The sequence below is a fragment of the Cryptomeria japonica genome, chromosome 1 (genome assembly GCF_030272615.1).
Source record: "Cryptomeria japonica chromosome 1, Sugi_1.0, whole genome shotgun sequence".
NCBI classification, from domain to species: Eukaryota; Viridiplantae; Streptophyta; class Pinopsida; order Cupressales; family Cupressaceae; genus Cryptomeria; species Cryptomeria japonica.
The window spans coordinates 522,708,006-522,852,184 of record NC_081405.1 but is presented as its reverse complement, the minus strand read 5'-3'; the positions used below and the strand labels follow the sequence as shown (position 1 = coordinate 522,852,184).

The following is a 144,179-nucleotide window of genomic DNA, read 5'->3' as shown; positions in this document are numbered from 1 at the left end:
TATGATGAAACAAATGTGGTTGTGAAACTATTTGATGTATTTTCTTCTCCTGCAATTGGTTCTATTACATTACCTATTGAGGTCCATAACAAATCCCTTGATGTGGACTTTGCTATTATTCCATCATCCGAACAATTTCGTGTGAAGCTAGGCTATCCTTGGCTATCTTCCATGAAAGCTATTGCTTCTCCTATTCACAAGTGTTTGAAATTTTCCCATAATGGTGAAGTTGTTACTATCAATCATAGTCTCTTTAAACCAGCTGAAAGAACTCCTAGCGTTCCTATTGATGACTTTTGGCCTAAACAATTCCAATCTCTTCCTCCACGAAGTGATCATCTTTTCAAATCTTATCAAAAGTGGAAAAAAGATATGATCTTATCTCTAAGTGAACCTAGAACACCCAAACTTGATATTCCTATCGTTCTTGAGAAGGAAGTTCTTCCTTTGAAAGATAAATCTAATGTCTTTCCTCAAGAAGATTCCCAACCCATTCCTATGAATGTGACTATGCCTATATCTAATAAACTTCCTAAAAGTAGACCTATACCTCCTCGTCATGATGGACTTGGTCTCCTTCCTAAACCAAATATTCCTCCCTTATATGGAGCAGTTCCTCCTCCTTCCTCTTATGGAGAGAAGAGACCTTCCTCTTCTCCTATTATTCAACCTAAGAGACCACAACCTAAACACCCAAGTGATAAGGATGAGAACATTCCTCCTCCTCAATCTTCGTAACTTCCTACTAAGACTAGACGAAATCGTTCTGCACGTGAACGCCGACGAAAGCGTCGTCTTAGAGCTTAGGCAGCTGCTTCTCAAACTTTGCAATCCCCAAAAACACCTTCAGCCAGTATTATTCCATTTTCTCCTCAGCCGACGATTGAGCCGAAATCTCCTAAACATAAGGTGCATGATGGTCTTGATCCGGTGCGAGTTAAAGATCCTATTTTTATAAATCTTGATGATGACATAGATGAAAATTTTATTCATGATGAAAATGTTACTCCTGTTCATTCTGATAGTGAATATGAATATGTTGATGTTAATAACCATCTATCTAACGAATTTTCTAAAGCACTTATCCTAGCTCCTAGACAAGAACACCGTGGCTTCGGGTATGAACATAGCCCTTGTTTGGATCTTGTGATAACTCCATTTGTTGTGTTGGATGTTCCTCCTCTAGCGTGTTTCCTACCTTCCCGAAATATTGATCAGCAAGATCGGGGGGTAGATGACGTGCTAGACTAGTTCATTAGCATAGAAGACTCTCTCCTCCTCTCTTTTGTTACTTCTTCTATGTGTTATTCTCATTCTTCTATTTGTTGTCCTTAGTGTTGGCTACTTGAGGACAATGCAAAGCATTGAGATCTCTTTTGGTCTCTCTCATGTTGACTCAAAAGACACATGTGTTCCCTTCTTCTAGGTGACCTTCCTTGATTGGGGAATGAAGAACAATTATGCATACATACATATGATATACATGAATTATCATACAGCATACTGACCCCAAGGAAAGCGAAGTCACCTTGTGCTTTGTGGTTGTGTCTATTATCCTTGGGCTTATCTCACACTTGGGGGCTAAATCCTTGCGATAACGTGCTCCTTTCTCATTTCTTATATGTATCACTACCTTAAAGCAATCACCCCCGGTGAGGCGTGTGCGATCGCTTTAACGTAGGGGGGCATACATCCCGTTCATATCTTTTCAAGATACTTGAAAATTTCTTGACAAATTTAGCTTTGCCTTGAAAATTTTTGATATCTTTCTTGCATGACTCATAGTGAGGGAACCTTACTACTGACAGTCATGGTTCTCCCTCGTGATCTTCCCTTTTACTTTGTCAATCGAAGTCGTAAGATCCTTAGTCCACTGGGGGCTTGGTGTATCTTGCCTCCTTGACGTGGTGAAAGTCTTTCAATGTTGATTCCTTGTACTTTACCGGAAGTATGAGCGTACGCTTATACTCCCGCTAAAGTGGGGGCTAAATGTAGCGTCCTAAAATTGCGACACTTGCAATTTCGACTGCATTTGGGTCTTCACGATGGCGATGCAACACGGAACCTGAATGGAGACCCCGAAACCTGCTTATGACATCGAAAACTGCATTTTTCAGCACCCTGGCCTGATCCTCCTTGCACCCTGCTGTCCCTGGAGGTGGGACCATGGCGCCCAACGCCCTGGTCCTTGGCCCTATTTTGGGCCCGGTATCTTTTGGGGCATCGGGTCTTTAAGTTTGCAAATTGGAAAATAATGTTTCCTAGTCGGCCTAAGGTCGGGAAAATCGGTCTTTCAACCCTAATTGACAAGTATATAAACTACATTTCCTCTCCCATTTTAAAAGATGGAAAAGGGGTGGAAACGATATTCAAACATTCAAGCATTCAAGCATTCAAGCATTTCTTCAAGCAATTGATCATTCTAAGTCTCCATTCAAGGCTAAGTGTTGCATTCAAGACAAGGATTCAACCATTGAAGAGGAGATCACATACTACATACATTACACCTTCGCATGTAAGAATACAAACATTCTTACAACAAGGTTGCAGGTACGCGGCTGTAATTGAAGATCTGGAATCCTTGTGCAGAGACGAACAGATCCCCCTTCGTTTCGCGGATTTTTCGGAGGACCGTGTGCACGCCGGGCGCCATCGTCCAGTCAACTTTCGCTCAAATTTGCAGAACAACACCGTCTCAACATTTTACTGCTAATTCCAGGTCCGCAGCTTCATCCCATATCCCTATCTCTGTTTATAAGCAAATCTTTCCTACTTTACATGCATTCCTAGTTCAATCTTTCTATCTACATTATTTACAAAAGAGGGTATCCTTGATGTCTTAACCCTTGAAACTCATTTAGAATCCAATCTTGCATTGCGTGGGATTGGATCTTGTGGGTTTCAACCCCTCTTTTGAATGTAAAGTCTCCCCTAAGTGAAAACCATCAACCCTAGTGACTCTCCCTTCTCTCTCCTTGGAGTTGGGGAGGGGAGAACGACAAGGGTTCGATTTTTTCGCTTTACATTGGGTCCGGGGCATATCAATTGGCTACTTCAAAAGGAGAACCGCTAGTGGATCCGATCAACAGCATGCACCTCAAACGATTTTATACATAAGTTACATAGAGCATCAGACTCCCATACATAGCGGCAAAAATCAATCAAAAAAATTCAAATAAATGACCTGAAGAAAATACTAAACAACATCAAAATAGTAAAGCAAAATCATGCATCCAAACGGTGAACAAACACTCCGGTGGCACCTTGGGTAAGTACGATGGTGAAAACCCGGCAAACAGGCGCCATTCATAAAGGCTATGGCTCCATTGTCTTTCAAGACTTGTTGCGATCACATTCACTGCATTCACTCATCCATCCATCCCAAACCATGGCTCATTATTGATCTGCAATTAAGGATAGTACTTCACGCGCCTCGCATCTTGCTTTTTCATAGTCATGTCTAAAACCTGGGGGCAATGCCCTTAATCTAGTTGATGGAAGTGGATTCTACATTATCTTGTGATTCATTGGGGTTCTTCATTCAAAACTATCTCACAAAATCCAAAAACATTCAAAACAATCAAAAAATACCAAAAACATTCAAAATAACAAAATCCAAAAACATCAGAAAACACCAAAAATCGATCAAAAACATGGCAAACACATTGTACATACTCATCCAAGCAGATACCAAACAAACATTGACAAAAAACTCCAACGATGATCACTTCCCAAATCGACCAAACAAACAACATCAACACTCAAACTGTCTTCAACAAGGATGCATCCTTCCTTACCAAAACAAAGACAAGATGACATTTTCTTTGACAAGAAAATTATGTTTAAAGCTATCAAATACTTGGTTGATCTGTGGGTTATTTATTCATATCAGGTTCCTGCAGCATTGTTTGTGTATCTTCAGTGCATTATTCGATGAAGTTCTGGGGCATGTACTAATGGTGTCTACGTGGGAAGTTCACTAAGCTACATGATCATAGGAGAAATACAGTCATAGATCACTACGGCTTGCTGACTACAACGTATACCTCAACCATATGAGCATGAACCATTACCAAGGATCCATATTCTTTATTATTTATATATGTTGTTTACTTACGGGTACAATGCTCTTTCTTTGGTTCATCCTCCCTCATCCAAACTGGATAAAGGTTTTTATCTCTTATTACGATATGAACTTGTCTCAGGATATGATCGGCAAAAGATCAAGGAGGATGTTCCAAGTCATACATGAAAGGAGATGATCCTTGTCTGTTCCGCAAACAATACTCAGGTCAACTTGACCCATTATATCAAGTTGTTTGTATTAACTTGCTATATCAAAATTCATGTAAGGACTACTTAGGTCATCTTGAATCATTATGTCAAGTTGCTTGTATTTTCTTACAACATTTTAAAGCTCAATGATGAAAATAAAGCACTATGGATCGTCATTTCATCTCATCTGTTTATATGGCATTTCGTTGCATATTGCCCATCCATCTACTCATGAAGTTTGCACGTGCTTCTATGTGATAGTAGGTCTGATATATCGATTTATTAGGCCGATTGAAGGGTGTTTGAGAGTATTTGAATGCATGGATGAGTGATTGGGCATTGCCATGATGTGACAAGCATTGAGAAGGATGTGTGATGGTGTCACAGACCTGTTCCCGTGATTTAGTGACCTTTGGGGTAAAAAAGACACCTATATGTATGACTGTCCTATTAGGACTGTATGAGACGTTGAAATCCTCGGACTGAGTCCAGTCAAGTGTGAGTTGTTTTGTTATGTGTAAACCTTGAAATGACCTTGGAAGCACTCTGAATACAAGGTGTAAGGATCCCCAAGTCAGTGGTTGAGAGTGGAAACCATTTGTTTCTTTGTTTTGGCCTAGTTCTTCAAAGAATTGTCATTCCTAGTTTTAATAAAACATAAGGTGTGCACCCAAAGTGTTGGTGTGTTGTTGAAAGTCTACACATGGGAGTTGTTACATTCCTTAGGTCTATCCAATGTAATTGAAAGGATCAAGTACAATAATGTCCTAATGTCCTAAAGCGAGTTTCAAGACAAGAGTCTAGAGGGAAGCCCCAAGAGTCACACTCATGTTGTAGTTGAAGTAGCCCTTACAAATTGTTTTGATAGACCATCTTAGTCCTTCCTCTGGATCACTCCATCTCTCATTAATTCTTGAGAGCTCTGATATCAATTATTAAATTATAAACGTAGATTTAAAAAAAATGTTACACACAACAGTAAGCAATTAAAAATAGAACACGTTGGTGACACAAAATTACGTGATTCACCATTAAATAATACATCCATGAAAAAAAAAAGGCAAGTCTTTTTATTCATAACAACGATTTACAACAATTTTCATTATCTAATACAAATGACGATCCCCAATTCCCAATTCCAAATTCCAAATTCCCAATTTATATAAAATACATCAAAACATATAAATAGACAAATAAAAGTACACTAAAATCTAAATAGCCAAAGGTGGACTTTTTCACATGTTAATAGATCTAACACTAGGTATTACAGTAATATAATATATGAAAAGAGTCAGAGATAAAATAACCAGTGCTATTTATTTAATAGACAACAACAGGGTTGTTTTCCAATGAAATTGAAAACAAAAATGATCCCGTCACTTTGATTGCCAAAAAAAAAATCATCGAAAGCATCGCAAGTGAGTTATCTCGAGATTCTGCACAAATTGTGTTGTGATGTCACCCTTTCAAAGCAGAATTATTTTTTTAATTGAAACGAACCAAAACCAGTCTCCCTACAGCTGCTGCTTCAATCCATGCACGGTAAGCGAAAAGTCGATTTAATAAATATATCGAGGGTTTAGAGCTTCTAGATTCTTGAGGTTGAGACAAGATTTTTGCAGCCTTTTAAAGAAATTATTTGTTGCTAGCGAAAATTTGTTTTCAGGGTTAAATATTGTTCATAAACGTGGTTAACGCATCTTGACGTAACAAATCCAAACAATAAATAATCTTTGACAGCAAATAAGTTATGTATAAGCATACAAATTTTGAATTCGAACGTGTGTGTCCACATTTGATGCCGATTCGTTGAACGAAGCTATAAAGGTATTTATTTCCAGGGTTTGAACCCTAAGTCACAGGTTCGAATCTCGATATGGCTGAAGAATTTAGGGAAGAAAAAACCAAGGATTTGCCCTCAACACCTACTACTCCGCTGGATCGGCCTGTTAGAGAAAAGAAGCCTGTAAAAACCTTTGATCCTTCCATCATTAGGGATAGCCCCAGAGAATTCATCATTGAACAAGGCAAAGGCACACAGCTTAAGAACATTCCAAATGTGGCGTATAAACTATCCAAGCTCACAAGAGGTGATGAAATGCTGGAAATCATTCACAATCTTCTTTATGGAAGGCGTGGAAAGGCTTGTCATTTTAAGAGGGATGTTTTGCAGTTTTCAGGGTTTGTTTGGGGTGAAGAAGAGGAGAATAAACTCAAGGGAAAATTGAAATTGAAGGACAAGCTCCAGAAGATGAAGAAAGATGATTTGTGGAGTGTATGTGATTTAATGGATCTTGGTGTGCCTAAGTATGGTAAGAAGGAAGAGATGGTGTTTAATCTTGTTGAATTTTTCGAGGTTCCTGGGGAGATGGAGGAAGTGAAAGGGAAAAATGGCAAAATAAAAACTTGTAAGAGATGGAAGAAAAGTGATGGCAAGAATGAAGAGATTGAAGGGATTCAAAAAGGAGATGAAGATGAAGAAGATGATGAAGAAATTGAAATTCAGGATACTGAATCAAATTTGAATATGATCAAAGGGAGAAAGGTTGAGGCAAAAAGTTGTACTATGAGAAGAAAGAAAAATGAGTGTGAGGATGAAGAGAATAGAAGGATTCAAGAAGAAGAAGATGTTGATGAAATGGAAGTTGAAGAACAGAATGCAGAAGGGAAAAATGTTGAAGTGGAAACTCTTATTAAGAGAATCAATAAAAATGTTGGTTTTGATAAAAGAGACGATGAAGAAAAGGAAGGGAAGGAGGAGATTGTGAAAACAGGCAAAGAATCCAACCTCATGGATTCCTCTTGGTGTCCTCCAACAAAAGAAATTATTCAAAAGGTTAGGGATGATATTTTAGAAGAGGAAGAAGGAAATACTATGGATGAAAGAAATGAATCAAGCAAAACAAAATCAGAATCAGAATATCCTTCAAATCTTGAAATAAAATTATCCATTTGTAAGGTTCTTGAGAATACTAATTTTGAGAATGAAAAGCTTAGAGATGTTATGGTAGGAGTCTGCAAGCATTTTAATATGGAGCATAATAAAAGCAGGGAGAATTATTTAGGGTGTTTTCTTATAAATATATTGGAAAGGATTGTAGATAAACAAGAGGAGGAAGAGGGAAAGGAAGATGATGAAAATGATATAGTGGAAAGTGTTAAAAATTGTGAAGATGCTTGAGAAAATTGTAACAAAGAAGATGAACATGATAGTTAATCAAAAGGTTGCTAGATTTATGTAATGTTTATATAAGCATATTTTTTTTGAAATTGAACAAGGTAGATGGTCTTTCCATTTGATCACTTACTATTCATTTCATAGTTAAACATTGTTTAATTGTTGACTAGAAAATTTAATTAACATTTCAATTTATTTAAAAAAAATAAAAAATTATGATTGATTAGTGCTCTAGCATTATGTTGGGAAGAGTTTAAACTAATGCTATGTTTTTGTCTAACACTTTGTTGTTTACATGGAGGCATAAGTGTCCACATAAATAATGGGTTCATTGACCATAATACATTTGATTTTGTTTGTCATTTTAATAAAAGATGTTTTAAATAAAGGATAACTATTTATTGTTACATGCTAACAACTAGATTGTGTATCATTTTCTATTCATGACAAATCTTGTGTTTTAATGTTCATGATAAATTAATAAATCTATTTTTGAATAATTATAAATAATAGTAAATATTTCTAATAATCTTATATGTCATTATAATATTTGATGTTATAAATTGAATATACTCTTGTATCATGTATTGTAGATCGTCAATATGATGGTAGTCTCATGTAAAATGTGTATTCATTATTTTTTTATTTCTTATTTTTTGTAGGTAAATAAAATAGACACTACAATTAATTTAAGGGGTCTACTTTGACAAATGCAATATAGTACAATTAACCCTAAATCAATTAAGAGCTATTTGATAAAAAATATAAATGATGAATTGAAAAGGGCTAGAATTGCTTATCCTTTTCTCTATTTATCTAGATTGATGAGGAGGATTTTGCTATGCAGTACACTTGAAAATTGAAATTAGGATTTGAAATAGGATCTATAGCTCTTAGATTAATACTAGTAAAATAATAAAATAAAAACACATACACACTAAGTTGGGAAATGGATAAGACTATAAAATAGTGGGTGAGATGCACGTATATAAAGTAGTGTTGACCTATTTTAGCCATAGGACTAAATTAGTCTCATAGAGGTCTTTTAAAATGTTGATAGTTCATACATATTATGAATGCTAAATAGCATTCTGTCCAAGGTTCATGCTTACCAAAAGGGAGGGAAGCTATAAAGTTTTGAAAGAATCTAAGTTGTTCATCCACATGCAGGTTTAAGGTTTTGATTGAGTTTTAAGCTACTCTATAGGTGTCCCAAAGCATGAAGAAGTATACTAGGCGTAAACGTCCTTGCAAACCATGAGCATGAAATGGTATACAAGAAAGTAGCACATATAGACCATTTAAAGACCAAGTGTTGGACAACCTTTTGCATTTCTTATCCCAGATGTGTAAAATTGTTTAGAGAGAACTCACAAAAGAAATATATATATTTTATTTTGTAAAGCGATAGTCCAAGGTTATGACCAATGATTCTGTATTATTTGGGAATGGTGGCCTTCTTTATGCTACTTTGGTGTAGTTTTTTTAGTTCCATAGCTATCATGGGTTTTATTTATGTGCTATCTATTATGATGATAACTAGTGTAGCATCTTTTGTTCTTGGTGAGACATATGAAATATTGATTATGTCTAGTTTTGGAACACTAATGTCGTCGATGCATGGTAGCTTTTGGGTCATAGGGAATTTTATTTTAATTAGAGAATAAAAATAACCCATTGGAGTGTTTGAAGGTTTTGGGAACCTTGAACGAGGTTCTCGGTTCCCAAGGAACCTCTAACCTTTGGCAAGTTAAATATTTTTTAGTAGAAGAAATTTCAAATGACTTATAAAAAGAAGACATCATGACTTTTTGAGGTTTTGGGAACCTTAGGAACCTTCAACAAGGTTCCTATTCTCCAAGGAACCACTAAACTCTAATAGAAAGGAGAAATGTCAAAGGACCAATCAATAAGGGACATCTGATACAAAAGGAAATTGTAAAGGACCGATAGAGAGAAGAGAAGAGAAATAACCTTTCAGAGGTTTCGAGAACCTTAGGAAATTCCAATGATGTTCCTAGTGTTGAATACTATTTTTTAAAAAAAGAAAAAATATAATAAAAATGAAAAAATAATACTATATGTTTCCATAAGCATCAAGACTAATGGATATTTCGGCCAGTAAGCTGTGTCGAGCACTGCAGGAGAGGTTTCATCGAAAGAGCGTTTTCATCGACACAGGGCATATAAAGCGCTAAGCAAAGGTGTTTCGGCAAGAAGTTACCTTCGATGAACGCAAGAAACCACTCATCGATACCCCATGTTTCATTGAAAAGGCGAAAAGGCAAAAGGTGATTTCGAAGAAATGTCGTTACCGAGGAAACTCAAGAGACATTCATCGAAATGCAAGTTTCATCGATGAACGTGGCGTCGAACAAAAGAGAAGCTATTTCATCGAAAAAAAAAAAGGATATCGATGAAAAAGGAGATATCGATGAACACTCATAAGCCTTCATCGAAGAAAGAAACTCATCGAAAGTATGGCATCGATGAAACTCGCGAGCAACTTGTCGAAAAGGGAGACTATCGATGAAAAAGTAATTTCGATGAGTCTTGAAAGCGGCCTCTCGACATAAGTTTTTCACCGAAACAGTATTATCGAAGAAAATGAGCTTTCGATGGAAGATTCAAACACTCGGCCGAAGGCAAGGGTTTCATCGATAATTTGAAACGCGCGCACTTTGAGCGGACTGTACTTCCCGCGAAGTAATTAAAGGCCCAGTTGAAAAGTGTCACATCTGCAATTAAATTTAAAACACTTGAGTAGCCGTTACAGATGCAGAACATTAACTATACGCAAGTTGCCCATTCAATTACAGTTAAGCTGAGTGAATTTTCGTAAGAATCAGATCGATGCCAAGAGATTGAAAGCTGTGAAGAACTTGCAGAGATTTGCAAACGATAACCAGAAGAGTTGAGCATTTTACCAAGTAAGTATTGTCTCTCTTATTTGTTGTAACTATGGAACCTTCGTCTTCTTCTTCTAAAAAGAGTAGGAAAGGAAAAGAGTTAAACCCTGAAGAGAAGCCCAAGAGACAGAAGAAAGAAGGGAGAGCTTTGGCTCAGGACTTATTAGACCAGTGTCCATCGTCTAGTGTAAGGTCCAAAAAGATTAAAAGTGAAGAAGAAGGATTAGAGGACAAATTTGAAAATCTAGGAGACATCTGGACTGAGATACGAGGGCATGAGTTATTTTTGTTTGGTTACAAAAGAAGGGATGCACCCGAACCCATTAGTAATCTGTGGAAGAGGAACTTAGGCAAGTTAGCAGTTCCAAATGTATTTGTAGACGTAGAATTAATGAAAGCTCTGGTAAATTGCTACAACCCGAGAACTAAAACCATATGTGATTACAGAGGGAACACATTAGTAGTAATCAACAAGCAGACTATTGATATGGTCTTTGATCTAGACTGGGAAGTCGAGGAAAGCATTGATATGAAGAAACTCTCACAGGAATTCTTTAGTTTGGAAAATATCTACAGGACTTGGAGGCTACCTGTTCATAGGCCAAAAGTGGGTGGGTCATTTGTTCAGTTTGGCAAAAGTGACAAGGTGCCATTTGATGTCAACCACTTCCATCCATATTTCAAATATACATATTACACTGCAGCCCAAGTACTAGGCATAGAGGCTCATCCACTCATGGATGTTGGGATTATGGTTTTGTGTGCTGATATTCAATCAAAAGACCCTAGGTCATTTGATTTTGCTACTTATGTTGCGGATACCTTGAATCATGGGCTGGAAAAGATGAAAGGAGACCTTGTGAATGTTCACTTTTCATTATACTCCATGTTAATGCATATTCTTCTTTATTGTGGACAAGAAATTAACTTCTGGCCAGATGAGTTCAGCATCAGGTCTTATGATAAGAATGGTTTAAAGAAGCCGGTTCAGTTGTGGGTATCAGCATGGGACCAGAGGTTTATAAACAACCAATATTGGCATTTTCAAGAATACTTTGTGAAACCTCTCAGTGCAGCTTTTGGACAACGCAGGGATTATACTTTGTCCCCTGAAATTAAGAAGTTCCTCAGGCCAAAGGATTTCTCTCCAGAATCACAGATTGAACACAATTGGGGTGATTGGTATTGCCATGATAATCACACGGAGATAAGGGTATTTGGATATGAAGGGCAACCACACATGCTTCCAATTACGGTGCCAGACAGAGTGGCTAGCTTGGAGATTATAAGGCAATTGTCTATTGCCAGTGCTAAACATTTAACTGATTTTGGTAAACAATCTATTGTTCCAGGTCTATTAGTTTTCTCTGATTTCATTATCAAAAGTTCAAAGAGTTATCATTTATTACAGAATAAATTAAATTACTATGGCATGACTCTGGGTGAGCCTAGGGAGAATTTTGATCCCGAAGGATATATAAAAACTGCCAGAGCCTCACAGAAACTCAAAGCTGGGATACATATGGCCAAAATGCCAGATGACCTAATTAAGAACCTTGAGCGAGAGGAGGCCAAAGTTTTGAAAGGAAAGAGTGAATTAGTCTGGGAGGCCTACAAATGGAAAAGGGCAAGGGGAATGATAGACGGAGACCTAATTGGAAATATCCAAGATCCTCTGGAGGTAGCTAAAAGGCTACTTCAACATGAAGCTGAAATTATGCATAGAGTTCCTTCACAATTCCTTCGCTTCATTAATACTGAAAGAGACAGTCAGCCCCTAGCTCACATGTCACCAAAATCAACCGCCCGTAGTATCCCACCTGATTCTCCTCGAGAGGATTATCCTCCTGGTTTCGAAACAGAAATGAACATGGACACAGGAGAAATCAACATCAAAGATGTTGTTGACATAAGAATGACTGAGCATGAGGACTTCATTGCTGATGATGGATTCGCCTCCTCTAGGGAATTCCTCTCATTTCTATATCAATACAAAGGGGCTCATGTCAAACGAAGCATGGCTGGAAAACCAGAGGAAGAACAGATGAAGAGATTACAGGATGAAATTGATGTCCTCATGAAAGATATGACTCCTGAAAAAGGGAGGAAATTATTAAAAGAGGCCGGTGTGATCATCTTCTCTGGTTGGGATATCAACTCAGCACTCTTATTTGATGGTTTTTTGAAAAAGCAAGATTTGAATCAGCAGGTACTGCCCCAGGAGGTAGATAAACTGTTCCTAGGCTCTGGATATGATCCAGACAAAAAGGCTCTCCTACAGTGGGCACTATATCCAAAAGGGAAGAGGCCAATCATTGTGGATATAGAAGAAACCTTTGGGCACCTCATGGTTCATCAGGTTGGAAAGACCGATCCCAGGGTCACTGCGAAGCTCAACCTGGATGTTGCAAGATTAAACTTGGACCAGACAGAGTTTCTGGTCAGAGAAAACATTACATACAAGGGATTATATGAAAAATCCAAGGAGGAAAACCAGAAGCTGCAGGCAAAGGTATTGCAATTAGAAACGGGGACTCCTATCAGCGAATATACCTCATACCCTGCAGGACGCAGCTTGGATGACGTCTCTGATGCCCTGTACTAGAAATATCAGGCAGAGAAGGCCAATAAACGCGCAGACAATATCCAGCAAAAAATGGACAAACTGGTCAATGACATCATAGGACATCGGTTTAACACCATGCTCTTACAGGTTGAACCATATTGGATAGTTTACCATGGAACCATAAAAGCGCTAACAGAGCATGAGCGGTTAAGAGCACGATTGCAGGGGGTGCTAAGCAATAACGATTCCATGACGCCAGAAGAAAAGGCTGAGGGTAACGCGTATATGGATAATCATGTCAAACTCGAAGATATGCTGAGAAGAGATCTAAAAGAATTAGATGATGAAAGACCCGTTGGAATGCCTTCCGTCTACAAGGAAGGAGAAGTGATAACCTTGGAGGATTTGCGAAAGGAGCTTGTCAGCGTCAAGGATTGGGCCTTGTCAGAAATTGATCGGAGTAAGGATATGGCCCCCACCGTCAACCAGATGATATTCAAGTACCTGACGCTAGGGGATGAATTAAAAAGGCAAACGCCTCGAATCAGAACATTCAAAGACGATGATTACATTCATCATTTGGGACTTTTGAATCTCTTTTTGCTTAAGTTTAGAAACACTCGAGTTGACGACTAATATTTTGAAAAGTCGTGTCTCTTCATGAAAAGCTTGCGTCCTCATATATATATGAGAATGTTTTTTGTAATGTAGGAGAGACATTATTAGATAGGATTATGAGCAAAAGAACAACAGCCTGTAAGTCTTCGTGTACGAACTTCAATGGAATACAAATTTTGATCAATTGTTTCCCTGCATATGTGTTGTAGATTATTTCATTTTCTTTTGGCAATCGTCTGTGATATTATCTGATAAAGATAGGGTTATTCATATTTTTAAGATCAAATCTATGCTTTATGTTATAATGTTGTAACAAAGTTTTGCTTGCGGATTGTAATTGTTCCCTGCAAAGCTTAATTGACTGGTCCCTTAAGGGTAGGGTTAAATTCATTCAATCAGCACATAATATAAGCATTCATTTGGTTTTGAAAGAAATAGTAACTGACAGGTTCATAAGGGATGAGTTAAAAAACTGTCTCACAGATTCGCACTATAAGCCCTGAAGAAAATTGTAATGACTCTGTAACCCATGCAATAAAGAAGGCACTGGCCTAAATCTCAAGTCATACTCATCGTTTATTTTCACAATTAGTTATTTTGACAGCTACAGGAGTAATTAAGAAACACAAAACAAAATAACAATCTTGAACTCGTCTGCAATATCTCCATTCAAGGAATTCATGCCATTTCAAGATCAGGGGATATCAGAATAGGATAACATATCTGCTATAAAAAGCACTGTTTATTAGAGACATTCAGTGAATAGGTATACCCGCCTAGGTCCTGCAGAGCCTAAAGAGAGAGAGTTAGTAACTAATAGGTTCACTCTATAAGTTGGCCAAGTCAATTGGAGGGTTTAATCATAGGAGTTGGCATTGCCTTAGAACCCATCCAATCTGTTGATTTGAGACCCAACAGATTGGCGACTCTGCTGGGGAAATTGTAAGAACTCTGCTGTGGGAAAGAGCTCAGAAGAAATAAAAACAATTCATGTCCTCTAGACAAGAGGTGGCGACTCTGAAATAAGAATTTCAATGCACGGGACAAGATCGGTTGCGAAAGGACAATCTTTATCCCAATTAGATTTCCCTCAACGAAGGAACAAAAATAAAGAACCCATGAATGATTCCATGAGAGAAAGATACAACCAGTATAAACATGAAAGTAGCCAACACTCGCCCTCAAAGGAACAAGATAGAACAACAACTTCAAGCCCGATGAACGAAGATTTGGTTGCGGCATATAAAGCTCAAAAGGGGCGATGCCAAATTCCCCCTGGTTTTGAAAATCATGAAGCACAGTCCAGACAACGTACACCACCTCCATCAAGATCAGGTATGGCAGATCCTGCAGATAGATTTACAGATTTAACCAGACAAATGATGGAGGCAGCTGCTGAAATGAGAGATTCAGGAAGGACTCAGGAATGTTTGGAACTGTGTGCCAAGTTGGGCATAAATGTTGGTGAGGATGACTTTAATAAAGATGTAAACAACTACAAGAAAACATATGCTCAGGGAGTGGGTAGAACAAAGAGCAATGATTTCAAAGCTTATGAGAACCCTCTGTTTGGTAACAAAAGGGATGATCATGTGCAATCAAGTGCACCACCAATCCAGCAAAACTCACATACAGGCTTCATCCCTCACAATCAGTATCCTCCTCCTGGTCAATTTTATAACCAACATCCACCCCCTAATCAGTTTCAGTATCAACACCAGAATCAATACCCTCCTCCTTATCAAAACCAAATGCCCTTGTATGGTAATATGAACCAGAACTTTGTGAATCCTCATGGAGGGCATGGACTAATAAATATAGAACAAATGAGGCAGTTTGATTTTTCAGGAATGATGGTGTATCCATATCCCATCCCAAATGAGATCAGGACAGCAATACCAAAGTTCACAGGAAGTAATGCAGTTTCAGGTGAGGCTCATTGCAAAGCATTTGATGCAGTAATTGAGGATTTTGGTTTGCCATATGAGGATGTCAAGATCAGGTTGTTTATGCAGTCATTAATAGAGGATGCGAGAGACTGGTTTAGAACGTTGCCTGATGCGTCCATTAGAAATCTTGCAGAATTCAAAGAAATGTTCCTGGAACAATATGGAGACCATAATAGTCCTGAGTTTGCTTTACATGAAATCATCAGCATTAAGAAAGAGCAAAATGAATCAGTAATTGACTTTAACAAAAGATTCAATAGGGTTTTGAACAAAATCCCTAATAGGATGAAACCAGTACCTGAAGTGAGCATTCTGTACTATATCAATGCTTATGATAGCAAAACCAACTATGAGTTGAGAACCAGAAACCCGAGAGATCTCCGAGATGTTATGAAAGATGCCATTGTTATAGAGAACAATAGAAAGGCTGCTGGTAAGATTGGAAAAAGAGAGGATGCAAGATTGTACAATCCTAAAGCACCTAAGGCCAATAGGGATGAAGATAAGCTTGACAAAGTTTTAAATGCCCTGAAAGATCTATCTGTAAGAGTGAACAAAACAGAGAAACAGCAATACTACCGTCCTGAGAGACCTAGACTACATGACATGCCTTATAACACTACATGGAAGGATGGAAAACCGGTAGAAAGGAACCACAAAGACAATCAACAAATACCAGATCCTTTAAAAAGAGCAGTAAATTACACTCAAGACGATGACATGTGGTGCTATGCTTGCAATATGCCACACGCTTCCTCTTTGTGTGCAGTAGCAAAAGGGTTGCAAGAGGAGGAGGATGGCTATGAAGATCATGTGGATGATTCAACTATTAATATGATGTCATTTAGTCAGGAAGGAAGGTCGGACTCTATAAATATTGATCAGTGCTCTGTTTTACCTGTGACCACCAGCAAAAATGAAAGTGTCAAACTCAGAGTCCCTACTGAAGAAGAGAAAAGAAAAATTACAGCTTATGCTGTTGCACAAGCAAAAAGGACTTATGACTTAAGAAACAGGATGGTGAATCCAGAACAAGGTAAACCTGCTGGTCTTTTCATGAAAGAAAACAATGAAGCACTTAAGCGAATGAATAAGGCAACTAAGACTAAGCAAGATGATAATCAGGGTCCTGATGTTCAAAAGAAAGAAACGGTAAAAACTCTTTCATCACAGCAATCTACCTCGTTTGATATCTCAGCTGCACTAACACAATTAAAAGTTTCTGTCCCATTAATGGAAATCATGAGGTTTCCTGAATATAGGGAAAAAACTTTGGAAATGATTTCAGGTGTCCAAGAAGGGAAGGTTAATGAACAGAAACGAGAAGTCCCAACAGGTGGCAGTAATGAACAAATGGCTCCAGTTATATACTTAGGGTCCACTATAACTAAAAATCCAACACAAGTAGACCCATTTTACCTCACTTTGGTGATAAACAACAGAAGGGTAAAAAATTGTATGATTGATTCAGGAGCAGCCATAAACGTCATGCCTGTTGGGGTGATGAAAGAATTAGGATTGGAAGTTGATACTACCTTTGGGAAATGCTATGCCATGGACAATAGATCAGTCCCAGTGGTTGGTATCATGAAGAATGTAGAGTTCAGATTAGCAGCCTGTCCAGAAGCATCATATAAAACAGATATCACGGTGGTAGATGTTCCACCAAACTATGGAATGTTGTTGTCTAGACAATGGTCGAATATGATTGGTGGATATGTGCAGCTGGATTTGTCTTATGCTACAATTCCAATAAATGGACAGGAAATAAAAATTGACAGGGAGCCTCGGTCCACATATATCATAGAAGACATGGAAGGAACAGTGAACCAAGTATGTTTTTTACAAACTGATATGGACAACTTCCAGGTACAGTTGACAAAACCTAAATTTAAAAAGTGGATCCCCATTGAGTCATGTCTAACTGAAAATGATGGTCAAATATGGAAGATGTTCTTTGATGGGTCTTGTAGTAAAGAAGGGAGTGGGGCTGGAATCCTTTTTATTTCACCTACAGGAGAAACTTACAAGTATTCTTTCAAGTTGTTATTTGAATGTACAAACAACATTGCTGAATATGAAGCCCTACTCACTGGTCTTAACATAGCAGTCAAACATGGAATCAAGTTGATAAGTGTCTTTGGAGATTCAGAACTAATAGTCTCACAAGTAAAGGAGAGATATGCCTCGAAGCATTTAAGACTGAAACAATACAGAAATGCTGTATGGGATACCATGGAGCTTTTTGATGCTTTTCAGATAACCTGGATAGATAGATCAAAGAACATCATGGCAGATTTTCTAGCAAATATTGCACTAAAAGGTAATGATATAACGCTAACTGGGATATCTGAAGTGGAGATGAAAGTGAGACCATCTGTTCCTGACAACTTGTATAATTGGCAAGTGTTTCAAGATGATGCAGATCTGTTGAACTTCTTGCAGTGTGCTGATCATTATCAGGCTCAAGCTATAAATTTTAATGACTTTGTGGAACAAACTGAAGGTAAGGAGACCTTATTTGGACATGAAATTATACAACTGAAGTCAAATAAATTACCAAGAGGCCTGGTAGCATTAGAGAGAACTTTTAATGCTCAAGATGTAATTGAAACCAAAGGGTCAGCTGTTAAAGAAAGTGATGTTGAACAAATCAATCTAGGAAATGAAGAAGCCCCCAAGAATGTTTTTATTGGAAAAAAATTGACTCCTACTATGAGGCAACAACTGATAATCTTGTTAAAAAGATATAAACATGTGTTTGCATGGTCTTATGAGGATCTCAAAGCTTACAGGGAAGATCTCTTTCAACATGAGATACCACTTAAGCCAGAAGCTAAGCCATTTAGGCAAAAACAGAGACCAATTAATCCTACATTGCTACCAAAAATGAGAGAAGAAATTATAAAGATGAAAGATGCAGGAATAATAGAACCATGCAGATATTCCACTTGGGTTTCTAACTTGGTACCAGTCAGGAAGAAAAATGGGGATATTAGATTATGTGTAGATTTTAGGAATTTAAACATATCGTCTTTAAAGGATAACTATCCATTGCCAAACATGGATAATATGCTGCAGAAGGTAACAGGGTGTGAGTTGCTGTCCATGATGGATGGATTTTCGGGTTACAATCAGGTGAAAGTTAGAGAAACTGAAAAATATAAAACAGCCTTCACAACTCCATGGGGCACTTATGTCTATGCACGAATGCCATTTGGATTGACCAATGCTGGAGCTACTTTTCAAAGGGCAATGGATGTGGCTTTTTCAGAATTGATTGACATAATCATGGTAGTATACCAAGATGATCTGACTGCGTACTCAAAGAAAGCTGATGATCACTGTGAACACCTTGAGAAGATATTTAAAAGAGCCTTAGAATATGGAATTTCCTTGAATCCCAAGAAATGTCACTTTGGTGTTGAAGAGGGAAAACTACTTGGACACATAGTATCCAAGGAGGGGGTGAGAATTGACCCTGAAAGGGTAGCAGCTATTAATGAGGTTCCCATCCCCCGAACTATCAAAGCCATCCAGTCATTTTTGGGACAAATTAATTTTGTGAGAAGGTTCATTTTGAATTTCGCAGACATAGTGAAACCTATAGTAAGGATGTTGAAGAAAGAGGCAAAAATTGACTGGACTGAAGATGCAATTGATTCCTTTGTGGCTATTAAAAGAGCAATTTCTGAGGCACCAGTACTAATTTCCCCAGATTTTGGCAAACCATTTATGATATTTTCATTTGCCTCTTGTCATACTATAGCAGCAGTGTTGTTACAGAAAAATTCAGAGGGATATGAGCAGCCCATTGCATACTTTAGCAAGTCTTTAAGCCCTTCAGAAGTAAAATATGAGATAAATGAAAAACAGGCCTATGCTCTGGTCAAAGCAGTAAAACAATTCAGGCCATACCTAGTAGGGGCCGAAGTTATTGCTTATGTTCCCAATGCAGCAGTAAAAGATATCTTCAGACAAACTGAGGTCACGGGCAAAAGATGCAAATGGATCAATCAGATACAAGAATTTAACATTGAGCTTAAGATTTCACAGGTTATCAAAGGACAAGGACTGGCCAAACTCATGACAGGAACTGAAATTGAAGAGTCTGATGTGAATCAGGTTGGATGGGAAGAAGCTAATTTCAGTATTGAGAAAACATCATGGTACACTGATATCATGTATTACCTTAAGCACTTAAAGTGTCCAGATGCTATGACCGATAGTCAGAAGAGAGCTTTGAAGTTAAAATCAGCAAGGTATGTGATTATAAATGGGGACTTATACTGGAAAAATAGAGATGGGATATTGTTATTGTGTCTGGACAATTACCAGGCAGACAAGGTTCTTCATGAAATGCATGATGGGGTTTGTGGTGGCCATTTCTCAGCTAAGACTACAGCACATAAAATATTGAGAGCCGGATATTATTGGCCATGTGTCTTCAATGATTCCTATAAATATGTCAGAAAATGCGAAGCTTGTCAAAAGTTCTCAAGCAAAACAAAGTATCAAGGATCACTCCCGTTGAGACCAATGGTAACTGAGGAACCATTCCAACAGTGGGGAATTGACTTTATAGGGGAAATATCAGAAAAATCCAGTGGAGGACACAGATGGATATTGGTTGCTACAGATTATTTTACCAAATGGGTGGAGGCAATACCTACCAAACAGGCCACTAGCAAGGTGGTGATAAAATTCTTAATGGAGAACATTATTACTAGGTTTGGTGTTCCTGCAAGAATCATCTCAGATAATGGCATGTCTTTTAGATCAGAGGAATTCAACAATTTCTGTGATGAATATGGCATTAAGATATCACATTCTTCTCCTTATCACCCCCAGGGGAATGGGCAAGCTGAATCAAGCAACAAGAACATCCTGAAGATCATTAAAAAGATGCTGGGGCAGAACAAAAAGGCATGGGACTCAAAGTTGAATCTTGCATTATGGGCAGACAGGATAACTGTGAAAAGATCCACAGGAAAATCCCCGTTTGAATTGGTTTATGGCAAAAGGGCCAGACTACCTTTGGATAATCTTCTACCTGTACATAGATTTATGATTCAAGAGGAAATAGATGTTGAAGATCCATCACAAGAAAGAATAATGCAACTAGTAGAACTTGATGAAGTCAGGGCAGAAGCTCAAAGGCAAAATATCAGGATTCAAAATCAAATGAAGAGGTTGTATGACAAGAGGACATCTCACAGGAAATTTTGTGTAGGAGACTGGGTTTTAATGTGGAGTGCCAGGAGTCAAGACAAAGGCAAGCATGGTAAATTTGAAGCCTTATGGATCGGCCCATATGTGATCATAGACAAAGGGGGGGAGGATTCTTATTTGCTCCAAAACGCGACAGGGGAGGTCCAAGAATTGCCAGTACATGGGCAGTTCTTAAAGAACTTCTTCTCCTAAAGCACTCTGCATCACCTGTACAGTAGGGTAGGATCCGTTTCCATTGTAAATACCATTATATCTGCGAAACCAGAGATTCTGGATTCTTGAAGGCATAGTTCAGAATGCCTTCATCCTCAGTCAGAACCGCTGTTGAATACTATTTTTTAAAAAAAGAAAAAATATAATAAAAATGAAAAAATAATACTATATGTTTCCATAAGCATCAAGACTAATGGATATTTCGGCCAGTAAGCTGTGTCGAGCACTGCAGGAGAGGTTTCATCGAAAGAGCATTTTCATCGACACAGGGCATATAAAGCGCTAAGCAAAGGTGTTTCGGCAAGAAGTTACCTTCGATGAACGCAAGAAACCGCTCATCGATACCCCATGTTTCATCGAAAAGGCGAAAAGGCAAAAGGTGATTTCGAAGAAATGTCGTTACCGAGGAAACTCAAGAGACATTCATCGAAATGCAAGTTTCATCGATGAACGTGGCGTCGAACAAAAGAGAAGCTGTTTCATCGAAAAAAAAAAAGGATATCGATGAAAAAGGAGATATCGATGAACACTCATAAGCCTTCATCGAAGAAAGAAACTCATCGAAAGTATGGCATCGATGAAACTCGCGAGCAACTTGTCGAAAAGGGAGACTATCGATGAAAAAGTAATTTTGATGAGTCTTGAAAGCGGCCTCTCGACATAAGTTTTTCACCGAAACAGTATTATCGAAGAAAATGAGCTTTCGATGGAAGATTCAAACACTCGGCCGAAGGCAAGGGTTTCATCGATAATTTGAAACGCGCGCACTTTGAGCGGACTGTACTTCCCGCGAAGGAATTAAAGGCCCAGTTGAAAAGTGTCACATCTGCAATTAAATTTAAAACACTTGAGTAGCCGTTACAGATGCAGAACATTAACTATACGCAAGTTGCCCATTCAATTACAGTTAAGCTGAGTGAATTTTCGTAAGAATCAGATCGATGCCAAGAGATTGAAAGCTGTGAAGAACTTGCAGAGATTTGCAAACGATAACCAGAAGAGTTGAGCATTTTACCAAGTAAGTATTGTCTCTCTTATTTGCTGTAACTATGGAACCTTCGTCTTCTTCTTCTAAAAAGAGTAGGAAAGGAAAAGAGTTAAACCCTGAAGAGAAGCCCAAGAGACAGAAGAAAGAAGGGAGAGCTTTGGCTCAGGACTTATTAGACCAGTGTCCATCGTCTAGTGTAAGGTCCAAAAAGATTAAAAGTGAAGAAGAAGGATTAGAGGACAAATTTGAAAATCTAGGAGACATCTGGACTGAGATACGAGGGCATGAGTTATTTTTGTTTGGTTACAAAAGAAGGGATGCACCCGAACCCATTAGTAATCTGTGGAAGAGGAACTTAGGCAAGTTAGCAGTTCCAAATGTATTTGTAGACGTAGAATTAATGAAAGCTCTGGTAAATTGCTACAACCCGAGAACTAAAACCATATGTGATTACAGAGGGAACACATTAGTAGTAATCAACAAGCAGACTATTGATATGGTCTTTGATCTAGACTGGGAAGTCGAGGAAAGCATTGATATGAAGAAACTCTCACAGGAATTCTTTAGTTTGGAAAATATCTACAGGACTTGGAGGCTACCTGTTCATAGGCCAAAAGTGGGTGGGTCATTTGTTCAGTTTGGCAAAAGTGACAAGGTGCCATTTGATGTCAACCACTTCCATCCATATTTCAAATATACATATTACACTGCAGCCCAAGTACTAGGCATAGAGGCTCATCCACTCATGGATGTTGGGATTATGGTTTTGTGTGCTGATATTCAATCAAAAGACCCTAGGTCATTTGATTTTGCTACTTATGTTGCGGATACCTTGGATCATGGGCTGGAAAAGATGAAAGGAGACCTTGTGAATGTTCACTTTTCATTATACTCCATGTTAATGCATATTCTTCTTTATTGTGGACAAGAAATTAACTTCTGGCCAGATGAGTTCAGCATCAGGTCTTATGATAAGAATGGTTTAAAGAAGCCGGTTCAGTTGTGGGTATCAGCATGGGACCAGAGGTTTATAAACAACCAATATTGGCATTTTCAAGAATACTTTGTGAAACCTCTCAGTGCAGCTTTTGGACAACGCAGGGATTATACTTTGTCCCCTGAAATTAAGAAGTTCCTCAGGCCAAAGGATTTCTCTCCAGAATCACAGATTGAACACAATTGGGGTGATTGGTATTGCCATGATAATCACACGGAGATAAGGGTATTTGGATATGAAGGGAAACCACACATGCTTCCAATTACGGTGCCAGACAGAGTGGCTAGCTTGGAGATTATAAGGCAATTGTCTATTGCCAGTGCTAAACATTTAACTGATTTTGGTAAACAATCTATTGTTCCAGGTCTATTAGTTTTCTCTGATTTCATTATCAAAAGTTCAAAGAGTTATCATTTATTACAGAATAAATTAAATTACTATGGCATGACTCTGGGTGAGCCTAGGGAGAATTTTGATCCCGAAGGATATATAAAAACTGCCAGAGCCTCACAGAAACTCAAAGCTGGGATACATATGGCCAAAATGCCAGATGACCTAATTAAGAACCTTGAGCGAGAGGAGGCCAAAGTTTTGAAAGGAAAGAGTGAATTAGTCTGGGAGGCCTACAAATGGAAAAGGGCAAGGGGAATGATAGACGGAGACCTAATTGGAAATATCCAAGATCCTCTGGAGGTAGCTAAAAGGCTACTTCAACATGAAGCTGAAATTATGCATAGAGTTCCTTCACAATTCCTTCGCTTCATTAATACTGAAAGAGACAGTCAGCCCCTAGCTCACATGTCACCAAAATCAACCGCCAGTAGTATCCCACCTGATTCTCCTCGAGAGGATTATCCTCCTGGTTTCGAAACAGAAATGAACATGGACACAGGAGAAATCAACATCAAAGATGTTGTTGACATAAGAATGACTGAGCATGAGGACTTCATTGCTGATGATGGATTCGCCTCCTCTAGGGAATTCCTCTCATTTCTATATCAATACAAAGGGGCTCATGTCAAACGAAGCATGGCTGGAAAACCAGAGGAAGAACAGATGAAGAGATTACAGGATGAAATTGATGTCCTCATGAAAGATATGACTCCTGAAAAAGGGAGGAAATTATTAAAAGAGGCCGGTGTGATCATCTTCTCTGGTTGGGATATCAACTCAGCACTCTTATTTGATGGTTTTTTGAAAAAGCAAGATTTGAATCAGCAGGTACTGCCCCAGGAGGTAGATAAACTGTTCCTAGGCTCTGGATATGATCCAGACAAAAAGGCTCTCCTACAGTGGGCACTATATCCAAAAGGGAAGAGGCCAATCATTGTGGATATAGAAGAAACCTTTGGGCACCTCATGGTTCATCAGGTTGGAAAGACCGATCCCAGGGTCACTGCGAAGCTCAACCTGGATGTTGCAAGATTAAACTTGGACCAGACAGAGTTTCTGGTCAGAGAAAACATTACATACAAGGGATTATATGAAAAATCCAAGGAGGAAAACCAGAAGCTGCAGGCAAAGGTATTGCAATTAGAAACGGGGACTCCTATCAGCGAATATACCTCATACCCTGCAGGACGCAGCTTGGATGACGTCTCTGATGCCCTGTACTAGAAATATCAGGCAGAGAAGGCCAATAAACGCGCAGACAATATCCAGCAAAAAATGGACAAACTGGTCAATGACATCATAGGACATCGGTTTAACACCATGCTCTTACAGGTTGAACCATATTGGATAGTTTACCATGGAACCATAAAAGCGCTAACAGAGCATGAGCGGTTAAGAGCACGATTGCAGGGGGTGCTAAGCAATAACGATTCCATGACGCCAGAAGAAAAGGCTGAGGGTAACGCGTATATGGATAATCATGTCAAACTCGAAGATATGCTGAGAAGAGATCTAAAAGAATTAGATGATGAAAGACCCGTTGGAATGCCTTCCGTCTACAAGGAAGGAGAAGTGATAACCTTGGAGGATTTGCGAAAGGAGCTTGTCAGCGTCAAGGATTGGGCCTTGTTAGAAATTGATCGGAGTAAGGATATGGCCCCCACCGTCAACCAGATGATATTCAAGTACCTGACGCTAGGGGATGAATTAAAAAGGCAAACGCCTCGAATCAGAACATTCAAAGACGATGATTACATTCATCATTTGGGACTTTTGAATCTCTTTTTGCTTAAGTTTAGAAACACTCGAGTTGACGACTAATATTTTGAAAAGTCGTGTCTCTTCATGAAAAGCTTGCGTCCTCATATATATATGAGAATGTTTTTTGTAATGTAGGAGAGACATTATTAGATAGGATTATGAGCAAAAGAACAACAGCCTGTAAGTCTTCGTGTACGAACTTCAATGGAATACAAATTTTGATCAATTGTTTCCCTGCATATGTGTTGTAGATTATTTCATTTTCTTTTGGCAATCGTCTGTGATATTATCTGATAAAGATAGGGTTATTCATATTCTTAAGATCAAATCTATGCTTTATGTTATAATGTTGTAACAAAGTTTTGCTTGCGGATTGTAATTGTTCCCTGCAAAGCTTAATTGACTGGTCCCTTAAGGGTAGGGTTAAATTCATTCAATCAGCACATAATATAAGCATTCATTTGGTTTTGAAAGAAATAGTAACTGACAGGTTCATAAGGGATGAGTTAAAAAACTGTCTCACAGATTCGCACTATAAGCCCTGAAGAAAATTGTAATGACTCTGTAACCCATGCAATAAAGAAGGCACTGGCCTAAATCTCAAGTCATACTCATCGTTTATTTTCACAATTAGTTATTTTGACAGCTACAGGAGTAATTAAGAAACACAAAAAAAAATAACAATCTTGAACTCGTCTGCAATATCTCCATTCAAGGAATTCATGCCATTTCAAGATCAGGGGATATCAGAATAGGATAACATATCTGCTATAAAAAGCACTGTTTATTAGAGACATTCAGTGAATAGGTATACCCGCCTAGGTCCTGCAGAGCCTAAAGAGAGAGAGTTAGTAACTAATAGGTTCACTCTATAAGTTGGCCAAGTCAATTGGAGGGTTTAATCATAGGAGTTGGCATTGCCTTAGAACCCATCCAATCTGTTGATTTGAGACCCAACACCTAGTTCCTAAGGAACCCTCGACATTTGACAAATTTAAGAGAAGAACAAATAAAGACAAAGGATCGACAAAGAAAAGAAAGAACTCAATTGGAGAGAAGAATTTGACAAGGGGAGATAAAATTGAAGCAATGGTGCAAGAGGAAAGAAGAAAGACATTGGAGTGTTTGAAACCTTCAATGAGATCAATGGTTTCCAAGGAGTCCCCAATCTACAACAATTTTAAAACAATAAACTGACTATAAGATGAAGAAAACATTTTGTTGTCTTGTAACATGCCGACTACAAAGCGGAGGAATTTTGGATTTGTCAATTTTGTAATTCATGAGAAAGCTTATGCATATATTGAAGTTTTAAACAACACAACAATTATTAAAGGGGAGACAAAGTTGAAGGTCACAATTAGACTTGCATGTACTTCTAAAGAGTCAAGTAGTGAAAGGGGGAATGTGTCAAAGATTTCGTATTAGCCACATTGGCATTTACATTCAAACTAAACCAAGTATGTTTTGTCTTAAAGAGCCTATGACAGATAGGCATAGATCTCCACATATGTTTGTTGTTGAAGGTTTTTGTAGCGTGAGTATGTGTTTGTCCTTGTTTGAAGGGCCTTCCACATATTATTTTAGTTGCTCTACACAAAGAAATAAAATCTATGGGTTCCAAATATCATCAAAATTCCATAAAATCCCTATTAAACCCTCTACATGAGTCGCCTTTTTTGTGCCTTGTCCTTGGAAATCCATGATACAGTAAAATAATTTAAAGACAATTTTAGTGAAAGGAAATACATGATGTTATGACTTGTAGAGGAAGAAAAGTCAACCACACCAATAAGTGGATAACAACCTCTCGGGGACTCATTAGTCTACCTCTACACTCAAAATGAGTACAAAGCCTAAGACTGTCAAGTACCCCATATATAACACTAAAAACATCACAAAGATCTTTTGACAACTTCTAATAGCTCTTTGTCCATGAATGCAAGTGCAGGTTGTAGAGACATTGCAACACATTGTCTTCTTGTACGGGTAGAGTGCAGAGTTTATACAGAAAATACAGAGAGACAAATATGTGCCCTAGATAGGTTTTTAAATAAACAAATGAACAACAGAAAGTAAAAATTACTATAATACATATTGAATAATAGAAGGAAAGGAAAGGAAAGAAAGATCTTACAATTGATCCACAATTGAAGCCTCAGTAATAAGTTCTTCGTCCATGAAACTTGCACACAAGCAAGAGAGGAAAAATGTTGGGGTTGTGTTTAGAGGTCAGCCACAATTAGACCCTCATTTTGGACGTGTTTCCACCTCCTGGAACAACCTCCTCCCCTTCCACACACAAATCCAAGAGCTCGCAAAGTGAAGAAGATAAAGCACAAGATCCTTCTCAAGACGTGAAAATGGTGAGAGTCCCAAGCATGAACATCACAATGTGTGTGAGAGAGAGCCAAGAATGCTATAAATTGACAAGAGAAAGCTACCAAGAGTACCTAGAGTCCATCCAAATAGTCTAGAGAGCCAAAATGAAGCAGCAAAGGAAAGATATGCATGCTAGGATTGAAACTGATGTTGGTGGTTGCTGAGAGGGGCGTTACGAATTTTGCCAATTGCAGGTCTGATGCTCAAACAACCAACTGTGGACTGCAGATTCATAGGATGATAGTGCAATGCATGGACGTCTACTTGACATGCTAGTGTCCACGAGTCATACAATCCACAAAGTCAAAAAAATACCAAAGCCAAAGCCAAAGTTGACAAGGCAAGCTAAGCGAACAAAAGGCAAAGAGATAAAGGAGTTCTCCATTTAGCATAAAGTGAAGGCGCTTATGTAGCATGAAATCGCATGGATTGCAATTTATGGTACTACATTTTGCCCCCACTTTAGCAAGCATATTATTACCACAAGATGCGAGATAAAGTAGAGAGATTTTACCGAGATATGAAGGGGAAGCAAAATCCTCTAACCATACAAAGTTGCCCCCAGGGAAGAGGCCTGAACCTTTGTAAGATGTTGCTAAGTTGTTTCATCAAAAACATGTTAGCTATAGACAAACATGCTAGATGAAAAAGCAAAAATTAAAATAAAATTATATGATCAAACACTAAGATAACAAGATCGTGATTGCTGAGATAAAAATATTTCGTCAATATGGGTAGCAAGTTGTGTTATGCTAGATAGCCATACGATAGGGCAACTATAGATAGATAGTGTTTTGGCCCCCACAAAGGTGATAATAATAAAGATAAAGTGTATTGGCTTCCACAAAGGCAACAAATAAAAAGAGGCTAAGTGGATTGACCCCCATAAAGGCAACCGATAAAAAGGATCATTAGATAACTATACTAAGATAATCATGATGCAAATGAAATGTAGAGATGCAGAAATATGAAAGCCCCCCTTAGAATGGTATGTGCGGGACACATGTCATTCTAAGGAGAAGAGATGTTGTGTCACATCAACATAACGAGTTGTTTTCATGGAATGTCATCTTCGATGGATGAAATAGAATACCCACGACATAAACAAAAACACAAAGGCACAGGAAGATTCGTTGATTCGATGCCAGAACCCATAGCAGTGAGATGAGGCAATGTATATAGCTGCATATGCGTATTTCATCATGGTCTCGAACTTTACATATCATATGAAGACAAAGATAAAAGATAATTGAGTCAACGTGGAAGAGAGCCTAAATGTTCCTAACACATTGCATCGTCCCTGATATCGAAAATCAAGATACAACAAATAGAAGAAGGGCGATTAACAAATAGAAGAAGGGAACGATAGATAATTCCCTATTTTCGAGCACCAATGGAGCAACTCGGATCCTCGAGGAGAGCACAAACACGTCAAGACAATCCACCTCCCATTTTGAAGCACCAACAGTGTAAGTTGGGTCCTTTGAGAGGGAACATAGAAAAAAAAGCAAGCACGAGGGAACACCGATAGGCACACCCTAATCTAAAAGATAAGGAGTTTACTGTCCTAGTATTCACCCATCATCATGTCATCATCCTCCCAATCTTGATCATCTAAGGAGGGAGGACGAGCCCGAAGAGGGACGACCACGAGAGAAACACTAGGCACATCACTAACAACAAGAGCTAGGGATGATGTAACTTCCACATTCTTTTCCAAAAGCTCCTGAGAGGCAAGGGTCAACAAACATGTGAAGATTGTAGACAACATCGAGATATCTTCTAAGGAGTCAAACAAATTCCCATCAGTAGAAGGGGCAAGTGACTTAGCTCGAGGCGGCAAAACGAGAATCACACCACCAATCTCTGGAAGAGGGGTAGAGACAAATTCCAGAGAATGGTGGAACCTTCTCAACAAAACAAACATAAGCAGATAAAGAAACAAACACTAAAACAGGGAAATAAACAAAAAGTGAAGGTGCCAGAGCTAATTTCCACGACGAAACTTAGGCACAGGGCCCTGCTTAAATTTTTGCTTAGGTTTCTATGGAGGTGGAGGAAGTCGGTCAACTGTAGAGGGCTCGAGTACCCTAGGAAAACTCTTATGCAGAGGCGGTTGTGAAGTAGGCAAAGTAGACAAAGATGCACTAGACGGAACTTGTCTATGCAACATGTCAACAAGCTGGGAAAATGGAGGAATATCAAGCAATGACGTGATGATGGGAGGTTCCAAGGAGGGAGCAACAAAAACCTGTACCCTTTTGGGGCGAGGCTCATCGGCAGTCCCCAAAGCAAGTGGCAACAACACAGAAGATAAAGCAAGAGCAGGGGTAGTAGGAGAAATAGGATTAAGCATGAAAACAACATGAGAAGACACCAATGATTCACTCGCAACCTTCAAAGTGACCTCGTACTCTTAGGCCAGGTCCCACCGATGACGCTTACGCTCATGTTGGTTTCAGCATAGATGGAGTCCATGAATAAAAGTCTGAGAAGGCTCAGAAGTATCGTGCTCCATGGGAGAGGCCTCCTGAGCCATAACTCATGAAGGAGAAGGCCCAATCGATGAAACAAGAGGTGTAGTTAAAATGAGTCCCACAGACACAGTCATGGGCGCCTTTCCTCATTTTTCTCTAGGAGTAATCAAAGGAATAGGAGGTGCCCTCGGGGGCTATGATGTAGGAGCCAAGGGTGACAAGTGAGCTTGAAGTGAATGCCTACCCTTACCATATCGAGCAGGACAAGGGATATTTGCAAGGATCTGAGGCACGAAGGGAGGACGGGTTGTGAGTCATGATAGCGTAACTGTATTTCCCTTATTTGTACTAGGTGCAGATGTAGGAACACAAGACATCACCAGAGGCTATGTGGTTCTACGCGGATGAGGAGGTCTACCCTAAAGAATAGATCTATCCTTATCCCTGAATGAAGGAGTAGAAGATACAATCATTGTAGAATATGAGCAAACATGGAAGGAAGGGTGAAAACCAATCCAGGAGGAGGTAGAGAAACCGTAGTGTGAGTTGATGCAGAGGCCAACTCCCCCATCTTATATTTATAATAAGATTAATATAATAGATCTCCACAGGGATAGGCCCAATCAAGGCAAGCCAAAAGTGATCCAATGAAAATCCCCCATGGGCAATCAACAATTGAAATCCACTATCTTGGATAGTGTGCATTATGGTGATTATCCAAAGGATACCTAGCTTAACCTGGAACAAGTTTGATTCAGGGATAACAACAAAAGTAGTTGGCATCGCCTTGGGTCCCATAGGGACCATCAAAGTGTTGTTACCCAGAGGAGGAACATAAATCCCAACATATGACTGAACAAAGGCATGACACTCGTCATACCTTTCCCTACACAAATCATTGATAAATAGCCTCATCTATATTGACATCGACTTGACATGCAGGATCAACCATCACACTTATAATAGTATGATTGTTTATCTTAGTCGGGATGTATAACAAGGCAGGATAACCATTGTAAGGAACATCTAGAGGTGTGAAAGATATGTCAATGTTTTTCATCCTCTGGTTGGGGTGTGAGATCAGAGTGATAGTGACCATGTTGATAAATGTGCTACCACTTGACTCAGGGTCTAATGATGTAGAGATAAAATTTGATGAGTAATAATAGTTAAAGAAAGTACTAAATTGTTTTCAACTCACTATGCAAATGCAATACAAGAATTCACGTCAGGTTCACCAAAATGTGGAGGGGGAAAAGTGAACCACACCGACAAGCAGATAACAACCTCTCGGGGACTCACTAGTCTATCTCTCCACTCAAGATGAGTACAAAGCCTAAGACTGTTAAGTACCCCATAGATGACATTGAATGCATCATAGAGATCTTCTGATGACTTCTAATATCTCTTTGTCCATAGACATACATGCGGGTCGTAGATGACAGCATGACACACCGGCGTCTTGTATGAACAAAGCTCAGAGTTCACATAGAAAATACAAAGCGACAGATATGTGCCCCAGATAGGTTTTAAACTAAACAAATGAATAATAGAAAGTAAAAAGGACTATAAAGATTGAATAATAGAAGGAAAGGAAAGGAAAAAAAAGATCTCACAACCAGTCCACAATTGAAGCCTCCAACAATAAGTTCTTTGCCCACAAACCTGCACACAAGCAAGAGAGGAAAAACGTTGGGGCTATGTTTAGAGGTCTATTATAGTCAAACCCCATTTTAGTGTTTCCACCTCTACGCACATCCATATAGATTGATTGATAAACTAATAATGAAATAGAAAGTAAAATATGATACAAATGTGCTAATGGAGATAACAAAGAAGAGGAAAGAAGAAGTCCCCTTACACACCCAAAGCCAAGAGCTCACCAAGTGAAAAAGATGAAGCATGAGGTCCTCCTCAAGATGTGAAAATGGTGAGAGTCCCAAGCATGAACTTCACAATGTGTGTGTGTGTGTGAGAGAGCCAAGAATGTTGGAAATCAATAGAGAAAGTGAGCAAGAGTGCCTAGTGTCCATCCAAAGAGTCTAGAGAGCCAAAATGAAGCACGAGAGGGAAGATATTCATGTTGGGGGTTAAACCTATGTCGGTGGTCACTGAGAGGGGCATATTGAACTTTTCCATTCACAATCATAATGTTCAAACAACCACTTGCGGACTACAGATTCACAAGACAATAGTGCAACACACAAATGTCTCCTCGGCATGCTAGAGTCCACAAGTCAAACAGTCCACAAATTTTGGATAAGACCAAAGCCAAAGTTGACAAACAAGCCAAGCAGAAAAAGAGATAAAGAGATAAAGGAGTTCTCCAATCAGCATAAAGCGAAAGCACTTATGTAGCATGAAATTGCATTGGGTGCAATTTACTACACTACATCACTATTATTTCCATTTTATTAGGATTGTTGTACCACTATGAAGTTCCCAAATGAAAACGGAAATTGATTTGCATGGATTTTTTTAAAAGCTTACCTATGTTGAAAAATTGGAAGAAGCTTGAGAGAGTAGTTACAACTACGAAGTCTCTTGCATTAATAAAACATTAAAGTCAGTAGTATTGATCTTTGAAATGGAGACATCAAGAGAAAACAACAGTTAATGCCAAATTTTGTAGCTCAATTAAAGGGAAATGGGAGTGATGGAAATTTCAAAGAGGAATAAAGAAGAGGAGATTGTTATGGGGGAGATATTGTGAAAGAGAGTTGGGAAAAGGAGCAAAGATAGAGCCAAGTTAAAGATTTTTGGGGATTGTAGTATTGTTAATAATAGAAAACTATTAACCTTAAATTCCTTTATGATGCTTATTTAGCATGATGCATTTTGTGAGAAAATGGAGTTTGCAATTGTCTTGAAATAAAATTATTAAGGTTCTTTGTTACTCTGCATGTTCGCTTGAATATGGAAGGTTTTCTTAGAAGGTTGTGGGATATCTATTAAAATATATCATTCTTCCACTTGTGCAGTTGTTTTATCAATAGAATTGCTAAGATAATTTTGTTATCTGTAAAAGGCTCTTATTGGGTCTAATTAAACTCACTTTGTTTGGAATTTAGCAATGCTTTGCAAATTTTAGGGTATCGATGAAGGATTATTTTTTAAAAGGTTTACTCTATCATTTTTTACCATTGGGCCAGAGGATTATCAATGATAGTCTTTGTTATCTATTAGCTATTATTGCAAGAGATTATAAATGTTCTCTCTATTAATGTCAACCTTTAGGATAGAGGTGTAAAAGGGCATATGAATATTCTATTGGCCTTATAAATAAGTGTAGGTGTTTGTAAATATTAGCCTCTCAGGGCTAAGATTTTTAAAAGGTTTAAAATTATGTAATTTACCTTATAAACTTGAGTTGTAATTTTTTTGGTCTCGACCTAAGGGATATGATTTCAAAGAAGTTTTAATTTCCTAAGAGTTGAAATAGGGTAAATATGGTTATAATCCTAGCCATTTGATATTGCTCTTATGTGTTTTTAATTAAGCTTTGTATGTATGTTATCAACGGTATTGATTTATGTTGACTATGCATGAACCTTAAAAAAAGTTTTACCCTATTGATATTATTAGTACATGTTGTTTGTGTAAAATCTTGTATGGATTTTCTCTATCATCATGAATAATTATGTACTATTAGACTTCAAAAAACTAGAATTTGTTGCGAGTATACAAACCATGTTTTATTTAATAGACATGGAAATTATTCATTTCATTAAGGTAATCATTTAATGTGCCTTATCTTCAACAAAGATGGAACTATGAACAAAGTCATGGTTTAGACCTAAGTTATCTATAAAAGAAGAATAGTCATAAATTAGGCATTTTCATTGGCATAATAAACATAAGTATAAATGTGCAAAAATAGGCATAAATAAAGCATTCTCATTGGCATAATAAACTTAAGTATAAATTTGCAAAAAGCATAAGCTTATATTATGACGTTATTGATTGACTGGCATGATATTCATATGAATGTTATTTTTGATTAAAATAAGCAGCAAAACAACAGTGTTGGCCCTATATACAAACAATTTGTAGGCAGCAAAAAAGAAAGGCATCAAAACAAGGGTGCTAACCCTTAACAAACTCAGGTTGGACATGCCTTTAACAACAAGTCATAAGACCATTGTTAGAGGCCTTTCGAACCAGTAATAGCCCAAAAGGACATGACTCAAGAGGGGAGAAACACCCAAAACCTGAATATTGTTAAGTAGATTGTATAGATATTAATTTAATAGTATTTTATATCTATAGAAGAAGAATAGTCGTAAATTAGGCATTCCCATTGACATGATAAACTTATGTATAAATGTGCAAAAAGCATAAGATTATGTTAGCTTTATTGATCGAATAGCATGATATTCATATGAATATCAATAAGTAGACTGCATAGATATTAATTTAACGGTTATATTGAATGACTTTTACAATAAATTGGTAGGTACATGTGTGTGTATTATGACTTTATTGATCAACTAGCATGATATTCATATGAATATTGTTAAGTAGATTACATATAGATTAATCTAACAATTTTATTAAATGATTGTTACAACAAATTGATAGGTACATATGTATGTGTGTGTGTGTGTGTTATGACTTTATTGATCGAATGACATGATATTCATATGAATATTGTTAAGTAGATTAATTGTTACAACAAATTGATAGGTACATGTGTGTGTATTATGACTTTATTGATTGACTGTCATGATGTTCATATGAATATTGTTAAGTAGATTGCAATGTTATTAATTTAACAATTTTATTGAATGGTAGTTACAACGAATTGATAGGTACATGAGTATGTGTGTATTATGACTTTATTGATCAACTGGCATGATATTCATATGACTATTGTTAAGGAATTTGCATATAGTTAATTTAATAGTTTTATTGAATGATTGTAACAACAAATTGATAGGTTATGTTAAGATTAAGGTGTTTCAACCCTAAAGTCCTAACATGTTGAATTATTTAATTAATTGTTGCATTTTTTTTTTCTATATTCTAAGTTTCTAGCTTCTTAATGCCATGTCATCTTTGTGGGGCCTCTTGGTGAGGTGGCATCCTACATGGAAAGTAAGTGTATGACATGGATATCTATTTTCTAGGAAGTTGACACCCACTTTGAAGAGTCAAGTTTGGAAATTGCAATTTAAGAAAGAATTACGCATAAATGAAGTTTTTATTTCATGTTGAGTTCTACATGGAATGTGGGCACCTTTGGAGGTGTAGTTCTTTATTGGCAGGTGCAATTTATTGTGCAAGTTTGGTAATAATTGATAATTGCATATTTTTGCATGAGCTATCAATTGTAAAGTTACCTTTCGCATGTGTGATGTATGTGTCATCTTCATTCTTAGGTGTGGGCTTTGAAAACTTGACATTTAATGCATTTTGTGCTTTATAAATACAAGCATTTGCTAGAGGAGTTGAGCATAGGAGAGTTGTTCATTTTATAGGGGTTATGTTGTTGGGTTTCATCCAAAGAAGAGCAAAATGTAAATCTCCATTTAAAGGCTTAGAGCCTGAAAAATGTATTGTAACTTGTTGAATTATACATTGGCTCAATGTTTTGGAGTGCGAGGCATTTTACCCAAAAGGGTTTTCCCCACGTATATTTGTATTCTCTTATGTCTCATTCTTGTTTCATGATTTTAAAGTATTGAATCTATGTCGTAATGATGCTGAAATTTTCTTAGATCTATTGTAGTTGTGCTTGTATCAACATGTTGCAATTTGTTTTAAAAAGCCACCGGAAACCGTAGGTGCATACTAATCTCAAGGTTTTTTCTGGGATGTTCTCATTTCCCTTCAGGGACGTGTGTTTGTGTATATGACTTTATTGATCGACCGATATGATATTCATATGAATATCATTAAGTAGATTACATAGATATTAATTTAACAGTTTTATTAAATGGTTGTTATAACAAATTGATAAGTACGTATGTGTGTGTATTATGACTTTATTGATCAATTGGCATTATATTCATATGAATTTTGTTAAGTAGATTGCATAGATATAAATTTAACAATTTTATTGAATAATTGTTACAACAAATTGATAGGTACATGTGTGTGTATTATGAATTTATTGATCAATTTGTATGATATTTATATGAATATCGTTAAGTGCATTGCATAGATATTGATTTAGCTACTTTATTGAATGATTGTTACAACAAATTGATAGGTACATGGTTGTGAGCATGTGTGTTTGTTTTCAATGACAACACAAGCCTATATCTTTGTAAACCTTTGTACATGTGTGTAATTGTACAAGTAGACATGGTTGTATATGAGGAGTCTATATTTGAGGATAATATGTATTTTGAAGATCAATAGTATTTTTTCTTTTTTATAATGAAAAGAGAAGGTATAATTTTTATATTAAATCCAATTGACCATGATTTATAACGGTTGAATGTGAAATTGAGTTGATAATAATCAAGTAGAGAAAGAGTGTGAACATACAACTTGCATACTCTTAACTAAACATGTTTATTTTTACTGATAAATATTTGATCAAAGTAATATAAAATCATTGTTTGCATTATCGATTCAAATGTCTATTGCTACAAATTAATCGGATATGTCAAACTTAAGAGTATTTAGAGTTGTATAATAGATTTTGTATTTAGTGTACAATAGTAGCTCTAAATGACATGACAACCTTGAAGTTTCTCATGATCTAGTATCTTCATGAAAGATAAAACCACTTTTGATTATAAAGTGTGTGAGAGACTCTCACTCTATGGTTGAAAGAAAAGCACTCAAGTGATACTTTCCCTCTTGCAATTAAAATTTCAAATAGTTGGTTATTACAAACATTATTGTTTAAAATGTATTCTATTTCACATCTATACTTGACATTTGTAAAATGTTATTTAGAAATTTTATATTCAATTGATATAATGAAAATTTGTTGTATGTTATGTTTATAAATTGAATCTTTAAACAAAACTTGTTTGATGTAATTTTCCTTTATAAATAAATGTGTTTCTAATGAAAAAAAATGAAAATATATATTCATTTATACATGTTTGAAATTCAAAAACTAAATAATATCTATTATAAAAAATATAACTGTTTTTTCAGTTAATAAACTATAAGATGAGGCCATGGAAAATGCAAAATTTCACCTAACGTGATATTTTAAAGGTTCACTTCGCCATATTTTCCTAGTTTTATAATATTATTGCCACCTCTAGGTGAAACATCTAATTGGTTTCACCACTTAAAATGGCAGTCAAACGACCACACGGAGAGTAAGGAATAATTTTGTGCATCATATAAACAAGAATGGTTTCTCTTTTAAAAAGTGTGTATTATTCTATTGCAAACTTCAAAAACAGAAGATAAACAAATGGACAAGCCTCCAAATCAGGAATCATTATTAGGGAAAAATGTAAAGAAAATAAGGTTGCTTCCCTAGAAAATATTATATTTGTATATATGATGTAAATAAATCTTGCATGTACTTGTGGACGTCTGTTCCATATAGACTATCTCGTGGACCTTAAAATTGTCTGTCTTCTCTTCTTGATAGTTTTTGGGTTATTATAATCGTACGAACTAATCCGTAAGCATGTTAACCAGAGGGAACAGATATAACTTGTCAAAACAATCATCCCCATTCGAATCTACTGCTGTGGCATGAAGCTAGTGGGAAGAGCTGTGACAGATTGCAATAATTTTTTCTTTCCAGGTCTGCCCCTGTGGCTTCGTTACAGCCATTCCATGGCCTCATTGCCAGGTTTGCATCTTAAAATAACCAAAGTAATTTTTTTTCTTTATTGAACACTGAAAATTTTTGTCATCAAAGATGTTTGGATGTCCTGGATGGATCAAATTTCTCAGCAACGTTACGCTTTTTTGAATGGCATCCTGGGGTCGTTTCCAAAAATTTCTTGCAGACTGGGGTTAGCCAGGTACATTTCCCTACCGACCCGAAATTTTCGTAATGACCAAATGGATGGAAACAGAGGTTCCAAAGTAAGGGACATGTCCCCTTGTAACACAGGATTTTTGTCTCTTAAAAGTCTAAAAATTCAAAACGACTTCTTGAAAAACCAGGGAAATGGCAATGCTAATATGAATGAGACCGTGCATCTTTCTTGAAAATATCCTAGAAAGGAGATGACGTCAACTGGACTAAAGAAACTGTTAAATTTTAGATTGTATATTAACCAATAGAGTTCCTTAATCATCCTTTCATATTATTTCAACATTCGGAATTGAACTTTCTGCGGAAGTTGAAAGAAATGGGGGTAAATTGAAATGAACATAACAAAATCATACGGGAAACTGAAAACATCTTCTGATCGACCATTGAGATATAAAAGAAGAATATGAAGAGAAATATATTTGCATCAACCTTCACATAAAGCATATCTCAGTTCAAATGCTCGTCCACCAATGGTCACCGCATTTATTGAAGAACCATTCAAAGACAACGCTAAACTTTTATTTATATGTTGGGCATAAGAACTGTGGTGGTGCTCGTTCGATTCTGCTGATTAAGAATTTTACAACTAAATATGAATTCAAGAAGCAACTGCTTCAAAAACTTATAAGAATAAATCCGGTCCTAATTCCCACTATGCATGTGGAAAATATAAAGACTGAATTAAAGATACTGCAGGGTGATTAAAAATTCATTTGTAAGCCAAGCTTCCATATCTCATTGTGATCTTACATTTTCTAGAATGCATTGATTTGTTTAAATGAATTCGTTTTATATTTTCAATACTGAAAAAGAGAATGGAAGGATTGGCTGTCTGATTTTCATTCTGTGAAGCAAGGTTTTTAGAGTAATTCACAACTAAATATTAAGCTTTTCTCGTAACTATGTTTATCTATCTGATAGCATGAGGACTCATTCTCAAAACAGGCATCACACTTCCTCCTAGAACCCATGTGTAGAACACATCTCACATATTTTTTAATAGAGTATAACAACACTTGGGGCATAAAAAATTGGCCATAGCTATAAGAACCAAGCTTTTTCTCATTACTGGCTTATAAAAACCTAGTCCATCATACATAACTCATACGCATGCTCAGTAAACTCCTGGAAGAACTCTGTAAGGAACTTGTTTGCAGTACATATCCCAATATTTCCCATACCTGAAAAAACAATCAATTTTAATCAAACCAATACATAAACTTACCTCTTAATTTAAATTTAAGCCTGCAGAAAGGTTTAAGACCATGCAAGAGTGACTTAAAACATTTTTGTTTTGGTGCTTACTTTGCCCGGCATCTTTGGTCATCTCTTTGGGCTCGATCAAATAGAAGGATGGTTAAGAAGATAACATAGAAGTAGGGAAGAAACTGCAAAAACAGGACATTTGTTTCAGGTAAGGAGAATAAACTTGTTAATTTCAATAAGACGAAGTCCCACATTTTTAGGTCGGCTCGAAAACAAAATTTAAGCTAATTGTTTCCTGCTAAAACAATGAAGAGCGCAGCAAATATTGCTCGTACATTATTAAAGAGTCCCGGCAATGTCCAGAAAAATGCTGCTAGGATTTCTGGCACATAATGAAAATGCCGTGAGATACCCCACCTACAAATTTCCAAGAGAATTTATCAATTATCATTAAAGCCAGAGAAAGCAACAGTGGCAAAATATGTACACTGGAAGTAGCATTATATTTCAGGAAAGGAAACACTAATATTAGTCGATAAAGTGGTATTAGTATATTAGTAAAATCGACATTACTCCATCATACCTTCACAAACAGGCAACAAAAATAAAATACTGAAAGGGTTTAATTTACAATCTGCAATTTTATAATTGGAACCAAACTTTCACCTTGAAAATACATACACCTCTACTTTGAAAAGTAATAATGATGAGGTATATATATTCTCAGAAACAACTGCTAAGGATAGAGGCAAACAGATAGTAAGAATTTTCCAGTAAAATGCTTCCAAATTGAAGAGAATATAGTTAAGGCTAAACATAATTTACTGGTGAGCTCTGCGCTGTTGCAGTAGTAAATGTCTATGGAAACTTGGGGAAAAGCACATAACCCTTCAATGTATCTACAGGAAGAGCGGATGCATACCACAGTTTAGCAAATGATTCTGAAAACTGGAGTATCTCAAGTATTATCTCAAGTCTGTTAGTGTATTTTATAGTTCTTTTAACTTTTGTCAACCACATATCAGCACTTCTAAGAAAGTCCACTGTAATTTATGTGGCATATCTCAGAAATTTAAATCTTAAGAGCATTGTAAACTATATAAACATTATTACACATGGAAATTTAACAGATGCAACTATAAGAATAGAAAAATCAGTCTATCTAAAGCCGCATATCACAAACAAGTCAAATATCTGGACTCAAAGAAAAAATAGCATGTTTCATAGAAAATCTTCAAAAAATTGTTACTGTAAAACGAATTCCATATTTGATTAAAATATCTAAGCCTGCCTTGATAAAATCATGAAAGATAAAAAAGAAAATTTGACTGAGAAGGTATTGACAAGGGTTTGGTTCCTGGTAAATGCTGATCAACTAACTAGAGCTCTCAATTGATCATTTATCATTGTCATTAGAGGATGTGGGATATGGGGAAGGATATGATGTAGTTTTAAAGTATGATAGAGAGTACATGAATAAGAGTACAGCTACGTAAAATTAAGTACAATCACCAGGAGATAGGAGTACATATACGGTAATAGCATCCTGAACCTGAACCAGAGTTTCATGTTGAACATATCTTTTACTGAGGTCAATGTCAGTTGGAGAAGTAGATGAATATAAATTATACTTCTAATGCAACCTTGAATAATACACATGAACAGAACTGACTCACCAGCCAGATGTCAGGAGAAGGCTACGCTTTTTCTCACCATTTGTAGTTTCATATTGAGCCTCTATCTACAAAACCCCAATAATGAAAATGAATCTTCCATCACCTATATGATTTAAAAAATTTAAGTCACAGAAACAGAGAATATTTTAAATATTTAAATAATTCAACAGAGAAATAAGTAACCTGAATACATAAAATGAATCCCAAGCATTCATTGTGAGAAGGATGACTTCATTATAAGGAAAAAGAAATACGTTGTGAATCTTTTTACCTTTGACGGTGGCTGACCCCAGATTAAGCAGTTACCATTTGTTTTACGAAATAGCTGCCTTTGCCTATCACAGTCATAGTTGATGAATATGCATACAATGCCAGCAACAAGTACGGCCAGGGACAGCTGCCATATTAGGAACAAAAAAATTTAGAATGAAATGGTAGTTGACAATCTCAACGAAGATAGCATACCATCTAGGTAAAGATAATTATGCAAATTTACCATTATACAATTAGTTTTTTATGCAGAGAGTTGAGACATTTCATGTGATTACCTTTGTTTTATAGTTCAACTATGCAGGTCACTTAAGACAAAAACAGAAAAACTTCTCAACGAACGGTTTTTATTCATCGATATTGTGGATTACCTGAAGACCCAAATTGATGGGATGACGTACAAGATACATTGCTGGAGATGTATAAACAGATGGAACCCAGACCAGACAACCCCAGCAAATGTAAAAGCCAGCTGTTAAATCAAACCAGAAGGTAATAAAGATTTAATTTCCTTGAACCTTCAACCGTTTACCATTTGTCAGAATAGTTAATGTAGAACAAACTGGAAAATTTGTCATTATGTACAGCTAACAGGACTTTTTATCCCATATAAAAAAGGAGTATACTAAATGTTGGCAAAAACCAGAATTTTGTACAAGAATATGAAATGCATTAAAAGCCAGCCAACTGCATAATGTTTGAACAACTGTTGACTGGATAGAAACTTCTAACCATACAAACAAAAATTCAAAAGAGCAAGTGGTGAATAGTGGTTCTTCATATAAGCTTCCATGATGACAAGTCTTTGAAACTGGATGAACGTGCAAGCATGTGAACCCTAAGCATCACCAGGTCAAAATTTTCAAAAAATAACCAGAGAGCCATAATCATAGTTATCTATATCCACCTTCAAGTATTATACAATTATACAGTAAACCATAAATATTTGATACTACAAAGCCAAATACCTTTTTACAAAATGGCAATCATAGTCCTCTGTGTCCAATCAGCAGATTTGCATAGGACATCAGCATTCCCTGATGTTATTAGGATTCAGTGTACAGAAACTCTGTAACCTACAGCTTATGTCTTAGGAGCTCTTTTTCACATAATGGAGGTAAATCCATCAAACTCAATCCCACACTATCTTCTTTATTCCAATCTAGTAGCATTGTAAGCAGTTCTATGGTATTAGCTTTTGCATATGCTCTTACTGTCCTTCCATCTAAATTAACAAAAAAAATCAACTACATCAGAATATTTTACTATTTATATCACCCATCCTAATTCAAAATGATCCTTATTCCCTGCTTCAGGTCAAGAAACACATTTTGATGATCTTTTAACAATCAACTTGTGACAATGTGATATCAGAAGAATGAATTCTAATGCACATTACACAAATTAAGAAAAGACCCTTCAATCAGAAGAGCTTTTTGTATCTACCATCAGCCACCATCAACCATAGGCCTTCAATATAAATTATATGTCAGATCCTTCACAGCCTTGATGGATTAGCAACGGTTTTTCCAACATAGGATAAGGGTTATTCATGTTGATGATATGGCGTCAGTAGAAATCCTACAGGCCGACTCAGCAAGATCAAATGTGTGAATGGCCTATTGGCCTTAAACATTTGATGAATCTATAACTTATATTAATCCTTTAATATCTTTATTAAGTCACATATGCATTATCATATTTAATGATTAAACATACATTATCGAGTTTGACTTATCGGATTTGTTTCAAAGGGGACAACTTTTGGTTAAAGTCCGCCACCCCTCGTTTGAAGGCATGCGATGCTTCATGAAGGTCGTGCCTCCTTGATGAGAGCCGACTCTTGGATATCTCCTTTCGACGGATATATATGGACGTGGTCTTCCCTCTTTGTAACAAAGATAAGACAAGTAGTTCAATCATAATCAGGCAGATCGAATTCATGTACAAGCAGATCAATTGATGGTGAGAAATTTATGTAGCGTGCTTGGGGGTGACGATAAGAGCTTATCGTCTTTGGTTGGGAAGGCAAAAGATCTGATGTTTGCTTGTGGTTAACGAGCACTACCTTAAAATCAACATGGTATTGGAGCCAGGTCTAGGCTAGGAGCCCCAAGCACACGAGAGGTGTGGCTTAGGGGGGGGGTGTTGGTGTTGGAAATAAGCCACCCCCGGACCGACGATGGACTGGTCCAAGAGGGGCCAGTAGCTTAGTGGTGGAGCACTCCAGCAGCGTATGGAAGGTCCTAGGTTCGAGTCCTAGCTGGTCCATGTCTCAACATGGTATCAGAGTGGGTTCCTTCTATAGAGCCTAACCGCTTGAAGGTAGATCCTGTGCTCTCAAGGGAAATTCAATCACAAACAATTGCAGATTTAAGATCTCTTCTAGATCGAAAGGTGACTACAGAGGATAATGCAACGATTACACTTGCTGACCTCCGCCCTTCACAGTGGCGTTGGTCAAGCATCTAAACAAATTAGGTGGCAATCAAGGGATCGAGTCTCCCCAGGCCTCGAGAACAAGGATGATGGCCCAAAATCCTTTGCACCTGAACTTCCATGGGAAAACGCAGACAACAACCCGTGCAAAAAGTTGCCTGCTGCCCAGTCACAGGATTTCGCCCAAGATTTCAAAGCTCGACATTGTCAATGTTGAAAGATGCCAGCTTGTGATTCGAACTCGGGCTGTTGTGGCTGGAGAGGTTTCTGTGCTCGATACAAATTCTTTGAAGAAGAAGAAAGGGCTAGAGACGGAGCCCGCAACCCTGTGGAATCGGTACTTGGATTGGCTTTATCAGCACAAGGAGCTCGAATTGAATATCGATGTCGGCTGAATGGGGTTTACGAATGAATTCATGGAGGCGATGGAACCCAAGTTTCAAAGCGCTTTTAAGGCCTTGGAAGAGCTTGAGGCTGGTTCAATTGCCAATCCGGACGAGGGCCGCATGGTAGGGCATTATTGGCTCAGTATGTCTAGTATTGCTCCCAATCCTAATTTGCGGCAGCAGATTGATAGAACACTTGACGCTATCTGCAAATTTGCTGACGATGTAGTCAACGTCAAGGATGGCCTCTCTGCTCAGAGCATCGCTCGATTCTTGTTGGCAGCTTCCCAGTGTGACTTCACTTTGAATTTGTTTTGGAAGAGTTGTAGAAGGATCCGTGAGCGACGCAGACGGATGCAAGAGCTGCACGTTGCACTGGCACTACTCTCAGCATGGCCGCGGGGCTGGTTAGGGCTTGTGTGCCTGGCATTGTTGGTGTTGGAAATAAGCCACACCCGGACTGACGATGGACTGGTCCAAGAGGGGCCAGTAGCTCAGTGGTAGAGCACTCCAGCAGCATATGGAAGGTCCTAGGCTCGAGTCCTAGCTGGTCCATGTCTCAACATGGTATCAGAGCGAGGTCCAGGCTAGGAGCCCCAAGCACACGAGAGGTGTGGCTTAAGGGGGGTGTTGGTGTTGGAAATAAGCCACACCCGGACCGACGATGGACTGGTCCAAGAGGGGCCAGTAGCTCAGTGGTAGAGCACTCCAGCCGTGTATGGAAGGTCCTAGGTTCGAGTTCTAGCTGGTCCATGTCTCAACAGGCATTGCTGCCAGAATAATGCTTTTCATTGGCGGTCACTCTACCCAAGGTTTAGGCACTGACGAATCTCTATTCAAGGAAGGAAGATCGCTTGCATTTCTTCGCAGAGGAAGAATCAACATTCAGAGGGAGTCTGACATATCGTCAGAAGTAACCTTGGACGAAGAGGTCAAAAGGTTGATATTTGCTTCAGAGGGAGCTTGTTTTTCAGCTTTAAAGGGAGCCTACCATTTCAGCTTCAGCGGGAACCTGACATTTCAGCTTCAGAGGGAGCCACGTCATCATGAAGATTTGGTTTATGCATTTTTCTCTGTGATGGAGAAATTTGAGGTGAAATCCCTTGTTAATGAGTTCTTCTCTGAGAGAGAGAAGTTCGAGGTGCAATCCATTGTTAATGAGTTCTTCTCTGAGAGAGAGAAGTTTGAGGTGAAATCCCTTGTTAATGAGTTCTTCTCTGTGAGGAGAAGTTCGAGGTGCAATCCCTTGTTAATGCATTCTTCTTTGGGAGAAGTTTGAGGTGAAATCCCTCGATCCACCCTCTGCGAGTAGGTATGGTGGATCCACCCTCTGCGAGTAGGCATGGTGGAGATGCATTCTTCTCTGTGAGAGAAGTTTGAGGTTTCAGCCCTTGTTATGCATTCTTCTCTGTGAGAGAAGTTTGAGGTATCAGCCCTTGTTGTGCATTCTTCTCTGTGAGAGAAGTTTGAGGTTCCAGCCCTTGTTCCACCCTCTGCGAGTAGGGTATGGTGGATGTCATGTGAGAGACTCCATGACTTAGCATTTGTGTGTATTCACCCTCCGAGAGTAGCCATTGTGGTCAAACATCACGATTAGGTGATATGCTATCACAATGAGGTGATAAGCTTCTTTCATTCACATGAGTGTAGTCATTATTTTAGTCATCACAATGAGGTGATGTGACTTGTAGAGATTAAGAAGGATTCCTCCCTAGCTAAGAGGGAGTGTTGATGATATAGCGTCCGTAGAAATCCTACAAGCTAACTCAGCAAGATCAAATGTGTGAATGGCCTATTGGCCTTACACATTTGATGAATCTATAACTTATATTAATTCTTTAATATCTTCATTAAGTCACATATGCATTATCAGGTATAATGATTAAACATACATTATCGAGTTTGATTTATCGGATTTGTTTCAAAGGGGCCGACTTTTGGTTAATGTCTGCGACCCCTCGTTTGAAGGCATGCGATGCTTCATGAAGGCCGTGCCTTCTTGATGAGGGACGACTCTTGGATATCTCCTTTCGACGGATATATATGGACATGGTCTTCCCTCTTTGGAACAGAGATAAGACAACAAATTCGATCATAATCAGGCAAATCGAATTCATGTACAAGCAGATCAATTGATGGTGAGAAATTTATGTAACGTGCTCGGGGGTGACAATAAGAGCTCATCGTCTATGGTTGGGAAGGCAACAGATCTGATGTTTGTCTGTGGTTAACGAGCACTACCTTAAAATCAACATGTTATCAGAGTCAGGTCCAGGCTAGGAGCCCCAAGCACATGAGAGGTGTGGCTTAAGGGGTGGTGTTGGTGTTGGAAATAAGCCACACCCGGACCAACGATGGACTGGTCCAAGAGGGGCCAGTAGCTTAGTGGTAGAGCACTCCAGCAGCATATGGAAGGTCCTAGGTTCGAGTCCTAGCTGGTCCATGTCTCAACAATTCAGAAACAAACATGTGCATGATCCTTTTTCAAATAGAAATCAAATTAACATAAGTTCCCTCTAATGACTACTCTGCAATATGAATATTTACATCAGTCTGCCTTATTATACTGAGTTGCTGATACGGGTACAGGAAAAATGTACAAGAACCAGGTATGCTAGTACGGACAAATTTTTTTGCCCTTGGGTATGGTACATTCAGGACGTGTGTGTGTGTGTATACACAAAAAATTTAAAGAAATATAACAATTGTAAAACTAAATACATTTGATAGTATGATACTTCATCACTGATCAATGCCAAATGCCAATTGATAGTTAAATATATAATATTTATCTTTATCAACTGACATTTAATAGTGATAATTTTAGTTGTCAAGGTTCTTGATTCTGGTCTCCAGTCCTGACCCCCTCATTGTAATCCAATTTCTTATATGACAAGATCCCAATAACTAGTTGGGGTTTGGGAGTGGAAACCCTAATGGGTTTGAGGGGCAGCAATGATAAGCTGCACAAGGTGTTAGATGTGAGAAAAAACAACGATAGAGGGGGTGTGGGGGCAGGCCAGAAGTGGGGGTTTGGGGTTAGAGAAAATGAGAAAAGAGGAGTGAAGAGAGGGAAATTTTAGGGCTTTTGGATGCAAAAAAAAGTCAAATAGTGTCTTTTTTTGTTACTTTTTGGCACTCAGCACCTTTGAGTATGCCCGGTACATACCATGGGCATACCCAGGCATACCCCTGGGCGAACCCGTAACCAGATGTACCCAGAACGGGTGCAGGAGGCCTTAAGGGCATACCTGGTGACATTTATTATATTAAAATAGGTTCTATATAATGTTTTTCATTATTAGTTATATTTCTAACACAACATCAACGTTAACAGACCAATAATACAGAAGATGAATTCATTCCAAACCAACAAAAATAATGCAGAAGCTAATCTCTAGTTGGTGCCTTACAATGCTCAAAATTCCTTCCCTTCTACTATAAATAGCCCTATTTCTATTGGTCCCAATATTGATTTAAAGAACATATTATATGCTTTTTTCAATAATAGAACTACCCCATGGCATTGTGATTACAAGATTCAAATGTAACTTATCACGGAGAAGTCAATATTGATTTTTGAATATCAAACATAATAAAGTCCAAAGAGAATGCAGCTTGAAAACCATGTAATTGGGAAATATCTAAGACGATTAACTTGGTTCATTGAACCTATCTGATGTGAACCAAACATATTCGTATTTCATGTTCATAGCATGTTTTGTCAAATGTTCCATGTTATTAAGTAGTCCCTGAGCATGAAAAACGTTATAACATCTTACCATAGAAAATCATCTCCTCAGCTTTTCTTTCCAGGTAGTTTGATATGCTATGGTCAATTTTATGAGGCACTGATACTTCTACTTATTTCATTTATGCAAATTCTCATATTCTATTCAATAAATGCATCTAATAACATCAGTCTCACTAGGGAGCAGAATGGCATCCTTGAGGTCATAACTACTCATGGAGGCCAACTTGAGATGACTTACAACACATGGGTCAAATTCTACAAAATTAAAATTTCCAATTAAAAATTCTCGTGAAAACATTTAATATTTAACACAGTATACAGTAAGTCCTCAACTACCAACATCCCAACAGAAGAGCATAGAATTATGCATACGTAAATGAATAAATATAAATGGAAATTGCTAATAAAGAATATCCTACAGAAAGACTAGAAGTTCTAAGTATTCTATCTCCAATCCTAATATGTGAACAAACAAATCCTCCAACTTTTGGACTCTGCCAGTCATCTAACAACTTTACGTTTTATTTCAAAAAAATTTGGAAAAAGCCATGCAACTTAAAATTGCTGAACAGTAGGAATATCTAAGTGCACCTCGGTCATGAGCAATATCCATGGTACTCCAGTACCCAGACTCCCACCAAAAGAACTTTGTTATGTATACCAGCATCAATATGCTGCTGACTAACATAGAATCAGCTATTATGCCATACTCTTCATACTGCATCCAACATTTTATCGAGTCACTCATACATGTAGAGTAACATGACCATGCCACATCATATTGTTGAATAACTACAATAAAATGCCCAATTAATACAACCTCTTAAGTTTACTCAAGCTTGTATTCTTCATTTACCTGTTTTATGCAGTATGTTACAACAAGAACTGCCCAAGACATCATTCCAAACCGACAATTTGTAAAGACTTTGATGTCAAAGCTTTTACCAATTCGAGGATAAAGCTCCATTCCCTGCAGTTATGAGAAGCAATTTATGTAAATAAAAATTTATATACAAAAGTTGGTAGCAGTAGAAAATGTAATGTGCCCTTTTGAAATAAGATTTAATAATAAATAATAATAACAAAATTAAAATATAAAAGAATACGATAAAAAATAATATAATTAAAATTTAATTAAGTGTAATGAATGGTCAAGACTTGAGGCATGAAATGAAGAGTTGTGACTCCCTCATAACATGAGATATAAAAGGCAGAAGAGTTCAATTGAAAGGTGATATGGAGGAAGGAATAAAGAAAGAAGCATGTGAATCAAATAAGGATTAATGGAAGAAGAAAGGAATGGAAAGAAAATAAGGTTGCGACTCTTTCAAAGAGCACAAATGATGAGGGGGTTGTACTCTTTCAAAGGGTGGTAATTGTGAAAGGTTGTGACTCTTGCAGAGGGCAGATGTGATGAAGAGGTGTGACTTCTCCCTTGCATTGGAAGATATAAAGGAGAGAAGATTTCATTTGGGAAGGACATCCAAGGGAGATCCATTTGGAAAATATTATATTATTCTTAAAAAGCAGCAATAGAGGGTAGTGACTCAATTATTATGAAAGGTGTTGACCCTTTTCACCAATAAAGTATAAAGGAAAATCATTCCAAGCATTCAAGGATCACTCAATCATCACTCATCACTCATCACTCTATGAATTCAGCATTCATTCAATCATTATTCACTAATATATCAAATCATCAAATCGAAGGAAATCATTCAATCATCCATCAATCATCAATCGAGAATAAAGGAATCAAGCAAACAAACCAAAAATCAATTCTTCCATCAATGCAATCTGTCTAATATCAATCATTCAAACATCATGAGAACATCCATTATTCAAACATCGACTATTCAAGCATCAACCATTCTACAGAGTAGCCGAATACTCCTTTGTCCCTCCCTAGGCACATGTATGCCCTTATCCGAAACGGAATGGCCCAAATACACGTTAGATACTATACCCACATGTGTCCAAAAAACCTTGATTTTCCAACCATGCTAGATACTATGTGATTTGATTTTTTCAATATTTGAGGTAAATCTTCCTAAATTTAATTTAAAAAAACTTCATGCACTATTTTTTTTTAAAACAAATTGGTATAAACAAAACCTATACCAAATGATAAAGATAAATGAAATGCTTTTCTATTTCAGTGACCCATTTTTTTGGGTTATGTTCCAATGAAACTCTACTACTTTTGCATATTGTAAATTGTTAAATCAATGTATAATTATTTATGTATCAAATATGTGTCTATATTGCTTTTGAAGTGATGAAAATCACCTCAAATTACCTTTAGAAAATTTTGTTAAATATAAGTGTGTTTTTTTATGAGTGTCGTATCCAGCCGTATTCATATTGGGGGTCTTAAAAAACGGCCATATCCATATCCATATCCGTGTCCATGAAACATTGGAATAGTCATCAAATCATTCAAATATCAATCATTGAAGCATCAATTCATCAATCCTTCAAGAAATAAGAAGGAGAAATCAAGCAATTAGTGATACTCTAGAAAACTCCTTGAACAATCAAGTATCTTGCAAATAGGAAGGATGGCCAGACTTCCAAGTTCAAGAGATCTGAAATATCGGTCATTCTTTATCAAGTACACCACCCCAAGATGGATGGATTGGAGATCCTACCATGCTCGTGGGCCAGAAGGCTGAATGGACCAGAAATCCATTCCATGCTCTTGGGCTTGATTGAGGCAATCTTCATATGTGACTTGCTATTACTATGGTCCTTTCTACCTCCTCAAAGACAAGATAGAGTTTAGACAGTTTCTAGAGGAAGTGCTTTGATTCCTCATAGGCTGTTCTAGTGTGGCCTTCAAACTTTGGATACTCCCTAGCAATCATTATATCTCTAAGTTTTATATAATGTCCTTTTAGCTATGATCACTTTTTCATGGAATCTAAAACAAACCCAGATCCATTTATGGATCAAATACATCCAGTTCTGGGTATGGTGTGTCCCAACAGATGTGGCTGGGTGGAAGTCCTAGGTGAGTTTGGCATGAGATATACACTCTGGTTGTGGCATCTAAGCTGACTAACTCTCCCTTAAAAAAATTATAAGTAATTCTCCACCCAATGCTTCTTAATGGTTTAAAAACACCTCAATGAAATCTATAACTAGAATCATGTGTATATCTACACAACAACTGTTCTAAGCTTCTCTACTGTATGTGGCTTTCTATCGCAGTCTATAACTACAGTTTGCAAGCATTAAGATGCCTTTTTGATCAAGTGAGAAATATTGATGGTGAAAGTTTTTCAATTAAATGAATATACTCAAAGCTAGATAGAAAATATTTAAAACTGAAATGAACAAGGTTTAATTTCATGAAATTGCAAAATAGTGTTAATTAGCAGCTGCAAGGACATGTATATAGCTAAATAGTCACGCAAATATCAAGGATCACGATTTATGAATCTAGTCCAATAGTGCTTGACATCGTACACAAAAAACCCCAAAATAAGATCAATAAATATTAACGTGTAAAATAGTTCTGGTATGTAATATACAAACTCATAAAGTGAAAATTTTAGAGCAAATACAACACTTAGATTTCTAATGATTACACAAATTTTAAATATATAAGATGAAGCCAAAAAAGGCATTGCAAATATAGCTAAATAATGAGAAAGGTCACACAAAGTGTCTGAGATTGAGAGCCTCACCCAGTAGAAATCAATAATAACATTCCCCGAAGAGCCTGAATCAGTTGAAGATGGTGCAACAAGTCCCTAAAATACAAAGCATAAGGAATCTGTAAAAATGTTGAACATTACATTCATAGGCAATATTTAGGTAAAGAGCACAGAGGAAATTACAGGAAAATATCTCTAGAACTATTTTAATGAAAAGATAGCTTTCTTACTTTAATATATAGAAGGATACAAAATATAAAACTGCCTATGATAAGCGACGAAAATATCTCCCCCAAGTGGTCATAGACAATTGCAGGATTGAATAATCCCAACCTGCAGTGGACAGAAAAAACTCAAATCAGACTATAAGATTATCTACAACTGGTCATACATAAATGCAGGAATACATAATCCAAACCTGCAGAATAAAGAAATATAGACATCAAGAAAGACCCAGTGCATGGCACCAAATTGAAGATATTAATTGCAATCCGATAAGATAATGAATTTTATTTTAACAGATTGGCAACCTGTCCAAGGTTACCTGAGAATCAGATCACTGGTCAGTCAATTACAATATATTCTTCCCACAGGTAATACATTTACAATTTTTGAAACTAATATAATAAATTTTGATCAATATAATGTGCTAAAGAAATATTAGGGTAACATTCAATATTTTTATCCCAATGGAAGCACTTCACCAGACAGACATACATACTGAGGTTTGACTTAGGTGGCAAAACTTCTTTATAGCCTAAGTCCTTCCTTATTTGGAATATTTTTTCTGAGAAAGACCAACAGTCTGAAGTGTTATCAAGTTCAAGAGAACAAGGTGAACTGGGCTAGAATTTGAACTCACTTTTAGCACCTTAGCCCATGATTTTAGCCCCTCCTTGGAGGCAGATGGCCATACATGTGAATCATGAGACTAAGACGATGAGGGACACAAAGCCTATTAGTCACCAACAACTCAAAACCCCTACTTTTTTCTTCACAGACCCACCTTTTGAAGAAGGAGAAGAACCATGTGGGTGCCCCCCATCATTTTCATATGAACCACCCGACAAATTGCTTCTCACATGCACCCCTGCTACTACTACTGCATCACTATGCTTACTTTCCCTCCCAAACTCCATTCAAAATTTCTTGTGTTTTTAGAGGAGGTGGATTTGAGCCTACTATTAGGTTTTTATTTTAATTATTAAAAGCTCTTTAGATTTGATTTTCAAAAAAATCTTAAGCTATAAGTTTCTACGTTTCCAAATGAGATGGATTTGAGCCTATTATTAGACTTTTATTTTAATTATTTGTTTTAGAATTAGTTTACTTTAAAAGTAGCAAAAGTTCACATTTGATGCAGATAGGGAAAGGGTTTCTTTAAAGTAGAGCTTTATTGACAATACTCTATTATTTTTTTATCCTAAAAGCATCTTCTCTGAAGAGCTTATTAATAAGTGCCTTGTGCACACAGTTTGTAATAAGAATTGATGTTGAGCCCGTGCTGCAAAAATTGTCAATCAAATTATTGTATTTTAATGAATGTTAATGAATGTTGGTATAGTGTTTATGCTATAAAAGACATTGTTAACAAAAGTGAGTGTGTAACTATGATCGAATATTTGTAACTCCATGCACTAAATTAACAAAAGATCATGTTTGTTCAAGCTTAGAATTGGCAAAATCCATCTTTCCAAATATCAGCTTTGAATAAACTTTAGCTATTTCCTTCATGAAATCATGTGGTGTTCACTTGTTTAATCCTTTCTTGTGTAAATTTGTTGGTCTCTAATTTAGCCAATAGTTGATATCGTTTTTTATTATCCTTCAAATCTATGTTGCAATCAAATGTTGGTCTCTACTATACCAGTGAGAAGTTGTGCTAGTTTGTGCTCGAATTATTTACCCTCCTCCATATCTTAAAATCTCACAGAAAAACTTGACTATTTACAATCAAGCACTTGCATTCAGGACAAAAACAGTCAATTAGATGTTTATAATTATATTACAGCAAAACTTGACTATTTAATTAGCTTTAGGTTTAATTAAGTCTCAAGGAACTTCCCCTTACAATTTGAAGAATGGTTCTCCTATAGGTGTTCTGTTTTGTGTTGGCTGGCAACAAACAAATTAAAACACTAACATATATCGGCATGACAATACTAGGCAAGGGTGCAGCTGGACAGGTAAAGTAGTGCCAATGTTTCTAGCATCATCATCTCCAACTCTTCACATAAAAATTCTCACATCTTCCATGCTTGGTGGTCTATTCACTTTACTGCCACCATCTTAAGTCTCTCCACAACACAACTTTCACCAATTCACAAGCACAAATAGAATATGTGCTATGAATACTAGAATAGAATATTGAAGAAATCAATGAGCAATGTATTATTGATGGAACAGTAATATATGTAAAGTCATGTCAGTTATGATGTTTTCATATTAACTAACCCAGCTAGGTATACCTGACCAACAACCCAACTGCCTATGTTAACAATAATAATATGTTATTATTATTAAAAATTATACAATGATGTGATATATTACTTTATTCTATCAGAGAGCGCTCCAGGCATTTTCTATGAATCTAATTATGTTCAAGATGCTAACTGCTAGTGTACAGTAAGAAAAAGAGGGATTATTCATTCACCATGGGTGAGCATAAAGAATATGTCCACTTGGAGGCAAGAGTGGGAGAAAAGGGGAAAACCAGTAAGAGGTAATGGATTAATCTTAGGCTCCATAGTTTTTCCATTAATGATTGGACTCACGTCCACTCATTGTGTATAGCAAGGAAGGGTGAGTGGGATTGCTCGGTTGCATGAGGTAACATGGCTTCTAGCAAAACCGATAAAATCAGTACAGCATGGGTAGCAGTATAGGCACTATTTTCAGTGTTGTAATGTAATTTCCACTTGTGTGTAGCAAGTAGGATGAAAGAAACAGAGTGCTCCAAAAGAGGAAGCTTCATATAGTATGAGATTGGGAATCTACTTCTAGCAACAAATAGAAAAGCATCACAGTGATGGGTCACCTAGCCACCATTATTGTTTGAACAAAATCTCGTCACAGGTGTAGCATATGCATAGTTTTAGCATGACAACCCATATGATTTCAGGTATTGTAGCATACCTAGTAGAACTTCAACTAGACTGTAGTCATTATCATGATGCATGACCTTTATTGTAGCATATATTTCATTCATGGCAACAAATTGTATGAATAAGCACGCAATAAAGAGGCCACCACAGCAATTGTTGTGATACGGTTTCCAACCCATGGAAACCATAGCAGTATGTCTAGTACATCACAAATGTTGTAGCATGAAGAGTTTCAGCTAACAGCATTAAGTTGTAAAGGTAGTGATTACCATTAAGAGGATCATGGGAAGGACACCAAGGAAACGCCAATTTTTTTACAGTTACAGGTTTTAAGTGTGATAGAGCACCACCACCTTCTATTCCAAAGCACTTCAAGATTGAGCATCACATTGGAGAATGAACAGAAGATCTGAGAGTTTTGATCAAAAAACATGCACATAGAAGCTTCAAAGATGGGGGAAAAAATTCTTCTATTTTTCAAGAGTAAGCTTTTGTGGAACAAAAACCCTTCACCTTGGGGCTTGTGATCCATAAATGGATCTATTTCGTCACCAAGATTAGTTGTTCAATTTCAATGATTGCTTAGAGTGGACAGACACAGTTTTGGCTTCATATATATGGTTATTTGGCTTGACCAAAAACAAGATTTTGGTGGGTATGCAAAGTTGAATATTTTTGCATCATCAAGTTCCTCTAGAAAAGTTAAGCACTTTCAAAAAACATTACCTCATTTCAAGTCTGTATGCATAACTTTTCTTTTCTGGAAGATGGAGGGAAAAAGGAGCACCAAAGAGGCAGTTTGATAACCAAAGTGGTGATTTCTAGGCAGTTTCAAAGCCACTTATTCTATTAGGGTTAATGTTGAAACTTTTGGGGATATTTCACAACTCTAGTTCAAAATAATTGCACTATCATTTAAATGAAAATTCTAGTAGGTGTTGGCAATTGACACTCATCCGGTGGATACTGATGCGTGATTAATGGTTTAGGGTTGTCATTGATGGCAACTCTTCATGAGAATCCTATCCGGTAGCTATAGTTTTTGGAGAAGTGGTTCGGTAACCGGTAATCTGGCTCCGATAATTCAGGTTATGAAGAGCAGTTTTGGTCCGGAATCTTTCCGGTGATTGTGGTGTGGTCGGATTCGTGCATGGGATGACCAAGCCAACTTATAGAAATCATTTTATCAGCATTTGGGTGATCCGCATGTGTTTTGATGATCCGGTTTGAGCCGACTCACTGTTACATGTTACATTGTATGGCCGACTTGATAAAAGTTTTGTTTGTGGTTGCTGATATATAAGACCGGTGTAGAAGATCTTTTTGATGTATGGTATGATGTGATATGAGCGAGTGGCGATCGAGAAATCCTTTTGGCGCAATTTCACGTGCGCATTCTTGATTCGGTAGATTATTGAAACAGAAAACAGAGCAGACACAGTCAGAGTTTTTGCCCTTAACCAGAACTCATGCAGGCAATGTTTGATACTATTTTGGAGTTCAATCATTGCAATTCATCATTGTAAATGATTTGTAAGGCAGTGAGCCTTCCGGGTTATTGTATCTTGAGTTGTAAGCTCTAGGCAGTGTGCCTGAATGCTGGTGCATTCCCCTATTTGTAATATTGCTTTGCTACTGGCCATAGTAGAATAATATTGTGGGTTCAAATCCCACCGTGGTTTTTTCCATTTGGGTTTCCACGTAAAAATCCTGGTGTTGTGATTTTGTGGTTGGTTATCTTGTGTTTCTGCATTTTACTTTTTTCCATATGATTCACCCCCTCCGCCCACCCTTCCCCCACCCCTCTCAGTGATCCTTGATTCCAACAGCAGGATGGTATGAATTAAATTTATTTTAACTGTTGATTTACACAAGCATAATCTTGTAGAAAATTACAGATCAACATAAACAAGGATAAGCAAGGCTGCAAATTTGTTTACACAATTTTACATCTACACGAATTGCAATAGGATGAATACTTAAAACCTGTTGTAGGTGTTGGATAAGTGTTTTATACTAATCTTGATTTACACCCCACAATACCTAGAGAGGCCTGAAGCTGTGTCACAGCTAATGAAAATGGGGGTTGATCTGTGGGTTCAAAGGCATGAATACCCAACAAAAATATTGGGGCCATTATAGCTCATTTATCAGCCCATGTTTTATACCCATTGTTTTGTAATGCCACTTAGCATATTTCCATAGTGATATGCCTATTAATACTCCCACACAGACTAGGCTTAAACAAAAGCAAGAAATATATTATGGTATTATAATCAGTTAAATTAATAATGTGAGTTGTTTTTGCTGAGTTGAGCATCACTTTGGAGTTCATGATGCTCAAAACTGATAATCATAATCGTACTCCTAAAACCTTCACACTCCATTAAGATTTGAATGCCCATACTTATTTGTATCAAATGTACACCCCATAAAAAAGTAACAGCAGATGCAATTTTAGTATGTAATTTGGCAGCCCTGCAACTTGGAATCTTGAAGAAGAAATCAGCACACATTTTGAAATGGATTTTTTATTAATAATTATAATCATCAAAAAGCTAATTAACATTATAACAACAGTTATAAGAATCGATATTAAGCACAACATCATAAGTGCCTCTTACCACCAAATAGCGATGTAAGTTACCAATGTGACTAGATAAGCAATCACTCCATTTGCCTGCAAACAATAGCAAAACCAAGTAAGCTAACATATTTCAAACATGCTTTTTTACCCAGCTCCTTATTTCAAGTAATATAGTAAGCCAATGACTAATGGCATATAACATGCTTTGATACTACACAAAATAAATGTTTACACAAAAGATAAAGTAAAACAAGCTCACATACATTTCTGTGTTCAAGAAAAATTGGAAAAAATATGTTTCATTAAAACATGGGAGAAGAGAGTATTAAGCCCTACATTTCATAATTTCCACAGTATAAAAAAGCTTGTATGATAATTAGTTATGCATTTTAAAATGACCTTTCAATTCCATGCTTGCATGGCATTCCGCCTTTAAAACAAATTTAGCCAGTTATTATGCATTACTATTTTATATAACAAATGATACCAGACCGTGACTCATTACTTACCCACTTATTATGACTCAACACCATCTCATTTATCTTTCTCACTTGTTGATCTTCTGTATGTGCTCTTAACAATCAGGTGAAGCTCTGACAACCATGGCATCCCCAGTCCCACCCCCTACATGCGTGCTTCCCATGATTATGAGCAAGTTGTATTTAAATTACCATCTAGTTCTCACATCTTTAAATGGGAAAACCAAAGAAAGGTAAGGAAATTTCTTCCCCTTTTTTGTGCACTTACATTTACATTTGTGTTATTATGCATTACTATTTTATATAACATATGATACCAGACCGTGACTCATTACTTACCCACTTATTATGACTCAACACCATCTCGTTTATCTTTCTCAATTGTTGATCTTCTATATGTGCTCTTAACAATCAGGTGAAGCTCTGACAACCATGACATCCCCAATCCCACCCCCTACATGCATACTTCCCATGATTATGAGCTAGTTGTATTTAAATTACCATCTAGTTCTCACATCTTTAAATGGAAAAGCCAAAGAATGGTAAGGAAATTTCTTCCCCTTGTTCGTGCACTTACATTTACATTTGTTAACATATTAATTGCTCAATATTTTACACAGTAATAAGTATTTAGAACAATAATGGCATCTATTTTCGCACTCCCCATAACAAAAATATAATCAATTCAAACACACCCCCTTAACAAGCATTTTGTTTTCACTTTTACACATTGAACATTATTCATAATATTGCAACTGCCAAGTAGGACTCATGTAACATTTATGGCATTCCAACCATAGCGATAGGGCAAGGATTTTAAATGCAAAAGAACTGCATTTCAAACATGTACACAAGGAAAAGAAAGGATCCCCTAAGTTTAAACCTGATTAATTAACATGGTGCCATATTCACATGACTATGGTGCAACTATGCTGAAAATTTTAAACCAAGACTCACCCTCCCAAGACAGTTGAATCTAACCAAGGCGAGCAGGCTCCTGGCCTAGCAGATTCTACCAAAATCATCAAACCTGGCTAGTACCTTTGTTGAGACTTGACCCAGTTAGGCATAAAAATAAGGGGGACAAAATTTAATACACTCAAACCTAATACTTTTGCAGCAAACATCATTAAGGCCTAGTTACTGTTCTATGGTTTTGATACTCGTTTTTTCTAAAGTTTGGGGGACTCATAGAGCTTGGTTAAAAGCAATCGAACTATGAAAAATGGCATGCACCATGAAGGTATGTGTGGTCTCAAAGGCTTTAATTTGGTCTACCCTTCCATGCTGCTAGGGATTGCCACCCGAAAACCCCCACTCTAGTTTTAAAAAGAAAAAAAAGAAAAAAATAATTTTGGGCCATCTTGGATGGAAAATGACATTTTTTATTCTTTCGACTTTTTTCCCAATTAAATCTCACATAATTGAAATACATTTATACTTTTCGTTTGCCAAGTCAATCCCTATCTTGACTAATGGTCATATGACTTGGCAGCATTTGCAAACTCATTTGAGATACAAGCTCAAGACTCCACATAGTACTATTGATATTGGGACAAGCGATACAAGGTTTTCTCCACCATAGTTTTGGACTCCATGTGTTTTTTTTCATGCCACTGATATCATATTTTAAGTTTTGTACACCTAAAACACTTGTGAATATTTACATATTTAAATTTGTTGCTTCCTTCAACTCAAATCCACATTTGTATCAAAGCAGATTCTAATGGATAAGTTTATTATGTTTTTCAAGTCGATTTATTTAAGGGTAAATACAAAAAGCTTTAAATATCTATATTTTATAGTTTTTTTAATTTGCTAAGTCTAAGTGCCAAGCCCAAGTCCTAAGAAATAAACAGCTTGTTAGGTCTAAGTCTTGTAACTATGGTTTAAACTTTAAACTATTAACAAAGTGGATAACTGGCGACTCCATTAAAAAAACTCCACTTACATATATTTTAACCATTGTCATTGCAATAAGGTTTTTGTAACATAGATAAAATTCTATAGCTACATCGAACTGCTTACATCTATCTAAAGGATGCTCACTTCACTTTTTCCACTTGATATTTTTCACATTAATATAATAACAAATTGCCAAGTTCTCCCTATCACTAAAGCCACATGATTCATCAACATTAAACAAATTTTTCACATTGACCAATAAGTACTCATCTCTAAAGGAGAAATAGAACAAGTTTAACAAATATTTTTCCAAATTTTAACAAGTAGAAATGCATCATAAAAATCATGACCTATGAATTTTGCCCCATAACAATTACTACAAGGCTTATGATTTCCATTTCAAACCATGACAATTTTCATATTCTCTTTTAACAAATCATTGCCTATGAACATTCATTTTATAATTCTTCATTTAAAAGTTGTCTCATAAATAGAAGCCCCACTTTCTAGGGTCCTATGGAAAACACGTCTTTCCAAGGCTCATAAAGCTTAAGTTAGAGGAGGCCAATGAAGGATTGGCCAAAGCTTGTGGAACATTTAGAGATTTAGATGGCCAAGCCATTTTGCTTTATGCTTTGGTTTTGTTATTGACATGACTATCCAAGGTGAGGCACTCACCCCCTAAAGGACTCCAATAACCTCTAAAACAAGGGTAGAAGGATCTAATTGTGGATGGAGGCTCCGACATCTTAATCAAAACATGACCCTTATATGTTTGTATCCATCATAGTTGTTGACAATTGTGATTAATCGCACGGGTAATTAAACACCAAAATCAGCCACAAGTTACTGTAAACAAAACTTGATGGCAATTTTTTTTATTGCAATGATTCAACCCAAAACAAATTCCTAAAAATGCAAAAAAACTTGTAAATCCCTGTGTTTCACTGAAAAATAGTAAAACCCAATTCACCTTGGTTTGAGTACTCGATGATCCATGGAAAATGGCATGGCATCAGAGCCAAACTAGGAAAATAGATGGATGCTTATCCCAAATGGACAGATGCCTATCCCATATGGATAGAAGTACTTGAGTATTCAACCAAATGAACACTTAATAACTTGAAATAAAATGATAATACAAAAAATTAGTGGTTATTTTTAGTATAATGGGTCGATATTACAATAAGGACAAGAAATGTCTCACTAATCTACACCCTTATGTACATGAATCCATAGTATCCAAAGAGCACTTAACATCTCCAACATCTATGACAGCCTAAAAAAAGAAGAAATCAACTTGATAGCTCTTGAATCTCCAAAAATAAACTTACTAACCTCTAAAGCTTATGCTTCAAAAAGGCGGCCCGGAAGTTTCAAAAGGTGTGGAACTACGACCTATGAAACAACCTTCAAGAATTTAGAAGCCGACTCTTCAGATTTCTAAAGGGGATGGAAAAGGAAGAAATAATTAAACATAAACAAAACTACACTAAGGCAATACGCCGATGCAAAGCTTTTACAACACCTTAAATCCTTTCCTGAAATTAATTAGAAATATATAACTCCAAAGCTATGAACATAGAATGTCGTGGACTCTTCATTGTTGGGAAGAGAATTGGATGCCTAAGGTCTGAAGGACACAAAGCATAGCATTTAGATCTTTCAGTGAGAAGCAGCCACTAAGGTTTGTTGGAAAAAGATATGCCTTGATCATCTTACCAAAGACTTATACCTTTTAGACAATGTTCACTATTGAGCATAATATGATGTCTAGAAATAGACGTTGCAAAGAAGGAAGTGCAAGACGTGATTCAAGGCTCCATAAATCTATATCAGGAATCATAGAAGTTGAATTCAACACACAAAAACTGCATTCATCTGATAATGACACAAAGCATTTTGATAGAAATAAACAAGCAAAAGAGGCATAAGATGGCACAATTTGAATGTCTAATTTCTATTAATAGCTGAAACATAGCATGCTAAGGTCTATGAATGGCTTATATAGAGTAATTTTTCCTAACTGGAAATAGTGCCTATAACTAAATAGGCTCTTGCATATCCGTCGTGTGTTAATTGCTCCATCATGGAGATCATTGAAACCACCTTGGGCCTATGATTTCTGCAACACTATTTTCCTTCTATGCGTAGCATGGAAACCACTTGGATCGTCCTTTACTTCCGTTGCATTTGCCTCAGTGTAGTCTTTTCCCTTTGTTTTCAATTCTCTAGTGTTGCCATGCAAGGCATTCTGGTGTTTTTCTATTTGTGAAACAGCCAATAGCGCATCCTCAATCCATTTTCAAGTTCAAAACATCCCCTGGCTTCTGACTTGCTAACAAGTGGCATCTTCCACTTGCATAGCTCCTTTTGCTTTTTGTTTTAGTTTGCACATGTGGCACATTAGGGAAACTTATCAAATCTTTTCTTTCTCCTTCTCTCCAAAGTTCTGCAGTGCCAAAACAGGGCACCTTCGGCTACGAGTGCTCTCAAAACAGAAGGCCTCTATTAATATCGCATGGCATCCTCGTGCGCTTTTGTGAGAATGCAAGGCCATGATTTATTAGAAACCATGCCATGCTACCAAATGGCTTGCTCTGATACAAGATGTCACTTAAAGAATTTGAACGAATTGTAATTTTGCCTAAGGCTGTTGTAGATAAATCTATAGCTTTGGTGGCTCCATTGGGAACCTTCACCTACAGAGAGAGAATCCAAAATCTCCGGTTTGCAGACCAACAAGCCACCTACACCAAAGGGGAGTTTCCATCTTGCTGATTCATTTCAAATATTCTCAGATCGGTTCTTAAAGATGAATCAAGGGGTTACAAGAAAACCAATATTTGGTAGCCCCTACAAGATGTTTACATAATATTGCAGTAGATCTAAGAGGAGAAGCTTGATGTTTTGATCTCACTTTATGCCAATCCACTGTGAACTGCACATACTTACTCCATCTCACGAACTCCTTGCTTCCTACAGATAAAAGCATTTAATTATTAGAATATCATCATCATTTACCTTGGACTAAAACCATGTGGGTTCAACACATGTTCCTACACATCTCAAACAATCATTAGCATTGCAGATCAAAATTATCTCAGTTCAAAAACAAGCAAATGTGCCCTAAAGAAGATCAAGGCAAACAGAAGGTTGTTATAATGACTTTAGTTTGGATTGGACAGATATGGCCTTGATGAATGTCATTGCGGCCTATTTGCGTGCCTCACAGCACTTGCGGGGCTAACAATCTACAATCATTCCAATGTGTGCGTCATGATCCGTTTCCCATTTTTTCCCAAGAATGAATAAATCAGAAGCTACACCTTCATTAAGCTACGTAATTGGGTTCATCCCTCATAGCCAATGTGGATAGAGCCTTCCTGCCAGACAAGCATCCATAGCCCCGACAAGGAAATCTCTTTGATTTTCGCTAAACATAGCTCTACTGCCAGTTGAGCGTCTATAACTCTAGAAGAGTTGCTCATACCTCTTGAGCATAGATGATTTATCTATAGAATTTTTGCTCAAAAGTTTTGTCTCTTACATTTTCACATTTTAATCTGTTGACAATGAAGTCAAGTTGCTAGGTTGGAAATCAAAGTGGTGGCAAGGGCAACCTTAAGATTTTTCACTTAACGAAAATACAAGCTCCTACTATACTCCCTCCGGGGAAAGCATTAAATGTTTGCTATTATTACTAGATTTCATAGAAGCCGCCACATGCTTTGACATGACAACCTGCAGTAGGGGTCGTACTTGAAAAGAAAGCCAAAATCTTTGTTAGTCTTAAGCCAAATCTCATATCATAAGCTAGAGTATTAATGCATTAATTTACTACTTATATTGAAAAGCAAATTTTACCTCATATAATCCTCGCTATCATCCAACAAAACTCTCGAATTAAATGCTTGTTGAGTGTAGACACATCAGGCATGCCAACTTAGTGCCTTGAGGTTTGGTCTCATAACATGATTACTCACCTCAATCTTTAGGTGAATAACTACTCGCTCGTGTGACAAAAGCCTCAATTGCCTTTAAAACCAGGGTCATTTTGCTAAACATGACATTTCTTTAGAGTCTAGGCACAATCGTACAGATCCAATCTTGATGGACACTCCAATCAAGCATACTGCTGATAAGAATCAACTAGCATTTCTAGGCTTAATCTGAGACTTGAACTTAGAACGCATGATGAACATGAAGAATGACTTAGTCATCTTGTTGTGAAGTGAGTCTTAGGAGAGGATTTCTTGGTCTGCGAGGATAGGTACAGGATGAACTCAGACATTGTCTCTCGCTTTGTAGCTTCTCTCTTAGAACCAAAGCCCAACATTGCCAAGCTCACGAGAGCTTCATTTGGAAATGACTATATGAGTCGTTTGGAGGAGATTCTGGAAGTGGCTTAGTATAAGATAGGCATTCTGAACACCATTGACTTAAGGGCCTTTGTAGATAAGGATGTCATGGTGTCATGGGTCCCTTTTCTATCAAACATTGAAAACAGCATGATCAAAGAGCACCAAGAGCAATCCACCCCTGACTATTCATTCCTGCCAAAAGCGATGGGAATGGAACCCATTTATTGTGTGGCTTGGTGGGAAGAATTTCAAGCCATGGTTCACCCTAGTGTAGTTGTGACGAAAGATATAGAGAGCGAAGAAACTGAGGATAACATTCCTCCAGAATAATTGATGCCCTTTCTCCCTTTTGTCTTTCTCGTCCGCTTTCTCCTCTTTTGACAATGTAACGACAATTTTTGCTATAATAGAGACCATTTTGAATTTTGCTTACCTATATCAAGGGTCAAAATTATATACATATATTGTAAATATTTTCAAATACGAATGAATATTAATAGCTTATAGCAACTTTGAGCAGCTCAAAATTCGAGCATCAACTATACATGAATGTACATATCTGCATTGTATTCACAAATTCACAAAATTTACACTTTATTGCAAGCATTTCTTTCCATTTATGTTTGGAAGTAACTTTTAAAAACTGACCGTTGATTGGCAACGATAAATCTTCACCTATTAAAGCTTGTAAACAAAAAGTATTATCCCCTAATATTAGAAAGTGTAGAGTGAAAAATATCACCCTCATCACCTTTAGTGGCAATTGTGACATGTGGCGCCTCCCCCGCGCTGCTTGGAGGACAGGTTCGCCAACTTGTCCTTTTGTCCACTGAAGAAGTCCATGTCAACTTCCTCAAAGGCGTTACCAACTCTGTCGATCTAACAAATTCGCAAGACGCAGACGCAACGCAGAGACATCTATGCGGCGCGCTACTGTCCCACCAACCTGCCAACCAACAAGTGGTCGTTGGGACGTTACGACCCACGCCAGGAAGGAATCGTAACGCCTCCCTACGCAGCCACCGACATTCAAGCTCGACCCTTAGCCTATATCCTTGGTTTTGGAACATTTCCAAAGGATTTTTGGCAGATTGGAGACTTACTCTAGGAAATTGAAGCTCTTGGAGACACCACCACCATTGTTGCAACATCATCAAGTTACCAAGTTTATCAAGCATTCCAACACTTGCCAAGCACCGGGGGAGTAATCTAACTCTATCCTACACTTTCAATATCTCGTTTATTTTCCGATTATCAAATAGCATAGCATTGTCTTTGTATTGGTCTTTACATTCTTCTTTATCAGCTTCTTCATCATCTTTCTTTCCTATGGCTTTTTGGGTTGTCCGTGGAGGTGGAAACACCAAAACGGGGGTCTAACTTAGGCAAACTCCAAAACACAACCCCCAACATTTTCTCTCTTGCATGTGTGTAGGCATAGCTTCGCGAAGAGGAGATTATCTTGCGGGAGGCTTCACAGCGTGGACCGGTTGTGAGATTTTCTTATCCTTTAGCATTTTCCTTATTCTGTTTCGTAATCTGTGTTTTTCATAATTTCCAATATTGTTTAGCTGTTTTATAAGTTTTGTCAACGCGTCCAGGACTTTCTGCTCGGACTCTACGCTCCGTCCATACAAGACGACAGCGCGTCGCACTGGTGTCCCAGCTCCGCACGCTCGTCCTGAGGACAGAGGCCCTGCAGAGCCGTCCAAAGACGCTTCTCGGGTGGCTAACGCTCCTTGTATAAATCTGTTGTCCCTTGGCTCATCTTAGCGCCAGTTCGCAGAGGTAATCGGAAGGACAATTTGTCCTTGAGGATTCGTCATCCTTGAGGTGACAAATTCCCTCCATTACAAAAAGAACACCAGACCTACTTAAAAAAGGTACCCTTCAAGAAGATTAATATCTACCTCTGCAATGCATTGCTTTAAAGCTAGGGCTTCCATCCACCGAATACAACAATCGGCAACAGTTAAAATATACTTTTGATCGAATGATGAGGAAAGGTTAATCATGTCAATAAAGTCCAGACTCCACTTAGCGAACGGTTTTACCTCGATAGTTGAATGCAAGGGCATGGGTGCTTCTTTTTCTTGTCGCTGTTATCTAGCAAATGTGGCACTTCTTTATGCCACAAAAAAACATTGGCCAATAATCCAAACTTATAAACACAAACGCTTCTGAAATAGCTTTTTTATTTAAGCAAAAGCCTTCTTTGCTTCGTTGGTCCATTGAATTTTTGCACCTTGCTTCAGCATTGCATTGAGAGGTTTGACAATTTCAGCAAACCCAACAACGAATTTCCTCATGAAACTTTTCCTACTAACGTAAGATTTGAGCTCTTTCTTACTAGGTCGGGCTTGAATCTTTAAAACTGCCTGTAGAAGGTTGAAAACTAGTAGCCTAGCCACTCATTGAGCACAGAGTAGCTTGAGAGGACCCAGTAAACATGTGCGCGACTGCACTTGGAGGAAAATTGGAAACTAAAACGAGCAATCTCTTAAGGAGAATGCAGTGTATGCAACAACACTTATTAAAACGAAAGAACATCTAACTATTATTTACTTTATCTCCAACCCCATAAGAAAATTTAACAAAGCCATTAACTAGCTTATTGAAGTAACTTCCTTTTTTGACCAACTGCCAATGCTCTTCCTATGCATGGACAACTAACTTGAAAAGAAAGAACATTAAGCATTCATCAAGCTATTGGAATGCGTCCCAAGGACCGAGAACAATGAAGCTTACCCATTTGAGAATGTCATCTTTTTGTAGTCGACGAGTAAGAGAATCTTGCTCCTCTTTGTGCTCATCTTCATGCTTAGAAATAAGCATGGATAGGGGCATCTTGTAGATCTCCTATTGAGCTAGATGCTTGATGGGGTTCCTCTTGAAAGTGCTAAGTTCAAGCAATCGATACTAGACTCATAACTATGCTTTGCTTCCATTATGGTTTGTTAGCCAGTGCGAACTAGCCTTGATGATTCTATAGATAGTATGGGAAACTCCATTTGGAAGTATGTGTTGATGTGGTTGTCATTGATTTCAAACTTCTTGTTCCAGAATGACATTTGCCCGGAATGTCTGTGATGCAGAGATATCTTGTTGTGTTGATGTTGATGGTTATCTTTGTTGGATATAGTTTTGGTATCATGGATATGATTATTTTGTGGTCCAGAAATATCTTTGTGTTCTCTAAGTGTTGTAGCAATGTTCGATGCAGGTTGTGATATTCTATGTTTGACTTATCCTTAGGTCCAAATATGAGTTGTGGGAGATTGTTTGATGTGTTATGGGTCTCACCATAGTGTGTGGAGATCCGGATTTGAGTTGCTAGCATTAGAGAATATGTTTTGACCGTTAATTGCTTATATGGATGCATAGCGTGTGGATATGCTATTGGTTATGTTCCGGTGATTGCGGATTGGTGAATTAATCTTTGGGAGATGTGTTTTGATCCCCTCTTTCTCCTAGAGTGGATCAGCGTGTGTATTTTTGGTCCAAAAGCTATATTTTGTTTTAGGCCAACTTGGTTCAAGCTTTGATGATTTATCTTGTATAGAAAGATGTGTATGATTGAGTTGTGTGAAGAGGTGGCGTGATGAGGTGTGGAATGTAGATGCATGATAATTAGAGAGGTTCAGTGAAGTGCAAAGAAGAAGAGTTGTGTTCGAATGATATGCAAGTTGTGCTGAGACTATGACACAAGTATGAGACAGAGTGTTGGCACTTGAGGTTTGAGTTGTGTGTTCTAATGTTGGTCACTTGATGCGGAGTTCAAGGACAACTTCATGATCAGGAGATCCTTCTTTTCATATCATTTTTGTATCTTGCCCTGAGTGCAATTAGCTTCAGGTTTGCAAGCCCTCTTTTGTATATTGCGCCATGAGCAATTAGCCTTGGTTTGCAAGTTTGGAGCAATTAGCTCTGTTCTTTGTAATCTGATATACATAGTGGATATATTTTGTGGGCAGGTGCTCACCATGGTTTTTCCCTGTAGAAAATCTTGGTGTTCATGTGTTGGATGTGTGTTGAAATTTAATTGTTTATGTGCTGCATTTAATTTTTGTTTTGGACTGATTCACCCCCCTCCCCCTCTGAGTCCTGCTTTGGGTACAACAATTGGTATCAGAGCAAGGTTCCTCTTGAGTAAACTTAACTGCTTGAGGTAGATCTGGTATAGTGCAGGACGTGCATTACAAAGTTCCGATCTTTGATGGTACAAACTTTTGGCACTGCAAGGAGAGAATGGAGTCGCATTTGGAGACATTGCAGAACGAAATTTGGGAAATCATTAAGACTAGATATGCACCTCCACAGGGTGGGAAACTCCGGATGAGATAAAGTTGAAGGAGACTAATGCAAAAGCTAGAGTTATAATTTTCAGTTGTATAAGTGATTCAGTGTTTGGAAAGGTAAAAGGATTAAAGGAAGCAAAAGTTGTATGGGAAGAGTTGTGTTTGGCATATGAAGGAAACTCGAAGACAAAGTAGGCTAGGTTGATGAATTTGAAGCAAAAGTATGAGTATCTGAAAATGCTGGAAAGTGTTGAGAACTATATTCATAGAGTGACTGATCTTGTTGGTGGTATTAGAGCTGCCGGTGGACATTTGGAGGAATGTGATGTTGTTCATAAGATCTTGCTGACTTTGCCTAAATCCAACAAGCCACAGAGATGTGCTATACAAGAGTAATGATTTGAGAAAGTATACCATTGATCAACTTATTGGTACTTTAGCAGCCTGTGAGATTTTAGAAATGGAGGAAGAGAAAACGGAAAAGAAAGAAGCAGCATTTAATGTTTCAAGACATGATGATCCGGAATGCAATGGAGATCTAGATGAAGCTGAAGCAAATTTTATGAGAAGATTGCAGTGAAGCACTGGAAGATATAAAGGTGAGTTAACTCTGAAATGTTTTTCTTGTGGTAGAATTGGGCATTATGCTTCTAATTGCACTTACAGAGAAGACTATAAGAGACCGGATGATGATGAGAAGAAACAATTTTAAGAGATGCAACTTTAACAAAGAGAGAAGAAGGGCTTATGTTCTACCAAGGAGCATACATTTGAAGATGAAATTGATGATGATTCGTCCTTGTTTCTAAAAATTGAAGATAAAGAGGATGCTTTGAAGAAACCGGAAGAAGAGAGAATAGTTAAGACTGCATTGCATGCTAAGATAGAACCCAGTATATGGATTATAGACTCCGGATGTTCAAATCATATGACCGGTGATAATGACGGGTTTTTTAATCTCAAAAAGTATGATGGAGGATGAGTGAAGTTTGCCGGAGAAAATGGTGCAGCTATTTGAGGTATTGGAAGTGTTTTTATTGATGGTAAGCATAAAACTGATGATATTTATTATGTTGAAGGATTAAGACATAGTTTGTTAAGTGTTAGTCAAATGTGTAGAAAAGGATATGAAGTACTGTTTAGTAGCACCAAATGTGTGATCAGAAAAGAGAAGACTGGTAAAAGAGTTGTAGAAGGAGTTAGAACGGGTGGAAATGTATACTATATCAAGTATAGAAAGGAGAATAAGTGTTTGCTAGCGCAGAAGATTGAGATTGTTCCAGCAAATCCAAAGAAGACAAGTGATCTGGAAGAAAGTAAAGAGAAGGAAACAAATGATGAAGAAGGAGAGGAAGATTCAATGAAAGTTCTTGCTAAATATGTTCAGAAGCATCATTCCGAAAATCAAATAATTGGAGATAAGACAAAATGTGTTCAGACATTAAGGAAGATTGCAGAAGCTCAAGAACAAGCCAATTACTATTTTCTATCTATGACAGAGCCAAAGACTTATGAGGAAGCAAGTTAGGATGACAGTTGGGTAAAAGCAATGAAGAAGAATTAAATCAAATCCAGAAGAACAAGACTTGGGAGTTAGTACCTAGACCGGTGGACAAGAATGTAATAGGAACGAAGTGGGTATCCAGGAATAAGTTAAATGAGTAAGAACAAGTGACAAGGAATAAAGCAAGTCTGGTATGTAAAGGATATTCTCAAGTAGAAGACATAGACTTTGAAGAAACTTTTGCTCCGGTAGCAAGGATGGAAGCTATACGCATGTTTCTTGCATTTTCTGCTTACAAGAACAAAAAAAGCTATCAAATGGATGTCAAATCAGCATTTTTGAATGGAGATCTAGAAGAAGTTTACATTGAGCAACCGGATCGTTTCAGACTGATAGAGGATCTGGATACAGTGTGCAAACTGAAGAAAGCTTTGTATGGTCTTAAAGAGGCACTGAGGGTCTAGTATGCGAAATTGGACAGATAATTTATTCAACAAAATTTCAAAAAAGGTACAGCAGACAGTAATCTTTATTTCAAGATTGATGGAGACAAGTAGTTAATTGTTATAGTTTAAGTTAATGACATTATATTTGGAGGAGATGATAGTTTATGTAAAGAGTTCGCTATAGAGAAACAGAAAGAATTTGAAATGTCAATGATTGGTAAGTTATCTTTCTTTCTTGGGTTGCAAGTTATTCAATCAATAAATGGAATTTTTATCTCTTAGAGCATGTGAAGGAAATGTTGAAGAAGTTTGATTTTGAAGTTTGCAAACCAGTTACAACTCCTTTAACCATTGGATGCAAGTTGAGCAAAGATGATGAGTCTCCGGAGGTTGAACAGATGAAGTACAGGTCAATGATTGGTGGAATGTTGTATTTCACTGCGTCCAAACCAGATATCATGCAAGTTGTTTGTCTAGTAGCTAGATTTCAGGCAAATCCGAAGGTAACACATGAGCAAGTTGTGAAGAGAATTTTCAAAAATTTAAAAGGTACTATGGATTATTGACTTTGGTACAAAAAAGGTGGAGATTTTAAGTTGAAAGCATATATTGATGCAAGTTGGGCTAGAAGTATTGATGAACGCAAGAGTACTAATGGTGGTGAATTCTTTATAGGGGACAGATTGGTCTCCTGGTTCAATAAGAAACAAGATTCAGTTTCCCTATCTACTACTGAAGCAAAGTATATTGCAGGGGCATCTTGTTGTACTTAGGTAATGTGGATGAGACAAACTCTTAAAGATATCAAGGTAACATATGATGAAGCAATAAACATTTCAAAGAATCCAGTTATGCATTCAAGAACAAAGCATATTTCTATCTGATATCACTACTTAAGGGAGAAAGTTGCTGAGAAGGAAGTTAGATTGGAATACATTTCTACAAACAAACAAGTTGCAGATATTTTCATGAAAACATTAGCAAAGGATACATTTGAGTTTCTTCGGGAGAAGCTTGGGGTTACTACCCCTCCTTCTAGCTAGGTGCATTATGGGGATGCATCTTTCCAGGGGGAGCTTTCATGACTATTTCATGTCCTAGATTGATGTTGTGGCTGCTCTGAGGGCGAGCAATGGTGTGTGCAATGTTGCTATGACCTTTTCCCTTGATGGCAAAGGGGGAGAGATTAAGCAAGGTTGATCTTTCAGATCTTTGGGGGAGAGATTGAGCAAGTTTGATCTTCAAGCAGAGATTGAGTAACTTCTGGCAAAGAGGAGAGATTGAGCAGAGATTGAGTAGCAGATCCTAATATGGGGAGAATTTGTCCAAATTCAGTTTGTACAGAGATATTGAGCAATATATGAGTTTGGTCAAGTGTTGTCAAGTGTTGCCATCAATGACAAAGGGGGAGATTGTTGGAAGTATGTGTTGATGTGTTGTTGTGGTTGTCATTGATGTCAAACTTGTTGTTCCGAAATGGCATTGGTCCGAAATGTCTATGATGTAGAGATATCTTGACATGTTGATGTTGCAGGTGTTCATTGTTTGTTCTGGAAGTGTTCCGGTCCGAAAGTGTTTATGACATTGTTTATTATGGTTAATTTTGTTGGAATTAGTTTTGATATCATGGATATGATTGTTCTATGCTCCGAAAATATCTTTGTGTTCTCTGAATGTTGTAGCAGTGTTCATTGCAGGATGTGATATTCTATGTTTGACCTGTTGGGTCTCAAATCAACAGATTGGATGGGTTCTAAGGCAATGCCAACTCCTATGATTAAACCCTCCAATTGACTTGGCCAACTTATAGAGTGAACCTATTAGTTACTAACTCTCTCTCTTTAGGCTCTGCAGGACCTAGGCGGGTATACCTATTCACTGAATGTCTCTAATAAACAGTGCTTTTTATAGCAGATATGTTATCCTATTCTGATATCCCCTGATCTTGAAATGGCATGAATTCCTTGAATGGAGATATTGCAGACGAGTTCAAGATTGTTATTTTGTTTTGTGTTTCTTAATTACTCCTGTAGCTATCAAAATAACTAATTGTGAAAATAAACGATGAGTATGACTTGAGATTTAGGCCAGTGCCTTCTTTATTGCATGGGTTACAGAGTCATTACAATTTTCTTCAGGGCTTATAGTGCGAATCTGTGAGACAGTTTTTTAACTCATCCCTTATGAACCTGTCAGTTACTATTTCTTTCAAAACCAAATGAATGCTTATATTATGTGCTGATTGAATGAATTTAACCCTACCCTTAAGGGACCAGTCAATTAAGCTTTGCAGGGAACAATTACAATCCGCAAGCAAAACTTTGTTACAACATTATAACATAAAGCATAGATTTGATCTTAAGAATATGAATAACCCTATCTTTATCAGATAATATCACAGACGATTGCCAAAAGAAAATGAAATAATCTACAACACATATGCAGGGAAACAATTGATCAAAATTTGTATTCCATTGAAGTTCGTACACGAAGACTTACAGGCTGTTGTTCTTTTGCTCATAATCCTATCTAATAATGTCTCTCCTACATTACAAAAAACATTCTCATATATATATGAGGACGCAAGCTTTTCATGAAGAGACACGACTTTTCAAAATATTAGTCGTCAACTCGAGTGTTTCTAAACTTAAGCAAAAAGAGATTCAAAAGTCCCAAATGATGAATGTAATCATCGTCTTTGAATGTTCTGATTCGAGGCGTTTGCCTTTTTAATTCATCCCCTAGCGTCAGGTACTTGAATATCATCTGGTTGACGGTGGGGGCCATATCCTTACTCCGATCAATTTCTGACAAGGCCCAATCCTTGACGCTGACAAGCTCCTTTCGCAAATCCTCCAAGGTTATTACTTCTCCTTCCTTGTAGACGGAAGGCATTCCAACGGGTCTTTCATCATCTAATTCTTTTAGATCTCTTCTCAGCATATCTTCGAGTTTGACATGATTATCCATATACGCGTTACCCTCAGCCTTTTCTTCTGGCGTCATGGAATCGTTATTGCTTAGCACCCCCTGCAATCGTGCTCTTAACCGCTCATGCTCTGTTAGCGCTTTTATGGTTCCATGGTAAACTATCCAATATGGTTCAACCTGTAAGAGCATGGTGTTAAACCGATGTCCTATGATGTCATTGACCAGTTTGTCCATTTTTTGCTGGATATTGTCTGCGCGTTTATTGGCCTTCTCTGCCTGATATTTCCAGTACAGGGCATCAGAGACGTCATCCAAGCTGCGTCCTGCAGGGTATGAGGTATATTCGCTGATAGGAGTCCCCGTTTCTAATTGCAATACCTTTGCCTGCAGCTTCTGGTTTTCCTCCTTGGATTTTTCATATAATCCCTTGTATGTAATGTTTTCTCTGACCAGAAACTCTGTCTGGTCCAAGTTTAATCTTGCAACATCCAGGTTGAGCTTCGCAGTGACCCTGGGATCGGTCTTTCCAACCTGATGAACCATGAGGTGCCCAAAGGTTTCTTCTATATCCACAATGATTGGCCTCTTCCCTTTTGGATATAGTGCCCACTATAGGAGAGCCTTTTTGTCTGGATCATATCCAGAGCCTAGGAACAGTTTATCTACCTCCTGGGGCAGTACCTGCTGATTCAAATCTTGCTTTTTCAAAAAACCATCAAATAAGAGTGCTGAGTTGATATCCCAACCAGAGAAGATGATCACACCGGCCTCTTTTAATAATTTCCTCCCTTTTTCAGGAGTCATATCTTTCATGAGGACATCAATTTCATCCTGTAATCTCTTCATCTGTTCTTCCTCTGGTTTTCCAGCCATGCTTCGTTTGACATGAGCCCCTTTGTATTGATATAGAAATGAGAGGAATTCCCTAGAGGAGGCGAATCCATCATCAGCAATGAAGTCCTCATGCTCAGTCATTCTTATGTCAACAACATCTTTGATGTTGATTTCTCCTGTGTCCATGTTCATTTCTGTTTCGAAACCAGGAGGATAATCCTCTCGAGGAGAATCAGGTGGGATACTACTGGCGGTTGATTTTGGTGACATGTGAGCTAGGGGCTGACTGTCTCTTTCAGTATTAATGAAGCGAAGGAATTGTGAAGGAACTCTGTGCATAATTTCAGCTTCATGTTGAAGTAGCCTTTTAGCTACCTCCAGAGGATCTTGGATATTTCCAATTAGGTCTCCGTCTATCATTCCCCTTGCCCTTTTCCATTTGTAGGCCTCCCAGACTAATTCACTCTTTCCTTTCAAAACTTTGGCCTCCTCTCGCTCAAGGTTCTTAATTAGGTCATCTGGCATTTTGGCCATATGTATCCCAGCTTTGAGTTTCTGTGAGGCTCTGGCAGTTTTTATATATCCTTCGGGATCAAAATTCTCCCTAGGCTCACCCAGAGTCATGCCATAGTAATTTAATTTATTCTGTAATAAATGATAACTCTTTGAACTTTTGATAATGAAATCAGAGAAAACTAATAGACCTGGAACAATAGATTGTTTACCAAAATCAGTTAAATGTTTAGCACTGGCAATAGACAATTGCCTTATAATCTCCAAGCTAGCCACTCTGTCTGGCACCGTAATTGGAAGCATGTGTGGTTGCCCTTCATATCCAAATACCCTTATCTCCGTGTGATTATCATGGCAATACCAATCACCCCAATTGTGTTCAATCTGTGATTCTGGAGAGAAATCCTTTGGCCTGAGGAACTTCTTAATTTCAGGGGACAAAGTATAATCCCTGCGTTGTCCAAAAGCTGCACTGAGAGGTTTCACAAAGTATTCTTGAAAATGCCAATATTGGTTGTTTATAAACCTCTGGTCCCATGCTGATACCCACAACTGAACCGGCTTCTTTAAACCATTCTTATCATAAGACCTGATGCTGAACTCATCTGGCCAGAAGTTAATTTCTTGTCCACAATAAAGAAGAATATGCATTAACATGGAGTATAATGAAAAGTGAACATTCACAAGGTCTCCTTTCATCTTTTCCAGCCCATGATTCAAGGTATCCGCAACATAAGTAGCAAAATCAAATGACCTAGGGTCTTTTGATTGAATATCAGCACACAAAACCATAATCCCAACATCCATGAGTGGATGAGCCTCTATGCCTAGTACTTGGGCTGCAGTGTAATATGTATATTTGAAATATGGATGGAAGTGGTTGACATCAAATGGCACCTTGTCACTTTTGCCAAACTGAACAAATGACCCACCCACTTTTGGCCTATGAACAGGTAGCCTCCAAGTCCTGTAGATATTTTCCAAACTAAAGAATTCCTGTGAGAGTTTCTTCATATCAATGCTTTCCTCGACTTCCCAGTCTAGATCAAAGACCATATCAATAGTCTGCTTGTTGATTACTACTAATGTGTTCCCTCTGTAATCACATATGGTTTTAGTTCTCGGGTTGTAGCAATTTACCAGAGCTTTCATTAATTCTACGTCTACAAATACATTTGGAACTGCTAACTTGCCTAAGTTCCTCTTCCACAGATTACTAATGGGTTCGGGTGCATCCCTTCTTTTGTAACCAAACAAAAATAACTCATGCCCTCGTATCTCAGTCCAGATGTCTCCTAGATTTTCAAATTTGTCCTCTAATCCTTCTTCTTCACTTTTAATCTTTTTGGACCTTACACTAGACGATGGACACTGGTCTAATAAGTCCTGAGCCAAAGCTCTCCCTTCTTTCTTCTGTCTCTTGGGCTTCTCTTCAGGGTTTAACTCTTTTCCTTTCCTACTCTTTTTAGAAGAAGAAGACGAAGGTTCCATAGTTACAGCAAATAAGAGAGACAATACTTACTTGGTAAAATGCTCAACTCTTCTGGTTATCGTTTGCAAATCTCTGCAAGTTCTTCACAGCTTTCAATCTCTTGGCATCGATCTGATTCTTACGAAAATTCACTCAGCTTAACTGTAATTGAATGGGCAACTTGCGTATAGTTAATGTTCTGCATCTGTAACGGCTACTCAAGTGTTTTAAATTTAATTGCAGATGTGACACTTTTCAACTGGGCCTTTAATTCCTTCGCGGGAAGTACAGTCCGCTCAAAGTGCGCGCGTTTCAAATTATCGATGAAACCCTTGCCTTCGGCCGAGTGTTTGAATCTTCCATCGAAAGCTCATTTTCTTCGATAATACTGTTTCGGTGAAAAACTTATGTCGAGAGGCCGCTTTCAAGACTCATCGAAATTACTTTTTCATCGATAGTCTCCCTTTTCGACAAGTTGCTCGCGAGTTTCATCGATGCCATACTTTCGATGAGTTTCTTTCTTCGATGAAGGCTTATGAGTGTTCATCGATATCTCCTTTTTCATCGATATCCTTTTTTTTTTTCGATGAAACAGCTTCTCTTTTGTTCGACGCCACGTTCATCGATGAAACTTGCATTTCGATGAATGTCTCTTGAGTTTCCTCGGTAACGACATTTCTTCGAAATCACCTTTTGCCTTTTCGCCTTTTCGATGAAACATGGGGTATCGATGAGCGGTTTCTTGCGTTCATCGAAGGTAACTTCTTGCCGAAACACCTTTGCTTAGCGCTTTATATGCCCTGTGTCGATGAAAACGCTCTTTCGATGAAACCTCTCCTGCAGTGCTCGACACAGCTTACTGGCCGAAATATCCATTAGTCTTGATGCTTATGGAAACATATAGTATTATTTTTTCATTTTTATTATATTTTTTCTTTTTTTAAAAAATAGTATTCAACAGCGGCTCTGACTGAGGATGAAGGCATTCTGAACTATGCCTTCAAGAATCCAGAATCTCTGGTTTCGCAGATATAATGGTATTTACAATGGAAACGGATCGTACCCTACTGTACAGGTGATGCGGAGTGCTTTAGGAGAAGAAGTTCTTTAAGAACTGCCCATGTACTGGCAATTCTTGGACCTCCCCTGTCGCGTTTTGGAGCAAATAAGAATCCTCCCCCCCTTTGTCTATGATCACATATGGGCCGATCCATAAGGCTTCAAATTTACCATGCTTGCCTTTGTCTTGACTCCTGGCACTCCACATTAAAACCCAGTCTCCTACACAAAATTTCCTGTGAGATGTCCTCTTGTCATACAACCTCTTCATTTGATTTTGAATCCTGATATTTTGCCTTTGAGCTTCTGCCCTGACTTCATCAAGTTCTACTAGTTGCATTATTCTTTCTTGTGATGGATCTTCAACATCTATTTCCTCTTGAATCATAAATCTATGTACAGGTAGAAGATTATCCAAAGGTAGTCTGGCCCTTTTGCCATAAACCAATTCAAACGGGGATTTTCCTGTGGATCTTTTCACAGTTATCCTGTCTGCCCATAATGCAAGATTCAACTTTGAGTCCCATGCCTTTTTGTTCTGCCCCAGCATCTTTTTAATGATCTTCAGGATGTTCTTGTTGCTTGATTCAGCTTGCCCATTCCCCTGGGGGTGATAAGGAGAAGAATGTGATATCTTAATGCCATATTCATCACAGAAATTGTTGAATTCCTCTGATCTAAAAGACATGCCATTATCTGAGATGATTCTTGCAGGAACACCAAACCTAGTAATAATGTTCTCCATTAAGAATTTTATCACCACCTTGCTAGTGGCCTGTTTGGTAGGTATTGCCTCCACCCATTTGGTAAAATAATCTGTAGCAACCAATATCCATCTGTGTCCTCCACTGGATTTTTCTGATATTTCCCCTATAAAGTCAATTCCCCACTGTTGGAATGGTTCCTCAGTTACCATTGGTCTCAACGGGAGTGATCCTTGATACTTTGTTTTGCTTGAGAACTTTTGACAAGCTTCGCATTTTCTGACATATTTATAGGAATCATTGAAGACACATGGCCAATAATATCCGGCTCTCAATATTTTATGTGCTGTAGTCTTAGCTGAGAAATGGCCACCACAAACCCCATCATGCATTTCATGAAGAACCTTGTCTGCCTGGTAATTGTCCAGACACAATAACAATATCCCATCTCTATTTTTCCAGTATAAGTCCCCATTTATAATCACATACCTTGCTGATTTTAACTTCAAAGCTCTCTTCTGACTATCGGTCATAGCATCTGGACACTTTAAGTGCTTAAGGTAATACATGATATCAGTGTACCATGATGTTTTCTCAATACTGAAATTAGCTTCTTCCCATCCAACCTGATTCACATCAGACTCTTCAATTTCAGTTCCTGTCATGAGTTTGGCCAGTCCTTGTCCTTTGATAACCTGTGAAATCTTAAGCTCAATGTTAAATTCTTGTATCTGATTGATCCATTTGCATCTTTTGCCCGTGACCTCAGTTTGTCTGAAGATATCTTTTACTGCTGCATTGGGAACATAAGCAATAACTTCGGCCCCTACTAGGTATGGCCTGAATTGTTTTACTGCTTTGACCAGAGCATAGGCCTGTTTTTCATTTATCTCATATTTTACTTCTGAAGGGCTTAAAGACTTGCTAAAGTATGCAATGGGCTGCTCATATCCCTCTGAATTTTTCTGTAACAACACTGCTGCTATAGTATGACAAGAGGCAAATGAAAATATCATAAATGGTTTGCCAAAATCTGGGGAAATTAGTACTGGTGCCTCAGAAATTGCTCTTTTAATAGCCACAAAGGAATCAATTGCATCTTCAGTCCAGTCAATTTTTGCCTCTTTCTTCAACATCCTTACTATAGGTTTCACTATGTCTGCGAAATTCAAAATGAACCTTCTCACAAAATTAATTTGTCCCAAAAATGACTGGATGGCTTTGATAGTTCGGGGGATGGGAACCTCATTAATAGCTGCTACCCTTTCAGGGTCAATTCTCACCCCCTCCTTGGATACTATGTGTCCAAGTAGTTTTCCCTCTTCAACACCAAAGTGACATTTCTTGGGATTCAAGGAAATTCCATATTCTAAGGCTCTTTTAAATATCTTCTCAAGGTGTTCACAGTGATCATCAGCTTTCTTTGAGTACGCAGTCAGATCATCTTGGTATACTACCATGATTATGTCAATCAATTCTGAAAAAGCCACATCCATTGCCCTTTGAAAAGTAGCTCCAGCATTGGTCAATCCAAATGGCATTCGTGCATAGACATAAGTGCCCCATGGAGTTGTGAAGGCTGTTTTATATCTTTCAGTTTCTCTAACTTTCACCTGATTGTAACCCGAAAATCCATCCATCATGGACAGCAACTCACACCCTGTTACCTTCTGCAGCATATTATCCATGTTTGGCAATGGATAGTTATCCTTTAAAGACGATATGTTTAAATTCCTAAAATCTACACATAATCTAATATCCCCATTTTTCTTCCTGACTGGTACCAAGTTAGAAACCCAAGTGGAATATCTGCATGGTTCTATTATTCCTGCATCTTTCATCTTTATAATTTCTTCTCTCATTTTTGGTAGCAATGTAGGATTAATTGGTCTCTGTTTTTGCCTAAATGGCTTAGCTTCTGGCTTAAGTGGTATCTCATGTTGAAAGAGATCTTCCCTGTAAGCTTTGAGATCCTCATAAGAACATGCAAACACATGTTTATATCTTTTTAACAAGATTATCAGTTGTTGCCTCATAGTAGGAGTCAATTTTTTTCCAATAAAAACATTCTTGGGGGCTTCTTCATTTCCTAGATTGATTTGTTCAACATCACTTTCTTTAACAGCTGACCCTTTGGTTTCAATTACATCTTGAGCATTAAAAGTTCTCTCTAATGCTACCAGGCCTCTTGGTAATTTATTTGACTTCAGTTGTATAATTTCATGTCCAAATAAGGTCTCCTTACCTTCAGTTTGTTCCACAAAGTCATTAAAATTTATAGCTTGAGCCTGATAATGATCAGCACACTGCAAGAAGTTCAACAGATCTGCATCATCTTGAAACACTTGCCAATTATACAAGTTGTCAGGAACAGATGGTCTCACTTTCATCTCCACTTCAGATATCCCAGTTAGCGTTATATCATTACCTTTTAGTGCAATATTTGCTAGAAAATCTGCCATGATGTTCTTTGATCTATCTATCCAGGTTATCTGAAAAGCATCAAAAAGCTCCATGGTATCCCATACAGCATTTCTGTATTGTTTCAGTCTTAAATGCTTCGAGGCATATCTCTCCTTTACTTGTGAGACTATTAGTTCTGAATCTCCAAAGACACTTATCAACTTGATTCCATGTTTGACTGCTATGTTAAGACCAGTGAGTAGGGCTTCATATTCAGCAATGTTGTTTGTACATTCAAATAACAACTTGAAAGAATACTTGTAAGTTTCTCCTGTAGGTGAAATAAAAAGGATTCCAGCCCCACTCCCTTCTTTACTACAAGACCCATCAAAGAACATCTTCCATATTTGACCATCATTTTCAGTTAGACATGACTCAATGGGGATCCACTTTTTAAATTTAGGTTTTGTCAACTGTACCTAGAAGTTGTCCATATCAGTTTGTAAAAAACATACTTGGTTCACTGTTCCTTCCATGTCTTCTATGATATATGTGGACCGAGGCTCCCTGTCAATTTTTATTTCCTGTCCATTTATTGGAATTGTAGCATAAGACAAATCCAGCTGCACATATCCACCAATCATATTCGACCATTGTCTAGACAACAACATTCCATAGTTTGGTGGAACATCTACCACCGTGATATCTGTTTTATATGATGCTTCTGGACAGGCTGCTAATCTGAACTCTACATTCTTCATGATACCAACCACTGGGACTGATCTATTGTCCATGGCATAGCATTTCCCAAAGGTAGTATCAACTTCCAATCCTAATTCTTTCATCACCCCAACAGGCATGACGTTTATGGCTGCTCCTGAATCAATCATACAATTTTTTACCCTTCTGTTGTTTATCACCAAAGTGAGGTAAAATGGGTCTACTTGTGTTGGATTTTTAGTTATAGTGGACCCTAAGTATATAACTGGAGCCATTTGTTCATTACTGCCACCTGTTGGGACTTCTCGTTTCTGTTCATTAACCTTCCCTTCTTGGACACCTGAAATCATTTCCAAAGTTTTTTCCCTATATTCAGGAAACCTCATGATTTCCATTAATGGGACAGAAACTTTTAATTGTGTTAGTGCAGCTGAGATATCAAACGAGGTAGATTGCTGTGATGAAAGAGTTTTTACCGTTTCTTTCTTTTGAACATCAGGACCCTGATTATCATCTTGCTTAGTCTTAGTTGCCTTATTCATTCGCTTAAGTGCTTCATTGTTTTCTTTCATGAAAAGACCAGCAGGTTTACCTTGTTCTGGATTCACCATCCTGTTTCTTAAGTCATAAGTCCTTTTTGCTTGTGCAACAGCATAAGCTGTAATTTTTCTTTTCTCTTCTTCAGTAGGGACTCTGAGTTTGACACTTTCATTTTTGCTGGTGGTCACAGGTAAAACAGAGCACTGATCAATATTTATAGAGTCCGACCTTCCTTCCTGACTAAATGACATCATATTAATAGTTGAATCATCCACATGATCTTCATAGCCATCCTCCTCCTCTTGCAACCCTTTTGCTACTGCACACAAAGAGGAAGCGTGTGGCATATTGCAAGCATAGCACCACATGTCATCGTCTTGAGTGTAATTTACTGCTCTTTTTAAAGGATCTGGTATTTGTTGATTGTCTCTGTGGTTCCTTTCTACCGGTTTTCCATCCTTCCATGTAGTGTTATAAGGCATGTCATGTAGTCTAGGTCTCTCAGGACGGTAGTATTGCTGTTTCTCTGTTTTGTTCACTCTTACAGATAGATCTTTCAGGGCATTTAAAACTTTGTCAAGCTTATCTTCATCCCTATTGGCCTTAGGTGCTTTAGGATTGTACAATCTTGCATCCTCTCTTTTTCCAATCTTACCAGCAGCCTTTCTATTGTTCTCTATAACAATGGCATCTTTCATAACATCTCGGAGATCTCTCGGGTTTCTGGTTCTCAACTCATAGTTGGTTTTGCTGTCATAAGCATTGATATAGTACAGAATGCTCACTTCAGGTACTGGTTTCATCCTATTAGGGATTTTGTTCAAAACCCTATTGAATCTTTTGTTAAAGTCAATTACTGATTCATTTTGCTCTTTCTTAATGCTGATGATTTCATGTAAAGCAAACTCAGGACTATTATGGTCTCCATATTGTTCCAGGAACATTTCTTTGAATTCTGCAAGATTTCTAATGGACGCATCAGGCAACGTTCTAAACCAGTCTCTCGCATCCTCTATTAATGACTGCATAAACAACCTGATCTTGACATCCTCATATGGCAAACCAAAATCCTCAATTACTGCATCAAATGCTTTGCAATGAGCCTCACCTGAAACTGCATTACTTCCTGTGAACTTTGGTATTGCTGTCCTGATCTCATTTGGGATGGGATATGGATACACCATCATTCCTGAAAAATCAAACTGCCTCATTTGTTCTATATTTATTAGTCCATGCCCTCCATGAGGATTCACAAAGTTCTGGTTCATATTACCATACAAGGGCATTTGGTTTTGATAAGGAGGAGGGTATTGATTCTGGTGTTGATACTGAAACTGATTAGGGGGTGGATGTTGGTTATAAAATTGACCAGGAGGAGGATACTGATTGTGAGGGATGAAGCCTGTATGTGAGTTTTGCTGGACTGGTGGTGCACTTGATTGCACATGATCATCCCTTTTGTTACCAAACAGAGGGTTCTCATAAGCTTTGAAATCATTGCTCTTTGTTCTACCCACTCCCTGAGCATATGTTTTCTTGTAGTTGTTTACATCTTTATTAAAGTCATCCTCACCAACATTTATGCCCAACTTGGCACACAGTTCCAAACATTCCTGAGTCCTTCCTGAATCTCTCATTTCAGCAGCTGCCTCCATCATTTGTCTGGTTAAATCTGTAAATCTATCTGCAGGATCTGCCATACCTGATCTTGATGGAGGTGGTGTACGTTGTCTGGACTGTGCTTCATGATTTTCAAAACCAGGGGGAATTTGGCATCGCCCCTTTTGAGCTTTATATGCCGCAACCAAATCTTCGTTCATCGGGCTTGAAGTTGTTGTTCTATCTTGTTCCTTTGAGGGCGAGTGTTGGCTACTTTCATGTTTATACTGGTTGTATCTTTCTCTCATGGAATCATTCATGGGTTCTTTATTTTTGTTCCTTCGTTGAGGGAAATCTAATTGGGATAAAGATTGTCCTTTCGCAACCGATCTTGTCCCGTGCATTGAAATTCTTATTTCAGAGTCGCCACCTCTTGTCTAGAGGACATGAATTGTTTTTATTTCTTCTGAGCTCTTTCCCACAGCAGAGTTCTTACAATTTCCCCAGCAGAGTCGCCAATCTGTTGGGTCTCAAATCAACAGATTGGATGGGTTCTAAGGCAATGCCAACTCCTATGATTAAACCCTCCAATTGACTTGGCCAACTTATAGAGTGAACCTATTAGTTACTAACTCTCTCTCTTTAGGCTCTGCAGGACCTAGGCGGGTATACCTATTCACTGAATGTCTCTAATAAACAGTGCTTTTTATAGCAGATATGTTATCCTATTCTGATATCCCCTGATCTTGAAATGGCATGAATTCCTTGAATGGAGATATTGCAGACGAGTTCAAGATTGTTATTTTGTTTTGTGTTTCTTAATTACTCCTGTAGCTGTCAAAATAACTAATTGTGAAAATAAACGATGAGTATGACTTGAGATTTAGGCCAGTGCCTTCTTTATTGCATGGGTTACAGAGTCATTACAATTTTCTTCAGGGCTTATAGTGCGAATCTGTGAGACAGTTTTTTAACTCATCCCTTATGAACCTGTCAGTTACTATTTCTTTCAAAACCAAATGAATGCTTATATTATGTGCTGATTGAATGAATTTAACCCTACCCTTAAGGGACCAGTCAATTAAGCTTTGCAGGGAACAATTACAATCCGCAAGCAAAACTTTGTTACAACATTATAACATAAAGCATAGATTTGATCTTAAGAATATGAATAACCCTATCTTTATCAGATAATATCACAGACGATTGCCAAAAGAAAATGAAATAATCTACAACACATATGCAGGGAAACAATTGATCAAAATTTGTATTCCATTGAAGTTCGTACACGAAGACTTACAGGCTGTTGTTCTTTTGCTCATAATCCTATCTAATAATGTCTCTCCTACATTACAAAAAACATTCTCATATATATATGAGGACGCAAGCTTTTCATGAAGAGACACGACTTTTCAAAATATTAGTCGTCAACTCGAGTGTTTCTAAACTTAAGCAAAAAGAGATTCAAAAGTCCCAAATGATGAATGTAATCATCGTCTTTGAATGTTCTGATTCGAGGCGTTTGCCTTTTTAATTCATCCCCTAGCGTCAGGTACTTGAATATCATCTGGTTGACGGTGGGGGCCATATCCTTACTCCGATCAATTTCTGACAAGGCCCAATCCTTGACGCTGACAAGCTCCTTTCGCAAATCCTCCAAGGTTATTACTTCTCCTTCCTTGTAGACGGAAGGCATTCCAACGGGTCTTTCATCATCTAATTCTTTTAGATCTCTTCTCAGCATATCTTCGAGTTTGACATGATTATCCATATACGCGTTACCCTCAGCCTTTTCTTCTGGCGTCATGGAATCGTTATTGCTTAGCACCCCCTGCAATCGTGCTCTTAACCGCTCATGCTCTGTTAGCGCTTTTATGGTTCCATGGTAAACTATCCAATATGGTTCAACCTGTAAGAGCATGGTGTTAAACCGATGTCCTATGATGTCATTGACCAGTTTGTCCATTTTTTGCTGGATATTGTCTGCGCGTTTATTGGCCTTCTCTGCCTGATATTTCCAGTACAGGGCATCAGAGACGTCATCCAAGCTGCGTCCTGCAGGGTATGAGGTATATTCGCTGATAGGAGTCCCCGTTTCTAATTGCAATACCTTTGCCTGCAGCTTCTGGTTTTCCTCCTTGGATTTTTCATATAATCCCTTGTATGTAATGTTTTCTCTGACCAGAAACTCTGTCTGGTCCAAGTTTAATCTTGCAACATCCAGGTTGAGCTTCGCAGTGACCCTGGGATCGGTCTTTCCAACCTGATGAACCATGAGGTGCCCAAAGGTTTCTTCTATATCCACAATGATTGGCCTCTTCCCTTTTGGATATAGTGCCCACTATAGGAGAGCCTTTTTGTCTGGATCATATCCAGAGCCTAGGAACAGTTTATCTACCTCCTGGGGCAGTACCTGCTGATTCAAATCTTGCTTTTTCAAAAAACCATCAAATAAGAGTGCTGAGTTGATATCCCAACCAGAGAAGATGATCACACCGGCCTCTTTTAATAATTTCCTCCCTTTTTCAGGAGTCATATCTTTCATGAGGACATCAATTTCATCCTGTAATCTCTTCATCTGTTCTTCCTCTGGTTTTCCAGCCATGCTTCGTTTGACATGAGCCCCTTTGTATTGATATAGAAATGAGAGGAATTCCCTAGAGGAGGCGAATCCATCATCAGCAATGAAGTCCTCATGCTCAGTCATTCTTATGTCAACAACATCTTTGATGTTGATTTCTCCTGTGTCCATGTTCATTTCTGTTTCGAAACCAGGAGGATAATCCTCTCGAGGAGAATCAGGTGGGATACTACTGGCGGTTGATTTTGGTGACATGTGAGCTAGGGGCTGACTGTCTCTTTCAGTATTAATGAAGCGAAGGAATTGTGAAGGAACTCTGTGCATAATTTCAGCTTCATGTTGAAGTAGCCTTTTAGCTACCTCCAGAGGATCTTGGATATTTCCAATTAGGTCTCCGTCTATCATTCCCCTTGCCCTTTTCCATTTGTAGGCCTCCCAGACTAATTCACTCTTTCCTTTCAAAACTTTGGCCTCCTCTCGCTCAAGGTTCTTAATTAGGTCATCTGGCATTTTGGCCATATGTATCCCAGCTTTGAGTTTCTGTGAGGCTCTGGCAGTTTTTATATATCCTTCGGGATCAAAATTCTCCCTAGGCTCACCCAGAGTCATGCCATAGTAATTTAATTTATTCTGTAATAAATGATAACTCTTTGAACTTTTGATAATGAAATCAGAGAAAACTAATAGACCTGGAACAATAGATTGTTTACCAAAATCAGTTAAATGTTTAGCACTGGCAATAGACAATTGCCTTATAATCTCCAAGCTAGCCACTCTGTCTGGCACCGTAATTGGAAGCATGTGTGGTTGCCCTTCATATCCAAATACCCTTATCTCCGTGTGATTATCATGGCAATACCAATCACCCCAATTGTGTTCAATCTGTGATTCTGGAGAGAAATCCTTTGGCCTGAGGAACTTCTTAATTTCAGGGGACAAAGTATAATCCCTGCGTTGTCCAAAAGCTGCACTGAGAGGTTTCACAAAGTATTCTTGAAAATGCCAATATTGGTTGTTTATAAACCTCTGGTCCCATGCTGATACCCACAACTGAACCGGCTTCTTTAAACCATTCTTATCATAAGACCTGATGCTGAACTCATCTGGCCAGAAGTTAATTTCTTGTCCACAATAAAGAAGAATATGCATTAACATGGAGTATAATGAAAAGTGAACATTCACAAGGTCTCCTTTCATCTTTTCCAGCCCATGATTCAAGGTATCCGCAACATAAGTAGCAAAATCAAATGACCTAGGGTCTTTTGATTGAATATCAGCACACAAAACCATAATCCCAACATCCATGAGTGGATGAGCCTCTATGCCTAGTACTTGGGCTGCAGTGTAATATGTATATTTGAAATATGGATGGAAGTGGTTGACATCAAATGGCACCTTGTCACTTTTGCCAAACTGAACAAATGACCCACCCACTTTTGGCCTATGAACAGGTAGCCTCCAAGTCCTGTAGATATTTTCCAAACTAAAGAATTCCTGTGAGAGTTTCTTCATATCAATGCTTTCCTCGACTTCCCAGTCTAGATCAAAGACCATATCAATAGTCTGCTTGTTGATTACTACTAATGTGTTCCCTCTGTAATCACATATGGTTTTAGTTCTCGGGTTGTAGCAATTTACCAGAGCTTTCATTAATTCTACGTCTACAAATACATTTGGAACTGCTAACTTGCCTAAGTTCCTCTTCCACAGATTACTAATGGGTTCGGGTGCATCCCTTCTTTTGTAACCAAACAAAAATAACTCATGCCCTCGTATCTCAGTCCAGATGTCTCCTAGATTTTCAAATTTGTCCTCTAATCCTTCTTCTTCACTTTTAATCTTTTTGGACCTTACACTAGACGATGGACACTGGTCTAATAAGTCCTGAGCCAAAGCTCTCCCTTCTTTCTTCTGTCTCTTGGGCTTCTCTTCAGGGTTTAACTCTTTTCCTTTCCTACTCTTTTTAGAAGAAGAAGACGAAGGTTCCATAGTTACAGCAAATAAGAGAGACAATACTTACTTGGTAAAATGCTCAACTCTTCTGGTTATCGTTTGCAAATCTCTGCAAGTTCTTCACAGCTTTCAATCTCTTGGCATCGATCTGATTCTTACGAAAATTCACTCAGCTTAACTGTAATTGAATGGGCAACTTGCGTATAGTTAATGTTCTGCATCTGTAACGGCTACTCAAGTGTTTTAAATTTAATTGCAGATGTGACACTTTTCAACTGGGCCTTTAATTCCTTCGCGGGAAGTACAGTCCGCTCAAAGTGCGCGCGTTTCAAATTATCGATGAAACCCTTGCCTTCGGCCGAGTGTTTGAATCTTCCATCGAAAGCTCATTTTCTTCGATAATACTGTTTCGGTGAAAAACTTATGTCGAGAGGCCGCTTTCAAGACTCATCGAAATTACTTTTTCATCGATAGTCTCCCTTTTCGACAAGTTGCTCGCGAGTTTCATCGATGCCATACTTTCGATGAGTTTCTTTCTTCGATGAAGGCTTATGAGTGTTCATCGATATCTCCTTTTTCATCGATATCCTTTTTTTTTTTCGATGAAACAGCTTCTCTTTTGTTCGACGCCACGTTCATCGATGAAACTTGCATTTCGATGAATGTCTCTTGAGTTTCCTCGGTAACGACATTTCTTCGAAATCACCTTTTGCCTTTTCGCCTTTTCGATGAAACATGGGGTATCGATGAGCGGTTTCTTGCGTTCATCGAAGGTAACTTCTTGCCGAAACACCTTTGCTTAGCGCTTTATATGCCCTGTGTCGATGAAAACGCTCTTTCGATGAAACCTCTCCTGCAGTGCTCGACACAGCTTACTGGCCGAAATATCCATTAGTCTTGATGCTTATGGAAACATATAGTATTATTTTTTCATTTTTATTATATTTTTTCTTTTTTTAAAAAATAGTATTCAACATGACCTATCCTTAAGTCCGGATATGAGTTGTGGGAGATTGTTTGATGTGTTATGGGTCTCACCATAGTGTGTGGAGATCCGGATTTGAGTTGTTGGCATTGGAGAATATGTTTTGACCGTTAATTGCTTATATGGATACATAGCATGTGGATATGTTGTTGATTATGTTCGGGTGATTGCAGATTGGTGAATTAATCCTTGGGAGATGTGTTTTGATCCCCTCTTTCTCCTGGAGTGGACCAGTGTGTATTTTTGGTCCGGAAGGTATATTTTGTTTCAGGCCGACTTGGTTCAAGATTTGATGATCTATCTTGTATATAAGGATGTGTATGATTGAGTTGTGTGAAGAGGTGGTGTGATGAGGTGTGGAATGTAGATGCATGATAATTGGATAGGTTCGGTGAAGTGCAAAGAAGAAGAGTTGTGTTCGAATGATATGCAAGTTGTGCTGAGACTGTGACAAGGGTATGAGACAAAGTGTTGGCAATTGAGGTCTGATTTGTGTGTTTTGATGTTGGTCACTTGATGCAAAGTTCAAGGACAGCTTCATGATTAAGAGATCCTTCTTTTCATATAGTTTTTTAATCTTTCTCTATGTGCAGTCAGCTCAAGTTTTGCAAGTCCTCTTTTGTATCTTGTGCCATGAGCAATTAGCCTCGGTTTACAAGTCCGGAGCAATTAGCTCTTTTCTTTGTAATCTGATATACATAGTGGATATATTTTGTGGGCAGGTGCTCATCGTGGTTTTTCCCTGTTTGGGTTTTCCACGTAGAAAATCTTGGTGTTCATGTGTTGGATGTGTGTTGAAGTTTAATTGTTTATATGCTGCATTTAATCTTTATTTTGGACTTATTCCCCCCCCCCCTCTCAATCCTACCTTGGGTTCAACACCTCCTCCCATTGTTGGTGCTCATGATTCTCCATCTTAGGAGATCATGGCTCGACATCAATCAATAAGAAGAAGACTTCTAACTCATCACAAAATTGGGCCTCATCAATCTCCTCCTTGCTTTCTTCCTTGGCAGAAATTGTCTTTAAATCATAACAGTCTTCATGGTAGTCTGGGGAAATATCAATTTTCTCCTCTTGCGGTGTAGGTTCTATGCATGGGTTGGAAAGCAAACTCGTGCACGCCAAAATTCTCATCTTCAAGGACAAGACTGCCCTCATGCTCTTTGTCATGATCTTCTTCAACCTCAAGGCCAACCTCGTGCTTATGTTGCTCACCAAGCTCCACAACATCATCCCATTGCTCAAAGATTACCACTGAAGTAGGCATAGACATGTTCTTTTCCCTATTCTCAAAGAAGAAAGGAAGATCATCAAATAAGAGGCATGAAACGTTTTCTTTGCCTTTTCCTTTAACATGGCTGCTACCTTGCCGTTGCAATTGCTCATCTTCATTTTTCTCCTACGAAAGGAGAAACTCTTCATCCTTATGAGCATGTAAAAGCTCACAACCAAGAGGCAAATCTTCTTTGTTTATGTGACAGTCAACCCATTAAACAACAAGTCCGCCCCTAAAGAGTGAAATATTATCAAGACATGAGAACTGAGGAAAGATTTTTTGCAAACAAGACCGAGGAATCTGATTTTCCTAAGTGGAAATTGTCCCTATTATTGTCAGTAGGGAGGTAGAAAGCATGTATTTTCATGGAAAGGAGGAAAAATACAATGTTCATAATATCTTTCCATACTAAAGCATAAGGAAAGCAAAAGACTTGCAAATGATGTCTTAAACAAGAGCAAAAGGTCCGCTCAATATTGAGAATTTGGTAAATACCAATAGAGTCGCACAAATGATTTGATCTTACAGAGTCGCCAGGTGTTTACGGGATGCCTCCTTAAGGCTGAATATGCTGAAAGACACCAAATCTCCAGTGATGAAAATCCTTGTCCCACCGGACGTTGCTAGCAAACTATTGACCTCTAAAGCTTACGCTTAAAGAGGGCAGTCCAAAAGTTTCCAAGGTGTGGTACTACAACTTATGAAACAACCTCCAAGATTTTAGAAGTTGGCTCTTCGGATTTCAAAGGGCGATGGAAAAGGAAGAGAGAATTAAACATAAACCTAGCTACATTCAGGCGATGCACCAATGCAAATCTTTTACAACAGCTTAAATCCTTTCCTGAAATTAATTAGAAATATTTAACTCCAAAGCAATGAACACAGGATGTTGCAGAATCCTCATTGTTGGGAAGAACGAGATGCCTAAGGTCTAAAGGACACGAACAATAGCATTTTGATCTTCCTGTGAGAAGTACCCACTAAGATTCGCTGGTGCAAGATATGCTTTGATCATCTTACCAAAGACTTAAACCTATAAGATAATGTTCACTATTAAGCATAATATGATGTCCAAAAATAGACATTGCAAAGAATGAAGGAGTGCAAAACATGATTCAATACTCCAAAAACCTATACTAGGACTCATATAAGCCGAATTCAACACAAAGTACCTGCATTCATCTGATAATGACACAAAGCATTTCGCTAGAAATAAACAAGCAAAAGAGGCAAAAGATGGCACATTTGAATGTTTGATTTCTATTAATAGCTTAGCCTTAAACATAACATGCTAAGGTCTGAGAATGAGTTGCCAACTGCTAAATCTCCAAGTGTTCTCTTTTTTTTTTGGAAATCCTTCTTATTACATCATGCTTGCAGGATTATATAGAGTAATCGATCCTGACTAGAAATAGTGCCTATAACTAAACAGGCTCCTGCATATCCACCGCATGTTAATTGTCATCATGGAGATCACTGCAACTGCCTTCGGCCAATGATTTCTACATCATTATTTTCCTTCTATGCACATGACATGGACACCCCCTGGATCGTCCATTACTTCCGTTGCAACTACCTTAGTGTAGGCTTTTACCTTTGTTTTCAATTCCCTGGTGTTGCCATGTGATGCGTTTCGGTGCCTTTCCGTTTGCAAAACAGCCAATAGCACATCCTGAATCCATTTCTGGGTTCAAAACATCCCATGGTTTTCGACTTGCTGACAAGTGGCATCTTACACTCGCGTAGCTCCTTTTGCTTTTCGTTTTAGTTTGCATGCGTCTTGCACACATGGCACACTGGCAAAACTTATTAAAAGCTTTTCTTTCTCCTCTCCAAAGTTGCGTCATGCAAACATGTAGCGCCTTCAGTTGCAAGTGCTCTCAAAACAAAAGGCCTCTATTAATATCATATGGGACCTACTTGTGGCATTCTCACACGCTTTTGTGAGAATGAAAGGCTGCAGTTTTACTAGAAACCGCACCATGCTGCAAAGTGGCTTGCTCTAATAAAAGCTTTGTCACTTAAATAATTGAACAAGTTGTAATTTGGGCTAAGGCCACTGTGGATAAATCTATAAGACCTATGCCTAGAAGTGGTCATCTCACAAAGAAAAGGGGCCAAGCATCTCTAATCAATACAAGTGGATCGAGAACCACTAGAACCTCTATATGGACAATGGTAACTCCCACCAATTTCATAGGAGGCGAAACAACAAAAAATAAAGACCTCAAATGAACATTTATGGTTGCTCCACCAGTAAGCTACAATTCGGGAATGGCCCATTTTCTCCAACACTAGAAACTTCTAACAAGAAGTGAATGGTAAGCAAATCAATGATGGAGGCCCATATACTTGCTACTGTTTATTGGTGTGTCATGTGCCAAAGTCAACACGACTAACTTTACCAAACTCTTGTAGCCATTCAATCCAATGAATTTAGTCCACTAAGATCCAATGAATGTAACATTACTTGCACTATACATTTTTCTTAGGACATTCATGAAGCCATAATAATTCATCCCCTCATCATTAATAGGAAATATTCTACCAAAGCTCTCCACAAACCATTAGGGATTCACTGATTACACGGCAATGTGTGATGGAATTTTCAACTTCTACCACTTCTACTGAACAATGGGTTGATATACTTGTAATATAACTACAAGATGGATCTGTCTAATGAATTGTGACCTTAATTTTGCCGAGAATGATTTCTATGCACTTATAGACCTCTTTGTTTGGCCACTTATGTGCTTTTTGCTTTTTTAATGATCTTATAGTTGTTAGCAGAGAAACGGGAATTGCCCAAAATCGCCGAGTTTGGGCGATTCCCGAGTTGAGTGAGGGTCGCTGAGTCTACTGGGCTCGGACTCAGACTCGAACTCGAACTCAGTTTGGCCCCAAAAATCGCCCAAAATCGCCATCTTGCAAACTCGCCTAAAATCGCCAAGTTTGGGAGTCAGGACTCGCCAAACTCGGCCGGTGTAAGGCAACTTAAAGTCACAAAAAAAAAACATGTTTTAAAATGTTTTTAACTTTTTTTTGTTTATATTTTGCTTTGCCCCTAAAAGTGAACTTCGTTTCATTCATTTTGCTGCCCCTAGACCCCACAAGGGGCGCTGCCCCTTGACCCCAACTTGGGGGCACTACCCCCAAACCCCCATCATAAAATTAGGGGGGAAACTGAGCCGATAAAAGTAGGGAAATTTTAACCTTGGAGTCTGATTAGGCTCCATATAACAACATATACTTTCATTTGGTGCATCAAGAGTTGGAAAGGAAGAGTTTGCATCTCATTTGATCATATGATGATATGGATTTTTTATTCCATGAGTTTTGTAATATTGTCTACATTTGACAATATTTATATATCTATGTTTGTTATTTCCTTCAAGGACAATTTGAGTTTATGCTTATGTGATTGATGTATACTTGTGTATGTAATCAAATTAGCTTCTATTTGATGATGTTATTGTGTCTTTAAGGTGTATTTAATAAAGGGTTCATGAAACAAGTTTTAAATCCTTAAAAATCTCTAAATTTCTCGAGTTTTTCACTTTGCCGAGTCTAGCCGAGTTTCGACTCCGAGTCCCAAGTCCCGAGATAAGTAGGCCTCACCAAGTCGGGTCCGAGTCCCACTTCTTTGGTTGTTAGTGATGTCGGCTTAGGCTTACAAGGATGCCCTATCATCCCTAATATCTTCAAGGGAATTCCCTTGGCCATACCAAGGATGAGATGGTGTCCCTAGAAATTTCCCATATTTCTTTTTCTTTGGGAGGTATGCATCGAGGAGGAAAGCAGAACATGTGGTGGGGTTTCAACCCCATCCCTAATACATCACTGAGACCCTCAAGAATGTGTCCTAGATCCTCATGGTACAATTGATGAGCTCATAAAAAACTCTCATGAATAAGAGTAGGCTTTGAAAGCATGCCCATCAACTTTCTTCTCTCCCTCTCCCATTTGGCAATCACTATCAATTTATGAGCTTGTATGGTGCTCTCACAAATAAAAATCGACTTTGGAAAGGACACTCCTTGGCTTTCTTCTCTCCCCTTCCTCTCCTATTTGGTAATCAAAATGCCAGACCTTATAATTTGGACGCATTCCTGGTTCTGATTACATGTGTGCAGAATTAGCACATGAGATTGCTTGAGAAGGCTCAAGGAAATCCATCCACATTGCTTTATTTATGGTTGATATTACTAGCGTATAACCATGCACTTCAGTTGAGAAAGAACTGATGAAGTCAGATTCCCTTTCCGTTTCAAGCTATGAGCAAAGAGCACCTAATTCAAAATTTTATTTTTGGTACTCTATCCAGACAAACTCTACATCTCCAAAATAATCTTTAAAGTTCTTGTTCATTAAACTATTTGGAATCCCCACTTCTCTGGCCTGCACTTTGCTTTGTTCAGCAAATCAGGAGTGTCATTGAGTTGAGTGGTAATTGACAACCCTTTTTTATTTGTTTGGCGTATTTTAACCCCAGAACTCATTAAAAAACAAATGCTTCAGATATATAAATATCTTTCCAAAATCACATGTTAACAACACAAAATCTCAACAATGGTTAAATTAGCTTTGTGACCATAACCAAAATAAATTTATGCTACTAGAGTTTCCCAATTTTATATAATGTTAATTGTCTTCCACGACACGGAAAACTCTTTACCAGCAACATGACAAACAATTTTCTCGTAACATAAAAAAATTTCATGGCATATGTACTCATCAAAACATCCTCAACTGTCTTTCTTCTTTTTCATCAAGTGGATGAATCTGCTAAAACAAGATAATACTTCAAACGATGAGGTATTTGTAGTCATACAACTGCATCTACAGCTTCAAATCTTTTAGGGCGAAAGATTTTATCAAAGGATAAGGCATGTTACGCCCCTCAAAATGGCATAGTTAACCAAGTCGTCTGGCACCTTCATTACATATTGTTTAGATTCTTTTTTGTGCTAGCCTGATTATTTCCTGCCCTAGTTCTGTCTGGTTTTGCTCTTCATTTAGCCTATTTTGGTACTCAGTAAAGAAATATGATTACATAGATGTAGATACCTGGTTAAAATTCGGTGAAAAATAGAAGAAACCAAAACAAGGCTAGATTTTAAGGGCAAAACCCTGTACAATGTCGCAAATGCTCAAAGAACAAGACACATAGTAGGATAATATAGACAGAATACAGTATAAATGCCCATTCTGACAAAGAACTAGAAGCAAGGGAGAATGAATTATCAAAATAAATCAATGTAGATTCAGAGAAAAATATCACAATACATGCTTGCAGAACCCATAAAGCACAGGCTAAACAATCTGGTAAAAGCACTACACGATAAACCAGATTGAAAGTACATGCATGGCACCATACAAATATTGAGTAAAGTCAATATTTTGTACAATCATCAAGAGGACATGGCAAAAGCTTTTATCCAAGAGGCAAAGAAAACTGGTAAAAGGACCAAGCAGAGAAAGCAGGAGCACCTAGAATTCATATCAAATGAGTAAAGCGGATTTGAGTTGAAGGAAGCAACATTTATTATACTTGCTCAGATTGTATAACTGTCTTACATGCCAAACAACATATCCGAAGACTGTGGTTTGAGGATAAAGCATAACGTATGGTAGGCTAATGTTATACACCCAGTGCTTGATGACATGATGTTATGAAATAATTGTGTGTTCTTAGTACGTGATACACTGCTGAGAACATAATATTTTCATAACATCATGGTGTAGGATACAGTGATGGTATTATACACCTAAATAATGCAACCTTAGTGTAGGATAATACACCTAATCAATATTAGTTTAGCTTGTGAGAAAAGTATCGAACCACATGTTTGTTATTAATAGTGGAACTAAAAGTGGCTTTATTGAATTGGCGAGCTGCCCACCTTGAAGAGGGTTGTACAGGACACCGTCTGTCTAAAATCAGGTCAGGCAATAAAAGTTGTGAATGTTTTTCCAATGTTGACAGTTCCGGTACTACTACTTAGTTTTTGGATTCAACTGTGTAGGTTTTTGTTTGCATCAACGTTTCGGATCACTCCATGATCCATGATCGTTTCTGGTACTGACATGTGCTGATGTCTGGAAGGTTCATTTTGATACAAGTTGAAGATATACACAATGTCGTGAATAGATAACACCCCACTCTTAAGCCTTTAAAATATGCCCAAAACAAGCTTGTGCTGACTATTCCTGACCTTGTCTGCAAATTGTTCTTCAACTCGTAGCAACAGAGTCTTTGATGGACTTGAAAACAAAGTTCACAAAATCCTTTACCACATTCCATGATCTACATACAAATCAGATGTAAAAGAACACAACTATCACTTCTGCAAAACGTTTATTTCTACACTCCACACAGCAGACAATGTGAGCAAAAAGTAAATGCTTCAAATGGCCAAACAGTTTGCCTTTAACCAAGAGTATCTTTTACTACATATACAACCAAGAGATTAATATAATTATGATCAAAAAATGTCACATGTTATATATCATGTAAGGAATATGTAACCAACAAATAGAATATTTTATAAGAATGAGGAAAACAGGTCACTCAAAATATCAATTCAGTAGAATAGCTTGTGAAGATTACAAACCTTGTAAATTGGAATATTTCCTTTGGGAGAAACAGGGCCCTCCACTCTTTCACCAGGTAAAAGCAATTGAAGTGCTGCTTCAAAACCTGCATATGATGCAATAATTTTCCATGCTACAAGTGTTGGCTTTGGCCAAATTCTCAAAAACCCTTGAAATCCATTTTGCTTGCAGAAGTCCCAAAATTCAGCTACTGATCCATCCTTGTGAACCATGGTATACCATCTGCAAAGAAATACAAAAACAGGAAAATCAGAAAGTGGAACCCCTACTAAAGTTATACTTTTAATTATTCACAGTTGATACTACTCTTGTTCTGCTTCATCAGCTCTTTTGTGAGCATAATAAGTGGTTTTTATAAAATAAAGGATTTTTCAATAAAGTTTACAAATTGTAAAATGATAGAACTTCTGAACCCAGGGCCCCTTAATCTAACTTGTCACCCAAACCATACCTACCAAAGGCATGACATGTTAATAGCAAGCCCATACAGCCATCCATAGCACCTAATTACTATTTCTCTTTGTTAGTGTTTTGATTTGACCCTTTCAGGACAACACAAAGTGGAACAGTGTGTAAGGTAAAAGTAAAACCTTTCTTCACATTAGAAGAGGAAGCTCCATTATAATTTATATATAACCCTAGAATTCTAACGATTGGTTTTTCAACATAAAATACAAACAAACACCTATCTTTTCAATTTTCAGGCAAGAACGTGTTATCCTTGATTTTAGCTCACTCAAATCGAGAGATAACCCCTACAAAATTTGTCCATTTCGTAGCCCACATCCTCTAAGCATGCATGTCAAGCCACTTGTCAAACTCTCTCGTGCATAGTCAGGTTCCTCAAGAAATCATCATGTTTAAATCCCTTAATTTGTCTTCTGAAAAATTGTCAAAAGTTAGTTTTTCAAAGTTAGTCATTTTGTTTTTATGTACTTTCGGGGTTTTTTCCAGAATTGCATTTTTCTTTTCAAAGTTTATGTATTTTAGGTTTTAAAACCAAAAATGCACATCCTTCCATCATTATGTATTTCATTCTACCACTCAACCTTCATGCATTTCAGGTTTTAAAACCCAAAATGTACTTTTCACTATTTGCATATGCATTTCAGGTTTTAAAACCTAAAATGCACATCTATTATTGAACATGTATTTCGAGTTTTAAAACTCGACATACACATTCATCACCAATGAACATGCACTTCGAGTTTTAAAACCCGAAGTACATGCCCTGAGTCCCCACTGTTTGTCATATGCACATCGGGTCTTGCACATCGGGTTTTAAAACCCGATGTGCACCTTACCTTTGCATCACACATGCACATCAAGTTTTAAAACCCGATGTGCAACCTTCTTCACTAAGACCCTTCACAAGTGCAAATCGGGTTTTAAACCCCAATTTGCATTTTTTATCCAAGATGCAAAAATTGCCTAACTTTGAGAAATGCTCAAACTCAATGCTGCATTTTCGTTCTAGATGCCCGTTCCCACACACTAGGACTAGATGACTTTAAAGCACATGCTACCTGTTGACGTGTCTAAAATCGCGGAACTACGACTTCATCCGGCCAACGCAGAATAGAATGCTAAGTATCCTATCCTCTCTTGAGATAAGGAAATCCCTAATGCTGTTTCAAATTGATCAATGGGGGATGAGCTCAAGGTTTCGATTGTCAGGTCTTGACTGCAAGATAGCTCAGCGATTGATGTGTTTTGTTGGAAACACAAAGGGAATTTACGGTTAGACGGAATTGGTTTTGCACAGGTTCCCTAAAATCTTACAGTCTTGTTTCATATGATTTGCTTTTAACTTGATGCTACTTCAGCTTGACTTGCGGGTTTCTTTTTTTTTTAAAAAGGGGAAAAGGGGGAATAAGGATAGAGAGTAATAAGAACAACTAGCTAACTTAACTAAGACAACATATTTGAACACATAGACGGAAATCTTAAAATAACCAGAAATTACTTTGCTAGCTAACTAGCACAACTAGGTAAAAACAAGTCCAATCATCTAGGAACTTTGAATTTTCAAGCTGCTAAATACAAATGCTGGACTCTTACACCCATTCATTCACATTTAACAACCGAACTTAGCACAAAATTGGGCTCAGACTAACCATGTAGAGGGAATAATAATCAATTATTTCCTAATGGTATGAACCAAGATTTCCATCAAATACATGCATAAACAAACTATCTGAAAAGTAAATACAGTTGCAGAAATTTAAAAGAGGTGGAGAAGAGGACATAGCTTTAACATCTTTAAAATTTGTATATATTTTGCAAGAGTTTTTGCAACAATCTTTATCTTTCTGCCTGAGAAGGCTTTTGCAAATTTTAAAGTTTAATAGCCTTCCCACTTTTTGCGATTTTCGGGCTGAAGGAGGGCTTTGCAAACTTTGAAGTTTAATAACCTTTCACACTTCTTTTCGCATTTTCGGGCTGAAAGGCCCTTTTGCCAAAGTTTAAACACCTTAATCTTATTTTTTGCGATTTCGGCCTAAAGAGGCCTTTTGCAAAGGTTTTACAAGTTCAACGAAAACGCCCTTCTTTTCCCTAACTTCGCGTTTTTGGCCTACGAAAGGCTTTTGCAAATTTTTTAAAGTTTGACATTTTGCCCTCTTAGACGATTTTTTTTAAACTTATGCGCCCTTTTTGCAAGTCGGGTACTTAGGCGATTTTCGAATTTGCATCTTCTTTTTGCAATTCGGCCAACTTAGCCGAAATTCAAACTTATGCCGAAATTAGTCTCCTTTGTGAGAATTTTGAACTTTAAATTATGAGACTTTCTGACATTTTCTCCTTCTTTGCATTCACCCTTCGCCTTGCAATCTAAATTAACAAACGCCCCATCTCTTCATACGATTCATGATTCAACCTTCTCTTCACAGACAAGATCATGCTTGACATTTGATACGAACTCCTCAGGACTTAAGGAAGCGGGCGGGCTCACTCTCCTGCAGGATCATTTCCTCATACTTCTAACTGCTACATCTCCATAGCGAATAAAAAAATAAAATCCCACACAAGGGCGAGATGAAAACCCAAAAAAAGGGGGGGACCCTGTCAGCGACGGGGAGTGTGTGCAAAGCACAACACTACCGTGCAATAATATGAAGATTTTCTAAAGAAGGATGATGAAAATGAAGACGTGTTTCTAGACACTTAATTTATTTTCACATTGTCAGTTATGCATTATGTAATTTGTTTATGACATTTTACATGAAATTTGTAAAATTGTAATTACATGTAACAACAGCACAAAGTCATTAAAATTAGCCGAAACATGGAGCGAGGGTTTCAGGGTGGTCTTGGTAGGGTTGAAGCGGTTGCTACTGCTGCTGGTTCTCTGCTAGGGCTTTCGAGAGCTGGTTTTCCATCTTCTTTACCAGCTACCAGTTCGGATAAACAGGAAGATGCTGAATCTGAAGATGGTGGGGACCCCAATGTCGGGTTTCAGGTGGACCCGAGTGACGGGGCCACTAGGAAGGTACCTTTTGAGGAGGGCCCTCGTGATAGGGTCTCCTCACGTGATCCTCGATTGAATCAGCCTGTCAAAGGGGCCACTGAGCGCGCTTTTCTTGTTGGCGCTACGTAGAATCGCTAGGCATCTTTGTTTGGAGTCAAACCTACTTGGAAGTCTTCCTTCCCCCCTGTCTCTGTCATTTGTGATAAGGATAGCGGTAAGGTGACTCTTTCGATTTCGGATCAAGTGATAGACCATAATATTGCTATTGTGGAGCTTACCCTTGTTGGGAAATTTTTTGGGCCTAGACCCAACATTGATGTGGTAAGGGTATTTGTAAGTCGTAGATGGAAGCTTAAAGGACAGGTCGATATCTATGCTCTTCCGCGTGATTTTTTCTCCTTTGCGTTCTCCTATGCTGAAGATATCTCAATGATCCTTTGCTGAGGACCATGGGCTATGGGAAGATCTTCCTTAACCCTAAAAAAATGGGCTCCTAATATGGATATGTCAGATGCCTTTTCTGAAACAGTGCCTGTATGGGTGAAACTCTCGGGGCTCCCTTTAGAATATTGGCATGAAGACATCTTTAATGGTATTGCTGGAGTGTTTGGGGAGCTGCTTTCAATTGACCCTATGACGGTTGCAAGGAAAAGAATGGTTTATGCTAGGATTTGTGTGGGGATTTGCAGATCTAAGGATCTTCCTTCCTCAGTTGAACTCGTTTCGAAGCTGGGATCACTGTTCCATGTCATTGAATATGAATCGCTGCCTTTTGTTTGTTTCTTGTGCAAGAAGGCTGGACATTGGGCAAAAAGATGCCCTCAGAACAATAAGAAAGATGAAAAAAAATAAAGGCCCTAGGGTTTGGAAGCCTAAGCAAGCGTTGAATGGGGATCAGGGTAGTAAGGAAAATAAAGCCTGATATGCCTAATGAGGTCCATGTGGATAGCAATGCTAGAGAAGATAACAAGTTGCCTAACAATCCTAATGAGGTCCAAAGGGATAGCAATGTCAGAGGGAATGCTCATCACTCTGAACATATTATGGGCACTGAGGAGAAAGGTCAGGAGGAAAACGGTACTGAAAATATACAGGAAGTGCAGAATAGTGAGACAAAGGAGACGGACCAGGAAGATGATCGATGTAATGCCCCGGTACAGGGGAAGAAAATAGTGTTAGAGTTGTCGAGATGGCTAATACTGAGGAGGAAGATATGGAAGATGATCTGGAAGGAGAAATGAACCTAAACGATGTTGGTTCCAGGTGCATTTCTCCTTACTACCAGAAGTAGTGAGGCTAAAGGGGAAGGGGTGAACCCTATTTGTACTTTCAAGGACCATCAATCTTCACCGGGTTTGGGCTCTTCTTTTGGAAATATTCTTTCAGGATTGATTAAGACCCCCATTCTGGGTGATTCTTCATCTCAAAATTCTAATGGAGTGATTTGGACCAGAATATGGTCATTTCAGATTCAATGCAATCCCCTAAGGAAAAAGAGAATATAAGTCTGGAGCAGATTGATTTTGATGATGAGATGAACTATACTAAAGTGGAAAAGAAGAAGAAGAAAACGCAGCAGAAACCTGGTGCTGGTGTCACTACTCGAAACAGAGTCAGAGCGGATTGTGGGCCTTCTCGAAGCGTGGGTAGGAAATCCAATAGGTGGCAAAGAGAGCAGGAGTGTATGCAAATCATTGTGGATGGATCACAGAAGATGATCCACGGAAGTCTTTTTAAATCTACTGGTAAGAAAAGAAGATTTTATCCTGGAATATTAGAGGTATGAATAGTTGTCATAAACAGGACATAGTTCGTAATTTGGCTAGGGATCATAGACCGGACATTTTGCTTATTCATGAGACTAAAATGTCTGAAGGAGCTGTCACTTTGTGGAATTCTCCTTTTATTCAAGGTGCTCCTCTTTGTCATGATGATAACCATGTTGCTACATTGTTAAAACACACTAGGGATGGTTTTTCTTGGATATTATCTAATATTTATGCACCTAACAACAAAGTCTCTAGGAGAAAATTTTGGGCCAGACTTTCTTCTTTTCCCTGTAACCATCCTAATATCCCTTGGCTGGTCATTGGAGATTTCATTACTCCTCTCCGGGAAACTGAGAAATTTGGGGGTTCTCAAATACAGCTTGATAGCAAATAGGATTTGGCTATTTTATCAATGATCGGTGCCTTATTGATCTTGACTTGACTAGAGCCTCTTTCACTTGGTCAAATCGCAAAGTTGGGGCTAAGTTGATTCAAGTTAGATTGGATCAAGCCTTAATTTCTATTGATTGGCTTCAACATTACTCTTGTTCTTTGAATTCTATGATTAGAGTCAGCTCGGATCATTGTCCTATTAGCCTTATGGCTGAACCCAAAGAAGGGCAACATAGAAAGTTTCCTTTTAGATTTGAGAAGATGTGGTTATCCCATCCTAGCTTGTATAATAGTGTGAAGGAGTGGTGGAGTGTTCAAATTGATGGTACAGCTATGTTTCATATAGCTAAAAAGCTGAGATTTGTGAAGGAGATGGTTAAAAAATGGAATAAGGAGATCTTTGGGGACATTTTCTTCCAGAAATCAGCTCTTCAAGCGGAGTTGAACCTCATTCAGGATAAGATACAGAAAGAAGGATATGTGGGTGATAATTTTGTGAAGAAAAGTGAAGTCTTGACTAAACACCATAGTATCATTGCCCGTGAAGAGATCTTTTGGAGACAAAGGTCAAGGTCTTTATAGCTTAATGATGGTGATAGAAACACAAGATTTTTTCATGTCACTACTCTCAAACATAGAGCAGCCAATAGAATTGATCACCTTGTCAGAAATGGTAGAAGGATAGAGAAGGAAGAGGAAATTAGTGAAGCTGTTGTTGAGTTTTTTGCGGAGCTTTTAAAGGCAGATCCTATGTTGGATCCGGATGCCCAAGGTATTCTAGCAGATGTTATTCCTAAGATGCTTTTTGAAGATCAGAACCGCAACTTGGTAGCTATTCCCTCAAATGAGGAAATCAAAGTTGTTGTCTTCTCCTTTGATGGCAATAAAGCCCCTGGCCCCGATGGTTTTCCTATGTTCTTCTTTCAGCACTGCTGGGATATTGTGGAAAATGATGTCTCTAATGCTGTTAAAGAGTTTTTGGAGCTAGGTCTTTGCTTAAGGAATTGAATGCAACCTTCAATGTTCTCGTTCCTAAAATGCATGGAGCTTACTCTTTGGATGCTTCCAAACCTATCAATTTGTGCAATTCATTTTACAAAATCATTTCCAAAGTTCTCACATCGCGACTATTGCGGATTTTGCCCTTTCTAATCTCTCCTCAACAGAATGGCTTCGTCCCAGGGAGACAAATCCTTGACTCCATCATCACTATTCATGAGAATATTCATTCGTTGATGGAGGCTAAATCTCCAGGTTTCTTGCTGAAGTTGGACATTGCAAAGGTTTATGATAGGGTGGATTGGTGTTTTTTGAAAAAAGTTCTTCAAGCCTTTGGATTTTCGAGTAAAGTAATTAGTCTAATCTAGCAGCTTATCTCTATTGCTTCTATTGTTGTTATTGCAAATGGGTCGCCTTCTCATTTCTTTAGAACCTCAAGGGGATTAAGGCAAGGTGACCCTATAAACTCGGTTTTGTTTACTATCATGGCTGAAAGTCTGGGCAGATTTATTCATAAACAGGTGTCGAAAGGATCTCTAAAAGGTTTGAAGCCTTCCTCTGCTAACTTGACTCGTTCTCACCAGCAGTTTGTGGATGATACAATCTTATTGGGGAGCTCCTTTTTTGGGGAGGCTCGAGTTATTAAATCCACCCCCAGCCTCTATGAAAAGGCCTCGGGACAGATGGTTAACAGAGCTAAAAGATTTATTTACTTTATTAATACTCTTGAGTCTAGGCAAAAGAAGATTGCTAACATTCTTGAATGCGGGATTGGTTTGCTTCCTTCTACTTACCTTGGCCTTCCTTTGGGACCTAAACCCTCTGATACTTTTTGGCTCTCTTTGATTGACCGGTTCAATAGGAAGTTGGTTGGCTGGAAGGGGACCCTCCTTAGTCAGGCTGGCAAAGTTCAACTGCTCAAAGCCACTCTTCAGAACCTCCTGGTGTATGCTCTCAGTTTGTTCAAGATTCCCTCAAAATATGTAGAGACTATTGAAAAAAATTGGAAAAGATTCCTTTGGTCTGGGGTGGAGGAAAGAAAGAGAATTCCTTTAGTTGTTTGGGAGAGTGTCTGCAAACCCCGAAAGTATGGGGGTCTCGAGATTCAGAGTATCAAGACTTTTAATCTTGCTCTTCTAGCTAAACAAGTTTGGCGAACCCATGATTGTAGAAGAGAATGGAATACATTATGGCATAACAAATACCATAGTTTAAAAACTCGTGGACTCGCCACTAACTCGCGAGTTCGTGGGAGCCACGAGTCGACTCGCCAAGGACTCGCGAGGCGAGTCCTGGCGAGTCCATTTGAAAGACTCGCGAGTCTTTTGCATGGACTCGCGAGTCTTTTGCACGGACCCAGAAAAACCATCACGCAAGCTTTAAATTTGAGTTTTTTTTGCCTTCATTTGGCGTAACTCCCCCCCTTTTTGACTTTTTTGGGGGTTAAGGGGTAACCCTAGTTGGACGTGGGCCAATAGAAAAATAAAACCCGACGTCTTTATAAAATAATAAAAGTATTTTTGGCCTCATGGGGCGCTGCCCCTCGACCCCGCCTTGTATCGCGACAGGGAGCGCGCAAGGGGCACTGCCCCTTGACCCCAACTTGGAGGTGCTGCCCCCAAACCCCCGTCAAAAAATATAGAGGGAAACTGTGCTGATGGAAGTAGGGGAAAATTTAACCTCCGAGTCTAATTAGGCTCCATATAACAACATAATTAGCATTGAAGAAATCTTGGTATTATACATTTTAGAGTTGAAAGTTTGAAACTATGAGTATGAATGATGAAATTTCAAATATTGCGCGTTTGTTGATCATATGACATGTGTAATGTTTCAATTATGGCTCTTATGTTCTCTAAATGCATTAATTTCTTTATGTTTTTTTGTAAAACTACGGTTTTCTTTTTTTGCCGAGTCCTTGCCGAGTCTTTCGCGAGTCTTTCACGAGTCTGAGTCCGAGTCCAAATTTTTGGTTTGCCGAGTCCGTGGCGAGTCCGAGTTTTTGAACTTTGACAAATACCTCTTTAATGTTCACTCCTTTCAGAATTTTTTGCATTCCCTTCATATTCCTGTTGGATCACACCTATGGAATAATATTGTCAAAGCAAGGGATGTGGCTGATCGTGGAACTTTCTAGAAGGTGGGGAATGGGAGGAGTATTCGTTTTTGGGATGATTGCTGGATCGGGAAACGTCTGGTGGCTTCTAATCCTTTGCAGGGGGCTTTTAGAGATACTTGTGTGGCTTCTTTTGGACTAATGGTGGCTGATTATTGGAAGGAAGGTAAATGGGTGAACCTCACTGATGTTAACCCGTCTCTTACTCAGTTGCAGTTGTCCTTAAACTCCTTCGGGTTAGAAAATAAATTTGAAGATGAGCTAATATGGAAATTTTCATCTAATGGTAAGTTTTCAGTTGCTTCTGCAGATTGTTGTGCTGATCCTCATGTTTCTTGGTGGTCAAAGGTGTGGATTAAAAGTCTTCTTGTTTCTTGGTGGTCAAAGGTGTGGATTAAAGGTCTTACTCCTAAGGTTAACATGTTTTTTTGGCTTCTTTTCCTAAACAAAATCCTGACTACGGATAATCTTTCTAAGAGGGGATTCTCCGTACCTAATAGATGTTACTTATGTTTGAAGGAAGCAGAATCGGTTGATCATCTCTTTTTGCACTGCCCTTATGCTACTGAAATATGGTGCCAAGTGCTTCAGAAATAGGATCTTTGTTGGATTTTCCCTTGGTCTGTTAAGGAGTTTATTTATCAATGGAGATCGCCTACTAGGAATCATCTTTTGAAGACTTTATGGTCCTTTGTGTTTCCTTATGTGGCGTGGGGTTTATGGAAAGAGCGTAATAACTGAATTTTTAGGGAGATTTATCTTCAACTTGAAATTGTCTTCAAGAAAATCACTAGGGCTGTTAATGAAAATCTTTCTATAGTGAGTACCAAGAGTCAAAATCAGAATGGAAATGTTAATGATTATAAGGTTAGAGTAGCCAATGCTTGGGAATTAAATCATCTCTTTCAGTCAGCCAAGCCTAAGTTAAATAAAAGAACCAACATTAGCTGGAGATTACCTCACCAAGGGTGGGCCAAAATCAACTTTGACGGGGCGGCCAAAGGGAACCCTGGACCGGCAAGTTGCGGGGGAGTGTTGCGAGATCACAATGGCAATTTTCTTTCAGCGGTGGTGCTCCCCTTGGGCAATCAGACCAACCATATTGCTGAAGCCATAGGGGCTTATCAAAGCTTAATTCTTGCTAAAAATCACAACTTTAATTGTGTTTGGGTGGAAGGGGATTCAAAAAATATTATTAACTACCTAAGGGGTACCTCTAAACCATCTTGAAATGTTGAAATGTGGATTAAAAAAGCTACGGATATAATTAAAACTTTTCATAGATGCATTATATCCCACGTGTATAGACAAGCTAATGTGGCGACTGACTATCTTGCTAATAAAGGGGTCACGAGTAAGAGTTAGTTGAGCTAGACCAATGGTGACAGGCTAGAGTCGGATTTTGTGATGCATTTGCTTCAAGACCGAAGCCGAGGGAGTAACATTGATGATGACCTGGGCTATAATGACTCAGAGTGATTCTAGAGAGATCAGAACCTTTACGATTAAGGCAAGTGGCCAGAAAGTACATAATATTAAGTGTGAATCTGTCTCGCACGTTTTGTGGGCAATTATTGGCATTCTTTGGGCTTTGTTTTTTGTTCTGCAAGCAAAATGTTGTGAAAGCGACAAAGAGAATTTGAAGATGGGGGGTGTCGGAAAAAGGATTGAATCTCCTAGTTGTGTGAAGCTGAAGAAGGAACGTAAGTTGTGGAGGATTTTCGAGAAAGGGAGTTTTACCTCTTATATCGAGAGGTTGCAAGGTTGTAACAAGGATGTTACGAATTACTTTGCCAAGCATTGGAAGGATGGGACCATTGTTCTCCATGGGCGGAAAGTTCTGGTGGATGAAAGCCTCATCGCCCAAGTCATTGGGCTTTCCATGGATGGCATGAAATATTATAGGGATAGAGCGTATACGGAGCAGGTTGTGAAGGATTTTCCCAAGAAGGAAGCGAAGAGAGATAAAATTGTTAAAAAGGCTGCCAGTTACTATTCCATTTCAGTGTTCAAGCCCTTCTGGCAGAAGATGTTAAAGGTAATTATGGAATACCTTACTTTAGATGGTCGTTTTACTAGAGTGTATGGGCATCATTTTGTGATCATGAATCACTTTCGTCATGGGGTCAAGATGTCATTCCCGTTTTATCTTATGTCTGCCCTGAGAGCCAATTTTAATGACCACAAGAAGAACCCCTCTGAGTTCCCCATATTGCATGAAGGATTGTTAGTCCTTATTGATTCTCATTTCCGTGTCCTTCCTGCCCCTAATGACTATATTCATACTTCTTCTGAAGAGGGTACTAGTGCGGTTGAATCGGGTGAAGATGAGTCTGGGTCTGATTCTGAAGGTGAGTCCCATCCCCCTCCGAAAAAAGTTAAACTTGAGAAATTTGTCAATACCAATCCCCTGGGGGGCAAGGGTAAAAAAGGTCAAAAGAAAATTGTGGTATCTTCTTCTTCCACTTCGGCTGGAAATGACTCCCCTGCTTCCAGTGGCACCAAAGCTAGTCCTAAGGATTCTATGAGCGAGAAAAAAGATAGCAAGGAGCCAAACAGCCATAATCTTCAAACCCCTCCTTCCCCATCCCATGATTCTGGTAATGTGGATGCGGTGATTCATGAGGACCTTCACCCAAAATGTGCAAAGCTTAGTGATAAAAAGGAAGATTATGAGAATGTGTTGGGTATGGCTCGAGAACATGCAATTGACACGTTCAGCATGTTTAAATGGTTGTTTCATGAATTAAAGGAGGTTAGACTCAATCAAAGAGCCTTGGGTAGTAAAATGGAAGCCATCCCTATTGGGAATGATCAAAGCAATCAGATGGATGTGAGCCAACGGACGACGGAGGTCTCCAATGTTGAAGAGGGATACAACAAGACCCAAGCTATGCTTAAGGCTATCATGTCGAACAGCCACAAGATTGTGAAGCATACTCTTGATGTTATGGTTGTTATGGTGCATAGTTGGGAGCAGCAGGAAAGGGCTATTGTCACCATTGGAGATGAAACTGATGTGACTCAAGTTGAAGAAGGACCAAGCAAAAGGACTCGTGGCAACATGAAGAAGAAGGCAGCCATTCAAAAGGTGGACTACAAAGAAATAAAAGCTGCTGCTGAAAATATGAGTGTCCTTGAGGCTGAGTTGGTTGAGACCCTCAAGAACTTCATGTAATTGGGTCTGTGTTTCTGTTGCCTGTGGTCGTTGATGTCTTTGTTTTGCTGGTTCTGTGTTTTATTCTCTTTGCTGGTTTTTGCTGCCCGTCTGGGCTTTTGTTTTGTCTCAATGGCTGACGTTTGTAATGTCTTTCTTTTGCAACATGTTTTGTTTTGGATTTATGTTAGTCTTTGATCCTAATTCTCTTAGAATCTTTCTGTAAAGGGTTTCGGGGCCCCTTCAAAACCTGTTTTTGCTTTAATCCAAAACAACAGCACAAGTCAAAGTCAAATAGGACTCTATTGTTGAATAAGTCAAAGTTAGTTGCAACTTTCCCTCTTTTTACTCATAAGCTCTCCTCTATAAATGAGGGGCTTCTTTGTAAATATGATCTTTAATTTAAGCATCAAAACTCTATTGGTTTGAGGAGCAATTTGAGACTTTGAGCTTAAGTTGTATATCAAAATTTGAATCATAATAGAAAGCAGATTGGCATCCAACCTTTGTTTTGAATTCAATGTGTTGATGAAGTGAGATTGTTCTTATGTCATTCTCGTTTCATTATCTTATATCGATTGAATTGTGCGTTGTGGAGAAGGTAGTTGTTTAAAGATAGTCAAATCTCATTTTGTAGACTTTGTGCTACATTATTCTGACTGGAGATCTTGTTGTGCAGTTGATAATAGTTGAAGACTTTGTGCTATTTTCTGTTATCAATTTGGAGTAGTTAAAATTGGGTTGTGTGTGTGAGACTTTGTGCTGCACGTACATCACAACGTTGTTCATTTGATCAATTGAGTAAGGTGAGGGTAAGGTGAGTGTATCGCCAATTAAATAGGTTAGTGAATATAGTGTAGTTTAGATACCAGTTGTTGAAGTACCACAAGAAGGCAGCCTCCCCTTTGTGAGAAGAGATATAATCTCACCATAGTTGTGACTGAATCCACTATTTTGTAATCAATCGCTTGATTACAAAATATTCACCCAATAAAATGCAAGGCTTATCAGCACTTCTACAAAAGAGGAGAGATTTTTATGTTTTATATCTTAAAGCAAACAACCTAAACAGCTAACAAGCATTCACTATTCCTAAGTAAAAGTAGACAGCATGAGTGCAACACATAGATTGAATTGGATTAAACACACACAAGATATTATAAATCAAATATCAAGATTTGTATACAAAGTCACAAAACCCAAATCAATAAGTACTGTAATACAAAGCTTGCAATAACAATCAAATACTATTCAACCCACAAAATTGCACAAGAAAACATACACGAATCTTGAACAGCAATTTCAGCAGCAAGTAGGCATAAAAATTACCATTCCCCTAAAAATCTAGGTGCATTAAAAAACCTCATTTATAAACATTTATAATACTTTGCATGAAAAATAAATAAAAAGCAATTGCAGTTCAAATGCAAAGAACGGTTTGCTTGCACACAAAGCAAGCCTTGAAATGAAAGTTTTCCCTTCAATACATCAACAAAATTAGAAATCTTTAAATAGTTTTCTGATAAGAATGTATATCTCTATAAATAGACTTTCTAGAAGATCATCTAAAAATAGGATGTCTTTGAATCTATGTTACCTCGAGTTTCCGAGACAAGGGGATGAAGGGAATGGAGAAACAAGTTTCTAGGACAGGATTTTTTTGCCATTTTTGGCGATGGCTGTATAAAGAATAGGGAAAATTTAAAATATGAAGAGAAATTTCAAATATTCATATGATAACATTGATAAATCACTCATCATATACATTATACGTAGCAATTGAGTTGAATTGAGAGTTCAAATGAGAGTTAAAATTCATAAATTCATATACATGATGTAATTTAATAGTTAATACATGAGGGGCCTTGGGGCAAATGGAGCCCAATCTGAATCCTCTCTTCATGTATGTGTCTAGTGCAATGGAGAAATATGTGGAGGCACTTTGTCGAACGGCCATCATTGGTAGAATAATTGGCAAACACAAGTCGATGTTTGAGATCAAGATTTGAGCAAAGGAAACTTGGTGAGGACTCCCTATCGACAATATCCTTCTAAAACAAATTTTCATTGAGGATTTTGCAAGTGAGCTTGACAAGGATAGGATTTTGGAAAGGGCCCCTTGGAAGTTTGAAAAGTATTGTCTTTGTCCAAAAGTGGTGCCCTAATTTTGATCCCAATCATTCCTAGCGCAAGGACATCCCTTTTGGATTTGGCTATACAATCTCCTATTTGAGTACTGGTTGGGTGAGTGTCTCTATAAGATCAGAGATAGCATGGGTAATGCGCTAGACCTTGACATGGGTGAAGGCGACTATGTTTTCTTTACAAGGATCCTTATGATTGTTGTTAAAAAGATCCCAACCCGAATTTGCCCTAATTTGGTGTTTGGAAGAACTTACTATTTTTGGAAGGTCTATCTCTGACAACTGGCAAGGCATTGATGACAAAATGTTCCTGAATATCCAGTTCTAAATCCAAAAAAGTTGAAGAGCAAGCAGGTGATCAAATTGTGGCTAAGTCTATTAATCCTTCCCGAAATAAACAAAGCTTGAAAAATCCACTTTGGGCACATTTCCCATGGATAGAAGGATTGTTCCAAAAATATGAAATTCCTTCTCCTACCTCTTGAAGGGCTCAAAAAGCTATGAGGGGCACATTTCACTAGAAGAGGAGGATTTTTCTTAATCCTCAAAATTCCTCCACCCCTCATTTGCGCCCAGACCCTTGCCTTGGGTGCAAATCCCAAGGCAACGAAGATTTTCCTTTGTAGGAGGAAATTCCTCCTTGACCTCCCAAATGCACCCAGGCAGGTTCCTGGAGCGCAAATCACCAGCAGAGGAGGATTTTTCCTCAAGGGCAAAATTCCTCCATCAGGCCCAGAATACACCAATGTATGTAGTCACACCTGGAAATCACGCAAAGATGGCTAAGTGTTGGAAATTTTCCTCCTCCAGACCCTAAGCAGGACAAAATTCTTAGAAAATTGAAAAAATGGTTGTGTCAAGAGAATTCTTCCTTCAAGACAGTATGCCCCCAAACACTCACAGGACATGAAATGGCATTTCATGAGGAAAGGTATTTTCCTTCTCTAGAACTGATATGCACTCAAGAATTCCTCAGGAATGGAAAGATCATGAAATTTCTTCCAAGGCAAAGAAATCCTTCAAAATATATCATATACTCCCAAGATAGAAAGAATCTTGTGAAGACAAGTTGGTAACATGCAAAATAGAATATTATGCATTAATGAAGCATAACTCAAGGTATTAAGGAAGTTTCTACTTTTGAAGTTAAGTATGACAGGCGGAGTTCACCGCAATGACAAGTTGTCGTTTTCTCATTAAGGAAACATTAAGTGTGATTGGAATGAATTAATACAACTGCCAAAATTATCTCATTGCCAACTTAACAGTTTGGTGGGCGAATTTCTTATTTAAACAAGGTTTTAGACTTCATTCTTCACATCACGTTTTTAAGAATTCAAACAAGAGCAAAAGTGAAGAGCAGCTGGGGCATGATTTTTTTCCAAAAGTTCTTATTCTTGAAGGATTTTATTTATTCCAAGTCTGGAATTGGCAATGTGGAATTCTTCCCTTGATGGATTTCCAAACTTTCCTTATCAAGAATTTAATGTTAATTATTTTGTTTTGCAGGAATGGCAGAATCAAGCAAGGTGGCAAACACTTCCTAGCAGACATAGATCAAGAACGAACAGAGAGGATTCCACTCTAAAACAAAGATTATTTCAAAATGGAAAGAAGTCAATGATACCAACTTGGGAACACTCAAGTTGAAAGAAGTCAAAAGGAGAATATTTGGTCAAGATCGACATCCTCCATCAGCTCCCGCCAAGAAGATAGTTAGAAGCGGAATTGTGGCAGTTGTTGGTTTCCCTCCCACCATCTAACATCCGGAGCTGATCATGGAGTGTGCAAAACATTATGACGCTAAGAGAAGAGCAATTATGGCGCCTAATGGCAGACTCTTGGCAAATCTTACCGCTGAAGCTTTTGGAATCCCCGCATTCCAATCCATGATGTTCGAGACCAAGGAAAGAGCAACTTTGATTTATGATTCTAGCATTGAGAGATGTGTTGGAATCATCAACAGAAAATGGATGCAGAAGCCAACGCCTCACATTTCAAAGATGCCCAAGCAACTCACCAGAATGGACTTTGAACAAGAATATGATGATCTTATGCTGATGATGCGCCAGGTTATGTGATGTCCACAAGCTACACCTTCAAGTCTTGGATGTTTTACTTCATGAGGAAGTAATGGATGCCATAAAGGTGGTAGATTGGACGAGAATAATTAGCAACAACCTGGACGAGCAGCTTAGGAATTTGAAGCAAACCCAATCCTTCTACATGAGCTCGAATATTGTCTACATGTTGGCTAGAATGGACAAATTCAGCGGATTATTAGGCAAAGAACCCATGGGATGCGGTCTAGGACAGCTGAAGGTCTACGAGTGTTATCCACAATTGCACTTGTATGACACTACTCTTTCAAGAAAGCAAATGACACCTTCACCATGCATATTGCTAGATCTTTACAAGGAGATATACATAAAAGGTTGTCACAAGAAGCGAGGAAGTTGATAAGGAAGTATAGGGCTTGGTACATTCAGTTTCAAAATTTACTTACATCCAAGTCCAAGGATTCTTTGCCCTGCCCTATAGACTCCCAAGGTAACCAATAGATAAAATGGTGTTGTTGAAGGTAACAAGACAATTGACTACCTATGACAAGAAGAAGAAGAAGAAGAAGAAGAAGAAGAAGAAGATTGGGCTCAAATTTCCAATCATCATGGGAGATTATGATAAAATGTGCCCATCATTGGCAGCAACAAGGAAGTCAACGGATGAACTGCTATTCTACCATCTCACACCTCACAGTGCAAGATCGTATTTTGATCCGTATGATAAGATAATAATGGTAGCTGTAGCGTCCTAAAATTGCGACACTTGCAATTTCGACTGCATTTCGGTCTTCACGATGGCGACGCAACACGCAACCTGAATGGAGACCCCAAAACTTGCTCACGACACTGAAAACTGCATTTTTCATGCACCCTGGCCTGAACCTCCTTGCACCCTGCTGCCCCGGGAGGTGGGACCAGAGCGCCCAGCACCCTGGTCCTCCAGGACCATGGCGCCCAGCGCCCTGGTCCCTGGGTCCTATTTTGGGCCCGGTTTCCTAAGTGGTATCGGGTCTTTTCGTTTGCAATTTGGAAAATTACATTCCCTGGTCGGCCTAAGGTCGGGAAAATCAGTCTATCAGCCCTAATTGACAAGTATATAAGCTACATTTTCTCTCTCATTTGGCATATGAGGAGGATATGTGTACAAAGCGTGGAAATTATACTCAAGCATTCAAGCATTCAAGCATTCAAGCAATTGATCATTCCAAGTCTCCATTCAAGGCTAAGTGTTGCATTCAAGACAAGGATTCAACCATTGAAGAGGAGATCACATACAACATACAACATACAACATCTAAACCTTCGCACATAAGGATACAAACATCCTTAGAACAAGGTATTAGTACTTGTTTTACAGTCATTTACATTTACAGCTCTTGCTCATTTCTTGGTTAATTCCAAAACCGAGGTTTGACCTAAAGGCAAACCCCTAATCCCTAACCCCCCAATCGTCTTCGCTTTTCTGTGTGTAGGTTGCAGGTACGCGGCTGAAATTGAAGATCTGGAATCCTTGTGCAGAGACGAACAGATCCCCCTTCGTTTCGCGGATTTTTCGGAGGACCGTGGCGCCGGGCGCCATCGTCCCGACAACTTTTGCTCAAATTTGCAAGACAGCGCCGTATCGACATTTTACTGCTAATTCCAGGTCCGCAGCTTCATCCTATAACCCGAACTCAGTTTATAAGCGAATCTTTATGACTTTCTATGCATCCTTAGCTTAATTTCCTTAATCAACATTCTTTACAAAAGAGGGTAGCCTTGCTTTCCTAACCCTTGAAATTCATTTAGCATCCAATCTTACATCGTGTGGGATTGAATCTTATGAGTCTCAACCCCTCTTTTGAATGTAAAGTCTTCCCCCTAAGTGAAAACCCATCGAATCCTAGCGAACCTCCCTTCTCTCTCCTTGGAGTTAGAAGAGGGGAGACCAACTAGGGTTCGACCGCGATTTTCCGCTTTACAGTAGCTAGCATAAGGCACAGGCATAGGATGCAACTGGAGGATTATTGGGCTATCGCCAAGGATGACTATAAGATTAGGAAAAGAATGCTTTCTAGACTACCTCTTAAGTTGATAAGAATATGTGAAATCATCCATGTGTCTAACCAGATAGAAGATGTGAATACCGTTCACCCAAATTATGAAAAGGAAAAAGATAAGCCAATTCAAGCACCTAATTGGTCATAACCAGAAATTGATGATCCGGTTATCTTAAGCCGACCAATTATGAAGTTCAAAAGGCACTGGGTTGAACGTCATATCAATAAGTTGAAGGCAAAGAATGCCTGGCTGACTTACAATTTGATAGGAGACTTGGAATCCCAAGATGAGGCCACTGAAGGATCATCAGGAGCTCAAGAATCCCTCAAAGAAGGTTAGAACATAAAAAGGAGAAAAGTATCCCCAAGAATTTGCAAACGAGGAAAACACAAGAGGTTCCAAGGGAGGAACTATAGCAGAAGAGGCGAAGGTTGGAAGAAGCGCAGTCACCTGACAGCTCCTCAAGCGTACATGAGGTTGATATCTTCACAGGAGAATTAACAAGAGATCGGTCGCAGGAAGAACACCAGGACATCTCATAAGTGCAAGATATTCTCAATGTTAGTGCCTCCCAAAGGCATGTTCAACAAAGAAATGACGGACAAGAACTTCCTTTGGATACAAAACAGCTTGTTCAGGATTGTTTCAGGGAAACAACAATGGGAGACTTAGGACATTTTGAGGAAGTTACATAGGAATAGGAACAGCTTGAGATACAGGATCAGCAGGCAACTGTTCCAGATTGGCTGAAAGAGAGAATGAAGAAAGAGCCAGAGGAAGAGATGGATCCTACACTTGAGATTGAAGAATTTCTAAATAGGATAAACAAGCTAGCAGAGAAGAAGGTGGCTAAGAAATTCTCTAAGGTTACAAGAGATGAATCAGGATCCAGGAATTTGATGTGGTCGTGCCCAGGGTTGACAAGGATAGAAATGAGATTACTCTAGATGAGTATGATGTTACAACAATTGACCTGAGGCGTGCTACCAAGGCACAAGTGATAGAAGAATTTGATGAATCTTCCTTAACACTGAAGGAGCGGATGAAGAAAGTGAAAGAGAAAAACAGGACGTTGAAGAGTGAAAACAAAGCCTTATGTGAGTATGTACGACGCTTGATGCATCCATTCAGAGAGGAAGATCAAACTTTTGTTGCTCCCTCTTCTCTTCCGAAGGAATTAGTGGATGGGCTAGAAGAAATAAGGAAAATGACTCAATGTTCTAAGGAATGGGCAGAAAATGTCCTCACTACAACTTGCAAATTCATTTAAGATTTTGTTCATTTCTACTAGAGGATCTTCGCTATCTTTGGCAGATTGGAAAACGTGGATAGTTCATGGGAGGACACGCACATTTATCAAGACTTGACTATTCCACGTCTTGAGGCACTAATGGAGAATCCCAGACGGGCGTTGATAGATGGAGAGCTCATCAAGGAAAATGAGGCATATGACTTCCCTCGGTGGTTCTATGCGGTAAAAACTAGGAAGGAATTCTTCAAAAGATCTAATATGGAGTCAACTCTATTGAGGATAGTGGTCAAGAAAATTCAGGAGGAAATCCTCAATACCGTCGAAGCGTTGTTTGCAAAAAGACTAACTGACGAAGAGCTAACAGTGGACAACCTGAAGGATAGATTGCATGAATTCTTCTTCGTGGAATCCTTCTAGAGCGAACATCTGGAGAATGTTTTTTGTTATCAAGCACAATGCGCAAGACTCAGGAGACTATGCCAAGGTGGGAGAAGTTTTTCTCCAAGTATGAAAAGGATACTGCCATGTTGGAATACAAGTTGGAAACTACACCAAGTGTCTCCATAGGAGAGCTCAAGGCCATCATGACTAGATTCATCACATTTGCCGTCAGGTGATAATGGTCGTCCTATTTTGGACGACAATTTATTAAATGCAAATGGACGTGAATCCTTATTTATGACCATGCCCACTACTTGGCGCCACATTTGATCATTTTGGGTCAAACCCTAATTAGGGTTTTGCATGTGTGAACCTTAGCCATTGATCTTATTGTAATCTGGGTCGTCCATTTTCATTTTGGGGCCTATAAAAGGGGTTCACCCCTTCATTTGTAAAGAGGGAGAATTTGTAAGAAATTGTTGCTTTAGGCTATTAAGATAATAAGAGTGATTTATTGATTTTGGTGATTACTTGAGTTATTTTAAAGTTGCATGGTTTCTCTTCCTTACTTTGATTAGATTTGTTTTCAAGCAAGTAGATGAATGAGATAGAAAGCATTGTTTCATGGTGAAATCATTCGCTCATACCTTTTTAAGGTAGATGAATTCTATTTGCAGTGTAAGGTTGGACTGAGCCTCTTGAATGTGTATGTTTAACTTCTATTATCGAGTGAGCATTGTTCTTTGATGGTGTTCATTGGTAATATGAAAATATTTTGCAAAACTTTTGAAGATTGCACCTCCCTTTGCGTACTTGTTTGATGTTGGCGAAACAAAATGTGGTCGCTTTCACCAAAGCCTTTGTTGTCTTTTGAGTTCCTCAGATTAGATTAGAATCTCTCTAAATCCTTTCCTATTTACTTTCTGCATATATTTCATTAAGAAAAGTTCCATTAAAAAACACTTATCATTACCAAATCATTCGCAAAATTTCCTTGAAATACAAATTTGTTCAAATTATTCTTCACTGCATGCAAGTCCCCCTTGGATTACTAGCAACACATCAAGCCAAACGAGCTCATATCCAACAAAAAGTCGCATGCTTGCAGTAGGAACCTTGAAGTCGCCACTATGATCTTTGTAACCTTAGCATATGAGGGGTCTTTGTTCAAGAGAGGATAGAGTGACCGTTGGAAACTTTATTTTGTGTTGGTGTAGTCATAAAACATCCGTCAACAAAACCCATCCATGTTTTTTGCGGATAAAATCATACAAAACCCCCCCAGCCTATTCAAAAAAATTTACTTGGCGCCATCACAAGTAGTAAACAGAAATAAAACTCCCTAAATTTTGTGGAAAAAATCAAGCAAAACCCTTTCATGAAAATCAAAAAACCCACTGCCAAAAAAGAACCTAAGCTCTGATACCATGAAATGATAATTCGATATTCCATTAAGTACAAAAGGAGACAAAAGGCTCCTTATAAAGAGTTTACAAGACGGTCTTTTCATAAGGGAAACGATCGAGAATAGAAACACAAAAGGAAACATACTAAAAAGAAACTAACTATGAAAGGGAAAGATCCTAACTAAATGACCATTATAGAAACACTACAAAATTACTTTAATAGCAATCAGCTCTAATGCCTTCCACTTAGATTTTCCAACTCAGCATGGCATCCATTATGTTGTCAATGTGAGATAACCAATATACATGCCATCTTACTTGGAAGAAGAACTTTCTATAACTCATCTTGAGGCCTATCATGCCATATTTTCAACAATCGTTGGCCAAAGATAATTTTCTCAACATTTACATCCCACAAATCCAAAGAAGCAAGGCATTACTTGTTTTGCCAACCACTAAAAGTAGTCTATCAACTCAAGACAATGAAACTGTGTATCAGATTTTGTAGAGAATTTATAAATCTCATGTGGAAACTGGGTATAATTTCCTTTTAAGCATAGAAGAGATAATAGACAGCATGAATATGTTGGGCCCAAATCAGCCTTAATCTGATTCCCTCTTAGCATATACATGTTCTTTTATTCTCCGACTTAAACGAAAGTCCTAGGAGTCAACAGTAGGACTAGTTGGTAGCAAGGCTCACATATTAAGCTAAGGATAAACAAAAACAAAAGAGATGAATAGAGTTTGGAAGCTGAGAAGTAGAAACATTAAATCTCTTTGTGAATCTGTTGGACATATGAATGCACCAAATATGCATACGATATAGCTAAGTTGCCAATTTGGGTATGTTTGCGGGTACAGGTGCAGGTACGGGTTCAAGTATGGCAAAACAAAATCTCTAAGTATAGGAACATCTGTGTGTGTGTATAAAATAAATAATAAAATATATATAAAATCTTAATTTAAAATATTATTAATGTATAATAATATAAATAATAGATATATTATAATAAGTTTAATTTAAATTTTAAATATTTTAAAATATTAAATTTTAATATATTGAATAAAAAATAAAAGTAAATATCAAATCGACTGATTTTAAAATATAAAATATAAATAAATTAAATTTTATTTTAAAGTCGAAGCTTTCCCTTCCATTGTAGGTGGAGGCAAGACACAGAGGTGACAAAGGCAAGACAAATAATTTTTGAACCCATCTCACCGAATCCTAAACTTGACAAACATTTAGTAGAATGAAAAAAAACTGATATATAGAATTGACCAAATCCAATGCAAACCCAAGGCCGGACCAAGACTCGGATCGAAACTAGACCAATATTTGGGCTCCAGGAGCCGAATCTAGTATCTTAGCAACATAGCATTTGGAAATAAAATCATGTCAGCTTCTATGTAAGCAATGTCAATAAAGGATTTGGACTTGTAACACAAAACACAAAATGCTGAAGGATTTTCACCCCAACTTTGCCAGTGAGAATTCACACCTGACGAAATAAGTCTCACCTTACTTCATCAGCTAGAAACATCAAATTGTTTCACCTAAATTAGAAACCTCCTTTGCTACATCTGTAAAATGTATGGAAATTGTTTATAATGATTCCAATAATTCCAATAGAAGTATTAGTAATTATGGCGCATATACAATTATTGTTGATGTTTATATTCTAATAAGCATTTATTAGTTATTAAATGCCCATATACAATGATTGTTGATGTTTATATATTTTTAAAATTTATGCATAGATTACAAATTTATAGCATATTTCTATTGATATTAATTAGGGAAGGGCGGATTCATATTGCCTTAGGCAACATTGGAATCCGCCCAAAAAGGGGCTGACCCCTTTTCCCTCCAACGTGGCCCTATCCCCCACGCTTCATCTAATAAACATTCAACGTGTTGTCCAATAGGGCCGACCCTATTAACAAAGGCAGTTAAAAAAGAAATAATTAAAAGATTAATTATTTGGGAAGCCGACCTAGTTAAAAGGGTTCGCTCCATATAAATAAAGATTAAGATTCATTTGTTATTCAATCAAGCAAACATCAGCTCTCTCATCCTATGCGAAAATTCATATGTCTACATAGTGCAAACTTCAGTCAACTTCAAGCAGCAACCTCATTCACCATATGAAGATGCGAATTCCACCTTAGGGTACTTGGCAACATTCAGGGTATGCACAGCAAACTGATTGGAGGTTGCACAGTAAACTAACTAACTAGAAACTAAGTCTAAATTCTAAGTTATATCAATCTGAAAGTGTTAAAATTAACATGGTATCAGAGCTATAGGCTAGATCAACTTTCAGATTTTAGAATTCAGTGCTCCTTTATTTCCAGATTGGTGTCTCATTTTCAGGTTAGGTCAATGCGGCTAAAAGTTGAAGATAGGCTTGATGGGAATCTCAATTTTACTGCATGGAAAGTTCGAATCAAGTTGGCTCTAGAGGAAGAAGATCTTCTCCAATTCATAGAAACAAAAGAGCTAACTGAACCTACAGATGCAGCCGAACTAAAACAATTCAAAAAGGATGCTGTCAAGGCCAGGAAGATTCTCATTGATTCAGTCAAAGACCACCTAATCACCTCTATTGCCTCATTTACCACTGCAAGGGAAATGTTCAGCCATTTACAAGGTACATATGAAGTTAACAATCTCAGTAGGGCAATTACTTTAAGACAACAACTACTTAATATCAAAATGGCAAAAGAAGATTCTGTTATTTCCTACTTTATGAGAATTTCAGAACTAAAGAATCAGCTAGGTTTAATTGGCCATAACATGGAAGACAAAGACCTTGTCATGATTGCCCTAAATGGTCTACCTCACTCATGGGAGTCATTTATCCAAACTATAAGTGGTAGGACTGAGTTACCTACCCTTGATCGCCTTAAAAATGATTGTATCCAAGAAGAGTCTCGCCTCATCACAAGAGGGCAAACCAAAAGTTTCCATATAGATGATCATCACATGCTTGCAGCTCAATGCAACAAAGGGGGAAATTGGAAGAAACCTTATCCAAAAAGAAATAGGGAATTCAGGCCATTTAGTTCCCAACACCCTTGGAAGAAACCAAGAGATACCTCGCGTGTCCGATGCTTTAGATGTCACAAATTTGGTCACTATGCTAAAGAATGTCAGTATAACCCTAACCAAAGTGAAGCCAACCTAAATGAAGTATCAGAACAAAATGATGACTTCTTATTCATCTCCGCTCTGTCTAGTTGTGTTCCTTCAGATAGCAATACTTGGTTGATTGACAGTGGTGCCTCCAGACACATCACAGGCTACTGTGATCACCTTTCAGAATTAGTAGAAAAGGATACCAGCCTTCACGTAGTAATTGGTGATGACGCTCGTTATTCGGTAAGAGGTTCTGGCTCTACTTCTCTAAATTTAGATTCTGGTATTTCCTTGCACCTCAGTGATATCTTGTTTGTTCCTGGAATTAAAAGAAACCTAATTTCCATTTCTGCTCTAGAAGATAAAGGTTATCAAATTGCATTTTCTGAGGGAAAAGTTCTTGCATGGCCTAAGAAATCTAGTTTTAAATCTGCTCGTATAATTGGTCATAGATATAATAGTCTTTATAAGCTCTCTACTAACCCTATCCAAGTACTCATTAATGAGGAGATGAATCCTGTGAGTTATGGCATAGAAGGCTTGGACACTTGCATTATCAAGCTCTTCCATCCCTTGAAAAGTTAGTCAAAGGTATGCCTAAACTCAGTCAAATCCATGATAACACTTGTAAAGGTTGTGCTATAGGTAAAAATGTTAAAAGTCCATTTCATAAAAGTGAAAATAGAGCTAAAGACAAACTAGAACTTGTTCACTCTGATTTATGTGGTCCTATGTCTATAGCATCTCCTAGTGGATTTCTTTATTATGTAATCTTCATAGATGATTTCTCTAGGAAAACTTGGATCTACTTCTTGAAATCTAAAGAATCTGATGAAGTCTTAAGTAAATTCAAAGAGTTTAAAGCATTAACTGAAAACTCCTCTGGTAAAAGAATTAAATGTTTAAGATCTGACAATGGAGGTGAGTACACCTCCAGTAGCTTTTATGATTTTTGTGTTGAGTCAGGAATTAAGAGGGAGTTTTGTGTTCCATACAATCCTCAACAAAATGGTGTTGCTGAAAGAAAGAATAGGACTATTGTGGAGGCTGCAAAGGCTATGATTCACGATCAAGACTTGCAGACCTCCCTATGGGCAGAGGCCTCCAGAACAGCAGTATATATCCAAAATAGATGCACTCACCGTGTTCTAAAGAACATGACCCCTGAAGAAGCCTTCACAAGATCCAAACCAGACAGCAGTCACCTCGGAATCTTTGGAAGTCCTGTTTATGTTCATGTGCCCAAAGAAAAGCGAACCATGTTGGAACCCTCCGGAAAGAAATGCATGCTAGTCGGTTACAGTGAATCCTCCAAGGCATTCAGGATATACATCCCAGGTCAAAGGTATGTTGAGGTAAGTAGGGATGTTACATTTGAAGAAGATATTGCTTTTAAGAAATCAAAAGGTTCTTGTGTTATCAATGAAACTAATGACAATCAAGATATGAATGTTGATACTAACCCTGAGATTCAGAGGGAGCCTGTTGATCCTCCTCCTCAAGTTGATCTTCATGATCCACCAAAGCCCATGAATCCCACTGATATTCCTAGCGACATTGTCGTTACCAAAAAGAGGCCTCTTTGGGTAAGAAACACCATTCAAGAAGCCGAAAGATTTGCAGCCCCCAGTGGCACCTTCTGTAAAACTAAGAGACCTCAAGTTTTCTCCAACTACGTTACATTGATGTGCAATCTCATCAAAACTGAACCTTGCAATGTTGAAGAAGCCTTGAGTCATCATACCTAGAAGCTTGCTATGGATGAAGAGTATCAGTCAATCATCAAGAATGATGTGTGGGATATTGTGCCCAGACCCAAAGGTAAATTTGTTGTTTCCTCTAAATGGTTATTTAAAATTAAGCATAATGCTGATGGTAGTATTGAAAAATATAAGGCTAGATTTGTAGCTCGTGGTTTTTCTCAAAAGGAAGGCATAGACTATGAAGAAACATTTGCTCCTGTTGCTAGATATACTTCTATTAGAACGATAATAGCTATTGTTGCTGCTAGGTGTTGGAAACTACATCAGATGGATGTTAAGACTGCCTTCCTTAATGGTGTCATTGAGGAAGAAGTCTATATTGAGCAACTTGAAGGTTATGAGATTCAGGGTAAATTAACTCATGTGTGCAGGTTGAAGAAAGCTCTGTATGGTCTTAAACAAGCTCCTCGTGCTTGGTATGAAAGAATTGATAAATACTTGCTAAGTCTAGGTTTTTGTAAAAATGATGCTGACTCTAACATATACTTTAAGGTAGCCAATGATGAAATGGTAATTCTAGTTCTATATGTGGATGACCTATTCCTTACTGGTAAAGATGAACTTATTATTAGATGCAAGAAAGAACTAGCTTCAGAATTTGAAATGAAAGATTTAGGTCTAATGCATTATTTTCTAGGTCTTGAAGTATGGCAAAGATCTAACGAAATTTTTCTAAGTCAAGGAAAGTATACTATTGACATTTTGAAAAGATTTAGAATGATGGATTGTAAACCCATGTCTACTCCTATGGAATCTAACTTAAAGAAGTTAAGTGTTTTTGCAGCTAACTCTGGTTTTGCAGATCCATCAGAGTACCGACAGTTGATTGGATCACTGATGTATCTTGTTAACACTAGACTAGACATATGTTTTGCTGTGAATGCTCTCAGCTAGTTTATGAGCATACCCAAACATGTTCATCTTGTTGCGGCCAAGCACATCCTAAGATATTTGCGAGGCACAGTTGGTTTTGGGCTGAAGTGTCCACTTAACACTCCAATAACCTTGGAAGGTTATTCAGATGCAGACTGGGTTGGAAGTGTCAAGGACAGGAAAAGCACCTCCGATATTTGTTTTAGCTTGGGATCCGCAGTAATCTCTTGGGCTTGCAGAAAACAATCCTCAGTGGCATTGAGTACTGCTGAAGCTTGTTTGCCCTCTCGGGTGAATAACTTAAACCATAAAGCACGTAATACAGAATAATAACGCCATAGATATCAGACAAGTATAAGAGATGTTATTCCATTCATAATAAGTGTGTTGCAAGTTACATTCTGAAGTATATAAAGATACCGAGGGGGTGCGAGCGCCAACCGTCGCACCGCAACTGCCACCCCTCAGTTGCCAACTAACCAAAACAATTACACATAATTAACTAGTCGTATTTTCGTATACAATAATGCCGCCAACATCATCCCCCCCAAAAGAAAAGTCGTCTCCAAGCGACTTACAACAAAAATGGAGATCATGCAACCTATACAATATACATATCAGAAAAACTAGGGAGGGGGCTGAGGAAGCGTCCCTGAAGCAGAAGGCTGAGATGTCGGTGTCTGGGCCGCCAAGCGGGCGCGGAGCTCATACACCTGCTGAGTGCGTACAGTCACATCCCGCTCTGCCACCAATACTTTCTCCAAAGCTGTCTTCACCATGTGTGCAGCTTCCAGCAACTCCTCCTCTTTTGTATCCGCTGCCTCCGTCACGCAGACCACCTGAGTCTGCAACAGACTCCTCTCGGTACTGACGGCATCCAACTCCTGCTGCACGTGGCTCCTCACACTCTGCTCAACTGCCAGACGAATCTCTACCTCGGCCTTCTCTGCCCGAGTCTCAGCCATCTCTGCACGGGCCACCTCTAGCTGTGCCAACAACTGCGCCCATGAGGCCTGCTGACTGGCCACCTCCATCTCCAATGCTACTCGCGCAGCCTCGCGGACCGCAGACTCCTGCTGTGTACGCCTCAATGTACAATAGGCATCCCGATAGACCTGCTCAATCTCGCGGACAACTGTCGTCACCCGACTCTCCACAACGGGCTAACGCAGCCTCCAAGCCTGGAGCATCTCCTCTGTCTCAGTAGTCGGCCAACCCTGAGACTCAAAGCAGGTAGCAAAGGCTGCCAGGCAGCCCACCCGCATAAACTGTAAGACCTGCTCTAGCTCCACCACCACCTGCTGCAATGCTTGCGTCTGGGCAGCGGCCACCACCCGCCTACGCCTCATCACCATGTCAGCCATGTTAGCTAGATAGGTCTCAATATCTTCCCCCGTCTGCACCGAAGGCTGTGAAGTCTCTGGTGGAACGAACACAACCGCATCCTGCTGTGAAGGTACCTCCTCCACCACCGAAGGTGTACTATCCCCTGGCGCCCAGCAAAGGCCCCTGCCTCGTTCCCAATTACGAGTCCATGTGCCTCGCCCGATGAGTCGTCCAAGTCGACTACCTCTACTCTAGTCTCTCAACACGGGGAGAATACAACAGCTCCCTCCGGTTGTGCCAATGTTATCTGAAACTGCTGTGTGAGCCAGCTCTGCATAGCCACGACCGATGGGTCGGCACACATCTCTACGACCAGGGGATGGTTCGCTGTCGTCGGCTCCTCCAACAAAGACGTTGAAACAATCACCACGGCCTCGGTCCCCACAACGTCCAACCGTACCTGTGGCTCCGTATCCACTACCTCCCTCAGCCCCTGCTCCTTGGCGACTACTACCCGATGCAATGAGTCCTCCGTCCCTGACTCTGCCATGTCCTCCGTAAGTGCTGCCGTGGTTGGGCTCAATGGTGCTACCCGTTGCTGAAGGGGGCCAAGTGTAACTGGCGTGTGGCTCTATCCGAAGGCCGGAATAAAGGTGCCGCCTACTCCAGATGATGGCAACGGCGTGCCCATCAGTAGCAGGGGTGGGGCAAACAGGACCCGCTCCTCCGTTGCCTTGCTACTATCATCCTCCTCTTCCACTTCTGATTCCTCTGTGCTACTGGAATCCCTCCCGCTGTCAGGCTCCCCTAAAGCCGAGGCTATATCTACAGCCCATTTCCGCTTCGCGGAAAAGTGCCCAATGTCCAAGTGCCTCCAATACATTATTGGAGGCTCACCTGCTGCCAACGGTCCCTGTGGCCGTACCTCCAACTCCTCCTCGAGCATTGCTTCCCGCGTGGCCTCCAGGAACAACCCTATAGCGTAGTGTGGCATATAAAATGTGCGATGTTGCAACGTCAAAAACTCATACATGCGCTCTGCGAGTAACGCGGCCCAATAGTACACGATGCCATTCATCAACCCGTTCATAAGCATAATCTGAGGGAGGGCGATGTCCGACGCCCTACCCGACCCTGTCAATCTGCTCTTGATGACATCCATAATGCATTGCCAGTGGCCCTCTGCAACAAAAGTCTTACGGATTCCTCGACCCTTCGTGGCATTAGCCACGCTGTCCAACTCTGTTGTCGTCGAGTTCCTGGAGATTAATTTAATCCACCACTCCTTCTCTTCCCGCTTCATCTTTTTAGCCTTCAATTCTATTTTCTTGCCCTGTCTGCCTAGAATGCCGAATACCCTCATGAAGTCCCCCGCTTTGAAGGATATGGTAACATCCCTCCCGAGGTATTCGAAAGTGCTGGTGCATGTGTGCCTGTCGAAGGTGTCTACCATGAACCGTAGGGCACCCTCATACTCACGGATAAGAAATACCGACATCCGAATAGCCCACTCCACTTGTGCCTTTCGGAGGTTTTGCTTCACCAGATCATCGTCGGGAGTGTCCTGCCACCACTTCCGGCATTCTGACCCATTCAAGCCTTCAAAGCTGATATTTTGGGGTGTTAATATATTTTTCGCACTTATGGCAGCCTGTGGTGCTTTCTGCTTTTGCTTCTGTCGGGCACTGGCATCCATGGTGTTGCCTGCAACACATACGCCTGACGCTAAAACCCTGATATTGCTATCCCTCTGGCTGCTACTAGAGGAAGCCTGCAGCTGTTTTTTCCAACTTCGTTTCCCTGCTGAATCCATTAATCTCTGCTATAACTGAATTCCAGTTAAAAATCGTACGGTCGTTGGACACCTTCGTAACGACCTTCTCCTTCTTTTCCTTGCGTGGGCTGCGTGGTCTGCTTGTGTGCGTGGCGGTCTTTTTTCCCTCGCGTGGTTGTGTGGTTTGCGTGTGTGCGTGGTGGTCTTTTTTTTTTCCCTTGCGTGGTTGTGTGGTCTACGCGGGCATATGCGGGCTTCGTCTTTCTTTTCGTTTATTTCTTTTGCGTTTAATGCTGCGGGGGGGGGGGGTTTTATTTGTGCGGGTGACCACCGCACGGTGGCATCCACCGCCGGTGTGACCACCACACAGACCACCGTCGGTGGTTCCACCGCCGGTGTGGTCACCGTACGGTGGCCCCACGTCCCCCTTTTTTTTTTTTAAATCCCATACGGTATGGACCGTACTTTTTTTTTTTTAATCTTATAATAGACTGACAAACATCCAGACTAGAGGGGCCAAGTTCCCTCCGTTCGTGATAAATCTTTAATTTCGATCCATTGACGACGTCTAGCACCTCCTTCCCATCCAACGTCCGCAACTTAATCGCCCCGTTGGTATTGACCTCGCATACCTTGAAGGGCCCTAGCCATCGCACTTTGAATTTCCCAGGTTTGATTTCGTTCCTTCCATTGAATTTCAACACCAACTGCCCAGGAGTAAACTTCATTCGCCGAAGATGCTTGTCGTGCCAAACCTTCCGTCTTTGCCGGGCTGTCTCTATCGCCCACTGAGCCATCATCCTTCGTTCATCCAATTTGTTCAAAGCGTACAATCTCTCTCTCAGGCTTTCCATGTCGCCAAGTCGATTATCAATGGCGATTCGGAGACTCGGCACCATGAATTCAACTGGCACCACGACTTCTTGTCCATACATTAGCTGGAAGGGAGTCTGCCAAGTAGTTACCTTGTAAATTGTTCGGTATGCCCAAAGTACAGACGGTAGGCACTCCTCCCAGTCATCCTTCTCCACTCCGCAAGACTTATAAATCACCGACACGATTATTTTATTGGTCGCCTCTGCCTGCCCGTTCGCCCGCAGATAGTAGGGGCTTGATAAGGAGTGGCAGATTTTGAACTCCGTTGTTAGCAATCAGATTATATGATTTACAAAATGTCCTCCTCTGTCACTCGTCAATTGGATTGGAATCCCATACCGCGTAATGATGTGTTCATAGATGAATTTTGTTGTATTGACCGCCGAGTTGTCCAGCAAGGCCCGAGCCTCAAACCACTTGGTCAAGTATTGTGTTGCCACTACAATGTATCTGCACCGTCGGGCTCTACTTGGTTTTAATGGTCCGATAAAATCCAATCCCCATCTCTCAAACAGTTCCTGGGCATTCAATGGGTTGAGGGGCATAAAATCCCTCTTCAATGGCCATCTGACCCGTTGGCATGTGTCACAGCTCGTCACCCACTCTCTGGCGTCATTATGTAGTGTCGGCCACCACAATCCTACCAACAGAACTTTCCTGGCCGTGGTGTCGGACCCCATGTGTCCACCTGCGGGCCCTTCATGTGCTTCCCTTAGGACGCCCTGAATTTCCTCTTCGAGGACACATCGCCGTAGGATCTGGTCGGGTCCCATTTTGTATAAGAGGCCATTAATGAGTTGGAATGTCCTGCTCCTCAGTACCAGTTTCCTTCTTTCTCCTGGTGGCATCTCCCTCGGAAACCGTGATATCGACAAGTATTCCCCCACGCTTGTGTACCAGGCAGGGAGGACCGCGATGCGAAATAAGTGAGCGTCTGGAAAATCTTCATTCACTCCTTCGGTTGGTTCTCCTGACTGGATTCTCGATAGCTGGTCAGCTATCACATGGCTCTTCCCGGGTCTTACGATAATGTTGAATGTAAATTCCTGCAGCAATATCAGCCATCAGCTGATTCGTCCTTGGATAATTGGCTTGTTTACCAGGTACATTAACACCTGGTGGTCCACATAAAATGTGAACGGGGTGGCCAGCAAGTAATGTCGAAATTTCTGGACGGAGTACACTATCCCAAGGGCTTCCCTTTCTGTGGTGCTATAATTTTTCTCTGCCTTCAACAGGAATCTGCTTGCAAAGTAGACTGGTTGATCTAGCCCATGATCGCCAACCTGCACCAGTGTGGCCCCTATGGCAAAATTGGATGCGTCAACGTGTACGTGGAACTCTTTGTCCCAGTCAGGATATGTTAGGATTGGCGCACCCACCAACCGTGACTTCAGTTCTTGAAAGTCCTCTTCCTGAGCCGTCCCCCATGTGTACCGTTCACCTTTCCTTGTCAGCTTGTCCAAAGGGCAGGATACGCGAGCAAAATTTTTGATAAATCGCCTGTAATACCCCCTGTGTCCTAGGAAGGATTTGACTCCCGTGACATCTATCGGTGCCTCCATTTCCACTATCACCCGAATCTTGTCTAGGTCAGTCTTGAGTCCAACCTTACACACACTATGTCCTAACAGCTTCCCTTGAGGCATCATGAATCTGCATTTTTGGGGGTTGAGTGCTAGGCAGGCTCGCCTGCATCTCTCCATGCATTCGCCAAGTGCGGCCAGATGTGCATCTTGGTTACTGTGGATGGACCAGTCGTCAAGGAACGCCCTAAAGTTCCCTACTGACATCTTTTCAAATATGTGAAGGATTATCCGTTGAAATGTCGCTGGCACGTTGCATAATCCGAATGGCATTCGATTATACGCGTACACGCCATCCTCCACTATGAAGATGGTTTTTAATTTGTCCTCTTCGGCATTGGATATCTGGTTATACCCAGAAAATCCATCCATAAATGAATAAATTTCATGACTGGCCACTTCCTCCAAGATGCTATCGGTAAATGGTATTGGAAACGAGTCTTTTATGGTGACCGCGTTAAGGCATTTGAAATCCACGCAGATTCGGATTTGGTTTGCCTCCTTTTTAAGGGATATCACTATGAGCGACACCCACTCGCTGGTCTGCACTTTAAAAATAATCCCGACTTCGAGCATACGTTCAATTTCATCATTCACTCTCACCGCATAGTTTTTATTCATTCTGTACGGCCTCTTCCGTACAGGTACGGCCCCAGGTACGAGTGACATTTGGTGTACGCACAGTTCTGGCGGCACCCCTTTAAGGTCTTTATACGTCCAAGCGAATACATCCTTGTATTCCATGAATATTTTAAACGCGGCGGCTTTCAGGACTGGATTCCAATCGTCGCCAACCAAGATGTTCCTTGGCTCTACTTCCATGCCGAGGTTTGTAGGTTTTACGGACTCTTCGTACCGGATTGGTTTCGTCATGTCAAACCTGTGCGCAGGTACTTCATTGACAGGGGCATCCCCTTCGGTGTATTCCCCATACGCTGGCGGAAATTCGTTCTCGTCTGGCTCCTCATCAACTTGCAACATGTTGCACCCATACAGCAGCTCGTAGTCCTCCATTTGCCAGTGGAAGAGCCCATTAAGGGAATCGGTCTCATCCTCGGAACATCCTTGGATTACCAAGACGCCTTCCTTGTTCGGTTCCCTTCCGTACTTTCCTTCGTCAACTTTGCCCTCGCTGTCTGATTCCGATTCTGACGCGAGTTCTTCACTCACAAGTTGTGTTTTCAGGTCGATAATAAATTTTCGCCCGGCTTTCACCATTGACAACGTGTTACGCTTCCAGTTGTGATTCATTATGGCTGCCACCAACCACCCTCTGCCCAGAATGGCGTCGTATCCTTTCTTGGCGAGTGGAATCACCACGAAGTCGAGGACGAATGGTTGTGTCCCAATGGTCACTTGTTGTGCCATGAGCGTTCCAAGGGGTTTGATACCATGTTGATCCGCTCCCAGTAAATTGAAGGTTGACGACCATAGTGTCGGCTTGCCAAGCTGCTTCCAGGTTTCTTCCGGAAGCACATTCACTCCGGACCCGCCGTCGACAATAGTGTCAGTCAAAATGGTGCCAAGTATTCCCATTTCTACCACCGCCGGGTGCCGGCCACTATATAGTGTCAGGACCAATGGGTTTGTAGGTGTTCCGCCGGAAACATCTGTATTCCAGGTCGCCTAACTGTGCAGAGTTACTTGCACCGTACGTAGGAGTGTCGTACGTAATTGCGGCATCGTTTCCAGGAGGTCCTTCATCTTCACAGGTACTTCAATCTGCAGCATTTGCTTCAGGATATTTTCCTCGGCCTCAGAGCGGAAAGTACTTGCCGCTTCCTGGGTGTTCCCTTGTGCCAACATTTCCTTCGCTACTTCAACGTTCGCCTCCAGCGCCCGCTACTTCTCCGTGCGGGGGTCCGAGTATGTGGCCTTCTTTGCCTGTGACCGTGTGATTGCCAATACCCGTTCCTCTGTCCTGTCAATGTTGAGCAAGTTCACTCCAGACTTTGGGCAAGTTCCATCATCGTGGTCTCCAGGCCCACACCATTTGCATAGTTTTTGTGGAGTTTCTTCTGAGGTGCATTCCCTGGCAAAGTGGCCCCATTGATTGCAGGCTCGACACTGGATCATTGGCCGTCCCTTTGCATCATATTGGATCGGCTCCTCTTATTATTATTGGTCTTCCCCCCTCGCCGGTTATTCCGGTATCCGCCAAATGATGCACTATTGTTGGCGGTTTGCAAAGTTCCGACGATCGGCTGCTCTTGCGTGAAGAGAACTTGTTGGCTCCTGGTTTTCATATTGTAGGGACATTCCTTTGTCAAATGTCCCGCAATCTGACAAATGTCGCACAAAGCCTTCTTGGGGCAAGACCCCTTGGTGTGTCCGTCACTCCTAGAGTCGGTACACCACACGTCGTTTTCTTCAGTCTTACTTGTACTCCCCTTCATGGCTTTGAATTCTTTCAGCATTCGTTCCATGTCCTTTTGGAGAGCGTGCACCTTTTTACTCGATTCGCCACTACTGCTGCTTTCCCTGTCAGAGCCTTCATCATCGTCAGATGAATATTTATTACTTTTCTTCTTCTTTGATGTTTTGTATTCTCTCTCTAGGTCCATCGCCCTATTATAGGCATCGTCATATGACGTCGGGGGTACAATTTTCATCTTTTTTCGTAGGGAGGATTTCAATCCTTCAACGAACCATCGTTTCTTCAATCCTTCTGCTGGTTGGCTTTCCATTTTACCCAGCAATTCCTTCAGCCTCCTGCTGTATACCCGTACTGTCTCCTTGGTACCTTGTTTGGTACTGTATATCTCCGTTACAATTTCATTGTCATCACGGAGCAACCGAAACTCCTCCGTGAATTCCTTCTGTAGATTGGCCCACGTGGCCACTTTTTGCTTGTCCACATCGGAGTACCAATCTATGGCAACTCCACGTAACGTGGCTGGGAATTGTTGTACCTAGTCATCCTGGTTTGTCACTTCGTTGGTGGACCAAATGGTTTCACATGTACGGCAGTGCCATAAGGGGTCTTCCTTGCCGTCCCCTGTGAACTTTGGCAATTTTTGTTTACTCGCCATCCTGGGTCGTCTTCCTGGGGGTGGTTGTGCCTGTGTCTGTGGCCCTACGCTACTTCCTCCAGTGGCGCCAGTGGTGTGTCCTGCGTGGGCGACTGGAGGTACGGTGTTTTGCTTGTCGTGTGTGGCACCTACACCCGTACGGTTGCCCTCCCCTTCGCTCTCACCCACGCCCACTCCTTGTTCCCGTTGGTGATCTTCACTCCGTGGTGTAAGGGATGAGTTTCTAAACTGATCCCGAGTCTCCTCGACTAGATTTCACCGTAACCTTGTTTCTTCCAAAAACTCTTCGTGGCTCCGCGCCCTACGATGCTCTGACGACGCGTAGAAATTTCCGTCAGATTCTGCACCCTCCGTGACACCTCCTTGGTTCCCCTCGAGCCACCCTTCGTCAGGTCGTCCTTCGGCAAGTTGCCTGAGCCTCCGTCTACGTTCTACTTGCTGCTCCAGAATCAAGGCCCTCTGTGCGGCCTCCCACTCATCCGTTTCTGCTTTTTTATTTCTATCTTTATTCAATAGGTTGGGCATTAATTGTCACACATTTCCATAACTCACAATACATAAATCAAAACACGTCTTTATTAATTCATTTCCTCAAATACAACTCGTGTCAATGACACTTTTATTTGAATATAAAAAGTTCAAGGTTCAATTCCTTCCTGGCCTAGCACCATCCCGTTCCGCTTCCCGTCGGCTGCTTTCTTCGTAGTGTTGAAGGATTTGTTGGCGTCGCTCTTCCTGGGCAATCTCCTCCATGCGAGCCTGTTGTGCCAACGATGCCTGTGCAAGCAACCGAGGGAGGTGGTTCATCAACCGATTTACTGTCGAGCTAACCTCCAGCGCTATCCACACGGCACTTGGTGGGATTTCCGCCTCCGCCGCCTCTCTTCGGACGTAGGTCTGGATGGCTACCTGGAGCAAAATTGAAAATTCTCTCGTTGTCGTGTCTTCTCCTGTGTAAAGTTCTGTTTGCGCGTCGTCAGCCTCTGGGTTTATTTCACCAACGAGTAGGCCCATCGTGTCTGTGCGCCATTCGCGTCTTCCATTCCCGAGTACGTCTAGGCAACGGCGCCAAATGTTTGCCCTCTCGGGTGAATAACTTAAACCATAAAGCACATAATACAGAATAATAACGCCATAGATATCAGACAAGTATAAGAGATGTTATTCCATTCATAATAAGTGTGTTGTAAGTTACATTCTGAAGTATATAAAGATACCGAGGGGGTGCGAGCGCCAACCGTCGCACTGCAACTGCCACCCCTCGGTTGCCAACTAACCAAAACAATTACACATAATTAACTAGTTGTATTTTTGTATACAATAATGCCGCCAACAAAGCTGAGTATATTGCAGCAAGTGTAGCTTCTAGAGAAGCAGTGTGGCTTCACAAGCTTCTTGCAGGGCTGTTTGGTCAGGCTTGGGATCCTACAGTTATTCACTGTGATAACCAGAGTTGTATTAAAATGTCCATCAATCCAGTGTTTCATGACAGGTCAAAACATGAGGAAACCCACTATCATTTCATTCGGGATATGGTGCAAAGAGGAGCTATTCAGCTGAAGTATGTCAGCACTGATGAGCAGGTTGTAAATATTCTTACCAAGCCTCTATCCAAAGTGAAGTTTGCGTACTTCAGGGACAGACTTGGTATTATGGAAAATGAAACCCTAATTGAGAGGGAGTCTCAATCTCAGTGATACGTTGTGTTGTATCAAACCACCCTCTGCGGGCAATGTAAGGTGGTATTGTAAACTTCTCAGGGAGAAGTATAATTATTAACCATCCTCTGCGGGCAATGTAAGATGGTATTGTAAATGTTAAACCACCCTCTGCGGGCAATGTAAGGTGGTATTGTAAACTTCTCAGGGAGAAGTGTAATTAGTAACCATCCTCTGTGGGCATTGTAAGATGGTATTGTAAATGTTAAACCATCCTCTACAGGCAATGTAAGATGGTATTGTAAAAACTTCTCAGGGAGAAGTGTAATTGTTAAACCATCCTTTGCGGGCAATGTAAGATGGTATTAGTGTAATTCTTGACCATCCTCTACGGGCAATGTAAGATGGTCGAAAAGATCCTCTCCACCCTCTGCGGGTAATGTAAGGTGGATCCAGTCTATGCTTGTGTGCAAGCTGAAAGATTGTATTATGTAATTCCATTCCTTGCTTGTGTATGCAAGATGGAAGATTATAGTTATGTTCTCCTCCCTAATTAAGAGGGAGTGTTGATATTAATTAGGGAAGGGCGGATTCATATTGCCTTAGGCAACATTGGAATCCGCCCAAAAAGGGGTTGGCCCCTTTTCCCTCCAACGTGGCCCTATCCCCCACGCTTCATCTAATAAACATTCAACGTGCTGTCCAATAGGGCCGACCCTATTAACAAAGGCAGTTAAAAAGGAAATAATTAAAAGATTAATTATTTGGGAAGCTGACCTAGTTAAAGGGGTTCGCTCCATATAAATTGAGATTAAGATTCATTTGTTATTCAATCAAGCAAACATCAGCTCTCTCATCCTATGCGAAAATTCATATGTCTACATAGTGCGAACTTCAGTCAACTTCAAGCAGCAACCTCATTCACCATTTGAAGATGCGAAATTCACCTTAGGGTACTTGCCACATTCAGGGTATGCACAGCAAACTGATTGGAGGTTGCACAGTAAACTGATTGGAGGTCTACCAGCCATCCATATCCAGCGAAGTACTAATTGAAGGACTGTCAACTTAAGGTCATACACAGCATAATTCTTAGAGACTACAATCTGGAGAAGGGAGCAGCAGTATCTATTCTGCATATGACAGCAAGTGAATGTTGAAGGCACCTCCTGGACAGCAACATCTGAATCTGCAAATACAAGAGATAAGTGTTGTAATGATTACATAACTATAATCCATAATCAGATCTAAGGATCTTTTCTGGCTGGGTTTTTCCTCCTAGGAGGTTTTCCCAGGGTAACTGTGTCTTGCTCTCAATTTGTTCATTTCTATATTGTCATTTTCTTTCAGTTAAACTAACTAATTAGAAACTAAGTCTAAATTCTAAGTTATATCAATCTGAAAGTGTTAAAATTAACAATTTCAAGGCTCAATGTCATATGCCCCTCTTTCATAGTTTATTGTTATGCAGATAATTGTGATTGATTGCATACAAAACTTAAACCTTAACCCAAAAAGTGAAGTGTAGCAAAGATGTAAACATTAAAAAACAATATTGAACATAACCTATTGCTTACTTTGTAAAACTTGTCTTCTGGTGTTCATTTCTTGTCTGACATTTGTGCTTCATCAATCTCTTGTAAAAGTCAACAAACTACGCTAGATACAAGTTAGTTAGGTAACAAATGCTTATCTTCACTAAGGCTAGGGAATTTTAGTAATGTGATGCAACTTTGAGTTCCAGATGGGATACACAGTATGCCCTGGAAATTCAGATAAAGAATGTTTTTATTACAGGGACACTGCACAGTGCACACCATTCAAGGGATTTATGTCTCTACCATCCCATGTTTAAGAAGCAGAGACAACAATAACAACTTAGATGTGATTCTCAAGCCAGAATAACAGTGCACACCTCAGAAACTCTGAAGCATCTGCACCCAAGGGTCGCCTCACAACAAAGGCTACGGATGGTTGGAAAAGAGGGGATCAAAAGTAGTTTATGCTTGATGCAATTACTGAAGCATGATCGTTACAATGGTAGCAGTGTGTACAAAACTAAGCTTCTGATTCATTACATAAGTAATAAACCATCCATGAATGCTGAATGACAAAAATATTCAACCAGCTTATATATATTCATTCTAGCACTGTTTAAAATCAAAAAATCAATAATTCTGTACATGCTATCTGCTTGGAAGCTAAAACCATAATCCTGTACATGCTGTTTCCATAGAGGCTAAAACCAAAACCCTTATAATTTGCAACATCTCTCAATGCAAATCAGAAATATGGAAAACCCAGTGTTTAGTTCTTTTCTCAAAACAAAGGGACTACCGTGTTTGGTTTCAACATCTTACTTGTTTCACACGCCATTAAAGCTGAGGCCTTCAAATAGCCAACAAATACATAATATAACCATCCAATGTCACCTTCAGAAACGACATGCACTTAAACACTACATGAGTTCAAATTTCTTGGAATTCCAGTGTACGTTATCCTTTAAAGAAAATCCATTCCAAACAATCTTTTAAAATTATATATTAAGTAATTCTGTTCGCTTGAAGTGATGATGATCAACTTGGTTCACAAATTACAATTCTGTATTGAAACTAACTTGAAATCCTCATTTAAGTTTTGTTAACAGCAACTACAACCACCTCAATAAGAAGATAAAAACCAAGTGCAAGCTTGCATGGGTAATTTTTATTGACAACTTTTTTTTATTGACAACTTTTGCACCGGTATACCTGTAATTTGTAAAAATAGGAATACCAATGTAGAATAGAATTCATACAATAAGAGAATGTGAGTGTAGATTACAAAAAAGAAATGGTAATAAATAAGTACATGATCGGGTATGTTTTTAACATTTTGTACCAAACAATGGTCGACAACTACTAGAAACATAACCTGACCCCTCCCTACCATTTCTTTTCCCATCCCATTTCCAATAAAACAGGGGAGAAGGCACGATAGGATATAGAAGATCAAATTTTGAAGACTCGAGGTGATAATGATGGTCTGATTTTATCTCACAGATCCAACTCTATTATATTTGAATCACACAAGCACAAAGCTCAAAAATTGACAATAAGGAAACTAAAATAGCACTGCATATCTTTGATGCATCTTCAGCTCCAACCAAAACCCAGTGCTCTTTACAAGATGTCCTTAAAACTGGAACTAATCGATCCATTTGAGGATCTGCAAATCTTTAGCCACTTGCGGGCTCATGTGGTAACCAGCCTGAACGATATAATTTGATACTTATAAACCAAATCATTTATTTCATGATCGATGCAGTACAAAAACCACCTTCTGCCTTCAAACACTAAAACACAAAACACAACAAACATATGCAGAGATTCTCTGCAGCCAAATTCAATTTTACACAATCAAGATGAAGATTGCACACAAAAGATTTTTATTCATTTCTCGATACTAATATATCTGCAGAACAAATTACAATGCATGGCCTTCCAATGGCCATTTAGCTTCACACACAAAATTGGGTTTATATGCAAACCAAGCCTTCTCTATTCATCCTACGCACTCATCTATGCCTACCCACTGTTAAACTCTGTTCATTCCCATATTTATCCAACATGCAGTCCTCCTTGCACCTGTCCATCTCTTCACATATTCACAGTATTCAACAACTCCAACTATGACTACCTGCGCCTCACCTCCTATTGTGCAATCACACCCACGTTGAATTTTCCCCTTACTCTGGGTCGCTGCTCACTCCCTATTCTACAGCCACCACCTTTCCCATTCGCTTTCTACACTGCCTGCTTTTCTGCAGCCCCTCCTCTAATCTCTTCTCTCAACGCTACTACACCCCAAATCTCATCTTTTCTTGGCAGTCATGAATGATCTCTTCTTATGCATTTATTACTATATAAAATAGTATTAAAAACAAATAAATTACTGCCACTTGTTTTTGATGATTTTACTTTCCCTTTCTCTGTCAGGCAATAACCAAATCTGTGGTTCATGTCTATAGCAGATTCTGACTGCTACTCAATGGTTTGTGATGACCTCCAATCGGCCTCTCTAGCATTTTAATTTCCACTACACGATGTCTCTCTTCCTAGCCGATTCCCTCAGGCGTTACTTCATTTTCCTCTATTTATTAATGCATATGCTAATTATAATCTGCAGTCATTCCAAAAAAAGAACCAATGCTCTTCCAACTTTTGTTGCCCCTTAATCTTCCTCTTGGTTGTTATAATTAATGATGCCCTCTTCTCCATTCTCTGAAGTCGTATTAATGCCCTTTCAAATCTCATATTGTAACTGTCCATTCACCGCCTATTCCTATAGTGCAGAAGATCTTTATTTTTTTTGTAAGGTCCCAACTAAAACGTGGAAGCTCCTGCATCAATGATGACTGGTGCTATCATTGATAAGGGAGATTATCAGTCGGTCATATTATGATTTTCAATTTTAGACAAAAGTAGATTATTAAATAGTGACAGTACAGAAGTTGCAGTCCCCAAGTCAGAGAATATGAGAGGACTGCTAGAGAGGATATAAGCCAAATCTGCAGTAAGTACCCGAGCTAAGAACTGCTGTCCAGGATGCATACTAGCCAGAGGGCAGCCGTCAAGAAGCATTTCAATTCAATTCTCAATCTGTAATGTAATTTAATTCTGATATCTATAAAAAAAAATTGAGAACAAATAAATTCCATCGGTATTTAATGTGTGCCATTTCAGTGACTCTGAGTAATTGGGCCTTATGAAAAGATTCTAATTTTCTACCTGTATTTCTCTCAACAGAAAAAGATGATCATTAATAGAAAACGGAACACTCAAAATGCAAAAATTGCCTCAAGTAAAGCAGAACGCTCTAGAATATCCAGAGTTCCAAAGGGAACTCTGATAGTATGCAATACTTTACAAAATGTAGAGACAAATATGAAGCCTCAGCTTCAATAAAACAGATGAATGTGTCCAATGGATGACCTCAAACAGTAAAAGCATTAGAGATTCCATAGCAGATTCTCAGGAGACGTGATAAAAAGGCTAAATAAGGTAAAAAAATCACATCTAATTAACAGGGTGCAGTCTTATCCTAACGGAGGAGGTCACCCAATAAAATAGTACAGTGATCAAATCATTGAGGCTTCCGTAATAGACTCCCATATTTGATCTTGAAGAAACATGACAAAGTATCAAAATTTAATAAAATATCACCTTCAAATTGGAGGATAAAATATAAACCCAACGAATGGAAAGTTGATATTAGCCCTCTGTAATGGCCTCCAGGCCAACAGTTACCCCACAAAGGTAAATTCTAGAACCAGAAAATAACAAATACATCATGCTAGACTAAAATTACCCAACAAGGAGAATTTTGGAACGAAAAAATTTTAAAAAATAAAAATAAATAACAACAGATGAACCAACCTGATAAAATGCCCAAGTGATAAAACCATCAGAAGCTTTCATAGTGAAGTCCTGGGTTCAATTCTCAAGAAATATGTGAAATTCTAAAATTACTGTGAAATATACCATCCAACTCGCTAGGTGACATCTAGGCCTACCATCAAAGGCAATTTACCAAAAAACAGAAAAGGTAACTGTAGAATACCCGTCCGACCGAGTAGATGCAATCTAAGATTACCTAGTCAGGCACTTTACCAATTAAAAATGAAAGTAACCATAAAATACCCCCTACAACTAACTAGATGAGATCTGAGATTACCACGTAATGCAATTTACCCTTTAAGAAAGAATAACTGTAAAATATCCCATCTAACTCACTACGCGCGATCTACGATTACAGCGCAAACCAGTTTGCCAGTGAAAAAGGATAACAGTAAAATAGGCCATCCAACTCACCAGGCGCGATCTAGGGTTACAATGCAGAGCAATTTACCAATAAAAATAGACCAACCTTTACAAACAAATAAAACAATAAAATACAAATGCTGGGGGGATTTATCGCATCAAAAACAGAGAAAAAACTTGAAAAAACAGTAAGATACAAATGCATGGCGGATTTATCATATAATGAAAGGGGAACTTACCAAACAACAATAACAGAAGTTAAGAAACCAAAGAAAGCGAAGACTTACAGGAAAATAACAAATGGAGGGCAAAACGTGAGGAGGCTCAGCATAGACGAATATGCAACCAAAGGAGAATGAATGTTCCCGTCCTCCTCCTTCTTTTTCTTTTCAGTTCCATTGCTACTTCTATTCACAGTGGCACTGCCATTGTTGGGTTTTGTTGCTTGCTTCTTCGCCATTTTCCAGTTCAGTGATATTCTGGCCTTCAATCCGTGAGGTTGCTTGGCGATAGGATCCTCCACGCTAACTTTGGCTCCAAGTCGAGCATGAGTGAGAAATTTATGTATTATAGTCAACGTGCAAGGCTAAAATTTGGTCCCTCCACGTGAGCGGGACAGATTTTCCTTAACCAGTCGAAATCTAGCTAGCTAGTTGGGGTGGGAGTGCAGACAGCTATTTGATTGTTATCTGATTTAAATAAGGGGGATAATCGTATTTAGTTCTAAAATCGAAGAAATTTTTTAATGTTGTGTTTTAGCAACCTGTTAAAGTTTTGGACGATGTCATAGGTATAATCGTCTCAATAAAGTAAAGTTTCGTTTGTTATTAGTATTTACCTTTATTCAATTAGTATGCACCAACAAAGTAAAGTTTTGTTTTTATTTGTTATTAGTATTTAGCTTTATTCAATTAGTTTGCACTAATCAAAATGATTTTTTATTTTTTTAAAATTTGATTTTTGTAAAGTAAGATTTATATTTTTAAATTTAAGATATTGTAAAAATTATTTATCTACATTATGATTGGTTAGGTTTTTTGGGATTTAGTTGTATTCTAAAAACTGAAATGTCTATTTTAAATAGTTTTTCCATTTTTTTATAATTTATAATATTATAAATAAAACATTTTTTTAAAATAAACATAAAAATTTTAATAATTATTTTTTATCTCAAAATGTAGATAATAAATCCAATTATAAGATTTCATTTAGTTTAAATGAAATTAAGTGAATAATTAAATATAACTATTTCTATTAAAAAAATAAAACCTAATTATTATATGTATTCTTTATAATTATAGTTTAAGTATGTTTTGAAATCGTTCTGTTTTTAAATATTTTTTGAAAATCATAAATTTTTTAATCATATTAATATATACAAGATAATTTAATAACTTTTAGTCATAAATTTAAATATTTTTCATTAAGTTATTTAAAAAATGTTTATTTTCACTTTTATAATTATTAATAGTTATTCTATTAAAACTAATTATAATTAATATTTTATAAATATAAATGATAATATAATATTATACTACAAATTAGTAATTATATATGAGAATAAATTAATTATTATAATTATAATTATATAATTTTTTTAAATTAGGATTATGCTTTTAAGAAAAATATATTTTTTCACTATAAAATTTGTATTATATTATAATTATTATGTCGAAGCATTCCCTATATGAAGTGAGCCACTTACTTATTGAAATCAATGGTTTAAAATTGGGGAGGAGAATGAAAACTATAGAATTAATCGCTTAAATTTATATTTAAAAAAAAAAAAAAAAAAAGATTTTTTATAATAAAAAATAAAAAAAATATACATTTTAATATTATTTATTAGGAGTTAATTTTTCATTAAGTTTAAAATTTATTTTAATTATTTATGTTTTTTATAATAATTGAAAATTACTATAATTTAATCTATAATTATTTGTCTTATTAAAATTTTAATTATGATAGAATAATTATATTTATGAATTAAAATCTTTCTTTTCTTACTATTTCCTTTTAATATTATCTTCTTTTATTAGATATTCTATTATTTATTTATTTATTCTAAATCTTCGACTTCTTTTTTAAGGGTTGATTTAATTAAGTGAAAATTGTATTGTAATTATTTGTGTTTTTTAATGGAATTACAAATAATAATTAAAAGATATTATAATTTATACATTTTGTCTTATTTAAATTTAATTTATTATAAAATATTTATTATTGAATTTTATTCTAATTTATATAATAAAATAAATTTCAACTTAACACCTAAATTAAATGTTTAGAGCGAGAGAGAAAGAAAGAGAAACTAACTTTTGATTACTCATTTCACGTCAATAATTCAAGGATAGCATATATCTCTGGGGAGTTATGCTAATGGTAGCATGTCATTTGATTATTATCTCCATCTCCATCTCTCTCCTTTACCAACATCTCCTTACCTCTTCATATATCTCTCTCTTTTCCCCTTCTATCCTTCCCACACTATCTAGATATCTATCTCTTCGTCTATCTATCCATCTCTCTCTCTCTCTCCTTCTCGCTCCCTCTTTTTATCTCTCTAATTCTATACCATCTCCCTCCCTCTCTCGCCCTCTCTATTTTTTGTTTATATTTCTTCCTCTTTATATCTATCTCTATATATCTCATACGCACACACATTTTGTCTTACTCCCTCCTTATATATCACACTCACACAAACACACCCTCCAGTCTATTTATCCCTCCCTATCTCTATTCTATCTCACAATCTCTAGATATTATACACTCATCTTCCTTCGTCTCTCTCACTCTCTCCATATCCCTCTCTACCTCTCCATAAATCACTTCCTATATCTTTATCTTTCTATCTCTCTATCTCCCTCTCTCTAATTCTCACCATCTTTTTATCTCTATTTCTTCCTCTCCCCCTTTTTCTCTCCTTTAATCTCTCCCTATTGTTCACCCCCTCTATATTTTACAAGTTATATTTACTCTAGATCCTTTCTATCCCTATATCTATCTCTTTATATCCTTATATATCGCTTCTCTCCCTCTTTCTATCTTATCTCTCCCTATATCCCATCACTCCCTCTTTTTATATTTCTCTACTTCTGCTTTTTAATGTATATACACACACTTTGTGTTTCTCCACCCCCCCCTCTCTCTCTCTATCTCTATCTTTCACCCTCTTTATCTCTCCCCCTCTCTCTAAAGTATACATTTATATCTTTATTACTTGTCTTTGTCAACTCCTTTCTCTCACTCTTGCCCCCCCTCTCTCTCATTTGCTCCATATCTCTTGCACAATATATCTTTTTCTATATTTCTCTCCATCTCTTTCCAGCTCGTCTATCTATCTCTTTCTATACATATATCTCTATCTCTCTCTATCCCTCTCTATTTATCTATATCAATTTCCCCCCACACTCTCTCTCTTTGGGTCATCCCTCTCTTTATCTTACCCTCCTCTCTATTTCTCTACATCTCTCCCTCCCTCATTCCCTCCCTATCCCCCTATTTATCTATGTATCTCTACCTCTATCCCCTTTTATTCTTGTATATATCTATATCTCTCTTTTTCTCTTCCAATATATATCTATGTCCCATATTTGTCTCACCCTCTCTCCAACTCTATTTGTCCATTTGTTTATCTCTCTCCCCCCTCCCCTCTCTCTATATCTTTAACTCTCTAGTTCTATCTCACCATATATATCATCTTTCCTTCTTCCTTTATATCTCTCTCTATCTCTTCCTCTTTGTCTCTCCCTCTCTATCTCATCTCTTTCTATCTTTATCTCCCCCTCTCCCTTGCTCTATCTTTTTTTCCCTCCTCTTTTGTTCTATCTTCATCTCTACCTTTATCTTCATCTCTCCCCCTAATCTCTAGGCATGCCTTCTTCTATCCATCCATCTCTCTCTCATTCTCCCTCTTTTTGGACCTCTGTATCCATATCTCTTTTCCTCTCTATTTATATATCTCCCTAATGATTCTTTCATCTATCCCTCTATCTCTATCTCTCTAAATCACTATATATGTCCCTATCTCTATATATCACTTCATATCTCTATCTTTATCTTTCTATATCTTCATCTCTCTCCAACTATTTATTTTTCTCTTCAATATCTATATATTCATCTCCCCTCTCTCTCTGTGTCTCCCATATCTCTCTCCTTCTCTCCATCTCCTCTCCCATTCTCCATCTCTATCGTTGACTTCAACTATATCTTCATCTTCTTCTCTATCAGTATATATATATATATATCACTCTTACCCCTCTATATATCCCTCTTTCTAGCCCTATCTCAACCTCACTCTTGTGCTCACCCTATTGCAAAGATAAATGAGTATGTTGCTAATAATACTTGATTATCTTCTCAATTCAAAGGTTTCTTTTCAATTATGATTGAATCCTTATAAGTGGATGCATAGTTGATTTTAAGCTATCACCTCTCAATTAAGTCCGTTGTTGTACAAACAACATCATGGCCACAAATTGACCTCATGCACTACACAAATTTATCCAAAAAATAGACCAAATTTTCACCAATTGACCTTCCACACCTCTTTGGCATACCCATTGCACACCAAAGTGCAATTGCGAGTTTATATTATTTTATTAAAATAAGAGTTGTAGTTAATATTACATGAATATAATTATTCTAATATAGTTTTAAAATAACAATGATATAAAATTATATTAGTTAAAAATTCAAATATTTTTATTACAATACTATGATGGCAAATACTCACCACTACATGGCACTTGTTTTGGGTCATTTCTATGTTTATAAAATTGGTCTCCAAACTGAATTGTGTTCGCATGTATGAATTATGCTTGTGGAGATATCTTACATAAAAATAATTACTAAGGACATGTTCACCTTGATGTTTATAACATGTATATGAAAAATATGTGCTCTCAATAAATACCATTCAGAAGTTCACTAAGCATGGATTTAGTTTCTTTTAGTGAAACTCCTATTGTTGATTCAATGAT

The 144,179-nt window shown here is 38.5% G+C and overlaps 2 protein-coding genes across 2 annotated transcripts; one reads left to right on the top strand and one right to left on the bottom strand.

Moving 5' to 3' along the window:
* Positions 1–5,660: 5,660 nt before the first annotated feature.
* On the top strand, positions 5,661–7,456 carry LOC131059881 (DEK domain-containing chromatin-associated protein 4-like). The gene has a single exon (XM_057992941.2). It carries the CDS (start codon positions 6,152–6,154, stop codon positions 7,454–7,456), a length of 1,305 nt encoding a protein of 434 aa, XP_057848924.2. The 5' UTR covers positions 5,661–6,151.
* A 31,149-nt stretch (positions 7,457–38,605) lies between these two features.
* On the bottom strand, positions 38,606–139,864 carry LOC131060042 (7-dehydrocholesterol reductase). The gene is made up of 13 exons (XM_057993134.2): positions 139,485–139,864; positions 96,174–96,396; positions 57,029–57,084; positions 51,531–51,633; positions 51,331–51,396; positions 48,495–48,608; positions 48,230–48,356; positions 41,431–41,531; positions 41,061–41,186; positions 40,790–40,854; positions 39,449–39,530; positions 39,213–39,295; positions 38,606–39,088 (listed from the first exon to the last, which is right to left on the bottom strand). The coding sequence occupies exons 1-13, from the start codon at positions 139,655–139,657 to the stop codon at positions 39,022–39,024; spliced, it is 1,386 nt and encodes a 461-aa protein (XP_057849117.1). The 5' UTR covers positions 139,658–139,864; the 3' UTR covers positions 38,606–39,021.
* Positions 139,865–144,179: the final 4,315 nt, after the last annotated feature.

Bases quoted from the DNA above. Each gene is read 5' to 3' on its own strand.
- LOC131059881 (XM_057992941.2), top strand. From the start codon at position 6,152: ATGGCTGAAGAATTTAGGGAAGAAAAAACCAAGGATTTGCCCTCAACA.
- LOC131060042 (XM_057993134.2), bottom strand. From the start codon at position 139,657: ATGGCGAAGAAGCAAGCAACAAAACCCAACAATGGCAGTGCCACTGTG. The intron at 39,296-39,448 runs GTACGAGCAATA...CTGTTTTTGCAG, and splicing joins TGCCGGGACTCTTTAATAAT to TTTCTTCCCTACTTCTATGT. The intron at 39,089-39,212 runs GTAAGCACCAAA...TTGTTTTTTCAG, and splicing joins GACCAAAGATGCCGGGCAAA to GTATGGGAAATATTGGGATA.